The sequence below is a fragment of the Podarcis raffonei genome, chromosome 5 (assembly GCF_027172205.1).
Source record: "Podarcis raffonei isolate rPodRaf1 chromosome 5, rPodRaf1.pri, whole genome shotgun sequence".
Classification (NCBI taxonomy): Eukaryota; Metazoa; Chordata; class Lepidosauria; order Squamata; family Lacertidae; genus Podarcis; species Podarcis raffonei.
This window is the reverse complement of record NC_070606.1, coordinates 73321787-73465965: the sequence shown is the minus strand read 5'-3', so window position 1 is coordinate 73465965 and position 144179 is coordinate 73321787. Positions and strand designations below refer to the sequence as shown.

The 144179-nt window shown below is 42.6% G+C and overlaps 1 protein-coding gene across 2 annotated transcripts; it reads left to right on the top strand.

The window, feature by feature from the left end:
- The first annotated feature begins 54385 nt into the window (after positions 1 to 54385).
- On the top strand, positions 54386 to 139253 carry SPHKAP (SPHK1 interactor, AKAP domain containing). 2 transcript variants are annotated; one of them, XM_053390126.1, is made up of 12 exons: positions 54386 to 54815; positions 84694 to 84796; positions 93043 to 93153; positions 123834 to 123893; positions 124547 to 124681; positions 125191 to 125446; positions 125754 to 129516; positions 130797 to 130979; positions 132848 to 132934; positions 134365 to 134417; positions 134507 to 134691; positions 138046 to 139253. In XM_053390126.1, exons 1-12 carry the CDS (start codon positions 54781 to 54783, stop codon positions 138187 to 138189), a joined length of 5115 nt encoding a protein of 1704 aa, XP_053246101.1. In that variant the 5' UTR covers positions 54386 to 54780; the 3' UTR covers positions 138190 to 139253. The 2 variants fall into 2 exon arrangements, with proteins under 2 accessions (XP_053246101.1, XP_053246100.1); XM_053390125.1 differs by lacking the exons at positions 54386 to 54815; positions 84694 to 84796; positions 93043 to 93153; positions 123834 to 123893; positions 132848 to 132934 and having other exon boundaries at positions 124430 to 124681.
- Positions 139254 to 144179: the final 4926 nt, after the last annotated feature.

Genomic DNA, 144179 nt, shown 5'->3' with positions numbered 1-144179 from the left:
TGGTGAGCCATCTCCCTCTTGCAGCTACTACTCTTCAGGGACCCCAAGTCTGAGTATTCAGGGTCCAGGGTCAGGTCATGACAAATATGCAGCTCTCTGGGTGGAGCGGAGCGCCTGTGCTAGCTTCCTGGCAGGTGGATCACTGTTGCTTACTGGGAGGGGGAGGGGGAGGGGGAGGGGGAGGGGAGGGTGCAGGGCAGTGACAAGGCCAGGTCAGTGCAAGTAGCTGGACTGAGTCCTTGAACACTGAGGGTTCCTCCTGCTTCCTGGACAAATTAGTGTGTATATGTATGTGTTTAGAAACCTCTGGCTTTTGTGTGCCTAGAACATTGCCTACTGAATAAGATAAGGATCACATCATTGCTCCACCCACTGCTGCCTCTGGCCCCTCCTAACCACTGGTGTGAAGGATATATATAAAATTCCCCATCCTCACTTAAGAGACTCAAATTTGTGTCAAAATATGGCCAGGTTCATTTCTTATAGTTCTGACTTACTGAGTTTGGTGGGACCTCCTTTTGAGTAAAACACAGAATCATAGAATTGTAGAGTTAGAAGGAACCCTTAGGACATCCTAGTGCAGCCTATACATTGGTCCTGTATGGGGATCAAATCTGTGACCTTGGTCTTATCAGCACCATCCTCTAACCAACTGAGCTATCCAGTTGTGAAGAGCTAGTATTATGCTGTCAGATACCTACTCTGGTAGCTGAGCCCTGTCATTTGACCTAGATGTGTTCAAAATACTTCTAGAAATTAAACGTTAGGGTGCCAAAGTGAACACTGAAACATTATATATGTAATTATTCGCAGTAATTAAGAGGAATTGAAGTTCCCTGCTGTCAGAGCCAAAGCCAAATGTTTTATTAATTCATTATGACTTCCATTCATTTCACACTTTAGTGAACAACTTCAAAGGCCTGGTGTTGCCAACAGCCCACAACCACAAGCCTGAAAGGTTTCTTTTGGACTCACACAGGGATGATTTGCTGGGAAGTGTCGTCTCTTGTAGCTGTGGGCGAAGGTGCTGGACTTGGTTCGGGTTTTCTTCAGCAATAGTTTCCTCATAAGGTGGAGAAGTGAGAGAAACGAGGTATTCCCTCACCCCTGCCCCCAGTAGTACCTGGTCACTGAGGTTGGAAGGGATAATATGAGTTGCCCTGTTTTCAGGAATCTTTGTGCCTCATCCCTGTTTCAGACAGGCTTTAGTGGACCCTCTCTCCCCCAACCCCCCCCCCCCCCCGCCCACCTGACAAGTTTAGTAATTTCTTTTTTTAAAAAAAGCCAAGCCACTTGTGTTCTCTATCCTTCAGCATGATTTCCACAGATCAAAAAGAATGTTTGACGTTTACTTTGCTTGTATTTGACTATGGTGTGAAACTCAAGATCCTTCAAGTAAAAGAAACATTGTGATTGCATCTCTGCCTGAGGAGCCATACATTTTGGATTAGATCTTCAATTGCCTGCAATCTTCCCACAATGAAAAGTGGAATTTTCAAAGAAAAAAACCACAGTAGTATAAAAGGATGAATGATACTTCCTTTTAAAATTTCACATATTTATTGCTCTGTTGGTATTCCATCAAGTGTGGGAAATGGCTATTATTTAGATTTTGATTAAGGCCCTCAGGAAGTTTGCATTCTCCCTTTTCAAATAGCTTCGCTTCCATCAGATACTACTACAATTTCCACTTGCCTAGCCTGGAACTGGTGCAGCAAAGCAGTGGTGAATTACTGCTCCTTACCTCCTGGCTGGAAAGAAGCTTCCTGGATGAAGGATGAGCAGACAGTTAGGCTGCAGACGTAACAGCCAACCTGTTGCTCTGTGCCGTCTCAGTCCCAGTTTGGATGCTCTGCCCAATACTTCATGACAATTATATATCCTGACTGTAAGGCCAGTCGGTATGATTTCCATGCTGCAGATGGGGCCAGAATCTGGGCTGAAACAGATGTGTTGCTAACCACGAGATAAGCACATACCAATGTTATATGTCCCATCAATTTCAAATGCACTTTAAATTAAGCATCCCACATGGCCTGGCCTATTTACATGGAGCATACTGGTGACTGTTAGACCAGGAAGGGGGGTGGGTAGGGCGGTGGTTATGCTGCTAGTCATGTGATAAGTGAATTTAAATTTAGAGGGGTGCATGCTTACATTTGGGACGCGGGTGGCGCTGTGGGTTAAAGCCTCAGCGCCTAGGGCTTGCCGATCGAAAGGTCGGCGGTTCGAATCCCCGTGGCGGGGTGCGCTCCCGTTGCTCGGTCCCAGCGCCTGCCAACCTAGCAGTTCGAAAGCACCTCCGGGTGCAAGTAGATAAATGGGGACCGCTTACTGGCGGGAAGGTAAACGGCGTTTCCGTGTGCTGCGCTGGCTCGCCAGATGCAGCTTTGTCACGCTGGCCACGTGACCCGGAAGTGTCTCTGGACAGCGCTGGCCCCCGGCCTCTTAAGTGAGATGGGCGCACAACCCCAGAGTCTGTCAAGACTGGCCCGTACGGGCAGGGGTACCTTTACCTTTACCTTTATGCTTACATTTGCGTAAGTCAATGCTTTGCCTGTGGCCAATGTCATATCCGTTTTGAGGTTTAGGCAGAGAGATTTATAGCTTACCTAAGGCAATGAGACTAAAGTTCAGCTTTCATCTATAATCCCTGACTCCTTCAACATCCTGGTACTTGCTCCCTGTCTTTGCTGTTCCCCTCGCCTCTGTTAACAGCCATGACAAAAAAAACAACAACAACCCATCTGTTTCTTTTCCTGCTGCACCATGGCACAGAAACACTGAATCTTCCAATTCTTTCACTCATCTCTGTAAATTTATTAAATCCTCCACTAAATTCAACCCTTCTCCTACATTTGGCATATGCTAAGGCTACTCTCTGAATTATGTGTCCGGTAAAGACTCCATTGATTTCATGAGACCAGGACAGCCTATTATACGCCCATGCGGGGGCCACAGGAAGGAAACAAGGTTGGAAGGGGATCATGGTCGGAAAAAGGTTGGGAAACATTAGTTTAGACAATCAATCAGTAAAGAACTACAAATATTTGTGCTACAGCTATACACGATGCTACTCTGATTAAATACCTTAGCAGGAACATGGCTAGAAAATAGGTTTACAGTGGTACCTCAGGTTAAGTACTTAATTCGTTCCGGAGGTCCGTACTTAACCTGAAACTGTTCTTAACCTGAAGCACCACTAATGGGGCCTCCAGCTGCCGCTGCACCACCAGAGCATGATTTCTGTTCTCATCCTGAAGCAAAGTTCTTAATCTGAAGCAATATTTCTGGGTTAACGGAGTCTGTAACCTGAAGCGTATGTAACCTGAAGCGCATGTAACCCGAGGTACCACTGTAATTTTAAAATTAATGCAGGTACAGCTGCATCCAGAGAGCTGTAGCCTGACTGCTAAAAATATCTCTGCTAATTATATTATATGTATATGTAATTATATATTATTCTCAAGAAATTAAAATAGTTTACAGAGTGGCAGCTGGAAAATCTGGTGGGGGGAGGGAATCCAAACACCCACCCTCAACATGCCAGACTTGTAACAACTCCAGGGTAAGCTGCTTTGTCATTTTAAATGTCAGTGTGGATTAACAAACCATGAAACTTCTTTTTTTTAAAAAAAAATGCATTTCCAGTATTGGTTGTTGCAGTGAGTAGGGATGTATGGAAAAAATCCAGTTTGGATCACATTGGAAGGAGAATATCATATATTAGGGGCTATTGCATTGCAAAATAAAAATAAATAACTGCTTTTATTATTTATATTCTGCCCATCTGGCTGAGTTGTGTATATTTGGCAAAACTGAATGCAAAAATGGAAAAAATGCACTAAAATGTTATTGATTTTTCATGAGGACTGGGGGAGAGTTCAAAAGGAAAAACAGAAATGTGGAAAACTGAATTTAGGACTGGGAAAATGAGCAACTAAGAGAAATCGAAATTGACAGATTCACCTATCCCTAGCAGGGACCCTTCATTATGGTTAAGATACAAGCCAGCAGAGATTATTTTTTTAAAAGAAAACAACTAAAAATGCTTAGGTTGAAAATTAATTACCCTTTTTTACCATCAGAAACCTGATGGCATTAAAAGTATGCTCCTATAATCCACACTTAAAGAAAAAAAGATGACCCTGACCCCGAAATGCATCTAGAGGATTATCACTTCCCACAGATGACGATATAAATATATATTAATCACATGAAGAGCAAATACAGATTCTGCAGAAACACGCTATAATCCTATTATTTACCTTTATGCAAATCTTGGAATCCTCTGAAGGGGCTGTGGGGGGAAAGAAAAATAATGACTTTTGAATTGGGAATACATGAGAAAATGCTAAAAGAACTCCCTTAGGAAATGATTGAGTATAATGTAGACATTTCCAGTTCATTGAGACCCCAGTTCTAAGCAGGTTCATTCATACATACTGTGTTCAAGTGAGACATATTCCCAACTGGAAGTGCAATCCAAACTCCCTTCGTGTCCAGCTTGGGGTGTGGGGTGTGGATAGACAGAGCCTACCAGCCATCCTTGACTTTCCACCATCCACTATCAGCAAAGTGCTGCTACTGTCACTCTGCTGGTGTGGAGATTCCCATTCCACTGCCAAGTTGGTGGTTGGATGGCAGAAGTGCTGCCAGAAGGATCTTCACCAGCAGCCGCCAATGAAGAGCCCCTAAACAGGGATTTCCATGTGTGGGGAGGTGGAATCCATTGCATTCTAAGATGGACCTGCTGCCATCATAGGACAACAGTAGACCCAATTTGAGTGGGATCAGTCTGCCTACCTTGGCACACACACCTTCTGCCCTGGCTGATCTTGCTGTGGTAGTTCCCTGCTGCTCCATAAAGGGGGATCGGAGAACGTAGGCTTGCCTCCTAAATGTGCATAGGATTACAGCTGGTAAAAAGTCCACTGGGCTTTTTTCCTATATATAAATGCTGCTGCCTATAGTGAGAAACCAAATATAGATTAGAATAACAACTAAAAGAGTGGTTTCTGTTGTCCTACAACTACATTAACCCTCTTTACTGAAGCAACAAGATGCAAGAATATTCAACTGGATGCATTTTTAATTTTTTTTTAACTTAGTCTTATATCCCACCCAGTAGTAATATTTATCTATTACATTTTTATCTCATCTTTCCTCCAAGGAGTGCTAGGTGGTGTACATGGTTCTCCCCTCACCCCATTTTATCATCGCAGCAACCATATTGTCCTGAATCCCTGGCCTACGGGGGCAGCAATTCCCACTGTCATATACAGTATGTTAAATCCAAAGATCAACCATCAGGAAACATAGTCCGTGGTCAACCCAAGTAAGGAAAATCCTAAATCCAGCAGTCAGGAAACACAATCTGGAGTCAAACCCAAAGTAGATGTCCCGGAACATCCAACCCAAAGTTCATTGAGCAGATACAGCACTTCAGCTCTGTTTCCCTATTATACCTTGCATGTTGATTGCATTATCTGGGCTTGATGAGGCATGTGACCCTCATCTGCTCAGAGTCTACTCCAGCTGAGGAATCACACCCCCCCACACACACTTTTAATTCTTTCAATAAAAATATTATAAAATGTAAAACAAAAAAACCACCCTCCTCCCCAAGCTAATGAGCCCCACCAGGATTGTGGGCACAATTTTACCTCAGCTTCCCAGAACATACCTACCACTGCTCCCTACACTTCAGAGCCCACCTTCTTTGGGGAGATGGGGACCTCTCTGGCTGTGATAGGGTCCTGCTCTTTTGGTCCTTGCACACTGACCCCCATCCCCTTGCTGTCCTCTGTCACCCTGTGTGTACCTTCTGCAACCCCAACCTCTACTTTCCCATCCCCTGCCTGCCCTGGTGGGTCCCATCCATGGGTCCCATCCATGGCTGTAACCCTCGCCAGAATCCTCGTACTCCTCCCTGTTGTGCTGCCAGTTCATGACACATATGAAGTAAGTTAGACTGAAAGAGTGACTGGCCAGAGACCATGAGTTTTGTGGATGAGTGGAGATTTGCTTAGGTCTCATCAATCCAACACTCCAACCATTCCACCATGCTGGTTCTCTGCACTAAACATTGGTGGTGTATATTTGCTTGCACCATGAAGTCAATGGCTTATCTTTGTTTCTGGATTACACTCATTGGCCTCATCTTCCTTTCGTAATGATCCCTAGCATGGAATTTGCCTTTTTCCCAGCTGCCGTGTTTCTTCTGTATCAGCGTAGAACACTTTGGATTCTTGTATCATCTATATTTAAGTCCCCACTCCCCGCCATCAGTAATTTCTAGTTCTTTAAATGTATACATGTAAAGAGATGAAAAATGCTTCAGCTGCCATGAACTTAGGGTATGGGAGCATGGAAAATGGTACTGTTCTCGGCAGCTGCTGTTCATAGTATTGCTCAAATTACTCAGTACTGAAGTAATGGCATGGAAAATAGCTAGATTATTTATGGGCCCATGACTTGTCCCATCGCCTTCCATGGGAGTTAACTACCCAGCAGACCCATAGGATTCCAGGAGCTCTACCCAATTACCTGTGAGTAAAATAGGAAGATAGGGAGATTAAGATAGATAGGAAGCTGGGGGTGAGGGATGGTTGGAGTTACAAATCAATTCACCCTGTAATCATTGCAATACAATGGAAATCAATACAATGAAATCAAACTCTAGCCTTAAATTTTAATACCAAGCCATCACATCCACTTGCATTTTTGGGGACACCTCAAGCAGGCAACTGTAGCATGGTGCAAAAAATATTTTAGATTAGCTGAGCTATAGACTGCTGTGTAAAGCAGCTGGTATATATATATATATATATATATATATATATATATATATATATACACACACACACACACACATTATATATATATATATACATATATATATATATATATACACACATATATATATATATATATATATATATATATATATATATATATACCCAGCCGAAAGTTCACTTAAGACATTTCTAGCCAAGAGCCTTGCAGCTATATTTTGCTAAATATACCATAGTTCTACTTAAAAATAGAACTGTCCCCTCTGGCTCACGCATAAACATTCATGATCTGATTCCTTCAGAATTATTATGACTATATATTTGGATTGGCTAGGAAAATTGAATCAAGTTATGAGTACTTTCATAGCCGTTCAAGCAATAGTTGTGCTATTATGCCTCAAGAGTGGGGGGGGAGGGGACGCAGAGAGAAAGAATGGGAGGCACATTATTAAATCACCAGAGTGAATCACCACAGTGTCTGTGGAGATTGCCAGAGCAAAAAGAAGTAATTTTCATCAAGGACAGCAAACCTCATACTTATATCTTAGAAAACTTTGCAAGTGCAGAAAGGCAGGTTTTCTCTTCAAAAGCTGTATAAGAGGTATAGAGATTCTCTCTCTCTCTCTCTCTCTCTCTCTCTCTCTCTCTCTGTGTGTGTGTGTGTGGTTTTAAAAATTATTTTCCATTGACCTACACTGCAGTTGATTATTTTTTTTAAACCCTACTTAAGAAAAGGGCAGAGGCAATGATTCTGGTCAGAATGACACAGAACATGTGACCTTTCCATCATTAAAATTAAGAGATGAGACTATAGCAGAGAGTAGAGCATATCCAATAATGAAATTTCAAAACTTTTGATAGCTTTTTCAGGATAGACCAAGTACAATGTGAAAGATGACATTTGAAAAGGATACTCTGATTCATCCGATTTCAACTTATTTCCTGACCGCTAACGAAGCAAAGTATAGCCAGGCAGACTGCATAAGGTTATATCCCAACTAACATCTGCTCAGAGTAGACGCATTTAAATTAAAAGACCTAAGTTAGTCATGCCCATCATGAGTAGGGCTAACATGGACTACAACCCATAACCTTAAAAGGAGTGTTCATGGGTATGCTGTGGTAATAAGATAACATTAATAGTGAAATTGTGAGTGATTGGCTGATTGCAGCATGTGAAATAGATCACTGAACATTTTAATACAGCTAACAAATCAATCCTATGCAAATTTAGGCTTACCTAAGGCATTGATTTCAATGGGCTGAACAGTTTATATATGTGTTTGTGGAAATGATGCCCACTGAGCTTAGTAAGTAGGGTTGCCATGTTTCAAAAGTAAAAACCAGGAAAACCTGGATGTTGTTGAGCTTTTTTTCCAAAAACACTAAAAAAAAACGTGATTTTTTGATTGACTTGCCAGGACAAAGCACCGCCTTTGGAAATTACACCAGGACGTCAATTCCGCCTTTGACATCCCAGTAATGTCTGGGAAAATCTGGGTGTATGGCAGCCCTCTTAGTAAGACCTACTCACCTGGAAAAATATGCATAGGCTTGAGCTGCAAATCTGGTTTATACTTCAGTTAATCTCTCTCCCACCCCCCAGCTTTTATTTAGTACAGCATAACTATAGTGGTTTCCACATGTTACATTCAGTAAGTGTACAATATGTGTACCTGTGTAGACTCTTTCACACAAACACTGGTACATGTGTAGAGACAGCTTGATGCTAAACTAATGTGTAGACAAGCCTAAAGTCAATGTCAATGCTCTTTACATGTCACCTTTCCATATATTATACACAAGATACTTTGCATCAAAACTAACAAAACATAAAATTAGAAAATAAGAACACAGTTATGAGTAACAGTAATTTTTACCTACTTGGACAGAGGACAAAACAAAGATAAAATATAAATCTGCAATATAATCCATCCCCAGTGCTTTACATGTATACTTTATCTGCATCATTGATCATGACAAGAACCCTGATTAGATAAGTGGGGTACAAATTTTGAAATAATACTTGTAGTCAGTTATTAAAACAATCTGCCATTACATATATATGCAGGGGAGAAAACCTTTGGCATTCTCACTGTGCTGCTAAGGCAAAACCATCTTGTCAGTTATACATCTGTTAATAATCCCTAATAAAAATTCAATGTTGGTTGATTTGATCCCAAAACAAAGTTGCATGCGGAGAAAGCACTGCTACTCATGCAAGATGTGCCCTAATTTTCCCTCCCAATTTTCCTACCAACTGCAGCCATCCATGCCCACAGAAGCTTTCCTCACAGCCTCGGGAAGCCTTTAGAACAGAATGGGGTGGATGACATGCAGGGGCAACGCTACTACTACTACTAATAATAATATTGTGTGATGTATATGGTTGTTTTTAATGGTGTGATAATTGAGACTACATCTTGAAAATCACAAAGTAGATGTCACAAAATCACAAAAATTGATGCTTTTGAATTATGGTGCTGGAGGAGACTCTTGAGAGTCCCATGGACTGCAAGAAGATCAAACCTATCCAATCTGAAGGAAATCAGCCCTGAGTGCTCACTGGAAGGACAGATCGTGAAGCTGAGGCTCCAGTACTTTGGCCACCTCATGAGAAGAGAAGACTCCCTGGAAAAGACCCTGATGCTGGGAAAGATTGAGTGCACAAGGAGAAGGGGATAACAGAGGATGAGATGGTTGGACAATGTTCTCGAAGCTACTAAAATGAGTTTGACCAAACTGCGGGAGGCAGTGGAAGACAGGAGTGCCTGGCATGCTCTGGTCCATGGGCTTGCGTAGAGTGGGACATGACTAAACGACTAAACAACAGCAACAACAACAACAACAACAACAACTGAGACTACATTTTGAAAATCACAAAGTAGCAGCTATGTGGGCCCTATTAATTTAAAAGTCTTTACTCTGCCACTATTTCTCTCATTCAGTGCTCCTAGAATTCTATTTACCCAATTAGGAACTGCCAGCTCTTAACCAGAACAGCACATACTGTCCTGAAACTATGGGACTCCTCCTCCATCTTATTAATGGCATACATAAGAACATAAGAAAATCCCTGCTGGATCAGACTGAAAGCCTATCTAGTCAAGCATTGAGTTCTCACAGGGGCCAACCAGAAGCCTATGGGAAGCCTGCAGACAAGATATCAGCACAGTACAGTGGTACCTTGGGTTAAGTACTTAATTCGTTCCGGAGGTCCGTTCTTAACCTGAAACTGTTCTTAACCTGAAGCATCACTTTAGCTAATGGGGCCTCCTGCTGCCGCTGCGCCGCCGGAACATGATTTCTGTTCTCATCCTGAAGCAAAGTTATTAACCCAAGGTACTATTTCTGGGTTAGCGGATTCTGTAACCTGAAGTGTATGTAACCTGAAGCGTATGTAACCCAAGGTACCACTGTAGCACTCTCCCACTCACAATCCCTAGTTAGCTCTGTTGCATTTACTCACCCACCCTGTGTGGTCATTCTACTGAGTGGGCCCTGGACTTCTACACCAGAGTCCTGCCTTGATAGCACCAATGGAGAAGGACAGGCTATGGCAGAGGTAATTGAATTCTGAATTCTGAATTAAAGAGACAAAATAAGAACTTTCAGCAATGCATAATAGAGAATGAGGCTCAGGCAATGACACATCTCTATTTTCATTTGTGAAAAATTATTGGAGGTAATGGAATGCAGTGTAATGGTTAGTCTTACTCAGCTTTCACTGAGTGATGAACTTTACTCTGAAGATATACGTTCCAATGTTTGATTTCTGAAATTATATAATAGCCATCGCCATCAGAAATAATAGGACTATATCTCCATACATTGGGGAGAGGAGCTCTGAAAAACATAACACTGGTCAATGTATGCAAAAGGCTATGGAAAGTAGAAGAGCTGGATGTTATTCTGGAGCAAGTGTTTTGCATACAGTAGATGTGTATACTGCTGGTAGAGAATCAGAAGGTTTTGGTTTTTTACATTTCTTTTCTTTATTTTTCTTTCAGTTTTTCTTTTAAAAATGCTTGATACTTGATGTTAACTTTTGCATATCATTTTTTCTTTGTTTTTCAATATTTAATTAAAAAACGTTCATATAAATAAATAAAGGCATGTGCAAAAGGATAACTGAGAACCATACGGGCCTGCCTGAATACCAATATTATGGCAGAACCCTTGTTCTATCAGAGTTTTATTTTAACACAGTGTCCAGCCTGCAAGTTGCAAGACAAAAATCCCACTTCAATTATATTTTCTTACCAAATCGTGGCCATGTGTTTCAGTACATCAATTTTTTTACATTAATATTTTACTGCTGACACTGCTTGGAAGTAGTAAAATGTGACATATTCACCAACAGGTCCAAAACCAATTTATGACTGGTAGTTATATTCTTCTGTTCCTGAGATATAAAACTATTGTTCAAAGAAAAAAGGCAATTGGTAACTCAACATATGGAGGGGTGTAAGGAGGGAGAGCAGAAGGGAGAATTACAGGAAGAAGCACAAGTTTCATAGAATGAACCTTCTATACATATAGAAATATGCCTGCTCATGAAAGGAGTGTTTACCATTACTGTACTCCCTATAGCATCCATGAAAGGTCTCACCAAAATATTCTCTTAGAGAAACTCAAATGGGCCTTAAACATTGGATTCCATCGCAAATAGTTTCACTTTAACTGTGTGACAGTGACTGATGATAGCGCCCGCCCTCCCAATTTATGGAGAAGCAATGCCTGTACCATTTTTCCACTCATTCAAATAAGGCAGCAATTATGCCATTTCCCCACACAGCCATTTTGTTATATGCCATGCCCCCATGGCAGCCATTTGTGACTGCTACCCACAGCACTTTCTCAAAATTAGAAATGTGCCTACTGTCCAAAATGGTTGGTTAACCCTGGTGTCGACAATTTTGAACTGTTGGACCACTGGTCTGACTTGGAATAAGGAAAGTTGCTGTGTTACAGGGGTACATTTTAAAAGTGCCTCAATTCATCTGTTGACATTCTGTAAAGTACATAATCCAAAGAAAGGTAGAGAGTAGGGAGGGGAAGATAAATTACAAAAACATCACGAAAGGTTTCCTTAAGGTCACCGTTTCTGAGTATTTAACATTTGAAAGGCTCCAGGACAACCTATTTTGCGTTTTGCAAATCACATCAAAACACACTTTAATAGAATTGTAACATTTTCCAAACGAAGTGCTAAATTGCATATTTAACCTTTATATTATATGTGACCTTTAGACTTTGAATGCCCAGGTTGGCAGAACTATGTCCAAGAAACTAAATTAAAATAACAGAGAATCACCAGATAAATATTTAAAGGAGAAATTTAAAGAAGACTGCATATATCATTTGCAGCCGCAGTTGTACTAATTGTTACACTATGTTTAGCAGATACTTGCACACATGGATCATGGTCCAAAGCAAACTCTTCCTATGACCTGGAATTATTCTATTATCCAAAGCCATTATTCATCAAAAGCCCAGTGCAACTGTCATTGATACGACTAGTCTTCTACAGTGCTCATGCAAAGGCCAGATTATTTTTAAAGGGCCTAAAATGCAGCCACTGAGAACGCCCTTTCCGCTGTCCCCCGACTTGGCTAGAAGGCTGGCGGGGGGGAGAAGCCTGCTCCTCCCCATCGCCAGCCCCGCAAACTCGGGGGACAGCGGGAGAGGCGCAGCGCGCCCTTCCAGCTGTCCCCCGACTTGGCTAGAAGGCTGGCGGGGGGGGAGAAGCCTGCTCCTCCCCGTCGCCAGCCCCGCAAACTCGGGGGACAGCGGGAGAGGCGCAGCGTGCCCTTCCCGCTGTCCCCCGACTTGGCTAGAAGGCTGGCGGGGGGGAGAAGCCTGCTCCTCCCTGTTGCCAGCCCCGCAAACTCGGGGGACAGCGGGAGAGGCGCAGCGCGCCCTTTCCGCTGTCCCCCGACTTGGCTAGAAGGCTGGCGGGGGGGAGAAGCCTGCTCCTCCCCGTCGCCAGCCCCGCAAACTCGGGGGACAGCGGGAGAGGCGCAGCGCACCCTTCCCGCTGTCCCCCGACTTGGCTAGAAGGCTGGCGGGGGGGAGAAGCCTGCTCCTCCCCGTCGCCAGCCCCGCAAACTCGGGAGACAGCGGGAGAGGCGCAGCGCACCCTTCCCGCTGTCCCCCGACTTGGCTAGAAGGCTGGCGGGGGGGAGAAGCCTGCTCCTCCCCGTCGCCAGCCCCGCAAACTCGGGGGACAGCGGGAGAGGCGCAGCGCGCCATCCCGCTGTCTCCCGACATGGTTTGGAGGCTGGCGGAGGGCTTCCTCCTCCCCCAGCCCCGCAAGCTCCCAGAGCGATGCCAAAGCTGCGCGCAGCTTCGGCATGGCTCTAGGTCCCGTTCTGGGGGGGGAATAAATTTTTTCCCCTTTATTTCCCCCCCCCCCAAATCTAGGTGCGTCCTATGGACCGGTGCGTCCTATAGTGCGAAAAATACGGTAATTATGCCCCAATTCTTGGTCCCAGAAAAGTCCCACTGAAATTAATGTGATTTGCCTGGAAGCTGTGAACTGCATCCTGTGATATCACTGAAAGTTAAATTTACTTGGTTTGGAATATGTATGTGTCAAAGCTCTCAATACTGAGACATTTTATGACACAAGTCCATTTCCCACAGAGGTTCTTCTCCACTTTTGAGTGTAACACAGAGGCACAGTTAGCATTCCGCAGAACAAGCCCCCACATCCAGCTGTTTTGCAGGTGGTGCAAGGATTCTTCAGTGATTGCTGTAAACTGCATGACCAGATGACAAGCAGTTTTTTGTTTTATAACTATCTCCACGTTTTGGGTCAGTTCTCTTTACTGCTTCTTGCACAGGTTTTGCATAATTGTTGTCTTCCAAGCAGATCTAAAACAAGGGCTGGTCTGAGGCCCCCCCCCCAAATATCTCCTACCCTTCCATGTACAGAGATGAAGTGGATTAGCAGTCATATCTCACTTCAGCACTGACAACAGGACAGCAACCTCCATCACAAGAGATAGCGGAAGGTTAGGTTAGGGGACACAGGGAAGACCAGGCGATATACACAACCCTGTCTTCAAATACCATGCTTTAGTGGCATATCTCCCAACATCAGCTACCTGAGGCAGCTGCTGCCTCACTCTGCTTCATGGTGGGGCTAACCCCATCCACAACCCTCTCTTGTTCCTGTCAGAAGTGCATGCAGGAGCCAGGCCCTGTGACCAGTAGGACTTCGCAGGACTGGGGCCTTCCTAACTTTGTTCTGAAGAGGCAAGGCGCGGCCGCACAGGTGAGACCAATTGGTAACTCATAGCACCTGGTGACAAGAGCCGGGAAGGGATATAAGGTCAGCATTTCCCTTCGGCTCTTTGCCACAGCAACATGCTTCCAGCCTTGCTGCGTTTGGCTCCTTGCTTCTTGATCCTCGGACACTTGACTTTGTGACTCCTTGCTTCCTGACCCTCGGACCCTTGGCTTCCTGACTCCTGGCTTCTGGACTCTTGTTCCTGCTCCCACCCCGCCATCTTGCCCCCAATCACGACGTCCTCAGGCGGGACTTCGATCACCCATAAACTGGACTGTGACAGTTCCTATTTTTATTTGTTTTTTGTTGCTTCTTTGTTTCCAAAGCTGGGGTGAATTTCCAGGTAGCTCCACCACCATGGCTAATACTTTGCACTACAATTTCCAGAGAGCAGCATGCATGCACCAACACTAACTGAAGCTTAAGGCCTGGTTTGGGAATTAAAAAACCTGGATGCCTTAGGCCAGGAACTAGGCATGGGGAGGATTCTTGTGTTGGTTTTGTTGGACTTCTCAGTTGTGTTCTGTACCAATGACCATGGTATTCTTTTGAACTTATGAAGATAGATTTGGGAGGCACTGTTTTGAAGAGATTCAGGTATCTTCTTGGGGGATTGTTTCCAGGATGTGATGTGTTGGTGGGGGTTTCCTGATAAATATCTTGCCCGTTACTGTAGAGGGGCTTCATCAGGAATTCTTTGAACTTGTTATTCAGTATCTACATGGAACCTCTGGGACAGGTCATGTAATAATGATAATAATAATTAATAAATTTTATTTATACTCCGCCCTCCCCAGCCAAGACCGGGCTCAGGGCGGCTAACAACCAATAATAAAAACAAGTTGATTAAAATACAACTAAAAAACAAGCTTAAAATACAACATTAAAACATTAAGATGCAGCCTCTTCACAGGAGGAGAAAGGAAAAGAGAAAGAGGGGGGCGGGAATCAAATTGATTCTAAGCCAAAGACCAGGTGGAACAACTCTGTCTTACAGGCCCTGCGGAGAGAAATCAAATCCCGCAGGGCCCTGGTCTCATGAGACAGAGCATTCCACCAGGCCGGAGCCAGTGTTGAAAAGGCCTTGGCTCTGGTTGAGGCTAATCTAACTTCCTTAGGGCCTGGGACCTCTAGGGTGTTGCTATTTATGGACCTTAAGGTCCTCCGTGGGGCATACCAGGATGTAAGGATTTGGAACACTTTTTGGTAACATGTAGATGGTACAAAGCTCTATCTTTATATTATCTAAAAACTCAGGAAGCTAGAACCACTGCACATAATTTTTGGCTCAAGCAACCAGTGGAATCTGGACATGAAGTCCTGCATTGTTATAAGGTAGCCTTCTTGAAGCTTGGGCCTCCATATCTAGTTGGATTACAACTCCCATCATCACCAGTCAGCTTAGCCAATGGTCAGGAATGATCGGAATGGTAGTTCAGCAATATCTGGAGGGGCCAGGGTGGAGGAACAGGGTTACAATGCAACAATTTCAGAATTTGAGAGATAGTGGAGATGTCATTTCTCCTGTGTGTCATAGTTGAGGGAAACATGGCTGAACTCCTACGTGCAAAACCCAGAATGGAGGGAAATGGTGGAGCTTTATTTCGTTTACAAATTATCCAGAAAACTAACTGCCCATTACAAAGCTTTATACTAACTGGTGGATCACTTAATAAGAACATGTTTTACAGATATATAGTGCCATAAGCTATGGTTTATGTATGGGAATACAAGTTTTCATAATATTATAAAGGAAAATTTAAAGAATAACCCATTTTTTTTAAAAAAAAGATGGGATTGATATATGTACAGTGGTACCTCGGGTTACATACTCTTCAGGTTACATACACTTCAGGTTACAGAATCCGCTAACCCAGAAATAGTACCTCGGGTTAAGAACTTTGCTTCAGGATGAGAACAGAAATCGTGCAGCGGTGGCGCAGCGGCAGTAGGAGGCCCCATCAGCTAAAGTGGTGCTTCAGGTTAAGAACAGTTTCAGGTTAAGAACAGACCTCCAGAACGAATTAAGTTCTTAACCCGAGGTACCAACGTACACACAAAAGTGTGTCTCATAATGCAAGCAGGTGAGTTAAAGGTGAGTTCCAGGCTAAAAATGTTCAAGAGCAGTGAGCTAGATAAATTGAAGATGCAACGTAGTCATAGATGTCGTGCTGAGGCTCAGAACCTCTTTTTTTTAGAAATAAAACACTGCTGTTCCAAGTGACAGTGGACACAATACAAATTCAGCCAGACAGATTTTCAGCAGATCTCTGAGCCACACAGTTAACGTATTATTATTCTACACATAGAGTGATATTTTTATTCATGCCAGTGCAATTCAGTTTCACGCTCTCTTGAGTCTGGCACCCACAGTGAAATTAGCAGTTGTTCAGTTATTGCATATCCAACCTCCCCAAACAATGTGTGCAAGGATTTTGTGCTATGCTTCAATTTAATACATGTGCCCTTAACTGCATTTTAATTAGCATGCACTCCCAAGTCCACTAATATTTCAGAAGGTTGCTGCGGCTTCAGGTTCACTTGAATGCTGCTTACTTTTTTCTTTTTCTTAAAGCTATTAGGGAGAAGAGCCACATTTAGAAGTCTGAAGCCTGTACTTTTCAAGACTCTGTCTAAAAATGTATCACGCCGAGAGAGGCCGTCATTCACACTTTTGCAACGCTGTGAGTTACTTGTAAGTCAGTGGTGCTATTTGGGGAAGGCTCACACAACTTGCACGGAGCTGCTTGCTGTAGCAGTATTAGGCCTCTTATTTGCACTGAGAGTGTGGCTTCATTGTGAAGATTTTGAATTACAGTAATCTCTAGGCACCTTTAGCTGAGAGGAAAGCAGCACCATCCCATTTATCTCCTTATGACAATAGGCAAGAAGCCATTGTTCCAAACTGATTACTGTGTAGCTCTTGTGAAGCACGGAGGAAGAAGACATGTGGTTTGTGGGTCCTGCAGGTAAACAGGGATGTAGGAGGAGAGAACACCGCAGCCTCCTTTTCTGTAGCCATACTACTGATTTACTCTGTATCTTTTTATCCAGCTACTTTCAAAACTGCCAAATTGTTTCTTTCCAATGCCTTTCCTACTACTACTACTACTACTACTACTACTACTACTACTACTACTAATTTATTATTTATACCCCGACCATCTGGCTGGGTTTCCCCAGCCACTCTGGGCGGCTTCCAAAAAACACTAAAATACAATAATCTATTAAACATTAAAAGCTTCCCTAAACAGGACTGCCTTTAGATGTCTTCTAAAAGTTTGGTAGTTATTTTTCTCTTTGACATCTGGTGGGAGGGTGTTCCACAGGGCGGGTGCCACTACCGAGAAGGCCCTCTGCCTGGTTCCCTGTAACTTGGCTTCTCGCAGCGAGGAAACCGCCAGAAGGCCCTCGGTGCTGGACCTCAGTGTCCGGGCTGGACGATGGGGGTGGAGACGCTCCTTTGATTATACTGGGCTGAGGCCGCCGAGGGCTTTAAAGGTCAGCACCAACACTTTGAATTGTGCTCGGAAACGTACTGGGAGCCAGTGCAGGTCTTTCAAGACCGGCGTTATATGGTCTCAGTGGCCGGTCCCAGTCCTGGGATCTTAGTGCTGATTCCCCCTTTCTTTGGGTTCACAAAGCTGTCATATCCTTCCTTCCACCTACACACACAAAAACTATCAGTACAATCAGGAAATACCAGCAGCTGGGAGTAAGCAGCAGTTATCAAAGGCCATTTAGCAAGTAAGGTACAAATGTAACCAACACGAATTCTTAAATGGTTAAAGAAGTGGGGGAGGGTTCAATTTTCCCCCTCCTGCAATCAGCTTGCTAGTTTGTGCCAATATAACCTGTGTAATAACTATTCTGAAAATAGCTAACAGCTATTCCACCTATTTTCCAAATTGAGACTCTTTAATAGCAAGTAGAGAAAAGGCTTAAAAAGAAAGGCTATTTTGATTTGACCTTTAAGGGCTTAAAATGTTTGAAATTGGATGGAGCAAACTTATCCCAGCTTTGGTGGATGATAAGAAGAGGGGTATAAGTAAAATATTGCATACTAGACCAATTAATAACGATGATTCGCTAAAAGGCAATGCTTCATTGGTGGGGAAATAGGTGGAGGAAATATGAATTCTTTCTATTTATTTTTGTAAATCCAGGTTTGGGGTGTGAGAAGAACAAACAGGAAATGAAAGCACAGCAAAGTGCCCTGTAACTTTTTATTTTATTTTCATCTGAAGCTATCTATTTCTTCCTTATCCCAGTATTGCTGTTTAGATATCATAATCCTGAAACTTCTGGATAACTGTTTACGGTGCAATCCTGAGCATGTTTACTCAGAAGTAAGCCCCACTGAGTTTAACACAGCTAAATGCTTGTGTCAATTGTATGCTTCTCCACAAAGTTATCTGGGCAAATGGTGATTACATGGCAAAACATCAGATGTTTATTTAGTATTTGACCTGAGGATTTTGGAATGAACTACTTGGAGATACATTGCAGTGTTTTCTAGGTCTCAGGTGGGTAGCTTGTGAATTTTCCCAGCCGTTGGGCCTCATCCATTACGGCTGAGGCTGAACCATATGTTCAGAGAAGACAGCAAAAACCATTATTATAATTTTCCAAGTGAGAGACTTGAGTGCTTTTTTAGTCACCACAAACAAGACACCACAGGGCCCACATTCCTTCTCCCATTGAATTCATTTGCATACAAACAGAAATATAATGGAAAGAAGTGACTGAAAATGGAGCAAATAAATCTAGGTTCTTCATATGTGACCAATGAATATATCATCCAGTGAAAGGACATGCTTAGAAAACAGGTGGGAAACATGTGTATATTGACACACAACAATTGCACGTGCATATATGTGCATGCAGCATAATCGTCTGTGATGTCACAAATGTGATGATCTAAATGAGGGGCTGTGCACATGTCTGTGTAAAATATTGCCATGCTTAAAATATCTTTAATGTGCACTGTAGGCATGTGTGCATTACATGATAATGTGCATTCAGTGCTGGGTGCAGGCACTTTTTTGGGGGTGCTGTACACATCACGTCATCCCTGTCCCACACTAGCTTGAAAACTATATGTACAGATGACACAGATAGTAGCTGCCACTTTATATTATGTTACTGCCTGAAAGTGTGCACAATTGCAAACTTCTGTGCACAAAAGCATGCTACGAAAAAATGCCCCCTGTGTATTTCAAAGGTTATGCGTGTACATAGCCTGAGAATGAGGCTATGAACCTCGATGCATTTTACAAATGGAACATAAGCAGCCAGTCTGAAGCAAGTATCACTGAATTCAACAGAGTTAATGCCCAGTAAACTATTCATGGGATTGTATTCATGCGGATTATAATAAATTGGGTATTATGCCATATAATGCTGTTCTTGGGTGTGTGGGAGAGAGAGAGAGAAAAAAAATGTTCTGAGTGCACCCAGCTCAAGGGGGACAAACGATTAGTAGCTTAATGGTTTACTGGCAGAGCACACAGAACACACACACATGCTTCTGGCGACAAAGTAAGTGTCATCCCCTCCCCAGGCTTGTGCTCTGAGCTGGACTCTTAGAACAACAACATAACCATGCCTCCAGCCACACTTAAGTATGCTTGCTTGCACAAGCAACCCATGACTTCTCCTACACAGAAATTGCTGCTGTGCCTGTCTCTTCATGTCCCTCCTGGTCCTGGGGACCACAGAACAGGGGGTTCTACCACTCCCCCTCTCAAGAACCATCACTTCCTCTGCTCCTGGCACATCCTGCCCTTCCTTCAGCCCTGGTTCCTGCCCTGCCTCCCCTGGCTTCTCCTGCTCAGTCTCTTCTCCTCCTTCCAGCCCTGGCTCCTGCCTTGCAGGAGGCACAAAACCCTATAAATCACTGCCCCCTTCCCACAGGTCAGCCTCTGGCCCCATGGCCTCTGCCACCCATTCCTCAGCACCCTGCCAGTCCCTGTCAGAGAATGGATCTGCACCTACAACTTGAGGTTTCCTAGGTGACAGGGACTGTCAAGAAGACCTCCTGCACTCCAGAATTTAACAGGTTCAAACATTTTAGGTTGCAAACACACCTTACCCCCCCCAAAAAAATGTTGCTACCTCTCATTTGCATACCTAACCTGGGGAGAAAACAGCAAAGACCTGATGAGGAGAGCACAGCAGAGATTATATTTTATGAGAATCCTCTGGAAAAGCAATCTCTCAAAGGACCTGTTGATGGCATTTTACCATTGTACTGTGGAGAGTGTATTAACTTATGACCTGTGTGTGTGGTTTGGGAGCTGCACGGCCAGGGGAAAAACAATGCTGTCCAGGGTTGTAAAGACTTCAGAGAGAATAATTGGGTGCACTCTTCCCACCTTAGATCAAATCTATGCTTCCAGGTGCCATAAGAAAGCTGCAGAGATAGCGCAGGATAGTGCGCACCCCGGAAATGATCTCTTTCAGCTTCTGCCTTCTGGAAGATGGTACAGGGTTATAAAGACCAGGACTAGCCGTCTGAGAAACAGTTTCTACCCAAATGCAATTCTGGTTTTAAACACAGTATAGGGAGTCTTTCTCTATAGGAGTATATTGTATTTTAAAATGGGGTTTCAGAGTTTTTAGGGGTTTTTGAATGTCTTATGTAGATTTTTCAATTTCATTGTTCTGTATGGGACAATGACAATAAAGATATCGTATCCTAACCCATATAAATGGGGCCACTTTTAAATTGGCTATTATTATTATTATTATTATTATTATTATTATTATTATTATTACAAAGCCAAAACGGTGGGCTTTAAACTCAGCAGGGTGGTCCAGATCAAATTTTCCATTTCATCCTTAAGCCTGTTCAATTTGATTTGCTCCACTTTAAACTATAGCACTATGTTACTGTGGTGCTAATCCTTTTTCCTGCCTTTTACTATTCTGAACCACATGAGTCAAAGTGCTGTCAGAGGGTGTGGGGAGGTGAACTGAGACACCTTTGTTGATTACACTGGGCAACAATTTTTTACTTTTTGAATGTTGTCTAGATTTCTACAACTGATTTAGGGTATTTTTGCACTGCTGAATCAGGAAATGGCATCCGTTTCTCTCCATCAGGTCAGGTTTTTGTGCTATGCTGATCTGAAAAAAATCAGATCTTGTGACAAAATCAATTACATTTTTGTGGCATTATCAGCTGATTTTTGTCAACACATATCATTCTAAATATGTTTTTAAGAGAAAAAAATGTTTTTCCAACAACATATATTGATTACCTGATAGAAACATCGATTACTGTAAACTGAATGGTGGGCATTGATAAAGGTAAGTACATGTAAATTGCATGTTGCTTCACCATTTTTCAAACTTCAGGGCTTGAACTTCCGTTTCTTGGAACTCCTGGAATGCTCAGTGGCAGGGAGGTCTCTCTTCAGAGTCCTACAGTAGTCAGCCATCATGACTGCATCCCAGCGACCCTGATACCTGGTCTCCATCTCTTTCATGTCCTGATGGAATCTCTCCCCCTGCTCATCACTCATTGAACCCAGGTTCTCAGGAAACCGGTCCATATGTGAAAATAGGTAGTGCATCTTGATGCTCATGTTGCAGCCCAGGTTTCTGAAAGCAGTCAGCATGTTGTTGACAAGTTCTGCGTAGTTTCTGGCCTTATTGTTGCCAAAAAAGTTATTCACTACCAGAACAAATGCCTTCCATGCTTCCAGTTCCACTTCGTTCAATGAGTTTCCGAACTCTGGATCTCTGATGAGCTGACGGATCTGAGGACCGTCAAAGATGCCAGCTTTCAACTTCTCCATGGTCAATCCTGGAAAAGCCTGGCACAAGTAAGTGAAGCAGTCACCATCCTTGTCCAGAGCCTTGATGAATTTCTTGATTAAGCTGAGCTTGATGTGCAGCGGTGGGAAGAGTATTCTGTCTCTGTCCACCAGAGGGTCGTTGATGACGTTCCTTTTTTTTGCAAGGCACCAATTCCTCCTGCACAGGCCAGTCCTTCTTTGTGTAATGCTGAGCACGGTCCCTACTATCCCACATGCACAGAAAACATGGGTACTTGGTGAAGCCAGACTGTTGTCCCAACAAAAAGTTCACCATCTTCAGGTCAACACAAATGAACCACTTATGCTGATCATAACCAATTTTCTCCAGCACATATTTCACCCCTTCATAGTTCTCCTTCAGTGTACTTGAGTGAGCCAGGGGTTTTGATCCCCCAACTTTATGCTTTGCTGCACCAATTTATGGAAGATTTCGAGGTTTTATGGCTTCAAACTGATCACTTTTCGACATAATCACCCAGAACTATCGAACCTGAATACTTCTTGTCATTAAAATAATCATTTCCAATCAAAACAATTATTCGACATGGCATTTTACCCCCACCAACTTCTTCTAAAATGCTCCACACAAGCGTACATGTGAATAAAAATGTAAAAAAACGACATGTGGCCATAACTCAAAAACTTGACCTGACTTAGCAAAACCAATGTGATTTTTGGATTCAGCGCATCAGATTCGTCCTAAATCAGCTGAAAAAACACAGACAACAAATTTGTTGTTGACCAGTGTTATCTAAAAGGATGTCGGTGTTTCCAGCAGTTTGGGCATAAGAGAACCTTGAAGGATAGAATAACCTGCTGAGAAAGAGATTATTTGTCTTGAGCGCTAGGTAGATAATAGAAGATAATGCAGAAGAACTGGGCATTTGCTACCTATTTAAGTATAAAACGCCAGACAGCTTGCTACTGGACTGACAAGAAAGAGGATCAGGTGGTAGTTCTGGGAGCATATTAGTGTAGCTTGGCTTGAAAGATAAGTGCATTTTTAGCCGATGAGTCTGCCAAAAGGACTCCTCAATCCAGTAAAAAGTGATCATCAATAAGATCCAAAGGCAGCATGATTTCCACTTACTTCTCATTGATTTTTACAATCAACACTCTAATCAGACCGTTAAAAAGAACGGGAAAGGATGAATCAAGGTAGCTTTTCCTGGCAAGTGTTCTCTAAAAGAACAATTGTGTGAATTGCAATTCAACATGCTCCGGTCTTAATTCCCATATTCTAGAATATGCCCTAAAATATTCATAATGGAATAAGTTGTGATCTAGCATTTCAAGTAATCAGCTGGGGTGGCCTTTACAGTCCCTCTCAGTGATCCAGAGAAGCCTAGCTTTTGAGGAGCCTAGTCACAATTTAAAAATGTAAAAAAAAAAGACATAAAAGTGTGAGTGGTTTCTTGGAACTAGCATATTAGTTATAATGTCTTAAGAGGTATCCAAATCAGTGCCATTTTGAAAGTTTCAGTCTGCCATCTTGATTCAAAATGTTGTCCAAACATAGAACAAAACCAGCTCCTCAATCTTTGGAGCCATCATGCTAAATTTGGTGATGATAGCTTAAATGGTGTCCAAGTACATAGAGCATAGATGGACAGGCAGACAGACAAAATTGCAATATATATATAGAGAGATTAGCACTGTTCTGGAATTTGTAGTAACCAAAAAGCATTGCGAGTTCTAGATGGATAGTGTATTTTGTAAGTTTGGAACCCATCGTGCCCCGAATTGGGTGAGGTCACACAAAAGTAACCTTTTGTTTCACCATCTTGATTCAAAATGGCACCTGGCATCCAAACATTGACAAAGACTGCTACACGCACCTCAGAAACCATTGTGTCATGTTTGGCAGCAATATATTGACAGGTAGCCAAAAAATGGATGAAGTCATGTTTCGGTCTGCAATCTTGAATCAAAATGGTGCCCGGTATCCAAATGTCCATGAAGACCAGGGGTGCCACCTTAAGAACCCTCATGCTGAGTTTGGAGACAATAGAGGCTTCCAAACACATAGAAAGTAGACAGACAGACAAATGGACAAACCACTTTCTAAAATTTATATAGCTGACCATAAGGTTTTATTGTAATGTTGCAGTTTATACTTTAGTAAGCCACTAAAGAATCCTTATGTGGCAAGTAAGAAATAAATGGAATAAATAATATAATAATAATTACTGCCTTTAAATCTTGGGGAGGGGGAATTGAAACCATGGTATATGGGTGATTCTGATGGTAGCCAGAGAGACAGACAATCTTGAAAAAAGGAAAATGCCAAAACTGCTGCTTTGACCCTCAACAAGAGACGCAGAAAGAAGCATCAAGTTAACCTCGTGCTAAGAAACTAAAATGATAGATTTCCCCAACAGGAATCCCTTTTGCATTCCGCTTGAGTTTATTGTTCAGATACCTCCCTTCCCCACCGAAAAATTGTATAATTTGTTCTCACATATATGCCTGTGAATATGCTTTGGACGTTGCTCCAGGATAATTTTTCTTTATAACCACCTTAAAGAGTTCCCTTTCAGTGCCGGCCATGGATGAAATTGTAAGAAAGGGGAGAGAGACTTTGAATTTCCATAATAATTCTCTCTGTGTTGTATGTTTTCTCAACAGTTTTGATTGGCAATATTGCAGTACATCTCACAGATTGCAAAAAAGAACAAAAACTTGTGAAACTGAACCTGTGAAAAGGAAAGGAATTTATGGCATGAATCATAAAAAAAAAATGGCTCAAAAGGCAACCATTTCATTCAACAGTTACTTAGTGAGGGTCCACAAATCTGTTGCAACAATTCATAATATTGTCTAAACCAGGGCTTATTTTTGGCCAGAACTCACTGGAACTCAATTCTGGCACCTCTTTTTCTAGAAAAAATATAGCACTGGTCTAAGCTAAAATGGCAGCTTGGCCATTTTGATTCCAAAATCCTTGCTTGGAATAATATATTGATCTCTGGATGCTTGCAGCTAGACAGATTAACCTCTCAGGTAACTAAATAATGTAAGATTTGGCTTTCTTTCTCACCCAAGACCTAGGTGCGCTTTGAAGGAGGAAGTGGTGGCAGCCTACCTGCGCATAAATTAGATTAAGCATGCTCCAGTCTGGTGTTACATTGCAGGCCATCTGTAGTGGCTCTGTCACATCCCTGTATCAGCATCTCAATTTTGTTGTAACTTTTGGGTCCCCAATATAAGATATACAGTATATGTATACCTTCATTCTTCCTGTCAAGGATAAGAAGCTGATTCACAAAGCTAAATATGAAAGTCAGAATCTTGATTCCATCCTTTCATGCCTTTGAAACTACATAAATTTCTATGCCAATGCCATTTTCACAGTTCATTTTCATGGAAATTAAGGTAAAGGTAAAGGTACCCCTGCCCGTTCGGGCCAGTCTTGCCAGACTCTAGGGTTGTGCGCTCATCTCACTCTATAGGTGAGCCAGCGCTGTCCGCAGACACTTCTGGGTCACGTGGCCAGCGTGACAAGCTGCATCTGGCGAGCCAGCGCAGCACACGGAACGCCGTTTACCTTCCCGCTGGTAAGCGGTCCCTATTTATCTACTTGCACCCGGAGGTGCTTTCGAACTGCTAGGTTGGCAGGCGCTGGGACTGAACGACGGGAGCGCACCCCGCCGCGGGGATTTGAACCGCCCACCATGCGATCGGCAAGTCCTAGGCGCTGAGGTTTAACCCACAGCGCCACCCGCGTCCCCAGCCCTAAATGGAATGTTTTCCAATACTGGCAACATCCTAGTCACTGATATCCAAGGTTGCTCTGAGGACAGATAAACAAGACAGCTGAGTTTCTGAAAATTTACACAAGAGGTTCTCATTCTCACTGGATTTCTGACTTTCTGTCATTCTCAAGAGAGTTACTGGCAGTTATGAGATACAGACATGAAGCTAAGGAATACAGTAAGTCTAGCATTTATTTATTCTTAAATGATGAGGATTAAACTGATCTCAGAGAGGCTTCTATATCAGAAAGCCATGCTCTTTTTATTTCAACAACAGCAAGCTATCAAGACTTGGAATAAAACCTTCCTGGTTGCAAAATATTAACATAATGCAAATGGATAGCATTGACATACCCTCCTTCTCTCCCCTCCCTGCCAAAAAAAAAAAGCAAAAACGGTGGCCCCTCAGTTGGAAACAAGTCTCTGTGTCTGTCATTTCAGTTTGCATTTTACAGGAAGCCTCAGATATAATGGTTGTGACAAGCCATTGCAAAAGGAATAAGCCATCTCTCAAACTTGTTAAAAGGAAGATATTTATCTTCAGCATCATGCTAACTAATGAGACATGTATTCCCACCCCCCTCCATTTTTAATTATATGCATCTGGGTCACTCTGCTCAGAGATTTCAAATTAGTAGAAAAGTTTTACTGTGGAATTCTCTGCAGACAGAAGAACAAGCAGCGCTGGTCCTTCCATTTGGCAGAGTGAGGCAGGAGATGGTGGGTGCTGCAGGGAATATGCTGGAGAAGCCTGTTTTCCCCTCTCTGCAACTGCCTGTCCACTCCGTCTTTTGACATCCCTGGATCATTCCAGGTGGCCCAATGTGTGTCTGTATCAATTCAATCTGACAGAATCCCCCATCTACCCAAACTGGTTTGTTATCTCAGATTCAGCTGGATCCAGTGCACAACAGTAGCCTTGCTTGTTCCTGAATGGGGTTTGGATCTGGCACAACATTTTGCCACCATTATTTATACTAGCTTGTTTTATTCCATCTTACTTCATATACAGTGGTACCTTGGGTTACATATGCTTCAGGTTACATACACTTCTGGTTACATACTCCGCTAACCCAGAAATAGTGCTTCAGGTTAAGAACTTTGCTTCAGGATGAGAACAGAAATCGTGCTCCGGCGGTGCAGTGGCAGCAGGAGGCCTCATTAGCTAAAGTGGTGCTTCAGGTTAAGAATAGTTTCAGGTTAAGAACGGACCTCCGGAATGAATTAAGTACTTAACCTAAAGTACCACTGTATAGGATCACTCCCTATTTCAGGAAAATATTTGCCCCTTTCATTGCTCAATCAAATAAACATTTTATACTGCTGCTGAAATTTTCCCACTGACAAAAAAATCAACAGTTTATACACAAATAAATGTGGTTGGTGGGGTTTTTTTTAAAAAAACTAACTCTGTTTTACTCCCTTTTATGTCTTGTTCCCTTGGAAGGGATGTAGAGGTTTTGCAGGTTTCCCTTTCTGCCTTGTTAAATACACTCCTGATATATATGCCTATATTGTTTTTTTTTTCCCCAGGCTTGAACACTTCCTGTTTTTTGTTTCCTCCAGGAAAGAAGAATCATGTAGTCCAGGGGTCAGCAAGGCTTACCGGGCATGGGCCAGATTACTCCCACAGAGATCCTCCGTGGGCTGGGCCAGCACAGCGCGATGCCGAAAATTGCGTCTGCGCATGTCCGCAGCGCCGGAAATCACTTCTGCGCATGCCCAGATTCCAAAAATCGCACCTGCGCCGAAGCAATTTTCGACATCTGGGCATGCACAGAAGCAATTTCGAGTGCCATGGAAGAGAGTCCCTGTGCTGCACTGCGCCGGTTTAACACAGAGAGCGGGGACTCGCCGAGAGGGCGGCTAGGTTCGGGGTTGGCTCATGGGCCACTTAAGCGACTCTTATGGGCCGCTTCCAGCCCATAGGCCTTAGGTGGCTGACCTCTGATGTCGTCTGACATCCCAAAAGCTGTGTTATGTCTATCTTCTCAAAGGAATGTTGACTGCATTCCAGTAACATCTAGCAGTAATTGTGTGAGCAGCAGCATCAACAGCAGTGAACTATTATACTCACTAAAAGTACATCTGAATGGCTAACTAAACCATCTAAATGGATATCATAACTGGAACATCAAGTGTACTGTGCTATTATGATCAGAAGGTACAATATATCTTTTCCACAGTACAGCGTGAGACTGGTCCGGGTCACACATCATTGTAAGCCAAGCTGTGGCTTAGCAGAACCATGTGGACATGTTGGCTCCCTAGCTCATACCTTAGTCCTGCCCCTGCCCCAATGCTCCCAAACATTTTGTCATGCCCCTGAAAAGAAGCTTCCAAAAGTCCACCAGTGACATGTAGTAAAATGCCCATGCGCTTTGATGAATTGGCCAACTGATTATGAACCTCCTTGCAATGGGACTGGAGGCTTATAAAACATGTGCTTTATGCTAATAGTAGAGTTCCAGAACTCCAAAGTAAAAGATAGATGAAAGGGGTAAGAGAAAGAATTGTGTTCCATTGAGTGATCCACACACACCCCTTGGAAATTTTAGAGACAAAACCATATGATTCTTCAAAGTTTTATTACTGGAGACCCTAGTATCAAATTATTATCTATTTATGTCTTACTTAATGAAGTACAAGAGATCCTATGACCTTGTTGGAGTCCCTCATGCAGGGCAGGGTGAATCTGTCAATTTTGCTTTCTCATTTTCCACTCTTCAGTTCACCCTATTTCTACACCGGTTTCTGAATTTGTGAGAATTTGTACACATTTTTGTGTGATTTCCCCCAATATACACAACTTGGAAAGAAATTGTCCCTCGTATAATGCATTTCCAGGTTATTTTCACCAATAGGTGCATTCTTGTGCACACCTTTCCCCAATGCATAACTTTTGACCACATTTTTGAGTTGGAAAATGTCCAAGCAAAACCAACTAGCCTACAAATATGGATTTTTAATATTTGTGGGATTGATATTTAACTTCTTTTAATTCGGTGTGGTTGTTTCTGTATATGTAAGCCACCTTGAAAGGTTTTTATCCTTAAAGGTTGCTGAGAAATATCAGAAAGAAAGAAAAAGGAATGCAATACTAACCATGTCTACTCATAACAAAGTCCAGCTGAACTCAGTAGGGTTTACTTTGAGGGAAGTAGGGTTTGAATAGAACCCTTCAACTTTAAGTTTTTGAGAGTCATCAGGAGATGGCAGATTGATGCTTATCTCATTGCTTTTCCATCATCTTCTCCACAAGTCATTAGATTTTTCTATTTAAAGAAGAGAGAGAGAGGATAATCTCAGTGTTTCCCATCCCTGTCCTTGTTTGTTTGTTTGTTTGTTTGTTTGTTTGTTTGTTTAGAGCAACAAAAACAATGAAAATACATTGCAGTGGGGACAACTGTGGAGGTCACAGCAATAGACATATGACAGCAATAAAACAATTTTCTTAAATCTGCCAAGACTGAGCATTACATAAACCCATTTCCTCACCAATTATCTCCTGAGGGAGCAACAAGCAATTTTAAAATGGCTGCGCTAAAGTTAAACAACTACACAACAAAATAGTGAAATTATGAAGGCCACTGTGGAAGAACTTGTTTCTACAGTTGCTAACACAAGCAAAATAATGAGGCTTTTTCATTTCATTCCCTTGAAGGAATTGATATAAAAGAAAGCTTATACAAATATTGGGTGAACATATCAAACAGTATTTTGCTTTATCTTATACTAGTAAAATGTTTCATGGTACTCATCCAAACAACATGAAGAGGAACAAGAGAGTCCCAGCTCGTACCTTCTGAAGATTTGATCTTAAATATTTATTAATTTAAACTTTATTAAGAGCTATAAATTATAATGGGTATATTCTATTAATTATTGCTCCACTGATAGTTTACTTCTGGGACAATCATGGCCACTGTCTCTCATTTGTAATGATGGCGGAGAGTAATGGTTTTATTCTGTTGTTTCTGGAAGATCCAGTAGTAGTTCAACAACATCTTGAGGGCCTTAGATTTCTAACTCATGTTGTATAGAGCTTAGTTTACTTTAGGTGAGAGGGCACTGGCAAACACTTGGCACTACTGTGGTATTTGCTTTCAAGTAATGCTATGTGTGTGGGTGTAATTTTTATAGGGACCACAGAATGCTGGTAGTTGAGAGAAACCATGATCTCAATTAATATCACCCCCTTTTGCCATTAGTGAGATGAAGGTAATTTTTTCCCATTGGTGTTAAACATCCCTTCCCTACATGCTGTACATGAAGGCTCCCCTGCTGCTCCTAGGATTACATTTTAATATCTGCTGATGTGACTACAAGCCACACAATCAACGTAACATGCAGTTGGGCCCTGAATGAGTCACTCTGACTATAAATTAAAACTTCAAGGGCTGCTTCCAAGTGCTGCTGTGCCTCTTCCAGGCCTCTTGAACTCTGAGGGAAGTCAAATTAAGAAGGCTGGGGGCAGCAATCCCCAGAAATCACTGAATGCCAATGTTCTTTATTAGGTCCCTGACCACCCATGAGCTTGTCAAACATACTGATAACCTGAGGGTACATCATAATTTGACGCTAAGCAGATATTGGTCCAGTTACTGCCTAGATGGGACACCAACTGGATACCTGGTGTGCATTGCATTGAATTCTGTGATGGATGAAATGTGGGGTGTAAACATACCTGGATATTTTTAAAAGTCACCTGTTGCCAAAAGCCAAATATTCATAATTCCTCTAATACAAATTTAGTCTATGCCATATAACCTAATCTCATGATAGCTCTATAAAAGTTATAGAGAACCTGTGGCCTTCCAGGTGTTGTTGGCTACAGTACCCTTCATCCCTGACCTTGGGCCATGCTGGCTTGAGCAGAGGGGTTGTGAAAGTCTAACAAAATCAGGTGGGTCACACCTGTTGTACGTAAGTGATGGACTTGACATTCAAACAGATTTTGAACCGCATGCTGCCTTTTAAAAAAAGAGTTTGCTGTTCTGTATTTAGCATTTTTTAAGTGTGACCAGATATAATTTAATGTTTGTTAAATCAACTTTTTCCCTCTTTCTGCTTTTAAGCGCTAAATCTCACCTGCTATTTTGATCAATTTCTAAACATCTGCGGAAACAACTGTGTGTTCAATTACCTGAGTTGGATTGGAAAAGAAGCTGGCAAAATAAAGATTCACTTCAGGTGTCAAACTCAATAATCAGGAAGGTAGCATCTGGAAATGCTTCTTTTGCTTTCTTTTACTGAATAAGTACCATTTCAAATGCAGCCCAGTAAAAAAAAAAAATACATCAAGACTGGCCATGTGGCTTCAACTAATATGTACAAATCTGACAGCCTGCAGTTTGGAGCTAAATCTCCATGTCAATATCTTGGTCAATGAATTGTCAGAGAAATTTTTTTTGAACAGGGATGAGAACTTGTGGCCCCCTCCCAACTCCCATCTCCTTATACCAATGGCCATGCTGTCTGAGACTGATGAGGGTTGGAGTCCAGAAACATCTGGAGGGCTGCAGGTTCCTCATCCCTAGGTTTAGAACCAGGTGCTGCTAACTAATCTCCCTGTGTTCTACTGCTGCACCAATTGCTTATACCATTGAAAACCAAAGGTTGTCCTAACTAACCTACAATGGCAGGCGTGATCCAGAAAAAAAATATATTAAGGGTTGTATTTAACTAAGTCCTGCTCAAATTAGCCCCCCTAAAATTAATCAGCCTAAGCTCATCATGTCCACTAACTTCAATGTGTCTACTCTGAGTAGGACTAGTATTGCATACCACCCTATGTATTTTGAGCCTAAGTTAAGTTAGAGATGGCACCAACTTTTTGGAATTAGGGGGTTTGTTTTCCTATTTGTGAAAACTTTTGCCAATTTTAACCTGAGCTAAACTTGTCTCCAAAGTTCTGGTGAGTTTAACTTAATTAGCTCACCTCAGTGTCAGACATTCCCAGTCTTCACTGACACTGGTCTCCTTCCAACTCATGCAAAGTAAGTTTGGAAAAGGAAGGGAACCAGAGATCATGACAGATGAGCATAATAGAGAACTGATGGAAAGCTCCTGTGGGCAGGCCGAACATTAGGAAATTTGAGGTGACCAGTACAGGCAGTTGGTTTTGAGTGTCATGAAAGGGACAGCAAATGTTTGGGTTTTTAAATGTATCATCATTATATTTTTACTGTCAGGGAGAGGTAGAAGTGATTAGGATTTTTTTTGCTTCAGATGCCAAAATACAATGGGTGGCCTTGTGCACTAGACACAATAACTTTGGAGGGAACATTATTTAGAGCTCTGTCTCAGGTGGCAAAATATCCTGAGCCAGTCTAGATTTTCACCCTAATCTAGAAGTCCGATTTTTCTCAGAGTTCTCTGAGAAATCCCCAAAAGACCAAGCCTATTATTCTGATCTGAGATGTGGAGATGTGAAGTTGGGTTAACCCCCATTACTAGAGTAGCAAGACTTATATCTGAGGAGACAGACAGAGGATTGTGCTGTTTATCTCTCATGGAAATAAATGAGATTTCAAAGTGCTTAACTCATACGACTTGATCTGATGTATGTAACTTTGGAAGACATTTCAGCTGAATTCAAATGGAACTTATTTCCTAGTGAGCACACAGCCTACACTATGTTAGATAAAAATACAATTGTGCAGTTTGTGCAGTACGAGGAAGAGAAATGTCATATGTTTTTATGCTGAAGAACCTCAGCGTAAAATAAAGATGCCCACTCTCAGTTCCATTTATATTGCAAAGGGAAAATGATACAACGCTGGGAACAATTTAAGAACTGCACAATAAATCAGTCAGATCCTGTATGAATAATGCAAAACCTTTGAAAATGTCATCATGGAATTACATGCTGAAAGAAGCAACATTGTTTGGATTCCTGATCTCAGGCTGCAGTAACAGATATGATGTTATTCCAGATGTTAAAACACAGCACATTTGGAGGTTGGCACTCACTTCTGGGCACCAACTTTCAAATCAGATGTAGAACCTGTCTAGCCCAAGACATTTTTTCTACATAATGACAACGTGGCACCCTTCCCTATTCCAAATGGATTGCCAGTTGAATCTGATTTCAATACTGGTGATGCAGTAACTTCCTCCCCTACACCTGAGGGCAGCAAGCAGGCTGTGTGGTGTGCACAGCTCCATCCTCTAACAGAAGGGAAAGCTTGGACTCATGGAAAACAGTTGGTGGGCTGCCACTGCTGCCTGAAGTGGTCACCTCACTCTGCCTAATGCCTGGGCTCACTCTGGTCTGGAAGATATTAGAAGTTAGTTATGAGAATCACAGAGGCAAAGGATGTGAAGAAAAGAAGCCAGGTATGTTTAAATTAAAGAAGAGAAAATTAAACAGATGTGGCATTTCAAAAAATTGGCATCTAAAAGAAGAGGGAGAGATGGTCTTCTGCCAAAGATTAGAGGGCAGAACAAATTGTTGATTGATCTCACTTCTATATGAAGAGTGTTACTTGCACAATATTACCTGCTCTACATCCTAAGATTCCTGGGCAAGTGATAACAATTAAAACACAATGTTGAAAACAAGGTACAATCACAAAAATGAAGTGGGTCCTAAATATATACTCTCGGGTGTCAAAAGCTAGGGTAACGAGGTACATCCTCAGCATTCCCCAAAAGCTGTATAATGAAGATACAAGATGTACCTCTTTAGGGAGGGAGTTCCACAATTTAGGAACTGCCGCAGGGAATGTCCTCTCCTGGGCCACTGCAATTCAAGCTCCTGAGGCTGGTGGAGCAACCATCTGTGGAGAAGGAGGCAGTCTTTCAGGAATTTAGGGCCTGAGTCATTTAGAGCTTTAAACACTAACATAAGCACCTTGAATTGGGCCCCAAAACAAACTGGCAACAATTGCAGCTCTTTTCAAAACGGGGATTATGTGAGAACTAAATACGGAACTGCAACCAGCAATCTGGTCACTACATACTTTACTCAAAAGCCCTTGATGACAACTCCCAGATACCAGGCAAGTGGTAGAATTCCTCCCTTGATATTTTTTTTAATCTTCAGCAATAAATCCAGGTTAATGCATTGCAAACTACAGGATAATGCAATCTGTAGTGCTTCCCTCTTATACACCAAACCTTGATTGCTCTTTAATTAAGTCAGTTTATGCAGAGTCAGCCTTTGTAGAATGAAGTTCTCTAGAGAAGCCTGTCAGCAGATGGTGCTGTTATTACAAGTGTGTTGGTTTTAAACAAGAGAAACAGACCAAGGAAATGACCAAGCACTGGAGTGAGGTGGTGGAGGAAGTAGACTGTTAACCTTTAAAAAGAAAAAGTTTTGCACAAACAGGAGACATTACAAAAAGTGCCCAAAGGCACAAGACCATTCGAAAAAATACATCTTGATTGGAAAGTCTTGTTACTAAAAGCTTTAGAATGCTAAGGTCCATGCTAGCAAATGGAATGAAGATTTTAGAATGCTTGTTGAAAGAGAAAACAGTACTAAAAAGACAACAGAGAAGGTGCCTGTGATATGCAGTGGGAGAGAGTTCCAATGGGTATGTGCCACCAAATTAATGTGGAATTCCAACATCATGCAGAACAGATTTCCAAGATAGGATAGGTATCTGTTGGATGCCCTCTCCTGCAGAGCTCAGTGATCAGTTGGGTATGTGGGAGATGAGATGGTCTTTTAATATTGCTGCGTTGATGTTTATTGAGTGGTTGTATGTTATGGTTTTATTTGTCTGTTCTGTCTATGTTGCCTAGGGATTGAATAAATGAATGAATGAATGAATGAATGCATAAATAAACTCTTTTTCTTATGTACACTGTGTATTGGAGATGCATGGGCTCACCAGATATCAAAGCTTAATTGAGATGGTCCTTGTTTTGACCACATCTGTCAGGTTTGGAATCAGAACACTCTACACTATCAGCATTTTGGGTAGGAGCTTGTTACATATTTTTCTCAACTGGTTTTATTTTCCTGAAGGCAACATTGCAAGGATGCTTTTTCTTCTTTTTAGGAAGTTATAAAGGAAAGTTTCTCTCTCTTTCACAGGTCTTTTGCTTTAATTTACTTACTTAAAAAAAATTGCAATTGGTTTTCCTTTGAAAGAGAAATGCTGTCCTAAAACTCCCACAGACATCTATTTCCATCAGTTTTGCCTCAGGCTATTTACAAGGGTGAAAAATACTAATAAAGAATGACTCTTGCTTTGTAATTATGAGGGACAATGGTTATTTCTGAAAGTTTTCCCTTCCAGACAGAATGGTTTCACACCCACACATTGAATACGCATTTGAGGCCCATTAAAAATTTGGTGGATAACATTTCAGGCCTTGGCTGAAATTGTAAGCGAGTCTTGCAGGTGAAGTTAAAAGAAATCACTATATTTTGAAAGAGCGTGTCTCTTTTTTCCCGAGAAAGAGTGAGGGCTGGTATTGGTACTGGCTACTGTGGTTAACAAACTTGGAAGGGAGTCGCACCTGTAGGTTAAACAAAGTTCTTCTTAAGCTAGGAGATGGGAGCTATTTGGCTTGGTTGGCTACTGTTCCCTTGTTTGAAGGGAAGCTGATCAGGTCAGTGATTGGAAGTACACAGAACCAGATGTTCAGTGGGAGGATCTGAACCTACATGGTGCTGGTGCAACCCCCTCCCAACTTTTTTAACCCCTATTTTAACACCGGGTGGCCTTTGGAGCAGCACCGCGCATATCAGCCTGATCTAGAGACCATAGGGCAGATTAGGGGTTGGAGGTCGGAGTGGGGTCAAGGTACAGCCCTAATTTTCATAGCTTCTCTGAGCACTTTTCATCTGTAGCATGCAGCATTTGGAAGACAGCAGAGAGGCAAAGAGATTAAACAGCTGCCGTGGGAAGACAAAGCCACCTACTGTTTTGTTGTGCCCATTAAGAATATATAGTTTAAAAATACATAAGTTTGTCCCATTAGGAAAGAAGTCTCCCTTATGTATGCTGTATGCAGTGCTCAGTGCAACACTTCAGTAGCTCACATGCTGAGCTGCTTCTTGCTATCTGTACACCCAAATGGTTTCTGAAGGAAAGCTTCAATTAAAATGGTCATTTTCAAGGACACCTGCTGGTGATCACCACATAGCCCTGGAAATGGAATTATTAGAGTAACTTCACTTTCCCTCCCATAGGATTCATATGCAACACTTGGGAGTCTGGATTTATAGAGAATTTTAAAATGTCTGAATTGTTATTATGAGGGCCATATGTCCTACTTTAAAGAAGATCTTCAAATCTTCTGTTTGAAGAGTTGACAGAAGATAGTCCTCTGTGTGAATGTGTCCTCTTATTTGAAGTCCAGGTTAAAGTCCAATCTAGTTTCAAGATGAAGAAGTATAAGAAAGGAAAACAAGGGCCTTAAAGCTGCCCATCAACAATTGTTGTTGCTGCCGCCGCCACTGCAACACATGAATTAAGGAAATAATGACAGCCCCTCAAATAGATGACACCTTCAAGTAGAAGACTGCCCTTTGGCAAGCCTTCAAACTGACTAAAAGCAATAATAAAATGCAATAAATATGATATAGACAATCCAAGTTGAATTTTAATCACCTGGACAGAGGACTGAGCAGGCACACAGATCACCTGGTCACTGTCTTCCATTGTGAAATGTATTTCTATTTAAATTATAGTAATTATTTCTTAATTTCTATCTATACATATAATTTAACACATGCTGATTTTGTGCAAATCTGTGTCCTTTTTTGGCCCCCGCTTTGGTGATGTGTTTCCTCTTTTTTGATGATGCATAAGTGGCCGCCCTACATGTTATCAGCCATTTTATACATGCAGATAATGTCTGGTGTGCCTCTATTGGCCATTTCAGGTCATGAACCTATCCAGATTCTTTTAGGTTCACATTTAGAACAGTCCCTAAACCAGCTGCCTCTGTAATGTGCACTTACTGTAAACAACATTCAGTCTGAGTCTAGGGTTTGCTCTGCCCAGCTGAACAACTGTTTGGTATGAGCTCAATGATAATTGCACCAAGCCTTCTGATAAACTCAGACCACGACAATTGCTTAGTCACATGCCTCCATGCTACTGTAGTCAGATGTCAAGTGATTCTCCTGGCTCTCGTTCCAGAAGCAATGGCACTGATTCCTCCTACGTGTATGTAAGAATTGAAGCTTTATTCGAGGCTTGTAACAATTCAGGCCAGGCAACCAGGACAGATCAGCAATGGCACAACTAAAAGTTCAAAAATGACACAAGGAGTTCAGGACCAGAAAAATGCTGCAAAGATGTCTCAAGAACTGATTATGCCCCTCTCGCTGGCATTTAAAGGGAAGTCTCTCCCAATAAGGCCAGTGCACTTGGAGGAATGCACTTCTCGGAGTGGGGCTGTGGTTCTGTTCCCAGTGGTGGAGATCATGCTAGGGGTTTTTTTGGCAACAGAATGTGAGTCAGCTGTCCAGCCTCCCCTCCTGATTGGTTGAAGCCCTCCCGTTTCTATGGAATCCTTCCGCTTCTTGGATGGGGCCTGACAAAGAGCCAACCAGATTGCCTCATGAAAATACTTCAGCATTTTAGTGTGAATTTCTCCCAATAAGCATAGCGTTGTTTGTAGTTTTGACTAATATAGCACATTTCGGTATGTTTATTTTCACCAATTTGTTTATTTTTATACACCATTTAACCTAACACATGAACTTTTGTACACCTTTCTTGGCTGGAGAACTGCATTGCAAAATTCAGAGAAGTGTGAATTATGAAGGATGGCTGGGTTTTGGAAAGTGTGAATTGGATGAATTCAGCTCCAAATGCTAATTGAATTGAATTTCTACCCCATCCCTACTTCCAACTAATATTTCTGAAAGACACTGGGCATAAAAGGTGTCAAGCGTAAGCTAAAGTTAGATACCACCAAAATAGATGGTGCACCTGTGTCTCGTCCATCCCCCCCAAAAAAACTTTTAAGTTAGAATCTCCTCCATCATTTCTCCTTATTAAAACATGGCAGCTTTTTAGTGGAAGCTGTTATCACAGAGCTTTCTTTTCAATCTATTTCAGTTTGAATACTGAGTCAACCCTCTTTGAATTCAAGTGTGCCCGGCACAAATCAAGCTATGTTGCAAAACATGTGCCATTACATGTACTAGTAAAAACTGTAGCGTTGGTTTGATATCCCTATGATGTAGATGCAAATTGAAAATTTCACCGAACACACAACAGTCAGTTCTTATGGGCATGAAGATTCTGTTATCTTACCCTTTCTGAAGAGCTCTTGAGCAGCTGAGTGTTCTGGGTCATCTTTATTGAATGAAACATTAATGCTTTCTATAAAAAAGCTGATTAACAGGACGGAGATATATTTTTCGGTGCCTTAGGTGAATCCCCTAATAGGATTTGCTGTTTTACAGCTGTTCGGAGAGCAAACATGCAAATCCAGTTGACGAGGAGTTGTTTCTTTCTCTTCTTCTTACAAAGCAAGTCATTCTGATCACGTAATGCAGTTGAGAAATTCTAGAGGCGGCTCACAAGTGCATTGATTTAATATTTACCTGAAACCTTTCATCAAGGATAATAGAGACACTGCTGGGCATGGGGACCTGGGGAGAAACCTGGCATCATCAGTGGCTAGGTGTGGTTGCACACTGATAGGTACGAAGTACCAAAACCGGGAAGCAAATTAGCGCTACCAGGAATGCCTTGGGGATTCATCTCTCCATCACCACTGCTGTGGACTTTTCAGTGCCTCTCTGTTTCTTTCCTTATTCTACCCCACCCCTCTTTTCTGCCCCCCTCTCCTTTCTTAGCTCTTTCTGACTCTTTGTTGTGCATTTTAACTTTTTAAAAACTTCACTTGCCCTCCCCTTTTCTTGCCCCTTTAGTGATCCTCTTGCTAACCAAAGCTCCCCTTGACCCCCTTGTGCTCCTCCTTTCACCTCTTCCTCGCTTGCCCCTTTAAGTCTTCCCTTGGGTCATTTGCTATTGCTTATTTTTCTCAACAGGGCCCCATTGGTTGAAGCATGCAAGAACCTAGCGACAAGCCTGTGCTGTATTTCAGGAGAACGGTAGATCAGGAATACGATTCAATAAGATTTCTAGAGAACGACAAATGTTTTAAGTTGAGATAGGTGGTGTATGTTTATAGCTTGGGTCAAATGGAGCCAATGGGGCCGGAGGGGTGCATGTCAAATGCAGCCTTGCTGACCCCTCTGTCTGGCTCTCAGGATTCTCTCCAGACATACCTCCTCTCTTCAAGCCACCCCCCTCACTGAATCTGCTTCACACCCAACTTGTGTTCTTTTAGAATCATAGAATCATAGAATCATAGAGTTGGAAGAGACCACAAGGGCCATCGAGTCCAACCCCCTGCCAAGCAGGAAACACCATCAGAGCACTCCTGACATATGGTTGTCAAGCCTCTGCTTAAAGACCTCCAAAGAAGGAGACTCCACCACACTCCTTGGCAGCAAATTCCACTGTCGAACAGCTCTTACTGTCAGGAAGTTCTTCCTAATGTTTAGGTGGAATCTTCTTTCTTGTAGTTTGGAACCATTGCTCCATGTCCGCTTCTCTGGAGCAGCAGAAAACAACCTTTCTCCCTCCTCTATGTGACATCCTTTTATATATTTGAACATGGCTATCATATCACCCCTTAACCTCCTCTTCTCCAGGCTAAACATGCCCAGCTCCCTTAGCCGTTCCTCATAAGGCATCGTTTCCAGGCCTTTGACCATTTTGGTTGCCCTCCTCTGGACACGTTCCAGTTTGTCAGTGTCCTTCTTGAACTGTGGTGCCCAGAACTGGACACAGTACTCCAGGTGAGGTCTGCCAGAGCAGAATACAGTGGCACTATTACTTCCCTTGATCTAGATGCTATACTCCTATTGATGCAGCCCAGAATTGTATTGGCTTTCTTAGCTGCCGCGTCACACTGTTGGCTCATGTCAAGTTTGTGGTCAACCAAGACTCCTAGATCCTTTTCACATGTACTGCTCTCAAGCCATGTGTCACCCATCTTGTATTTGTGCCTCTCATTTTTTTTGCCCAAGTGCAATACTTTACATTTCTCCCTGTTAAAATTCATCTTGTTTGTTTTGGCCCAGTTCTCTAATCTGTCAAGGTCGTTTTGAAGTGTGATCCTGTCCTCTGGGGTGTTAGCCACCCCTCCCAGTTTGGTGTCATCTGCAAATTTGATCAGGATGCCCTTGAGTCCATCATCCAAGTCGTTGATAAAGATGTTGAATAAGACCGGGCCCAAGACAGAACCCTGTGGCACCCCACTAGTCACTCTTCTCCAGGATGAAGAGGAACCATTGATGAGCACCCTTTGGGTCCGGTCAGTCAGCCAGTTACAAATCCACTGAGTGGTAGCATAGTCAAGACCGCATTTTACCAGCTTCTTTACAAGAATATCATGGGGCACCTTGTCAAATGCCTTGCTGAAATCAAGGTAGGCTACATCCACTGTGTTCCCTTCATCTACCAGGCTTGTAATTCTGTCAAAAAATGAGATCAGGTTAGTCTGACATGACTTATTTTTCAGAAATCCATGCTGACTATTGGTGATCACAGCATTCCTTTCTAGGTGCTCACAGACTGTTTGCTTAATGATCTGCTCCAGAATCTTCCCTGGTATTGATGTCAGACTGACTGGGCGGTAATTATTTGGGTCCTCTCTTTTCCCCTTTTTGAAAATAGGGACAACATTTGCCCTCCTCCAGTCTGCCAGGACTTCGCCTGTTCTCCAGGAATTCTCAAAGATGACTGCCAGTGGTTCTGAGATCACACCTGCCAGTTCTTTTAATACTCTTGGATGCAGTTCATCTGGCCCTGGAGACTTGAATACATCTAAACTAGCCAAGTATTCTTGTACTATCTCCTTAGTTATTCTGGGCTGTGTTTCCTCTGCTGAATCATTTGCTCCAAATTCTTCAGGTCGGGCATTGTTTTCTTTATCGGAGAAGACTGAGGCAAAGAAGGCATTGAGGAGTTCAGCCCTTTCTGTGTCCCCTGTTTGCATTTCACCATCTTCTCCTCTGAGTGACCCCACTGTTTCTTTGTTCTTCCTTTTGCTACGAACATACCCATAAAAGCCTTTTTTGTTGCTTTTAACCTCTCTAGCAAGCCTGAGTTCATTCTGTGCTTTAGCTTTTCTGACTTTGTGTCTACACGTGCTGGCTATTTGTTTGAATTCCTCTTTGGTGGTTTCCCCCCTTTTCCATTTTTTGTACATATCCTTTTTTAATCTTAACTCAGTTAAAAGTTCTTTAGATAGCCACCCTGGCTTCTTTAGGCACCTTCCATGTTTCCGTCTCATTGGTATTGCCTCAAGTTGTGCTTTTACTATCTCCCTCTTAACAAACTCCCAGCCATCATGAACTCCCTTTCCTTTTAGTATTACTGTCCATGGGATCTCACCCAGCACTTCCCTAAGTTTTATGAAGTCAGCTTTCTTAAAGTCAAGAAATTGAGTCCTAGTATGCTTGGCTGCTCCTTTCTGCTGTATAGTAAACTTCAGAAGAGCATGATCACTCACGCCTAATGATCCTTCCACTTCTACCCCACTAACCAGGTCATCAACATTGGTTAGGACCAGATCTAAAATGGCTGTTTTTGATTGGCTGGAATATGTTCTTAAACTCTGATGACGCTTCCTGCCTGCCTGGACGGTGGATAGAGAGGGGTGTTTAGAAACTAGCCTTCATTGCAAAGGTAACGTTTACAGTCATTGCTCTACTCCCTTTTAACTCTGGACCCACCCACCATTAGAATGTGGTCCCTAGAAGGATTCCATGATGGGAAAGCAGCCCCTGGGCTGAAAAATTCTCCCTATCCCTAGTGGTTTTTTTGTTTCTTTTTAACAGAAGAAAGGATATCAAAAACACTTCTGCAAAATTCAGATGAAGAAAACTCTCCCCACACATGTACGGTACCAGTTTAATCATTGGTTATTTCCCAGTTTCTGGTTATTAAATGAAAACCAGCAGTCAGATGGGGGTTTTGAAAAGGACTGAGCAAATTATTGAGTGCATCAATTGCTGGTAACAGAGCCTGTTTCAATCTGGTATTTAGCTGTTATCCAATGATACTTGGAATGATTCCCATGGCTGTGTATATTTGATGGATGCACAAAAGCAGTGTCATGGGTCAAAGTCCTCTATTAGATTTTGCCCCCCCCCCTTTTAACCCATGTTGCTCGTGATCAGACTGAACAGTTTGCTTCTTCTCCCCACCTAGTTATTAAAAACATTATGATATCGCCGCTGCTGCATTGTGTGGCAAATCACTGTTCAAATCCAAGAAAATAATTTGCAATGTCATGTGGTGAAGGGAGGAATCCTGCTGTGTCGATGACAAGATAAAAATGCATTGTTCTTGCCATTAGCCATAATACCAACAGCTGTAACAATAGATTTTCAATTTCAAATGATAAGAAAGCTGCAGAATGAATGTTAGGCTTACTCCCACTAAATATTTCATTAAGCCAGGAGGTGGCCCAAGGTGTGTTCATCCATAAATTTTTGTTTAGCTTTAACAAATGCCAACACAAAAGAAGCTGGCTTTTACTGTAAGCAGACTTTGGGCCATTATTAGGAGCTCTCTCTCTCTCTCTCTCTCTCTCTCTCTCTCTCTCACACACACACACACACACACAGAGAGAGAGAGAGAGAGAGAGAGAGAGAGAGAGAGAGAGAGAGAGAGATTCCAGTGCTCTTGTTGTTGCAATAACTCTGGGGTAGGCATGTCTCGCACTGCTTTAGGCAAGAAAACAAATAGTGGAGTAGGTCTTCACTGTCACCTCTGCCAAACATAGTGCTGTAGGTCATTAGGTGTTTTTTCAAACTCTGCCTTTGGGTAAGATGGCAGATGGCTTTAGCTGAAATCTAAGTAATGAGAATGCTTCTTTTTTTCCCCAGGGAGAATTTACTTCCAGTTATTAGCTAATCCTCCAAACCATGCTGATATTTGAACATAGAGTACCAGGAGTAATTTTGGCTGAAGCTACAGAATAACGATTAAAAAATCCAACAAAAAAACCCAACAACCTGTTTTTACATTCGCCCCTAGCAGCCAAATTCCTGGCCCCAAAAGATAATTTTCAGATACGTTGGCGTTCTGAATCATTACCTAAGATTTCTGCAACCAAGTTGTTTCTGCTACTTTGTATCCAGTGTAGGCATCAGGGGTGCCAACATGAATAATTATTAGGGGGCCCAGGTAAGCCTCCAACCACATAACACGGCACTCCCCCATTTGAATGGCAATGTGCAGCAACTTGGGGGGGGGGCTCAAATATTTTAGGGGGGAAGCCTGAAGGGACCTCAACCCCTAGGTGTCAGCTCCTATAGTAGGCATCAAAGTCAAAAGTTACAAATACAAAGCTGAACTCTCATCACAATCTGAAACATGTCAGTTAGCACCCTATCCAAGAAAAGCTGAGGGTGCAAATTTAAGAGCACCCCAAGAGTACAGCTGCAATACGTCTTCACTGAGCAAGGGGTTGACTTTCAAGATCCTTTCTAAAGATCTCATTGCAGAATTTTTCAGAAGCAGTTTTGCTTGAAGTGCCTTGCCTTAGGAAGGGAGGTTCACCATAAAATGTGAAAGACAGACATGTCTCTGTAAAGGTACAGGGATGTTGTTATTATTAGTAGTAGTGATAATAACTTCAATTTCTTACTCTCCCTTCCTTATGAGGTCCCAAAGTGGGTTACAACAATTTTTAAAAACAATATTAAAAACGGTTGGAACCTGTTAAAATCCAGAAAAATGGGTGGATCCTAAATTATACATCTCAGGTGTGAAAGGTAAAGATGGTAAAACATCTGACGGAAACTACATCATGAAGGTGCCAGATACACTTCTCAGGGATTCCACAGCTTAGTGGCTTCCAGGGGGATTTCCTTTCTCCAGCTTCCACCCCTGAAATTCTGAGAGTGAGGGAACTGCCATGCAGGTGGTCCTTTGATCTTAACTCTCAGGAGGGGTCTGTAGGGGACCCTTTTTCAGATATTTGGGGCCCAAGTCATATAGGGCTTCAAACGTAAGCTCTAGAGCACTGCAATTATGTGAGGATTACTGTGCCGACCGCATGTCCCATCCCTTTCTGTTATCTTCACACTTCATGGCGTTCAGCACGGCAAATACTTACGTACGCACCTGTCACATGAAGTGTGAATTGCCCCCACGCTTCCCTGCAACGCTGAATAAAGAACAGGTACTAATGTCATCGCTGGAAGTGCACGTATGCCATGTACTGTGTAGCCCGCAGTGCTTTCCTTCAGGTGAATGTTAAGCTGTTCTTGCACAAGCCTCTTGTCTGTTCCTAAATTAGCGAGGTCACTAAGCCGCATTACATGGTTCATAGGCTATCGGGCTGCTATTTTGGTGGCCAGAATAGATCTTCTGCACTGTACACTCAGCCAGCACTGCTCTGATTCCTGCATTTTACAGGTTTTCTGCAAGAGCCTGCTAGTCCAGCATCCTGATCTCACAGTGTCCAACATGATGCCTGTAGGAAACCTGCAAGCAGAACCTAAGCACAAGAGCACTCCCCACCCTGCCAGTTTCTAGCAACCGGGATCTAGAAGCATTTCTGTTTCCAACTATGGAGGCAGAGCATAGACAACATGGCTAGTAGCCATTGCTAGCCTTATCCTCCATGAATTTGTCAAATCCTCTTTCAAAGCTGTCCAGAATTCAGCATCATTTGTGATCCAGCTGTGTCCCTATCTGGGCAGGGGTAGCCTCTGTTGGAAACATGCCCGGGAAGGCTGCCAACTTCCCAAGACACCGGGGCGTCTCTCCGGTGGTCCTCCCTGGCCGTAAATCTCCCTCAGTCCAGAGAGACCAGTAATAAGCGAGCCCTATCTCCTGAGAGGAGCACACTCATCTTCTGGCATATCATAGCTGAAGAAAGAATCAATAATAGTTCTAAAACTACTTTATTTACAGTCTATATATACAGAGAATCCATCGGCATGTCTGTGCTCTTTGAGCACTAGTACAGAAAAGCGTCACATTCAGAAGTGAAACTAACTTCCAACAGTACTGAGACTTCCTGTCTCACAATCTCAGACACTCACATGATATATACAAAACTTAGTGCTACTGCTGGAGCAGCACGGATGGATAAAAATCCTAACAGTCTCACCTGTCTTCTTTGCTCTGGTAACCTCTAAGTTAGATTACTGCAATGCTTTATAAGTATGGCTGCCTCTGAAGACATTTTGGAAACTTCAGCTGGTACAGAATTCAGTGGCCAGGTTACTCACTGGGTCAAGACGGTTTGAGCATGTAACACTGGCCCAACTTCACCGGCTGACAGTACTGGTTCTGACCTATAAAGCCTTAAAAAGCTCAGTACTGCAGGACCACAAGGACTGCCTCTCCCCATATGAACCGATCCAGACCCTGCAACCATCACCTGAAGAGGATGTAGGTTAGGCTTGGCCATTGTGAATGAATGGCCCAAGGTCATCTCAGCTTCATGGCTGAATGGAGGGTTGAAACTTGGTCTCCTTATCTTTCCTCCAACACTTTAGCCAAATGAAGTCTGATATTTTCTGAAGTTCTTTCCAGAGAATATGAACTTATAAATGACTGTAAATTAAAGCTGCGTATACTCCGGCAATTACACAGTGTCTTTTTTATTTCTTTATTCTTAGCAGATGTGTTTTGAATGAGGAACAACCTTGGTGACACCCCGAGTGTAAGGAGTTTTCGTCTGGTGGGAGGAAAATTCAAAATTGTAAAATGGATGGCATTTAAGCCCTTGCAATTTCATCTCAAACAACATGATTTTGTCTGCTGAAGCACATCTTAAAATCAGCATTAACCCATCTTTTTATCTGCTAATGGATGGTAATGTCTTTGGCACTGGTGTACTTTGTCATGTGTGGGATTTGCAAATGGTGACAAATTGAGAGTAGTGTGGGAAGTGCTAACCCTGCTGACCTCTAGTAACTGAGACCCTTCTGCAAACTCAAAGTTTGCTCAGTTGTATTGATATGTTAAAGGAAGTTAAAGTAAACTTATTTTTAAACACTGGATTCTGCAGGGAGATGCTCATTCCATTCTAAGCCAAGTGAAAATGTGTGCAGTGTCATTTTCAGTTGTGACTCTTCCAAAAACCACCCAACTGCATTACCACGTAAATTACACTTGCATAAACACTGGCCCTGTTTTAAAGTTCTCAGTCAAAGCTATACATAAGCCTTTACTGAAACTGTAAGGTGGGATTAACATGGATCTGATTTTGTTGTTGTTGTTTAGTTGTTTAGTTGTGTCCAACTCTTCGTGACCCCATGTACCAGAGCACGCCAGGCACTCCTGTCTTCCACTGCCTCCCGCAGTTTGGTCAAACTCATGTTGGTAGCGTCGAGAACACTGTCCAACCATCTCATCCTCTGTTGTCCCCTTCTCCTTGTGCCCGCAATCTTTCCCAGCATCAGGGTCTTTTCCAGGGAGTCTTCTCTTCTCATGAGGTGGCCAAAGTATTGGAGCCTCAGCTTTCAGGATCTGTCCTTCCAGTGAGCATTCAGGGCTGATTTCCTTCAGAATGGATAGGTTTGATCTTCTTGCAGTCCGTGGGACTCTCAAGAGTCTCATCCAGCACCATAATTCAAAAGCATCAATTCTTCTGATTTTTATCTTGCTTAGTTAAGCAATTTTGAAACAGCTCCTGTTATTCTGATATTGCAGTTAAGTTAACTAACATGTTTTCATTTAGTGAAATAGTTCTTTCAACTTGGATTACTTGAATTCCAAAATGCTTCATGAGTAGCTATTGCTTAACAAAGTAGACTCTTAAATACTTCAAAATGTATAGAAGTAAGCAAAGCCCCACCACTTTTGAGATTATCTTCATGTTTTAAATTTATTGAATCTGTGACACCATCCCAATCTTCCATATTTAAATAGCCACAAAACAGAAAACACCAAAACTTGGCATTTAACATTATTGGAGTATATTCATTCAGTTCAGCATAACAGGTTGAGGGAGAGAGTTTTGGAAGCTAGTGACTCCACTAAAGCAAGGACATTTGACCTATTATGATGTGCAGAACTTTACACAGAAAAAAAGACTGTATAGACCCTAACAAAGCTTCTATTAATACTTGGCAATTTATGGCTCTGATGCTATATCCAACTGCCTGGTAGTAAGCCCCAATGAACTAAATGAGACTTTACAGTAAGCACAACTAGCTGATTAAGAAAAGAAAGTATGTGGAAAGGACACTCTAATCAAGAAAAATATTTTCCAGAATATTGTATCTTATTCCAAAAGCACTATTACATTATATGGAAGACAAGATAGCAAGACGGGACCTTCTCTGAGTGCCCCCTCTATAATGAAATTCAGAGGTTTTTCTACAAGGAAGAGGACCTTTTGGGCAGTGCATTGGTAGAATGCTCACCTTGAAGAGGCTCACCTGTCATCATGCAGTGAGTCAGCTCAGCCCCTTCCTGGAATAACCTCTTTCAAGGCTTTACATTAGCCTATGCCAGGAGAGAACATAAGAACCTGGACCTGAGTTGTCTTGGCGTCAGAAGTGGTCCAGATGTCTCCAAAGTAGAGCTATTTGCCTCAGACTGTTTCTATTTTCTATTTGCCTCAGACCGTAGCCAAAGCAGCATTCACACAGTTCCTAGGTGGTTACCCAGCCAGGCATTGAGTGGACAGGGACTTACTTAGCTTCAGCAAAATGGTGGCTTCAAATCATAGCCTGGAATGCATGGCCCATCCAAGACTTTTACAAAGCCCTACTCCATATCACAGCTAGATCTCTACCCTTGTTGCTCTGTAACCTAGTAATATTGTCAAAGTTGATATAAACTGTAACATCCTCATTCAGGCTTGGGAGAGAAGCATTACAATACCACAGGGCTTATCTATATGTTTTCAGCAGTTAAGCTGTCCAGAAGTCAGATGGGTTTGTCAGTGATGGATAACCAGCGGGGACAACGGATGCCTCTGGCTCATTACTAGAGTAACCCTGTCATCAAAGTTTAATCAGGTTACGATAATTTACTGACACTAAAAGAGTGTGCTGTGGTCAGGAACAAACTCTCTCAGGATGACCAATTGGAATCCGTCCTGGCTTGGATGCCTAGAAACAATACCAATTGTTTTTGAAAAGTGTCCCTTGTTGCCATCTGTATTGATGTGCTGGGCACTGCACATGTTGAACGCAAAGAACAGCTGTAAGTAGGTAAAAAGGGAGTCATAATAAATATGGCTTCTCCATATTCTTCCACATACTTCTAGTAGGTTACTTGCCCTTTTTAGTGTGTCATTTTAAGTGCTTATTGAGGAGTTGAAACAGTGGCTTCATAGTATGACTAATACACTATCCATTCCTGGAGGCAGTAATTAGCACTGTAATCCTGTCTCAGAAACTGGCTTTTAGTGAAATCTTGGTTTGGTCACATCTAAAGTGGCAGTCCATAATAAAATAGGAAGATTTTTACTTTTCAGTGCCAATTCAATTGTGAATTTCCTCTATCTGTGCTTGAGGACGCAGCCTTATGGACAAGTTCGATGCTAGCAGTTCGGGAATTCCAGGAAACCAAAACAAAGTGCAGTTTTGAAATCAATGTTTAAAATCAGTGTAGTTTTGAAAGGTTCAGTTTGCCACCTTGATTCATAATGGTTTCCAATTGTATCTAAACACAGAGGGGGGAAACTACTCCTTGATGTCCAGGACATTATGCAATATTTAGTTAAAATGAGTATCATTTTGAAAGGCTCAGTCTACTATCTTGATTCAAAATAGCATCTAATTGTATCCAAACATAGAAACAACCTGCTCCTTAATCTCTGGAACATCGTGCACAAATTTGTTTCGATATATTAAAAAGTGTCCAAATGCATAGCGGACAAACTTTCCACAATACAGTATATAGTAGATGTAACTTGATTTCCCATATTTATGCCTGAGGATGCAGCCCTAGATCATAGCAATCAAGACTTTTTAAAATTCACTGATCATAAACAGTGCCTTGATCTGAATCTAGAAGATATAGTTCACACAGTACAATCTCTGGAGAATTGGAGTAACGACCTCAGAGAGACCAGTCTCTGCAAAGAGGCAAATTACGGTACCATGTTTGGCATCAGCTGAAACCTTTAAGGACATCAATGGCATGGAAAAGTATGCGCTCTACATCCATCCACTTTGAAGACAGGTATCATTATGGTATTGGTGTCCACCTTCAGAGGAACAGTGTGAGCATGGAGACCACACATTGCTCATCTTCAAGATCTGAATGCAAGTATTATTATTATTTGTGTGCTTTTTCATTCGCTTCTTGAAGGAATTTTAAGCTAAATTCAAATCCAAGTGGGGAAAAGATACTCCCATCAGAAAGTACAGTATCTTGGGGCGGGGGTGGGACTGTAAGCATAAAAATGTTTCCCATTTACCAAAAAAACTGAAGTTGAACCTACATAATCATATTTATGAGAAATACTTTGGCCATATTACGTTTTACGAACAAGCAATGTACCTGGAAAAATAAGCCCATGAATAAAATCAGTACCATTTTTAAAGCACGTAAGTAGCTTTTTGCAGTTACAGGGAAATGTGCCGCCTCTATTCATCATGGCACAGCAAAGCAGCTGAAGTTGAACTTTGCCTGCCAGACACCGAAACCAAATCTTGAGATCACAAATGCACTCATTAAAAAATGATTGCAGGCTAGCACAATTTATCAAAAAGCTGAGTTGTGGCCCAGTAGCTAGAGAATGGGAACAGCTATTTGAGAACTACGGGGAATTCTGACTCTTAAAGGCAGATCTACCCTACAAACAGACATACCAGCTTAAATATAATGCCTTTCCTCAAAGAATCATGTGAATTGGAGCTTGGTAAGGGTGCTGAGAATCCTCTGTTGGACCCTTCCTAGTACAAAGAAAGAGAATGTGTTGTAGGTGGATTTCCTGCTGAGACTTGTAGTTAACAACATAACAAAGATTTGGGAGGAATAGGAAAGCCATGGCAGTGCACAAGTAAAATGACATCCCAAATTAGCTTTTAGCATTGATGCAGAGGATTCTTGCTGTCCAATGGCACTTTTGTTTCTTAGAGAAATAACTTAAAGGTAAAGGGACCCCTGACCATTAGGTTCAGTTGCGGATGACTCTGGGGTTGTGGCACTCATCTCGCTCTACAGGCCAAGGGAGCCGGCGTACAGCTTCCGGGTCATGTGGCCAGCATGACTAAGCCGCTTCTGGTGAACCAGAGCAGCGCACGGAAACACCGTTTACCTTCCCGCTGGAGTGGTACCTATTTATCTACTTGCACTATGATGTGCTGTCGAACTGCTAAGTTGGCAGGAGCAGGGACTGAGCAACAGGAGCTCACCCCGTCGCGGGGATTCAAACCTCCGACCTTCCGATCGGCAAGCCCTAGGCTCTGTGGTTTAACCCATAGTGCCACCCTTAGAGAAATAACTTAGAAAACAAAAAAACCACAAACCATCCATATTACATTTTGTGCTTCTTTTGGACCTAGCTTCCTCAATATGAACAATTCATAACAATTATGAACGGGTGAAATCTTGTGAGGAAAACTGCTATTGTATGAGAGCAGTCAGCAATGTTACAGATGGAGATGGCAGCTTTCGTGACAGCAGGTTTCATACCGCATGAACTAAAAAAGCCAGAGAAATGGAGAAAGGAAAGGGGATGGTAAGATGCACATGATCCAGCAAAAATGAAGCACTTGCTTACCAATCACATTAACCGCAGCTGGCTTTTTAAAAATATGTATAAGGGCATTTATTTGTGCTTTTGTGGAAGAATAAAAAATAGAGACTGTGAAACAGAGCATGTGAAAGATGACTGCAAAGAAGCTGTGTTGCACAACAAAACTGTTTGCTGTAGCCTTGCTGGCAGGTTCCAATGGCTTTTGTGTTGAGCAGCTAGAATATGGCTATGACTTCTGGCCATAATGGCTATTGGAGGCAATATGCTGTGAATCACAGGTGGGGAAAGTGCTGTTGTACCCAGATCCTGCCTCTGGTTTCACATGGGTATCTGGTTGGCTCATTGTGAGACATTGGGACATTGGCCTGATCCTACAGGCTCTTCTTATGACTTTCATGTTTCACATTAGGCAAGGCCAGGTGAAACCCAGTCACTTGCCTTTGCGGGTTGGGGAGTGAGACCATGCCTTCCTTTCCTCCGCTCGTCTGACCTCTGATGTCACCAGATGTTCGTTTGATGAGCCTAGCATTCAAATAGAGGATATGCGCATAAATTTCAGTTCAGATAAACCCACATTGCACAGGTGACCCCTGGATTTTATTCTGGAGATGGATTTTGCAATCTGGGCCTACTACACACACTGGATTTTAGGCACTTACAAATGTTGCCCCACATGTCAACATCCACATGCTTTTTGTCATTTCAGTCAGACTGAACTGTGCCCAAATTTCAGTCTAGCAGTTTTAATAGTTTTGTCACAATCTGAGTTTTCAGGCTTTCAGAAACATCTGCCATTGTTAAGAAACTGATAATTAAGTTGCAAGAATGGGAATCCAGCTGCAGCATGGCTTTTCAAAGAAAATAGGTCTCAAAATATTGGCAGTTCTCTGCAGGGCATCTCCCCCCCCCCACACTTCTAAATGGGAGTATATATTGAATATATCCTATTGTGCAAAGCTTTAAATTGTTGCCTGCAGTCCTGTCAGGATCCCATTGCATGTCACAGAAGTCCCAATGGCTTCAAATGATCGCAAAGGCTATGTGTGCAAGGGCTCAGCAAGGCCTGTGTTTTTCTGCAGTTTTTATTGGGTAGTACCGACATGGCTGCAATAGAAACAGAGCATACACCAAGTATTGAGTAGAATTATACAGCACATTCAATAACAATATGTCACAATTTACACTATTTACATTGAAAGAATTAAACAAATCTACCAGAACCAAGGAACCCAGAACAGGATTTTATTTCTTTGGAAAATAAAAGCCATTTGGCATTTGTATTCCCCAACTGTACTATAATTAACTCTTTCCCCTCTCTGTCCTCCTTTATTCATATAGTACAAAATGTAATGTACTATAATTAAAGCACCTAAATGCATATCCTTCAACATTTCTCTGATGAAAATAGGGATGTCCCATTCCATAAGGATAATTTTACTATTTATAGCCCACACATCTTACTGGGTTGCCCCAGCCACTCTGGGCAGCTTCCAACACATATGAAAACATAATAAAATAGTAAACATTTAAAAAACCTTCCCTATATAGGATTGCTTTGAGACGGCTCGGGGGTCAGATAACTTCATACCCTCCAACATTTCTCCAATGAAAATAGGGACATCCTGAGGAAAAGCAGAACATTACAGGATGAAATCAGAAACTGGGACGGCTTTTCTAAATCGGGGATGTCCCTGGAAAACAAGGACACTTGGAGGGTCTGTAAGTGTAGCCTGACCCCATGCGTGCTTATTTGGAGGTGGGGGGGATCTAACTGAGTTCAGTGGGGCTTTCCCCCCTCCCTGCTACATACAAGGGCTGAGCAAGATACCCTTTGCTACCTTATAGTTTCATTCCTACACACATTCATTTCATATCATTCATCTAGCCACTTCTGCCCACATTTGACAAAGGGCCATAATCCTTTTGAGCTAAATGGAGAACTGTGGTGCCCGTATTTATTTCTTACAGCTATATATCGCCTTTCCTTCATTTTGTTCAAGGAAATTGTTACGGAGGGCTTGAAAGATGCACCGGTTAGGAAGACAGACAAGAACTGTATTGTGTCTCTCTCCAACAATAGAAATGACACCCAACTTCATCCAGGTACAACTAAGTCCAGTGCCTCCTAGTTTTACACACACACACACACACACACACACACACACACACCAGCCAGCCACCCAGTTCGGGCATTTATTATTTATACTATATTACATTTATTTTACCACATTTTTTCAGCCAATGAGCTCCAGGTGGTGTACATGGTCCGTCCCCCCCAATTTCATCCTTACAACAAGCCTGTAAGGTAGGTTAGGCTAAAAGATGGTGAGCTGCATAACTGAGGATTAGAGGTGCAGTCATACACTGGTATATTCAACACGTGTACAGCATTACACAGAATCCATACTCCATTTTCTCAAGCCCTTTAGTCCACATGTCGACTTTTAAATTAACCACGTGTAAAGGTAAAGGTAAAGGGACCCCTGACCATTAGGTCCAGTCGTGACCAACTCTGGGGTTGTGGCACTCATCTCGCTTTATTGGCTGAGGGAGCCGGTGTACAGCTTCCAGGTCATGTTGTCAGCATGACTAAGCCGCTTCTAGCGAACCAGAGCAGCGCACGGAAACGTCGTTTACCTTCCCACCGGAGCGGTACCTATTCATCTACTTGCACTTTGACATGCTATCGAAATGCTAGGTTGGCAGGAGCAGGGAACGAGCAACGGGAGCTCACCCCGTCGCGGGGATTCTAACCACCAACCTTCTGATTGGCAAGCCCTAGGCTCTGTGGTTTAACCCACAGCGCCACCCGCCTCCCTTTTAACCACATGTAGTCATTCGCAATAGACTTGTTCATGTTGCACTGGACACAGAGGCACAAGATCCCTGTACACAGTAACCTAAAAAGAGCATGCTGGATCAGGCGAATGACCCATCTAGTCCAGCATCCTGCTTTCACAGTGGCCAACCAGATTCCTGTTGGAAACTTCAAAACAAAACCCACATACGAGAACACTCTCCCTTCCTGTGGTTTCCAGAAACTGGTTTTCAGAAGCATTACGGCCTCCAGCTGTGGAGGCAGAGGATAGCCATTTTGCCTGGTAACCATTGATGGCCCTTATCCTTCACGAGTTTGCCTCATTGCCTTTTAAAGCCATCCTAGTTGGATGCCCATGAGTTCTAGCATCAGGAGAGAAACTTTTCACAGCCCCCTTTCTCCATGTCACTTTCACACACACACACCACAGAAGTGTTTGTACAAAAGTGTGTACACTTGTCGATTTGCACGGCTCAGCTATTGTGTATACAAGCACGACGACCGCACACTCACTGAATGTTTGCATGTGAGTAATTGTAAAACTCACTGCAGATGGTGACAGCAGTCACGAAATTAAAAGATGCCTGCTTCTTGGGAGGAAAGCAATGACAAACCTAGACAGCATCTTAAAAAGCAGAGACATCACCTTGCGACAAAGGTCCGTATAGTAAAAGCTATGGTTTTCCTAGTAGTGATGTATGGAAGTGAGAGCTGGACCATAAAGAAGGCTGATCGCCAAAGAATTGATGCTTTTGAATTATGGTGCTGGAGGAGACTCTTGAGAGTCCCATGGACTGCAAGAAGATCAAACGTATCCATTCTTAAGGAAATCAGCCCTGAGTGCTCACTGGAAGGACAGATCGTGAAGCTGAGGCTCCAATACTTTGGCCACCTCATGAGAAGAGAAGACTCCCTGGAAAAGACCCTGATGCTGGGAAAGATTGCGGGCACAAGGAGAAGGGGACAACAGAGGATGAGATGGTTGGACAGTGTTCTCGAGGCTACCAACATGAGTTTGACCAAACTGCGGGAGGCAGTGGAAGACAGGAGTGCCTGGCGTGCTCTGGTCCATGGGGTCACGAAGAGTCGGACACGACTAAACAGCAACAAATTGTAAAACTGTCAGCGAGCTGCTGCACGCCCACTGCAGGCTCGCCGGATGTAACGCTTGAACACCCTTAAGGACGACATTCGTACATGCCTACAGGCTCCTCGCACGTCTCAGCGTAACGTGTGAACAGCCCTAACCATAGTGGCTGACCCACAAGGTCACACCCAGTGAGCTTGGAGGGCTGGACTGGGGATCTGAATCTGGGTGTCCCACTGGCCTTCAAGCTCTTCCCTCAGCCACCAGCAGCCTCCAGAGCGGCTCTTGGCGCCAGAAGCGAGCGACTCCCATGTGGCTCCTTCTGCCTCCTCCTATTCGCGGGAGGGAGAGCCTGAAAAGGAGGCGGGCGCGGAGAGGGCGGCAAAGGGCAGGGCTGTGCTGTACCGCGTACTAAAGCCGGCCAAGTAGGACGGGGGGAACTACCAGAAGTGGCGGAGCGCTGTCTGCCTTGCCTCTCCTCCTCCCTCTGCGGAAGAGCATCCCGCCCTGCGAATGGCTGGGAATTCCACGCTGAAGGTCCCTTCGAGGTAAGGACCCGCGCTTTCCTCCGCGCCCGAGCCCACCTCTCCCTCTTCCCGCTTTGTAGCCCTTTCTGCCGAGCTGCCAGCGCGCGGGACCCTCCCTCTAGGGCGCCCGAGGAGGAGCAGCAGCCTCTGGATCCGCTGCTGCCTGCTGCCCCGTGCCCTCCTCCCGGGGTGAGGGTGGCTGGGTTGGGGAGAAGCTCGCCTCCCTCTCGCCACTCCTGGCCAGCAGCTCCGGAGGAGGGTTTGACTTTAAAAACACGCAAGACACGCACACCCACACGCACATCCTAGCTGAAGTGCTCCAGTGTCTTGCGCGCTGCCTGAGGCGTTCTTCAAGGGCGCATTTGGAGATCCGTGACCGAGACCAGCTTGCGGGGGGACGGTAAGGGCTCCATGCGTTCATGGGACGGTCCGAGGAGTTGTGCTTGAGTGTGTGTCTGTGTGTTTTGTGCACAATGACGAGCGGGAATTTAAGGGGGGGGGGAAGCATCGAAAGGCTCGGCCATCTTCCGAATTTTAAACTAGCTGCTGCCCAACTCAGCCTTTTCTTCCTCCCTCATCCCCAGCACGTTAGGAGGACACTGCTGATAAATAAGGTTCTTGCTGTTCGCCTGCGTCGAAATCCTTCCTAAACACGCGAGCGGGCGTTCACACGCGAAACACCCAGCCTGGCATTGCAAGTGGGACGCTTCATTAGAAGAGCTGTGTTTCATTCATGGTTGATCATGTCGCTCATAAATGCAGGAGGAAGCTTTGCTTTTCAGAGGCTTGAGGGAAATGTGACTCTTGGCCGCGGAGCACGTGGAAATGGAAGGAATTCGGAACAGTTGAGCAAAGCCGTGGTTGTTACATGTGATATGTTTGTTGCGAATGTTCTCTGTTAGGAGGTGAGCCCTCCAGGAAACGAATAATAATTAGGTTGGAAAATTGCTTCTTGCCTTGCATGAGGTATCAGAGAATACTAGCAGTGGACAGCTTCCCTAGTAATACTGCTTTTTTTTGGGGGGGGTGATCTTCCTGCGAAATTATTTCCATGAATGGGATTGGCTTTCTCCTGGAGCACTCGTTTTGAGACGGCTCTAATGATATGCCCATGTGCCAGAGTGAAGCTAACGTGAATTTTGATATGCTTTAAAACTGGGCAGGCAAAAATGACAACACCAAACACACACCTGAAATGCCATCAAGTTCTCTTCTTGCTTTCAAGTCTCAGCATTAAAAAAATGTGTGAGTGGCATTTTGGTAATAGGAACTGATAGGATACTACCCTGGTTATTTATCTGTGCCACCTTTTTTATTAGATGTAGGAACCATAAGCAGCATTGCTTTCAAAAGCTAGCCATCACCATGTAAACAATCTCTTGTGTTGAGTTTTAGTAGCACACACATTCCCAGGTGTGAAGGGCACTGCAGCAATAACGTTTTCTTGGGGCTCTAAGGGAATGCATGGTTTAATGTGTAATTCAGAATTAAGCAGGTGGAAGTGATCTAGGTTTTCAAAGTCAGCATCGCAGACCCTTGTGATTTTGTGATAATCTATTTTTCGCCTTAAATATTTTGTGCAAACAGTATTAAGGACACAGATAGGAAGCCAGGCACTTTCTAATGCATATAAAATGCAATGTTAATGTTCATTACTGTTTAGTTTTGTTCCACACAATATATTGTTGCTGGCCTACATACATCTCTCTCTGACCTACATACACAGGTTGTGAGCACAACTGCTACAAGAAGCAATGGATTTATGGTGTATCCTTTTGGCTAATGAAACAGTTTTCACTGCTTTGGGCTAACCCAGCTCATCAAGCAAATATATAAAATCGTTATGCAAGGTTAATGGTATCTTGGAGGTGTGGTTAAAAATAAACAACCGGACATCTTCAAGCCTCTTCATCTCTTAATGGACAGCATCTGTCTCATTCATACACACTGCAAGTAGCTGAACAGAATACAAGGGCAGCAGTCCTGTGTGTTTTGCAAAACATGTCTCATATTTGAACAGCAGAGGGTGTAAATTAAGAGTCAGTTTCCACTGTGAGAACAAAACTGATAAGGGGAAAAATTGGATATGGTTGCTGCAGGCTTTTTAATGGCTTCCTTTTTCAATATGATTTAGCTTTTTCATTTTGACAAACCAATATTTGAAAAGGCAGTTTAAAGACTAACAAACTACATTTGCTTATAACCAGTGAGATCTCTCTTTCATCATTCCATCACAATTCCTTAAAGCGAAAGAAAATTAGCTTTGTAGTAAAACAACTCCAGAGGTAAACAGAAGATAAAACCATGAGATGCCTATAAAGAGCTCAAGGAGGCTGTGCTCCTATGGATTTGAGAGATTATGTTAATATTGCTGTTAATCGCTAGCTTGTTAATAGGATCAAGAACCTTCCACTTATTTCAGATTGTAGGGAGCCCTAAGCAAGCACTATCTCGCTGGTGTATTTATGTGTATTTTATGTCCATGTCTGTGTCTGCCAAAGCACACACATGCCTTTGTTGTGCATTATGGCTTTAGCGCATGCACTGTGTGTACACATGAAAAATGTAATGTATGCAGTGAGACTGAGATACGGCATATTGTGCTTATTAACTACTGTACTTCAGTTCAAATCTCGAACAGCTATACAGTGGTACATCGGGTTAAGCACTTAATTCATTCTGGAGGTCCATTCTTAACCTGAAACTGTTCTTAACCTGAAGCACCACTTCAGCTAATGGGGCCTCCTGCTGCCGCTGCGCCACTGCCACTGCACGATTTCTGTTCTTATCCTGAAGCAAAGTTCTTAACCCGAGGTACTATTTCTGGGTTAGCGGAGTCTGTAACCTGAAGCGTATGTAACCCGAGGTACCACTGTATTCAGAGCCATTAAGACTGCAATCCTATGTTCATTTGTCTCAGTGGACTCGATGGGGTTTATTTCTGAGTAAGTAGACATTATGGAATTTCAGTGCAAGGCTTCAATCCCAAGAAAAACACTTGCCAGAGAGAAAGTCACGTTGAACTTAGGGGGACTTAATTCTTAAGTCCCACCTATTTTCATGAATCTGTTTAAGGTTAATGTGCTAGTCCTTTTCACATCATTGATGTCAGGTTAGGGGTGAGGAACCTGTGACCCTTAATGGGTAAAACCACAGTGCCTAGGACTTGCCGATCGTATGGTCGGCGGTTCGAATCCCCGCGGTGGGGTGAGCTCCTGCCCACCTAGCAGTTCGAAAGCACCTTTAAGTGCAAGTAGATAAATAGGTACTGCTTTATAGCGGGAAGGTAAACAGCGTTCCGTGTGCTGCGCTGGTGCAGGCTCACCAGAGCAGCGATGTCACACTGGCCACGTGACCCGGAAGTGTCTGCAGACGGTGCCGGCTCCCGGCCTCTAGAGTGAGATGAGCGCACAACCCTAGAGTCTGACAAGACTGGCCCGTACGGCAGGGGTACCTTTACCTTTACTTTTACCTGTGACCCTTCAGATGTTGCAGGACTATACCACCTCTTATCCCTAAACATTGGTCTTGCTGGCTGGAGGTAATGGACAACAACATTTGGCTACCCCTCCCTTAAGTAGTAGTTGAAGCAATTTCTGGCACGAGAAGGTTGTTGTTGATCAGGCTTCTAGAATTCTGCATTCTCTCATCTATGTTATTTCACTCCTTGACATTATTGAAATTCACTTGAGTCACATTTAAATTTTACAACTTCCTGTGCTTGCTGTCATAGAAAAAGTGCTCCTACTTGTCTTGGCAAAGATGTAATTGCATGATAAGCCCTAAAAGTGAAACGATTCATCTCCCTATGATGATCCATGCCCCTTTACGTGAAGATACCATATCACTCTGAGGCAGTATAAAACATAATCGGATCCACAAATCAGTAAAGTTGCAATAATTGGATTTAGGCAACTTGTGTCTGGGTGTTATGACTTGCTGCACCACCTGGAAGGAGAGGGATAAACTGCTTCTCCAGAGCAGTGTCACAAAGGATGATTTTATTAAACTGCTGCTGCATGAATGTTGTGGTAGCATAATAGACATAAATTGCTGCCAGAGAATTAAAGTTCTTGAATCTTACCGTGTTTTTTAAGTCAGCGGAGTAGGGACACTGTCCCTGTCACACAAGTATTTTATCAGCCAAATCCTTTGCAAACATCCTTGCCACCTGTGCAGTGTCACAAAAGTATGGTGTTTCACTGGTGCTGTGACATATCCAGCATGTTGCACAGATGCATTAACACTTGGGTTAGGCTATTTCTTGGTATGTGCATGTTCCTCTTATTTATATTATTTTTTGCATATTTATTATGATTTGTGTGGAAAGTGTGCAAATTGGTTGTGCACTTTTTGATGTTTTATTGTTTATGACTACTTTTGTTATGTTTGTAATTATGTGATTTCCCCCCATGTTGCATGTCACCTTAAGCATGGTTTTTTAACTGGAAAGGCAGCATTCAAATAATAATTTTTTAAAAAGATTGTGGTGTATGTAAGCAACTTGAGACAGAGCACATGCAACTGTGGAACTGCCAGGTTGTGCAAAATTTGCACATATTAGATATTGGGGGCAGGAGCAGCAATACCTAGCACAATCCTACGTCAACAGGTACAAATAATTTCTAGCTTATACAACTGCAAAGATGGGCCCTCCAGGTGTGATTGGACTTCAGCTTCCATCATCTGTGACCATTGATCATGCTGGCTGGGGGGCTGATGGGAATTGGAGTCCAGTGGCTGCTGGAGAGTCACAGGTTCCCCATGCCTGTCCTACTGGAATGTTGCAAGAATATAGAGCTGAAATGTAAAATTTCAGAGCCGAGACAGAACTGGATGCTGACTTACTTGTACCATGCAAGCTGGTGGCCAATACCAATAAGACTGGGTTCACCAGATAGAGACATGGTTCTTGTCAGCTGCTTCTTGGTGTCATTTAACTCAGGTGTATTAAGATAATCAGCTGCTCCATAAATGGTCATCATGGCAGAATGAGCCAACAGTTTCTCCCATATGTAGGTTAACTGCCAAGCAGTAAGCACCCAGTTGTTAAGAAATTACAGCTAAAAATGCCATTTAATCGTGGCCTCACTTTGCAAGCTCTGGTAAGTGGCTCTTTCCAGCGTGCCTCATAAATCATACTTAATGATGTAGTGTTGTTAAGTCCCTTTTTCACAACATGAACTATGAGAGCAATTTGTTGTGAAATTGATTAATCACGGGAGAGCATACAGCCAATTGTTGGAGCAAAGGAGGTAAATCAAGCTTTGCAGCATTTGCTTTTAGAGGTTAAGCACTGAATGTTTTCCTACCTTGATTTAAGTAAGGTATGAACTATTACTAAAATGTCCAGATCTATAATTTAAATAGTTAATTTATTTAATTTAGTGCATAAGCTAAAATAGATATTCATTTATTTAACATGTTTGTAGCTCACCCTTCACCTGTTCCAGGGGTTCCTAAACTCTGGTCCATGGGCCACCTGTGGCCTGTGGGCTTGGTTCAGGTGGTCCATGGCATATCCTTGAAGAATACTTCTGATCTGAATCCTGTAGTATTCTATGGAATTCAAATAGCTATGATGTCCCTTAGTGTCCTGAGCTGTTCATAAGGACCTTGCTTGTGAGGACTGTTGTGTGTCATAATGGAATGCACATCTCTCTTGTCCATTGCATATCTTTTGTGTCTGTTCATTTGGGGATTATAGGGTTCACTTGTAAAGCGTGGCGTTGCTCCTAAGGCTCCTTGGGGAAGATGGGATTTTATTGCCGATAGGTAGGAGTAGCACGAGACTCTTAATCTCAGCTTTGTGGGTTTGAGCCCCATATTGGGCAAAATATGCCTGCATTGCAGGGGGTTGGACTAGATGACCCTCGTGGTCCTTTGCAACTCAACACTTCTTTGATTGTATTATTCTGTGTTGCGTGTCTGAGGGGCTCCATGACTTTGTGTAGCCTATCGGCAGAGCCTGTGATTGGAAAGCAGTGTCTATATCTGCAGTAGCCAGCCTCAAAGTTGCCTGGGAAGAGCAAGTGATTGCTAAAAACCACTCTAAAAATTGTAGCTCTGTGTGAGGAATAAAGATTCCTAACAACTCTCAATACCCTTAAGCTACAGCTCCCAGAATTCTTTAGGAGAAGCCATAAAAGTGCTGTCATAGTGCTTTAGATGTATGGTGTGAATGTGTTCAGAGAGAGAACAGAATGGCAGAAAGAGAGAGATAAAGGAATGTTTTGCTTTGGCCCTGCCCAGAGCTTGCTTGTGGCGCTCTTGAGAGAAGAAAATGTTGCCGACTGCTGGCATTAGATTGCCAAATAGTCTGACCTGGTGTGGCAGCTTCCTATGTCAAGCATTTAGAGTCAGCAAAACTATTGTTCTATATCTGCAGAATCTGGGTAGGCAATAACTTTCTCTCCATGTGGCCAGGCTTGTGCTCTCAAATTATTTTATTCCTATGGCGTTCAATTTCAACCCCATTATAAATTATAAAGAAGTGGGATATGCCGGAGGCTGTTTTCTTAATGGAATAATTGCCTGTGGCATCAAACCGATAACAAGCTGTATGTGTAGAGTTTAGCTTGATAGTTTAGGAGCAGAACTGCAGGTGGTCATAGAAACAATATCTTATTAGCTAGGAGTGCATAGATAATCAGAGTGCAAATTAGAGGCAGGTGTTCAGTTGTTGTCCATCTTGCCTAGGTTGCATTTTGTACTGACCTCTGGCCTCAGCTGTAGGACAAAGAGATTGCAAAGGAGCTGAACACTGTATTACTTCCTTTGGATTTCATTGTGGAAGATAATCCACACCTGAAGCATTTATTTCCAGGGAGGGTAGCTGAGGAACTGAAGGAGAAGTGAAGAGACATGAAGTTCTGGGGCTTATAAGTAGACTACAAAATTAACAAGTCAGTGGATCCAGATGGCATCTACCCAGGGTTCATAAAGAGCTGAAATATGAAAATGTTGACCTTCTAAGAAAAATATGCAGCTTGCCATAAAAATTGGCCTCGTTGCTGAAAGTCTGAAATGTAGCCAGCATAATGGCTGTATTTGCATCTCATGATAAGTTGCAGATCCTCCTAGTGGTGCAGCAATAAAACTGATGGCACATTTGCAAAGCTAAGCAGGGTCTGGTGTGGTTTCAGATTGGATAAGGATTGCATTGCGGGGGTTGGACCAGGTGACCCCTGTGATCCCTTCCAACTCTACCACTCTATGATGCTATGGTTTAAAGGTAAAGGTAAAGTGACCCCTGACTGGCTGCTGTTGCTGCTTGTGTGAGTGCTGGGAAGACCGCTCCCTCTCCTGCCAACTCCATCCGGCCTAGGGGGTGGGGCCTGCACTACCACTACAGTTTAGAGGCCTGAGCAGCTACCGGCAGCAATGGACAAAATGGTTTTAAATGTTTTAATTGCTTTTAATTTGCAGCACCTTAAATGGTGGTTGTTGTTTTTTATAATATTATATTATTTCATTATTTTATTTTTGCTGGGGGTGGGATAAGCATTTAGTCAGCGCTATTGTTTCTTGCTTTGTTTTGTTTTGTTCTGTTCTGTTTTGTTTTGTTTTATTATTATTATTATTCTGTTAAATTATTATATAGTTTGTATTTTGCTTTTTAGGGGGAAGGGTCATGGCTGCCTGGGAGTGGGCCTCAGCCAATAGATTGGGTGGGGCAGGTTCCACAGGGGGGGATGTATTGGGACACCCGATCTCAGTGATCACGGGCAGGAGGAGGAGTTATGCTAAGACCAGACCATGTCATTACCGAGGAGACAGGTTTAGTCATTGTTTGAGGACTATCCCTGCCTCCAGGTCTGGTCCTGACCGGAAGGATACAGTAATCAGCAAGGGAAACCCACATGACCTGAAAGTGTTGCTGTGCAATGCCAGGTCAATGATGAATAAAACCACTGCCATCCACGACCTGATTGTGGATGGAGGATTTGACCTGGCATGTGTGACAGAGACCTGGTTGGATGAAGCAGATGGGCCTGTCCTTGCCGCTGCTTGCCCACCAGGTTTCTCTTACGCACAGCAACCCAGGTCATGTGGGCAGGGAGGGGGGGTTGCGGTGATTTTTAGGAAGTCATTAGTCTGCACCAGGTGTCCTATTGGGAAGACCCAGTTTTCTGAGTGCATGTTCTGGAAGTTGGGCAATAGGGGCAGTACAGGATTCCTACTGGTGTACCGACCTCCCCGCTGCACCAAGGATTCCCTGCCCGAGCTGCTTCAGGTCGTGGCGGATATGCTCCTGGAGACACCTAGCTTGGTTGTCCTGGGGGATTTTAACATCCATGCCGACACAACTTTACAAGGGGCCGCTTGGGACTTTGTGGAAAGCATGGCCTCCATTGGGCTGTCCCTGAATAAGTTTGGCCCAACTCATAGCCGTGGACATGCCTTAGACTTGGTGTTCACCTCTATGGATGTTGGTGATCTGACACTAACTAAAAGTGAAACAAAAGAAGTGCCATGGTCAGATCACTTCCTGGTGCAACTGGACTTCTCCGCAACCCTTCCCCTCTGCAGGGAGGTGGGACCGACTCGGATGGTCCGCCCCCGCCACTTAATGGATCCAATTGGCTTCCAGAGAGTGGTAGAGGATGCTTTATCCCAAGTTGATGGCCTTTCAGCTGATTCCCTGGTGGCCCGCTGGAATGCGGAGTTAACCAGGGCTATTGACTGTCTGGCTCCGAAGCGCCCTCTCCGATTGCATGGAGCCCGGACAGCCCCGTGGTTTTCCCCGGAGCTGAGGGTGATGAAACAATCGTTGAGACGGCTAGAGCGCCGGTGGCAGAAAACTCATTCTGAATCAGACCGGACACGGGCTAGAGCTCAACGTCGAGCCTACCAAGTGGCAATGGCGACGGCGAAGAGGGCCTTCTTCGCCACCTCCATTGCATCTGCAGAAAACAGCAGCAGCAGACTTTTTCAGGTGGTTCGCAATCTAGTGGAACCACCTGTACCACCGGGGCCTGGTAGGGACTCCAAGATCTCCTGCAATGCTTTTGCAAAGTTTTTTGCAGATAAAATCGCTCAGATTCAGAAGGAGGTAGACTCCACCGTGGGAGCAGGGCCAGGGCGGGAGAGTGCTAGAGTTCTGTCTGGTCCTGTTACATGGGATTAATTCCAATCTGTTATCTCCGAGGATGTGGACAGGCTGCTTGGACAAGTGAAACCGACCACCTGTCTCCTTGATCCTTGCCCATCCTGGCTGATAAAAGCAAGCCGGGAAGGGCTGGGCAATGGGCTCTGCGGGGTGGTGAATGCTTCCCTCTGTGAGGGAGCCTTCCCAGACCCGCTGAAAGAGGCGGTCATTAAACCGCTTCTTAAAAAAACATCTTTAGACCCGGCCAATTTGGCCAACTATTGCCCAGTCTCAAATCTGCCATTCTTGGGCAAGGTGATTGAGCGGGTGGTTGCTGAACAACTCCAAGCACGCCTGGAGGAAATGGACCATTTGGATCCCTTCCAATCGGGATTCAGGCCTCACCATGGGACTGAAACTGCCTTGGTCGCGCTGGTTGATGATCTCCGGCGGGCTAGGGACAAAGGTGAGAGCAGTTTCCTAGTTCTGCTGGATCTCTCAGTGGCCTTTGACACCATTGACCATAACATCCTTCTGGACCGTCTAGAGGGGTTGGGAGCTGGGGGCACTGTCATACAGTGGTTCCGCTCCTTCCTCCTGGGCAGTGTCCAGAAAGTGGTGGGGGGGGATGAGTGTTCAGACCCCTGGGCTCTCACTTGTGGGGTGCCTCAGGGTTCTGTCCTCTCCCCCATGCTTTTTAATATCTATATGAAGCCGCTGGGAGAGATCATCAGGGGGTTTGGACTGGGTGTTCATCAGTATGCAGATGACACCCAGCTCTACCTCTCCTTTAAATCAGAACCAGTGAAGACGGTGAAGGTCCTGTGTGAGTGCCTGGAGGCGGTTGGAGGATGGATGGCGGCTAACAGATTGAGGTTGAATCCTGACAAGACAGAAGTACTGTTTTTGGGGGACAGGCAGCAGGTTGGTGTGGGGGATTCCCTGGTCTTGAATGGGGTAACTGTGCCCCTGAAGGACCAGGTGCGCAGCCTGGGAGTCATTTTGGACTCACAGCTGTCCATGGAGGCGCAGGTTAACTCTGTGTCCAGGGCAGCTGTCTACCAGCTCCACCTGGTACGCAGGCTAAGACCCTACCTGCCCGCGAACTGTCTCGCTAGAGTGGTGCATGCTCTAGTTATCTCACGCTTGGACTACTGCAAGATCTCCTGGACTCACGCTTGGACTACTACGTGGGGCTACCTTTGAAGGTGACCCGGAAACTGCAATTAATCCAGAATGCGGCAGCTAGACTGGTGACTGGGAGTGGCCACCGGGACCACATAACACCGGTTCTGAGAGATCTGCATTGGCTCCCAGTACGTTTCCGAGCATGATTCAAAGTGTTGGTGCTGACCTTTAAAGCCCTAAACGGCCTCGGTCCTGTATACCTGAAGGAGCGTCTCCACCCCCATCGTTCAGCCCAGACACTGAGATTCAGCGCCGAGGGCCTTCTTGCGGTTCCCTCATTGCGAGAAGTGAGGCTACAGGGAACCAGACAGAGGGCCTTCTCGGTAGTGGCGCCCGCCCTGTGGAATGCCCTCCCATCAGATGTCAAAGAGATAAATAATTACTTGACATTCAGAAGACATCTTAAGGCAGCCCTGTTCAGGGAAGTTTTTAATATGTAACGCTGTACTGTTTTTAACACTGATTGGGAGCCGCCCAGAGTGGCTGGGGAAACTCAGCCAGATGGGCGGGGTATAAATAATAAATTATTATTATTATTATTATTATTATTATTATTATTATTATTATTATTATGACCATCAGGTCCAGTCATGACCGACTCTGGGGTTGTGGCGCTCATCTCGCTTTATTGGCCAAGGGAGTCGGCGTACAGCTTCCGGGTCATGTAGCCAGCATGACTAAGCCGCTTCTGGCAAACCAGAGCAGCGCACGGAAACACCGTTTACCTTCCCACCGGAGCGGTACCTATTTATCTACTTGCACTTTGACATGCTTTTGAACTGCTAGGTTGGCAGGAGCAGGAACCGAGCAACGGGAGCTCACCCCGTCGTGGGGATTTGAACCGCCAACCTTCTGATCAGCAAGCCCTAGGCTCTGTGGTTTAACCCACAGCGCCACCCATGTCCCTCTATGGTTTACTATGCATTAATTTATCATGCCTGCTTTGCTCCTTCCCATTCATGTTGGGAAGAAATAAACTGTCTTAGCTTTACGTGTGAACCAGGGGTTGTGGTTTGTTTTACTCCACAAAAAACAAAAACCCACCACCAAAAACGTGGTAGTTCTTGGTTTACCAATTGTGGTTCATTTGAGCAGAGCAAGCTACAATCTTTGGTTTGGATGTAACACTCAGCTGGTGATCATGGCTTGTTTTCTCTGCGGATGAGTGGGAAGGAAAGGGGAAGAGTAAACTGGTCACCATTGCCCTGTGCCACAGTTTGTGCATATTGGGATGTGCTAATCCAGCCAATGCCAGCTTTTTAAAAGGGATATATGGGAATCCATGAAATTACAGGTTGGTTAGCTTAAATGTTCATTCCGGGTGTATTAGTGGGAAGCATGATTAAAGATAAAATTACTAAGCATACAAAAGAGCAAAGTTTGCTGAGGAAGAAGCGGCGTAGCTCTGCAGAGGGTGTCTCGATGAAATTGTTCACTCAGCATGTGGCCACATTGAAAAAACAAATTCCACGCCAGGGATTATTAGGGAAAGGGCTGACAGAAAAGCTGCCAGTACCATGCCTTTATATAAGTTTGCGATGCAGCCATGTTTGGAATGCTGCATACATTTCGTTCAGCCCATCCCCAAATGATGGTATAATGTTCCAAAAAGAACAAGAAAGGACACCCCCCCAAATGATCCAAATGTCCTCCATGAAAAGGCTGCAGCACCTGGGGCTTTTTTTACATTTAAGGGGGAAAGTGACTCAGCAGGGGAGGAGATGGTAAATGTTTAGGAAAAATTGGTCGGGGATAACTTTCCCCCATCCCCTGTCTCATAATGCTAGGGATCATCCAGTGAAATTGAAAAGCAATAGATCCAGGTGAGGCAAGAGAAAGCACTCCTTTGCACAATGCAGGCTTGATTTATTATGGGATTCACTTTTGTATGCTTTGATTTCCACTGGCTTAGAGGGATAAAGAGAACCCATGGGATAAAGGAAACTCAATCAACAGCTATTAGGAATGATGGCTTTGTGCAGCCTCCAGATTCAGAGGCAGTATACCACTGAATACCTGATGCTTAAGATCAACAAGGGGCAAGTGCTCAGATGCTTTCAAACACAGCTTTCAGGCTTCCTGGACTGAAACAGCAGGGCTCTTACATTTAGTCACATATGAATATAGGGCTGATGTTTTAATTTTATTGTTGCTTAGCCATTTAGTCATGTCTGACTCTTCATGACCCCATGGACCAGAGCATGCCAGGCACTCCTGTTTTCCACTGCCTCCTGCAGTTTCGTCAAATTCATCTTGGTAGTCATCCCTTAGAGAGAGTTCAAACTCAGCTACATTAGTAAAGAAAAACATTTTATTTTATTTTTTTGATAAATATTTATTAAGGTTTTTACAATATTACAAAATGAAAAAGAAAAAAGAAAAAATACAAAATAAAAATAGTTAAAAACAATTCAATCTTTTCATCACTTATCTTTCATTTACTTGTTTACCGGACCTCCTCATACCTCCCTTTTTTGTATTCCAGTTCAATTTATTAGTTCAACAATTCCTTTCCCTCCTTATTTTATCCTGATCTTTAATCTTAAATTGTTATAGCATTAAATTTTTGCCTATTTAAAAATCCATTTTTACATATTCTTTTATACCATTACAGCTAGAAACCACTTAACTTCAATCCAACATCATTCTAACATTCATTAATTTTGCAATATTTCTGTAAATAGTCTTTAAATTTCTTCCAATCTTCTTCCACCGACTCTTCTCCCTAGTCTCGGATTCTGCCAGTCATTTCCGCCAATTGCATGTAGTCCATCACCTTCATCTGCCATTCTTCCAGAGTGGGTAGGTCTTGTGTCTTCCAATACTTTGCAATAAGTATTCTTGCTGCTGTTGTAGCGTACATAAAGAAAGTTCTATCCTTCTTTAACACCAATTGGCCGACTATGCCCAGGAGAAAGGCCTCTGGTTTCTTCAAGAAGGTATATTTAAATACCTTTTTCAATTCATTATAAATCATCTCCCAGAAAGCCTTAATCCTTGGGCACGTCCACCAAAGGTGAAAAAATGTACCTTCAGTTTCTTTACATTTCCAACATTTATTATCGGGCAAATGATAGATTTTTGCGAGCTTGACTGGGGTCATGTACTACCTGTATATCATTTTCATAATATTCTCTCTTAAGGCATTGCATGTCGTAAATTTCATACCTGTGGTCCATAACTGTTCCCAGTCAGCCATCATTATGTTATATCCAACATCTTGTGCCCATTTAATCATAGCAGATTTCACCGTTTCATCCTGAGTATTCCATTTCAACAGCAGGTTATACATCTTTGACAGAATCTTAGTTTTGGGTTCTAACAGTTCTGTTTCTAATTTTGATTTTTCCACCTGGAAGCCAATTTTCTTGTCCAAATTATATGCCTCCATTATCTGGTAATAATGAAGCCAGTCTCGCACTTTGTTCTTTAGTTTCTCAAAACTCTGCAATTTCAGTCTATCTCCATCTTGTTCCAAAATTTCCCAATATTTCGGCCATTTGACCTCCATATTGAGCTTTTTCTGAGCTTTCGCTTCCATCGGTGACAGCCACCATGGGGTTTTATTTTCCAATAAGTCCTTATATCTTATCCAAACATTAAACAATGCTTTCCTGACAATGTGGTTTTTAAATGCTTTATGCACTTTGACCTTGTCATACCACAGATATGCATGCCATCCAAATACGTTGTTAAAACCTTCCAAATCCAAAATGTCTGTGTTTTCAAGAAGCAGCCATTCTTTCAACCAGCAAAAAGCTGCTGATTCATAGTAAAGTTTAAAGTCTGGCAAGGCAAATCTACCTCTTTCCTTTGCATCTGTTAATATTTTAAATTTTATTCTAGGCTTCTTGCCCTGCCAGACAAATCTAGAAATATCTCTCTGCCACTTCTTGAAACAGTCCATTTTGTCCACAATTTGCAATGTTTGAAACAAAAACAACATTCTAGGCAATACATTCATTTTTATCGCAGCAATACGGCCCAGCAGTGAGAGCTTCAAATTTGACCATATTTCTAAGTCTTTTTTCACTTCAACCCAGCATTTTTCATAGTTGTCTTTAAATAAATTCCCATTTTTTGCTGTCATGTTAATCCCCAAGTATTTAACTTTCTTAACCACTGTTAAACCTGTCTCATTCTGAAACCTCTCTCTCTCAATTGGTGTTAAATTTTTCTCTAAAACCTTGGTTTTTGACTTATTCAGTTTAAACCCTGCAACCTGACCAAATTCTTGAATCAGTTCTAAAACCCTTTTAGTACTAGATTCTGGCTCCTGTAACGTCAATACTAAGTCATCTGCAAATGCTCTCAATTTTTACTGTTTGGTTCCGACCTGTATACCTTTAACCAACTGGTCCCTTCTAATCATATTCAGCAAAACCTCCAGGACCGATATAAAAAGCAATGGGGAGATTTGGCAACCTTGTCGTGTCCCTTTTTCTATCTTAAATTCTTCCGTCACCACATTATTTACAATTAATTTGGCCTTTTGTTCAGAATATATTGCACTTATACCATTTTCAAAACCTTGGCCTACCCCCATACCCTGTAAGTTCTTTTTCATAAAACTCCAAGAAATGTTGTCAAAAGCTTTCTCCGCACCCACAAATATTAAAACTGCCTTAGTATTTATATTCACTTGTAATTTTTCTAAAATATTAATTATGTTTCTCACATTGTCAGATAGATGTCTTCCTGGGAGGAAGCCTGCTTGGTCTTTATGTATCTCTTCCACTAACACTCTTTTTAGTCTTTTAGCCAAAATATCTGCAAAAATTTTGTAATCCACGTTGAGCAGTGATATGGGACGGTAGTTCTTAAGCTGCATCTTTTCAGTCTCTATTTTCGGTACAAGTGTGATATATGCTTCTTTCCACGACTCTGGTGCCCTTTTCCCCTCCATTATTTCATTACAGACCTCTTTCAAAGGTTGTACTAGCCATTCTTTTAAAGATCTGTAGTATCTAGAAGTCAGTCCATCCGGTCCTGGAGATTTACCCAATTGCATATTCTGAATGGCACCTTCTATCTCCTGTTCAGTTATTTTATAGTTCAACATTAATTTATTTTCTTGAGAGATTTTTTGTAATCCATTTGTTTTCAAAAATCAGTCTACGTCAGTTTCTTTCTGTGGCCCTTGTGTATATAGTTGTTTAAAATACCTCTGGAAACAATTTCTAATCTCAGCTGGGTTCTGTATATTCCTTCCTTCCACTTCTAAATTTGTAACTGTATTTAATTTTTGTCTTTTTTTCATTTGCCAAGCCAGCAGTTTCCCACATTTATTAGCCGACTCAAATGTCTTTTGTCTCATTTGTTTAATTTTCCATTCAATCTCTTGATTCATCATTTTCATATATTGCACTTGATATAACTTTATTTCTCTCAAAATCTCTTGCGACTTAGTTTTTGCTCTCAATTTTTTTTCACTTTCCTTTATTTTCTCCAAAATTTTATCTTTCTTCTCATTCTGGATTCTCTTCTTTAATGCATTCTGTTGTATCAAGAACCCTCTCATAACAGCTTTACTTGCGTCCCAGATTACTCTTTTTTCCACATTGGTGCTCATATTTATCTCAAAATAATCTCTCAAGGTTTTTTTGGCCTTCTTAAACACTTCTTCATCTCTAAATAAAAACATTTTAAATATGTCACAACACTGCCATCAGATGGCACTGTAGAGTTCCGTCTTTTGCCAACGTAAATACGCATTTTCCTGAAATGTTTTTTTTATGTGTCTAGATCCAGCCCCGCTGCACTGTGTTAGAGGAGTCAGAATAGGTTGTGCATCAGTGAATCTTCTTTCTATCGATTTCAGATGGCCTCACTGTCCTTTGTGGCTTTACACCTATGCCAGTACCAGTTGAAGGCACAGAACAAGTTGAGCAATGTATGTTTTGTTGCCATTTCTAGAGTGATACATATTATTAAGCCCATGAATACACCTGGCTCACCTTACACCTTTGACTGAAGGAGGAATATAAAAGGCTCTTGATCTTCTTTCAAGAAATGCCAGTGAGTTAAGGCTGTGCTTGCTTATTTAAAAAAAGATCTGATAGCTTGTGAAGCTGTGTTGAAACATACGCAGCCAGAGCTATTTGTAATCTTGACATTTTAACTTGGAAACACCATTTCTTTTTAAGATTTTGGTGGAATTCAAAATATGATTGACATGTGGGTAGCTCAGTTGGTTAGAGTGTGGGGCTGACAACACCACAGCTGCAGGTTCAATTCCCCTGTGGGACTGCTGCATATTTCTGAATTACAAGGGGGTTGGACTAGATGATCCTTGGGGTGCCTTCCAACTCTACAATTCTATGATTCTATAATAGAAGTAATAAAGAAAGTGTGGATGACTGGCATGGAGTTGCACCACTCCTTATTTATTTGTAACATTCTATATGAGCTGCTTGTCAGCCCCCCAAAAAGACCCCAAGCCATCTTGCATTGAAAACAACAACAACTTTCACCCACAAGAAAAATCCCAAAAGATCTGATGTTCAGGTTTTATTTGTGCTCTATGGGTCATATTTGGGGTCAGAATATTAGTTTTTAACTAATCTTTGCATGTGCAGGGGTTTTCCTCCAAACCTCTGGAGAAGATTTCAGAGTGGTGCAGGGACCAGAGAAGAAGTTCTGTTTCAACCAGGCTGTTACTTGCCTGACAGTCCCAGGTGCTTTATTTTATAGTTGCCCTGTAAAAGAGGCTTTCTTGAATATGTTTGAAAATTGCATTGCTTAATCAGTCATGTGGGCTTAGTACTGTTTCAGTTCTGTTAAAAAAAGAAAAAAGCATCCCTTTTAACCCAGAAGTATGCCATCAAGATGAGGTCTCCCTTTTTTATTTAATGAAATAGAAGCAGGCATTCAGGGCCTGGAAAAGAAAGAAGCAAAGAATGTGTGTTAAACTACAGTTACAATGGCACAACTTTTCTATTCAATGTTCTCTGTTCTGTGTGCTTTCCAAGATGATGTGTAGCTGAAAAGTGGTATTTCAGCAGGTGCAGAACTCTGACAAAGACAAAATGCTTCTGCAAAATCCCATTATGCGCACCTAGTGAAGGCAATGCTACATTTTTTAACAGAAAGCTTGTGTTTAGTAAAGGTTGGTTTAGCCTTGACCTGTAATACCAGAAGGGCATATCTTTTTATTACTTACATTCTCTTAATTAGACCACAGACGTACCCTTGCAAGCAAGCGTACAAGAGCCGTAGTCTGCGATCTGAAAATCTTACAGAATTGGGCCGCAGCTAACATTTACATTATTCATGGGATTCACATCCAAAACAAATCATGAAAACATTTGCTAGAGGTATTTATAGCTGTCATTTTACTAACCATCTGTGCCTTCACGGGAGTATACACATGGTTAGGAGCGAACAAAGCTCATGATAGCAGTCGGTCTTAACTTTAAAATCACTGGAAAATAGAGATATATTGGATCTGGAGGGCTTCGATAATAGGTACGGGTGGCACTCGTACCTATGGTACGAAAAGGTGAAGGTGCACAAGGGCTTTCTAAATCACATTTTCAGGGGACCAATATTTCAGGTATGGGAGAGAAATAAAAACTTATTGGAAAGGAAGACCCCCTGGTGGATCTCACCAATAGAGGTGCTAACTATCAAGAAATCTAATATGGAAGAGAAAAATGCCACCTATGAAGATCTCATAAGTAAAACAGAACAAGGTATTAAACTTAGACCGTATGAAGAAATAAAAGACTCACTTACTGGTTGGTTGCAATACCTCCAGGTGAATGCTTTGCTAAAAGAAGACAAAAAGAAGGCAGGTTTTGAGGATAAAAAATCTAAGTTTAATGTGGAGGTTGTTGAAGGCAAGAGTAAAATACTGTCTAAAATATATGATATACTACTCGAGTGGTATACAAAAGACGAGGAGGTGAAGGAGGCAATGACCAAATGGGCGATAGATTTCGGGTATAATATTGAATTTGAAAGATGGCTGGAATTATGGAATAAAAATATAAAGTTTACAGCGTGTACGGCACTGAGGGAAAACGTATGGAAAATGATATATAGGTGGTACCATACACCGGTGAAATTGGCCAAAATGTATAGATTAAGGAACAAAAGTTGTTGGAAATGTGGTGAGGCGGAGGGCGATCTCTATCATCTATGGTGGTCATGCAATAAAGTGAAAGGTTTTTGGGAACTAATATATAATGAGCTTAAAAAAATTCTTAAATATACATTTCCCAAAAGACCCGAAGCCTTTTTGTTAGGAATTCTGGGTAAAGAAATCAAAAAAGAAGATAAGATAATATTTCTCTATGCCACTACAGCCGCAAGAATTATGTTGGCTCAAAACTGGAAAACGGAAGTTATACCTAATATAAATGAATGGCAGCTTAAAATGGTAAATTATGCAGAGCTTGCCAGGATAACAGCAAGAATACGAGATCAAGATGAACAGGAATTTCATAAAAACTGGAACAAATATTGGAAATATATTGGAAATAATTTGTAGATGATATTAGCGGGGATGGAGTAACGCTAACAGCAGCTAATATATAAGTTTAAAAACAAAGTACATGATTATAGAATTTTTATTTGATACTTACCAAAAGGGTAGAGGGGAGTCCAAAGGTTTTTTGTTTGTTTGTTTAGGGAAGGGATATAATAAACTATGTAAATGAAAGATATGTACATATATTGTAAGATTTATTAGCATGTTTATTTGTGTACCTTACATTTATAAGAATCTGTTTATTTACAAAAATTTGAATAAAAATGTATTGAGAAAAAAAAAAAAAACTTTAAAATCACAAATGCAACTGCGGAAACACACACACATTTCATTTATTCAGATCTCAGACGTCTATATCATAGAGTCGGTGTTGTATAGTTTATAGTTCTGGATACAGACTTGAGAGACATGGGTTCAAAACTTCATGAAGGCTGCCATCATAAACACCTTTCCTGGGGATTAAGTCCCACTGAGCTCAGTGAGACTTACTTCTGAGTAAACATGTGCCAGATTGCACTGTTAGTTATAAAACTCTTCCAGTAACCTCACACCAGCCATTATCACTTAGCATAACCTACCTCACAGGGTGATGTTGTCTTATATCAAACAATTTTATCCCGAGAAAATGAGTTTGTTTTTCTAAGCTGGGTCTCCTACCAAGCGACCTGGAACAATCTGCTTTCCTGAGAACAGAAAGAGGAATTCACTTTGAAAGGTGCTTTAGATAAAACTCTCATAAATAATTTGTTCTGCTTACAGCATACATTACCTTAAGCTGAAACAGTGCATGAGTTAGCACACTAGCTTCCCTCCACCCCTTAGATCCTGAATTTACATTCTGTTTTACCTAAATAAACCTTACCAGGGACTTTCCAAATTAATATTTTCTTTTGCCCTATGGTTATTCAGAGGCTCTTGTACTCACAAAAAGTCTACCGTCTAAAAAAACAATTTGGTTTTGATATAATGCAGAGGAGAGAAAACATACCTCCCTGCATAAAATAGAACAGGCATGCATAGGTCTACTTTAATTTTACTCCTGACTGTTGGAATATCCAGCAAACCTTGTTCATGTAAGTGGAAAGAAAGTAGTGTTTCCTTGGAATGAGGGACAGTGGAGACTGTGGTGTCTTTATGATATATGGTTTATTTACACATATATACAACCTGCAAATCAGTTTACTGATACTTTCTGATAATGTTCTGCAATTGCTGCAACCTGAGGAATGCACTCAGTTTAACACCATGTGGCTATTATAATTCTTAAGGCAGCTACTGTCATGGTCTACAGTTTTTAATCTTTTAATTATCATCCATAACCTTAGCATTTCAAAGAAGGAACATTGCTGCACCATGAGAGGGGATATCTTGATAAAGTCAGCTACTGAATCCCAGTGAGAATAGTGCTCTTTTAGAATTAAAACCAAGATACAACGTATCTTGCCCTGTATCACGTTGAGATTGAGAAACAGCACAGTTACTTTGCAGACATGGAATTACAATTCCATCTGAGTTCACTGTTCTAAGAACAGTGACGAGTTCACATCTACAGACTTCTGAGGGTCATATCAACCCAGTTCCGATGAGGGTCTTATAAGGCCCAGTTCCGATGTAATGGGGAACAGTGGTTTTCCACTGTATTAATTAACTATGACAGGTTTTGAACTCTTGCACTCGCCTTTTCCCACTTTGCCTTCTTGCAGGTCAGAGGAAGAGCTTATAAGCTTTTGTTTCCAGTTCCCAGGTCCACTTGTACAACTAAACTCCTCCCATGGGACAGTCCCATTGCATGGACAGACTTCTTTGAATTACACCCACTGATTGCTCATTCCAGAGAAAGCTGTATCACCTCAAATATGTATCTTTAATTGGATAAATTATATCGTGTTTGCATTGATGAGTAGTCTGAGACAAAATAATTCCCTGCCACTATTCTCTAGCTATCTGGAGAGAGGGAGCAATGCTGTTAGGATCCAGTGGAGCAAACAAAGAAACAGTTTGTAGTGAGTTTGAGTTTGAAGTCAGAAGCAGAGTGAGTTGAGAATTCAGAGCTGTGATTTTTAGTATTTATTTTTTTTGCTGTCTACTTATTTTGTTCATCAAACAACCAATAAAACAATCTATGTGGTCATTTCCCCATCTCTTGGAATTTAGAACACACTGTCTTTTCAGGATTCACATTCAATGTATTGGTCATGCAGCCAATCATTGTCTCCAATCACTGTCTCCAAACATCTGTCTAGCACTTTAGGCACCACTGCTGATTCAGATGGAACAGAGAGATAGAGTTGGATATTGTCTACATACAGTACTGGTGACACTGCACTTCGAATCAGAGATAGATAGAGAATTGTAGAGCTGGAAGGGACCACAAGGGTTATCTCCTCCAACTCCTTCCAATACAGGAACCTTTCACCCAACATGGGGCACAAACCCACAGCCCTGATATTAATAGTCTCATGATGTACCAGCTGAGTTATCCTGACTGCGTCTCCCGATGACAGCTGCCAGTGACTACATGTAGACAGTAAATAGTATGAAGGACAAGATGGAACCCTCTGAGATGCCATAGGAAAGCTCCCATGTCCTTGAACAGTGCCCCTCCATAACTTCTTGCTGGAAATGGCCCTTGAGGTAGGAGCAGAACCACCCACAACCTCCAGTTCCTTGATACCGAAAGCTGCTGAGAAGAATGAGCAGGGTCCCATGACCAGTTCTGAAGCCAAACTGAAATGGACCCAGATAATTCAGCCTCCACCAAGCATACCTGAAGCCACCTTCTTGAGTATCCAGACCCAAAAGGGGATGTTTGCCCTTTTGTTAGAGAAAAGATACAAAAGCATGCTCTGCTGGTCTACAGTTCTGCATTAAAAATTGTTGGATATGATTCTCCTACAGCTTTTATTACATTACATATAATTTTGGCTTTAGGACATTGATATTACATCTTGTTATATATAAGTATATAATAGCAATACTATAATTATGTCACAGATGATTAGATGATTGCTTTTTGAACCTTTGCAGGATTATAATTATGCCAATTATGCCAATGGTGGAACTATGTATTATGAGATGATAGGTTCAAAGTGTATGACTGACAGTCACCCTAATGCAGCAAGAGAAATCACAAATCTTCCCACTCAGTGAATGGTCAGCACTATCAGTACTGGCAATGGTGACCAGCTGTTGTGGAAGAGAGGGAAGCAGATGCCACGCTCTGTTCAAGTGGCTATTGGGTCTCAGGCATCTGACATGCAATCAACAATGTGACTGTTTGTGTTGATGGGTTGGGGTCATTCTCTCATCCCTTAACACTTATCATGGTCACAGCCCTACCTGACATTCACACTTTGAAGTTTGCATAGACATCTACATGCATAAAGCAAAGTGTTTTGTTTCCATTCACATGACCCAATTACCTTTGTTTTTCAGTGTGTAGGTTCCTTGGATTAAGCCTATGTATGTTGGGTTTCATGCATACATATCCCCTATGCATGCTAAGCCTAATGCAATCATAGGCAAACTTGGCCCTTCAGATGTTTTAGGACTACAACTCCCATCATCCCTAGCTAACAGGACCAGTGGTCAGGGATGATGTGAATTGTAGTCCCAAAACATCTGGAGGGCCGAGTTTGCCTATGCCTGGTCTAATGCATAAGCAAGGCCGGGATGCAATTTCCCACTTCATATAGGATTTGAGATCAGTGTTGACGTGTTCACAAAATATAGGTCTTTTTTTGCAATCTTTTGGGTACAAATTGTGGCCTTCCAATATTAATGCTTTAAATTCTCCTTGGAACTATACCGTTTCGGATTATGCCATTGACTAGGAAGCTTATCTTTCTCTATTAGATACTTTACATATTATATCTTTCTTTGCATATTATATCTTTCTTTGAAATTCCATACTTTGTGATGCATTTATGAGAGATTATTGGGGACTGGAAGTATGAATGATAATATAAAAGGTAACTAAGGGCAGCAAGTGTGAAGCAGTGGACAAAAAAATAATCTAATTGCATGAATGTTGTACCATTGTGGTTAAAGTTGCCAGCTTTTAAGACAACATTTACTATTTAACAAGTGTTTGGAATGAAGAATATCTTTGACACCTGTCAAAAAGGGAGTGTCATGAATAAATACGCAAAAATAACCACAGCTTCCCAACTAGGTTGACATTTATGGTAATCGAAACAAAATAAAAAATTAAAAAACTCCTTCCAGTAGCACCTTAGAGACCAACTAAGTTTGTTATTGGCATGAGCTTTCGTGTGCATCCACACTTCTTCAGATACGGCTACCTACCTGTAACTAGATTTATGGTAATGTTAGCAGTCCTAAAAAGGATGTGGCCAAAATTGAAATGCAGAATAGGAGCTTTCATTATGGTCAGCTATGAGGAAACCATTTTGAGCAGCCTTAGCCAACCTGGTGCCCTCCAGATATTTTGGACCACAACTCCCATCGGCCTCGGCCAGTTTTGTAGTCCCATGCATCTGATGGGTACCAGGTTGGCGAAAGCTGATTTAGAACATTTTGTCTAGAAACTGCTCAAAGGGCCAACAAACTGCACATACACAGCTTCAAGTCAATCCTTATTAAGAGAAGATTGACTCCACAGAGTGGTGTTGTAAAGAGCTTGGTTTCTCAGCTTGCATGAACAAGTCACATTGGGTGTGTATTGAGAGTTGTTTGTCGAAAGAAAGGAACACTTCCATTGCTCACACAATTAGTCACAGCACTAAGAGCAGCAGGATACTTACTTATCCCCATGGCTAGAGAGCCTAGATAGCATCACATTTTTCCAGCGGTGTTAAATGAGCAAGGATACAGATTGCTTAATCAGGATGAGCAACAGGAAAGTGGATTCTTTATCAGCAAGGGAAGCTGAGCCATGGAGACTTTGCACATCATAATAAGGGCATGTGATACTAATTCCAGTGATTTGTCCTAAATGCTCGAAATACACCATATGTGTACATGTTGCCTCAACTGGTCTTACAACAAGCTTGTGAATAACCTTTCTAAGTCTAACCAGTGATTTCATAAGCGTTGGAACTTGGCCTGGGAATATCCTCCTCTTACCTGTGAGGTTACATTAACTTGTGGCTGACTGGTACACCAGCAGTGTAAAAATTAAAAATGTTTTGTTTGGTGGTAGCCAATAAATAAGCAGGGAGACAATATACAGCCTTGTCATACTCCTTTCCCAATTTTGAACCAATCAGTTGTTCCATATCCAGTTCTAACTGTAGCTTCTTGTCCCACATAGAGATTTCTCAGGAGACAGATGAGGTGATCAGGCACTCCCATTTCTTTAAGAACTTGCCATAGTTTGCTGTGGTCGACACAGTCAAAGGCTTTTGCATAGTCAATGAAGCAGAAGTAGATAATTTTCCCAGTAGTGATGTATGGAAGTGAGAGTTGGACCATAAAGAAGGCTGATCGCCGAAGAATTGATGCTTTTGAATTATGGTGCTGGAGGAGACTCTTGAGAGTCCTGTGGACTGCAAGAAGATCAAACCTATCCATTCTGAAGGAAATCAGCCCTGAGTGCTCACTGGAAGGACAAATTGTGAAGCTGAGGCTCCAATACTTTGGCCACCTCATGAGAAGAGAAGACTCCCTGGAAAAGACCCTGATGTTGGGAAAGATGGAGGGCACAAGGAGAAGGGGACAACAGAGGACAAGATGGTTGGACAGTGTTCTCGAAGCTACCAGCATGGGTTTGACCAAACTGCGGGAGGCAGTGGAAGACAGGAGTGCCTGGCGTGCTCTGGTCCATGGGGTCACGAAGAGTCGGACACGACTAAATGAGTAAACAACAACAACAAAGCCAATAAATAATATGAAGCCACAATGTTTCCTTCAGGGCTTGTGGTGGGCATTCCCACCCACCCACCCACCCAGTATACAGATTGCAAGGCTTGAGCCTAGGCATATTAACTCTCTCTCTCCCCCACCCCATGTATCATGCTCCCATTTCTGTTCAGCTCCCCTATGGCTGCTATCGTTAAAGAAAAGAACACATTTAATGCATTCACGAATTTAACATTGGGAGTGTTTTGGCCCTTGGGCTCTTATTTTCTCACTTTCTCCAGTTGTTAAAATGGATACTAACTTTTTAAAGAGATGGCTTTTCCACAAAATTGTTTCTTACATTTAAAAATTGCAGCCTGGATATGTTCTCGTGTTGTCAGAACAGTGTGGGAACGTTTGACTAACAACAGTTTGCGCTCCAACACTCTTGCCGTTGCTGCCAAGGGGAAGGGCAGTAGTAGAGGATTTGCTTTGAATGCAGAAGGTCCCAGGTTCTGCCCCCAGTGTCTCCAGCTAGGGCTGAGAAAAAATCCAGTCTGAAACCTTGGAGAACCTCTGCCATTCAGTGTGCAGATAATACTGAGATTGTTGGACCAACGGTCTAACTCAGTATAAGGCTGCTTCCTTTGTTCTTAATGGAAGAGCTGTGTTCGTGTGCACATGAGACTGCATTACTGGATCAAAGTGCCAGGCCTTGGAAACTGGCTCATGGTCACTATTACAGTTGTTAATTTATTTTTACCCAAGTTTGCGCCGTGTTCAGTTGCAGTCCAGTCCAACGTTGGATGTTCATACATAGAGCCTGCTAGTCACAAAGCAGAAAAATGAGGATGCATGAAGAGGAGCGTCAAAATTCTGCACTTCTAATTCCTTCGGAGACCAAAGATAGCAACCCTACTTCACCTTCAGAGGGTCTTAACTTTTGTCTCAAACAACTCATTTGGCCCATATCTTATCATATTATCTGCTGTACTTCTGGCCAATTGGAAGATGTATCTGGATTTAGAAGTTATATAGCCATGAGCTTCAGCAGTGCAAGATATATCTCATTCTCCAGTGACCCTGAAAACAAGAGATTTAAATGTCACTCTGATCTTCAGACTGAGATGTGGCCTGCTTCTTTCAGTGTCACTCACAAAATACACTGACATTTTAGGTTTTCTGCTATCATATTGCTCTATCACTTCATATGAATGCAAACTTTTCTTTTCTTTTCTTTTCTTTTCTTGACTTGCCGTTAAATGAGTTCATTTGTTATTTAAATCTGTGGTAGAAATTATCGGAGCCAGAGGCAGCCAGCCTTTTTGGGCCTGTGGAGACAAACCCAAGAAGCTATCTGTTGGCTATTTCAATGAGAGAAGGGGTGGGAAAGGGTAGCCTATGGGCTCTGAGGAAGGTCTTTGTGGGAATATATGGGCCCACAGAACCTCGTTTGCAACCCCTGTGCATATACACAATGGTAGATAGATAACTCTTTGGCAACATACCTTTAAATGTAATATAATGCATGTTTTGTTTCTTCATACGTACCTCTTTACAGTTAGTTTGTAGCAGTGCTTTTTGGGGGGGCAGGGGTATGCATACCCCTAAACATTTTGTGAATCTAAGTTTGGCCTCATTGAGGGGCAGTATTTCAATATGAATAGGAAAATGAGAGTAGCCCTAAACATTTTTTTAGAAAAAAAGCACTGGTTTGTAGAATACGTATAGTATTAAACTAAAAGCAGCAGCAGCAACACACCTGCTCCTTGGGTGTCTCTGCATCAATCCTATGGATTGACTTAAGCAGCAGTGGCACAAACCCTCAATTCCACTATAGAATAAAAAGTTTGATCCGATCTTAGAGAGATAGAAAGACATTTATTCCAATCTTGGTAGCTTTCTTGGGTCAGGAGTGTCCATAGGATTCTGTACAAATAGTGCAGGCTCTTAACTGCCCATTGCAAAAGGGTACCTGTCCAGTTCATATACTTAGCACAAGTATAATAAAGGGGGGAATCTGCCCTGTTACAAGGGAATGTTGCCCCTTTAAACCAGTATTAAACCACTTAGGAGTTGCTATGTCAGACCCAAAATCCACATAACACCTTTTAATTTTTATCTTGTTCTGTTCTGTTCCATTATGTGCTGCTTTATTACCAAAGCCACTAAACTGTAAGCTGTAAGCCAGGGCTTAATGTGAAATAGCAGCATTCTGCTTTGCACTGCTCATTTGTTTCCACCAGCTCTTCCCTTTGAGGAAATAAAACAGAGCGGTGGCTTAGTGTTACGTGTGAACCCGCACTCATATTTTGTTTCTCTCCTAGCAGACCATGGACAGAAGCCAATGTTTATTTTGGGATAACAGATTGTGGTTTCTCTGAAGGGAACAAACCATAAGCGCTTGTTCACAAGTAATGCTAAGTTCTCCTGAGCTCCCCCACTCCCCGCTTGGTCTGACATGGAGAGGAGAGGGGTGGGTGCAAATCATTCATAGCAATCCATGATATATTTTAAGCCATGGTTTACTGTTACATGTGAACTGGGCCTCAGCAGGCCATTTTATAGGATTGAATCGAATATGTATATGTTTGAAATAATGGTAGAAAAATTCAGAGTACTAAAGAACAGATAAACATTTATTTATTTATTTGGTGACTTGTATTGTTGGAGCGTGCTTGTTCCTTGATTATGGTCAAACAAATTCATGGTATTTATCATCTTTCCTCATAGAAAAGCAATTCATAACTTTTTAAAAAACCTGTATCGGCTTATAGTTAAGTGTCTGTACAAACAACATACATTTGTGTCAAGGTAAAAAGAGCAAGTAGCTGTAATGTTGGTAAAGTGTGACACTGAAATTCAGCATATTGGACTGTGATAAGAAATGTGAAACATTTCTCACAGCCTAAAGACAGAAAGTGTTGTGACTACCACCAAGTCTTAAAGGCCAAACTAGACATTACGGGGGCAGTTCCGTATGTTTACCTATGGCACTGTTCCAGTCATGTAAAAGGTGTGATAGTTTGTTTTTTTTTTTTTTTAAAAAAGGCATGGCCAGGAGAGGAGTACAGAACTATCCTTCCACTTTAGCCCCTTTTAAAGTGTTTTAAGGCCATTTCCAGAATCTTAAAGTTCAGCTGAGGAGAAAAGCACTTGGCAGACAAGCTGTGGGGGATAGAGCTGCAGGTGGTGGAACCATTATGAACTTGTCCACACACCCCATTTTTATTTTAAAACTGAATCTCATTTTCTTTCCTACGTGTGGCTGAGTTCCATATTAAAACAGGTGGAACTGCTGCTATGCCGCCAAGTCACATCCACACCATATGCTTAAAGCACCCCTTTAACAGTCATGGCTACCCCACAAAGAATCCTGGGATCTGTAGTTTGTTAAGCATGCTGAGAGAAAGGAGACCTCTTGCAAAACTACAATTCCCTGTACTCTTAGCAAATACAGTTCCCATGATTCTTTGGGGGAAGCAATGAGTGTTAAAGTGGTGTAATGATGCTTTAAATGAGTGGTGTGGACATAGCCCTTGTTTGGCTGGGGAGAGGGAAGTTGTCATTTTCCCTGCTTCCTGATATCATCCAACAAATGATCCAACTATCACGGTAGTGAGTTTGACTTTTGCCGGCCATTGCAAGTAAGGATTTGGAGACTCTGTTGAAACATGGTGCCAGAGATGAGTCAGAGCAGCTGAGAATAGCTCAGCCAGCCATGGAAAGCTCAGCATCATTATAAAAGAAGTCAGAGAAAACAAAAGAATGACTAAGATGAAAAGCGCTGGCAAGCAAGACATTTTGCTGCCCGAGGCAGAGTAGCAAATGGTGGCCCTTCCCTGCCCATTTTCACTCAAGGCCCACCAGATTCTTTTGGCACCTGAAGCAGAAAATTCTACAACTGTCTCTCCTGCTTTCTGGCAAGTAAAAATGCAGTTATGATAAATAAAACCACCAGCAGTTTTCTGGCCCTTCGTGATACCAAAATCAGCAGTCTAAGGTGGTAGCCTCACTCTGCCTGATGGTTGGTCCAACCCCGACCTGGAAAGGTAAGATGATATGCAAGAAAGTTCTGTGGAACAGATAATCAAAGGGCTGCAGCCAGAATACATAGCTTGAAACAAGTGTTTGAGAAAATTAATGAAGGGGCATGCGCAAGCGCCGAAACCCAGAAGTAACCTGTTCCGGTACTTCCGGGTTCGGCGCGGTACGCAACCTGAAAACGCACAACCCAAAGTGTCTGTAACCCGAGGTATATCTGTATCTGCTCCTTAGTTCCCCTCTCACCCCACCCCCCATGTAAACTTGCTGTCCAAATACTCCAAAGGCTAGGAGGCAGAGCATCCCCAAGCAATGAAAAAACAAAGAATGTGGGCAGAGGCCTCTGGCAAGAGCCACCTCTGCAGGTTCATCGTGGACGTCGTGTGACTATTATGTAGCAACCGTGAGTGTATGGTGAAAGTGCCACCCACAGCGCCAAATCAGTGGAGTGGGTTTGATGAGGGCAATGATTTATATATTTGTTCCATGGGCTGCCATCATGAGTTGCTAATCCATCAGTAGCAACATTTTATGACTGGCGTCGGCTCTGCATGACAAGCTGCGCCTGAGGATGATAGCTCCGGACTGTCCTCTATGTCTGCAAATTCTGGATTTCACGCTTGCAACACTGTGTACTGTACCACCACACCACATTAACAATGATGAGGAAAGCCTGCTTGGGCTCTCTAGTCCAGTCGTTCCCATTGCACTTTTTGTTGTTGTTTTGTCTCTGAATAGCTGTACAGTAATTTGTCTTTTTTTCCTGGTTGTGAATCAGGGGACTGGGATGAGGCATAGCAGCTTTTGCTAACCTGGTGCCCTCTGGTGTTTTGGGACTATGAGCCAGTAGAGCTAGCTGGCTGGAGCTTGATTGTAACATTAATCCAAAATATATACCAGGTTGGCAAAGGCTGAAGCACAGCATGAAGTTTGTTTGTTTTTATCTTGGAATCTGTCAAGCTGAATGAATGCTGCCATTCCATATCAGTTGCGTCCCTAGAACTGTGCTTGAGGAGGAAGAGAACACTTAATTGTATTGTTGAAGGCAGACAGATGCCATTATGTCCAGCTAAGGTCTTTATTCTCAGTTTTTAAAAGGCACCAGGGAGTTATTTTAGAGCATACTTCCAAAAGCAGCAAAATGAACCAGTCAATAGACTTGCGCTGCTAACCTAGAAAACAGCAGGGATTGAAGTGATCTGTGTTGGGTAGGACTTAAAAATGAAGCCATATTTGATTTATTTATGCCAATGAGTCACTGAATGATTTTCTCTCTTCAGCAACTTTGAATCTCCACTGATGTATGAAGTTTCAGAGCACCAGAGCAGTGGCACAGATAGTTCAGGAAGCAGTCTTGGAAGCTCGGTCACAGCATGTAAGAAGGTAACTTGCATTATTTTTAATCAGATTGCATTATTAAAATAAACTATGCATTATTAAAATAAGCTCACGTTATTCTTAACCAGCAGGTTGACTGTACTGCTGAGCTGTTGTCTCAATAGTGCTTGAAGCCCAAGCTATACGGTAAATAAAAAATATGAAATGGAAAAATCAGCATGAACATCTGGATATGGGCAAAAAAGATGGCAAGTCTTGCATTGGCTGGATATTCCAAAAATGTTTAGTGTCTTGTGTTTATGGACAGCCTGATCTTGCTGTGCTCCTTTTGCTGTAGAGACAAACTGTGGCTTGTGCCAGTGAAACTCTCAAGGGCAAATGGTTCTAGGAAAGTGAACACAGATGCTCCACCACTGGAGCTTCTGTGACTGGGCATGGACAGAAAGGGTAGACTTGAGTCGAGGAGATGAGTTGCCCACTCCATATATGTCTGGAACCTCTGAGCTGAATCATACGTATCATCAGCTTGATTGGAATGGGTCAAGCATTAAGTGTACTTACCAGTGATAATATTCACAGTCGTTAATCTTCTATTTTCAGTTAGCTGAAGTAAATAAGATGGAAATTGATTTCCTGCAGATATCCTTCTGAGAAAAAACTTGCTAAGTGGGAAAAGCTCCAAATGTAATTAAGATTTAAGATTAAGACAGGCAATTGAGCTAATATCTCAACTTGTACTCCACATTTCGAGTTCAGAAAATAAAAGGAAGCAAGGCCAAATAGACACGTGGCAAACTATGGGTGAGCTCTAGAGCATATAGGGAGAGATGTTGGGTTCCTTGCACCTTGCATACCGCATATTTGCTTTATTTGAGTCAGGCAATGGATGAAGCATTTTATTACTTTTTTTTGTTTTCTTACATTTATATTTCACCTTCCTTCCATCCATTGTGAAACCTAAGACAGTGTAGATGCGGTACTCAGGTAAGTCTTCAGTCCGGGCACTGACCAGACTCAGGCTTCCTAGCTTCAAGGTGGTGGTGGCTTCCTATGCCTTCATGTCATGCCCTGGACTCACGTTGCTCACGTCCAGGTGCAACCAGACAAGATCAGTGGAGGGCAGAATCTTTCTCTCATTTGGCAGCTTCTTTTAAGACAGCTCAACTGAGAGCTATAATGGTGCCTAAGCGAATCCTCACAGTGGATTCAGGTTATGAGTCATATCTGCAGCTAGCTTTGCTTGAGACTGAGAATTCCATTTTTTTAAAAAAGCTTGATATTGGTCTGCACTGTTTTGTTAGCTATCTACAATTTGTCAGATACTTGAAAAGGATTTCTGCTGACCCATGCACATCTCTGAGGGCTTTAGTTTCATTCTGACATTATGAGGCCATTCTTAAGTTCTCCTGCCTGCTGAGGTGAGCTGGCTGGCTGACCAGAGAATGGTCTATTCTGTGATTTCACCCTACTTACAGAATGCTATTCCTATTTCAGTTTGTGGTGATTGATCCTTGGGCCAGTGTTAGAAGTGATGTGAAAACTTTTCTATAGGGCAAGCTATAGATCTCCAAGTCCCCCATACTAGATCTTACCTGTAGATAGTTAGTTGCATTCATGCAGGTTTCCTAAATTTCAGTGCTAAAGATGTTGGCATCTTAAAGCTCTTCAATCTCGATTGAATTTTTTTCGAGCTTTTGAACATTTTAATGAGCTTCGAGTCTAGTGGCACTGTGGTCTAAACCACAGAGCCTAGGGCTTGCCAATCGGAAGGTCAGCAGTTCAAATCGCCGCAATAGGATGAGCTCCTGTTATTTGGTCCTAGCAGTTTGAAAGCATGTCAAGTGCAAGTAGGTACTACTCTGGAGGGAAGGTAAACAGCGTTTCCGTGCGCTGCTCTGGTTCACCAGAAGCGGCTTTGTCATGCTGGCCACATGACCTGGAAGCTGTCCGCGGACAAATAGGTCTCCCTCGGCCTATAGAGCAAGATGAGCGCCGCAACCCCAGAGTCGTCCGCAACTGGACCTAACAGTCAGGGGTACCTTTACCTAACATTCCAAAGTGAGACATGGACAGCATTGCAGGGGATTGAACTAGGTGTGTTTTGGGATCCCTTCTGAATCTACAATACTATGATTTGATGCTCTGGGAGAGGAACATTCTATCCCCACACTGGGAGCACATACATTTCCTTATGAGGGAGATTCCCAAGCTCCTTTTCTGTATTTTACAGGCAAAGCATGGAAACAGCAAAATGTGGCCAACTTTAACCCCTATTTCAGTGTGGGAGACCCTCTCTGTTTTTACTGCAGCCTCTTGACTGCTCATTTAATATTCTGTGTAAACAAAAATAAATATTCCAATCCACATAAATATGATTCACCTGCATTTTGACAATAGCAGGAATTGATGTAAATTGAAAGGGTTATTATAAGATGTGTTAACATGGGAAACGTCTCTGAGTCCTCATCATAAGCTATTACAGTCCATCAGCTTCTCTCCACACATTTTATTAATTTAATGGATTTCTTTCATTCTTTTTTAAAAAAGTGGATTTATCATTTGCAATGGACTGGCACTGGCAGAGAATAAATTACACATCCCATCCAATTCACTTTTTTTAGCATTTGATTAGTTATTCCTGACATGAACGGTGCCTTTTAGGCAGCGTTCAAGGTGCCAAAGATCAGTTCACTGTCCCCATTTCAAAAAATGCTGAGAACAAGCCACCAAGCTCTCACCTTGTTTTGCCTGTTTTATGCTCATCTCTTTTTGATGAGCTTTAATTAACTATAGCAATTAAGACATCCAGGCAAAAAAATGCTGCTATCTCCTGTGTGGAGCAGAGCCCCTTTAGAGCTCCATTACATATTAAAGCTGTGATTCTATACTGATTTACCTGGGAGTAAGCCCATTGAATTCAGTGAGACTTACTTCCAATAGACATGTGTAGGATTCATCTGTAATATTAGTCACTTAGAGAAAGATGAGGTTATACTGAATTTATGGGCTGCTTCCGCCCCGGGCAAAACTATTAAGTTTTCATTGCATGTATTGTTAGATACTGTTTGTGTTCACTGATTGACAGTTGACAACACATTGAATAATGGTGACAGTTTAGTCTAGACAGAAGTGGCAAAGGGTTTTTGTTTGTTTGGGGGGGCAGTGGAGACATTGTCACTTAGACTTCTCAGCCATGAATTCTCTTAACGATCTTGAAAAAATGACATTATGGATTCTCAGTTTTCTGTTTGTGGAATGGGAAGTTAATGGCCTACCTCATACAGTTTTTGAGAGGGTGGAGATGGGATTTTGATCATGGAATCATAGAGTTAGAGGTGTCCACAAGGATCATCTAGTCCAAATCCTTCCTCTTAATCAGGATGTCACCTTTCTCAAACATTTCTGAAATGCCATTGCATGCTGAAGGAAGCAGATTCCAGAGTCACCTAAGCATCCCATTTTATTGCTTCAACCACAGTACCTGGGATTTGAAATACAAATAGTATTTCAGCAGGAAAACCCCCACCACCACACCTTTTCCGAGGTCTTCTGAAAAAAGCATCTCATTCAACTTATCTATTAATATGAAGAGAGGAGTTAAGGGATTATATTAAGCAAACCAAGACTGAATCAAGCCTTTTCCTGATAAGTTTATGTCAAGGTTCAGCCTTTGAGTTGTTAAACTTTGCTGGTTTGTTTGAGATAGGGAACCATTCTGCCTCAGAAATAATGGAAGATTTTATTTGGATGCTCATACTCAGATGGGATTGTTCTACTGATCTCTCTTGAAAAATCCTGTCTTGCCTCAAACAATTGTCTCAAATTTTTGTGGTTAAAAATCCCCGGAGTGCGATGAACGCGATACTGTTTTGTGCAAAAATGCCGACAGTGGAAATTAATTATTTGATTAGGCAATACCATCGTCAATTTGATATAGTAAGCCTTACACTCTAGATAGCTTTAAATGGGGGAATTGCTGTTGGAGAAGCAGTAGCAGCAATTGATTAACATGCCCTTCTGTTTGAAAACCTTTTATTAGACCATAAAGGCATGGCAATTTTTCAGAGTAATATCAGGACAATAACAGAGCAATGCTAACAGTGAATGACACCACTCAGCCTACCACTTCCTTCTATTAGAACCCTGAGTCTGAATTAGGGGGAGGGCTTTAGCTTAGTGGAAGAATAACTGCTTTGTGTTGCAAAGATCCCAACTTCTCATGGTAGGGCTTGGGAGAGACCCCATGTCTGAAGCCCTGGAAAGCCACTGCCCATTGGTGTAGATAACAAACCTGAGCCAGATGGACCAGTAGTCTGCCTTGGTATAGGACAGCTTCCTGTGTTGTACTTACCTAGGAGTGAGCCCCATTAAACTGAATGGGAGACTTATTTCTGAGTATACATGCACAAGGATTGTTCTTGCTTTCTGGAGACAGGAGGAGGGCTGCCAAAAATGCATATGTTTCACCAGCTCATATTCTCTTGACATTCCCCTCCATCCCTAAAGAGTCAGGTCATTTTGTTCAGTCTTAGCCAGGTGTAGGTACCCTGAAGGCAACGAAGGACTGAGACGTGGTGGGAAGGGAACTTAGTTCCTCCCTTCTCCGCTTCACCTTAGATAACCTCAGTGCAATCTGATTGCCATTCGTTAAATATCCTTGAATCCTTGTGGAACAGTTCCACTTGGGAGTTACCTGCGTATTACTGGCGGCAAAAATAATCTATCATTAGGGTGCCTAGGGTGGCTTTTGACATGATATGAAATGATGGGGGTTGGCTGTGCCAATCACTTTCACATACTCTCTCAACCTTGATGTTGAATGTAAGGCAGCTCTTAGATTTAAGCTGCCTGGAATTAATATTCTTAAACAAGCCCCTCTAACTTGCTTCTGGATCAGGCTGATGGCTGTCACCATCAGGAATTCATCCATCCCTGTAGCACCAAGGAACAGTCTCAAAGCAACAGGGCAGCAATTCCTTCCCATTCCTATTGCATGTTTAAAAACTGAATATTTCACATACTTTGTTCCAAAATCTGATGTGTTGTGATCGAGTATGAATATATATATTTAAAGGGAGGTATTCAGCTATGCTTTAATCACAGAGACATACTGAAATTAAAGCCATATTCATTAATTTCAGTGGGTCTACTCTGAGTAAAGCTTAGTTGGCTATCATGAAAATCCTTATAATTTTATGCAAACGGCATTGTGCAAACTGTGGGGAAATACATCTATTTTTCATTAGGATTCCAGTGTACCAGGTAAAGACTGTGTATGCATATTAGCATATTTTGCAAATAAAAAAAGTTGCCAAGAGCGGATTCAAGGAGCAAATCCCATCATTCTTGCATCATAAACTGCTTTATTATAATGAAGTCAAACGACTCAGCTCTCCTACGCAAACAGGTAACAAATAGCCTCATCTTATTTCCATTACCATGATTGGATGAATAGCTGACCGTTTATCTTCCGGCACTTACTCCATGTTGATTGCCTATTTTAAACAGGCATTCATTTACATGAATTAACACATGTAGGTCCATGCAAATTGCTGCTTCCCTGAAATTAAGCTGAAAACATTGCTCAGTACAGACACTTGGAGGGAGATAATGAATGGCATTATGAAGTGTTTTTCAGTAAGTGTCCCTGCTGTGGCTGTTACTCCTTTAGTTAAATCAAGATTAGAGAACCTGTAGCCTTCCAGACGTAGTTGTCAAGCTACAGCTCCCATAATTCCCGGTTGTTGGCCATGTTGGCTGGCGTTGATGGGTCCAACAACATCTGGGGGACCACAGATTTCCCACTCCTGCTTTACACCATAGGACCATATGTACTCCTATGTGGAAAGGCAGACTTTTTTTCCATGGGTGGGGGAATGTCATTTCTAGTGAGAAACTGATTATGAGAGCTAATCTTGCTAAGACCCCAATATACTGATGTGGTGTCCAACAAAACTGCCAGGTGGAAGTTTCATAATTATTTTGCATCCATCTCCTAATTACCATGCTGCTAATGCAGCAAAAACAATGCAGGAGGAACTTACTAGATACCAGTCTCTGCAGCCACAGCAGGCGCTGTGATTCTCCAGCAGTTTGACTTTGCCCCTGGAGGCACACCCCATTGTCTTTCGAGACAGACGGGTGCTAACAATAATAATCTCTTAATTATATCTATGCACATGGATTTCTCCCCAAACTATTATTTCCTACATTTCAGATTTTCCCATGCCAATTGATAGTTCAGGAAGGCTTTCAAATCAATCCCTGCCCCCCGTTGTATTCCAAACTCAAAGTGAAATGCATGAGAGAGACAGTTACATCCCTTTATGCAAACAGCAAAGTCATTCTCCAAGTTGTGGATTCTTGTGTAACCAAAACACTGCAGCAATATATTTTTTTAGAGGAACCATTTGCTTGTATTATTTGTATTAAGCACGAGTCATCCCGGTAATTTGTGCCAAACAGAATGATTACATGCTTATTAGTTCAATTTATTCAGTGGGACGTACTTCTTGAAAAGGCATGTATAAGATGTGCTGTGAAGCTGCTATGCTACCTGTACTTACCTGGGAGCAAGTCCCATTGAATTCGAAAGGATTTGCTTTTGCGTAGACATATTTAGGATTCCAGTGTTCAAACGTATAATTGCCTTCAACTAGTGAAGTCCCTAAAGAGAATGAACTTGCATCACATTGTTTATATCTTACTAGCACATAATGTGCAGTTCATTTCCCATCACAGTTCATGCATATGAATTTTTATGTACATTTCCAATCACTTTAATATGGTGTTATTTATTGTGCTTATTTTCAAAGGTGGCAAATGGCATCCCATTCACATTACAGAATCAGAGCCTAGAATAATAAGTATACTTTATTACAATATGCTTAGCACCAAATATATGTGTGGTGTCACTGCCTGCAATTTTGAGCTAGTCACCGTTTTTTAAAAAAGAGGCATTTCAAGGAAGCGTGGCTTTAAAAGGAGGGAAACCCATTTTAATGCAAAATGAGAAAATCTCTTGCATAGAAACATATAATGATCTGGAAAAAAAATATTTAAAGGTATTAATGCATTATTTTAAAAAAGGTTTGCTTTAAAGAAACAGGGACTGAGCACTCTTTGCTTAGCTTAGTTTGGGTTCGAACATGAGCTTGGGCAGGCTCCACGTTTGTGCTCACAAAAGCCTGGCCAAGAAGTTCAGTCCTTGAGGACACAATGAGTTTTTGTTTTGAACACTAGCCAGATGATGGACGAGCAAGGCTGAAACATGAGAAAGATAGAGCTGAAAGCAAATGAAACCATGCTTTAGTAGGCTAGGAATTTAACATTATGCTTGCACATTCATCCTTCTTCCCCATCCCTCACTCCTTCCATGGCTTTAGGTCTCGAATCATGATTACTTTCATTTTTTATTACATCAAAAATGATGTAAATTCGAGTTTTAATCTTGGTTTGTATGCAACAACCTGAAACCATGCTAATGTCCTAATGTAGTTTGAAGTCCAAGATTAAATCACAGTTTCTCATGTCAGGTGCTAGTTTAAAGTAATCACAATTCAGGCGTTAAAGTCAATGTACAGGAATTAAAGGGGAGAAGCAAGGAAGGAGCATGCAGGCACAATGATTGTTCTGAGTTTGGAGTTTGGATTGGAGTTTGGATTTGATATCCCGCTTTATCACTACCCGAAGGAGTCTCAAAGCGGTTAACATTCTCCTTTCCCTTCCTCCCCCACAGCAAACACTCTGTGAGGTGAGTGGGGCTGAGAGACTTCAAAGAAGTGTGACTAGCCCAAGGTCACCCAGCAGCTGCATGTGGAGGAGCGAAGACGCGAACCCGGTTCACCAGATTACAAGTCTACCGCTCTTAACCACTATACCACACTGGTTGAATAAACCACGTTTTATTAAGCCAATATTGTTGCATCCAGATGAGCCCAATGGCAGCATTCAGATACGTGAATTGTGCTAGTCATAGTTAAGAACCTACATGATGGTTTGAGTTTCCAAAGTGAAATTTTGGAAAACAAGCCTTTAAAATAAAGTTTGACTTACACCACCAGTTTTGCTGGTGTAGGTTCTGCTGGGTTGCCACGTCATGTCACCAAGCTGCAAGAGGATTGGATTTTCTCTCCTTGCCCTGCCTCACCCCATCCCTTTTGGGGGGACTTACCTCTTTAAATTGCTTGATGACTCAAACGCAAAATTGATTTGAAAACTTCCATTGATGCAGGCATCCAGGCTTCATGACTTTGATGGAAGGAGGACTATGAAATCTTGTGTTTCCACAGGTTCTCTGCAGTAACAGCCTGCTAGAATCAACAGACTACTGGTTCCAGAATCAGAGGACACCATGCCAGATTGGCATCGTGGAGGACAAGTTGGAGAAGAACTATGCCTCTGTAAGTCCTTGAGTGATCCGAACCGTAGCAGGAGAAGAAATGTGCAGTCAGAACAGTGAATAAATCGTAGATCTGAAAATGTATTGGCTTGTTGTTTGAAAACCACTGCCTATTAGCAAAAACACAGTCAACTATTTAGGCAATCAAAAATGAAATTACGCAACTCTACTGCATGTTTCTGATTTCTGCTATCAGTGCTGGCTTACATGAAATTAGAGGATTACAGAGCAGGAGAGGGAGTGGCAGGTGAGATTGATCTCAAGAGAGAAGACTACCCAGAGTAGAAGGGAAAAGGTGTCAGTAATGTGGCTTTTGTTAAGATGAAACTTATATAGGGTCTTGGCCGCATTCAACTTTTAAAATGTTACTTTTAGGGCTGCTTTTCGTATTGCATTTCTCCTCTAATGGAGGTTGCTCTGTAGAGCAGGCATCCCCAAACTCGGCCCTCCTGATGTTTTGGGACTACACTTCCCATCATCCCTAACCACTGGTCCTGTTAGCTAGGGATGATGGGAGTGGTAGTCCCAAAATATCTAGGGGGCCGAGTTTGGGGATGCCTGCTGTAGAGCGATGCATGTTTATAACCAAGTATAGAGAAATTGTAACATGAAGAATGGTTATTTGGCTAGAGAGCTAGTTAAGCAACCATAGGTACACCTTTGCAACATTAATACTGGTAAACAGAACTGTACGTAGAACAGAACTTACTCTTCCCAGATTACGGTATTTATTTAAAGATGCTTTCCTTGTGCAGGGATGGGGAACCTGTAGTCCAACTCCCTTAAACCCCAGCCAGCATGGCCAATGGGCAGGGATGATGGGAGTTGTAGTCCAACAATATCTGGACTGCTACACATTTCCCACCCCTGTCTTTAATGCTGTGTTCATGCTATCTCTGAACCACCATCAGTAGCAACTATGGTTACTGTAGGAATAAGTTAATAAGGCATGCATTTTGCTGCCCACTTTTTAATCAACAAGAACAATTTGGTTATAATGGGGAGTGGAAGCAAGCTGTGCATCCCACAGGTCTGTTTGTGTTCTTACATTGCTTTCAAGCATTGTTCCTAGTACTTGGCATGCCAACTGAGAATTAGTGGTGTGTGTAGTTACTTTATCTTGCAACAGTGAGTATGAGTCAAGCTACCCTTTATTTTTTATTTTATTTTTTTAAAAAGCTTTGCATCTTTGGGTCTTTGTTTCCTCCCCAAACCTAAGCTGTTATTACTAGAGAGGTATTTTTAGTTTAATCCCTACCTTAATTATATTCTGCCAAGGAAGAAGAATAAGTTAGCTGGAGGTTAAAACCGTGGCAGTAACAAGCCACAGCCCTTTCCCAAATATGGTACATCAGTGAACACAAGGCCTTTTAAAGGCGTGTCATCCCGTGGCCTTCTCATTAGTAAATGTGAAGGAATACAGCCAAGATACAATGTCCTCTCTGTTCCAGCGTCGCACATGTCCCTTATTATTATTAGATCACAAAATTGTTTACTAGCCCATCTGCTTCACACATGGCTGTGTTAATCATTTACTGCCTTTAACAGGGAGAAAATAACCAAATTGTGCAAAGCTTCCCTGACTCGTCGCCTAGAGACAGTTCTTACCTGCTTAAGTGGCCAAGCAAAAGCTTCCGTATAATTCTGGGTTGTTTCCGCTAGCAAAGGTTCTGTGCATCTCATTCCATGGTGTTGTGGCAGTGGTGCCATCCTCCCAAAGCTGGAGTGACTTCATGTCAGCAAAAGATTCTCCCCTGGGTGTCTGTAAAGGAGAGCCCATGGCTAGGGCTCAGCCTGGCCCCATGCATAATCTCCAGTCCCAACAGATGATCAGGGTGTTGTTTACCTGCTGTGCCTGCTTCTGTCATGCAAGCCAATATATATATGCTTGGTGTGGTGGTTAACAATATCAGGTTCAGAAGGGGGAGACTCCACTTCAAATGACTGCTCAGCCGGTGAATTCCCCTGCCCCAATCTCTCACGCTAGCCTGTTGTTATGAGGGAGGAGGAAAATAATTTATCCCTGATCTTTGTTGTGTAAATGTAAATATTGCAAACTCTAATACATAAGCAATCAAATAATGCTTTCATACCCTGCTTCCCTCCCCCCCCCCCAACCATTCAGTGTGAAAAGAAACAAGCTGTTCAGGACCAAATTTTGCACATTATGCTTAACATATAGCAGGCAGAGGGGAAAAGAAGTTCTTCATTTCTGCACAGATTTAAATCTGTGTTGTTTAAATACAGCCTCAGTTGTTATTGGGACCATGAAATGCAGAAATTTGGCTCTTCCTTCCCCAGCTGTGACTCCCCCCCCCACTCCATAAAACTCCTGTCCCCAGACTATGTGAGTTAGTAAAAAGGTTCCAACTGGCCCCAGTGGAGGTTATTTTACTAGCCTTCATAGCTGTTAAGGAGAAAGGCAATGTTAGAAACTGAAATATGAAAGCTAGGAGCTAAATGGCACCATAAATCTAGGTTATGGGCACAACAACAGAATGTCTAGGCACACTTTTTTACAACAAGAATACAAAGCTGAAAATGAATGAACCGCAGCTAAAATCTTTTTCACATGGTCTAGTTCTCATCTGAAGACCGCAAAAAAAGCAATACTTCTCCTGCCGCCCCCCTAATATTCTTATGAGGATCCTATCTTCAATCTTCAGAAAGTGGCTGGAAGTGGGGAGGCAGAAAAAGGTCCTCCTTTCCTTCCAGCAGTGGCAGTTTTAATCTGAAATCTTAGGCGCAGTACTGTACCCAGAGCTCAGAAATTGCCCGCATTAATGAAATTCCCGGTCGCAAAACACAGCTAGAACAATGGGAGTTTTGAATGCTGGGGAAAGGACAGTTTTTAGCTGGTATCATAGATGGGAACAGTACTATTAACAATCAGGTTTTCCCTTGTGCCTATAAATAAAGAAAGTAAGTTGGAGTTGTCGCTACTTTAAGCATAATGTGCTGTTTGACACTTAGTTCTCCTCTCAGGCATCTTAACTGCTGCTGAGTCTGGACAGAACCAAAGTTACTGCTGCATTTGCCCTTCCTCACTTCAGACCATGGCTTCTATTTCAAAACAAATGGTCATCTCATAAGGCTTATGGAGAGCAAATAGATCAGCACTGCATAGATCTGCCCTGCTTACCAGACGAAATATGTCTCTTGGGCTGTTGCAGCACAAGTCCCTGCCATTCTTGAGTGGCAACTCATGAACTGGAAGCTTATGTTTTATCTGTTTAAATTTATTGTTGCCTGACTGTGTTCAGGATTGTGGGGTACACTGGGGAAATAGCCCAGCTCATCCAATAATTGCTATTCTACCGGGTTTGTTCTCTTGCTCGTTTGCTCTTGCCTGTTACGGGTGTATTTGGAGACCACTTTGGACAAATCCACTTAGTAATAAATAAATAGGAAACTTGCAAAAGTGGTATTAGAAGAACTGGGCATATAGCCCGGGACTGGCAAGGCTGTAAATGATGCTCCATAGGGCCAGGTGGTTGATGCGGAGCATGATGGGTATTTGAAGATACTGCCTTTACTTTGCACCTGTGATCTATCACAGCCCTTAGAAACGGAATCCCCAATGAGTCTTCAGCTTGATGTTGCTTATGCATTGGCACGATTGCTTGCTATAATGAGTCCAGGGTTTACTGTGACCCAGATGACGTCAGGTATAGAGAAATGGTGCCTTGCTAATCATTAGCATATTGTACAAAAGGGTAGCAGATGGCTTGCATGACATAAATATTTATTGGCATATTTTCTTTAAGTTTAAATCACAAGTGACAATCAATTTAGACCGAAACCAAAAAGGAGTAATCCTTAATGAGAAGAAAACATTTACAGCTGTTTCTGAAGCAATGAAATCTGAAGAAAGGGACTCTTGGCAATGCAGCCAAGTAGTTAAACTAAGGACAATTTTTAATTTGCCTATAAAATCACTAGGATATTATTTTTCTTACGGGCACTTGAAATATAATTGGCACTAAGTGTCAATTACATTATTTTCTGAGAACTTTCCAAAATGTGGTAAGAGACATAGTGGTGCTTCTTGAAATATTTAGGCAGGGAGTAGAGTGGGAAATCTGACCAAATCTGGTGTGTGTTGCATTAAGGCAGCAACTACAAAACCTTCCTAGGCTAAAGAGAGTAAACATTCAGAATGCTTTTAACTATTTAGAGCACTTTCCTTTTTTGAATTGTGGATGCGTTTGCTGCCCTGGGCTCCTTCAAGAGGAAGGGTGAGATATACATGCAATTAATAATAATAATAATAATAATAATAATAATAATAATAATAATAGCCTTTGCCCAATCCAGTGTCCTTCAGGTGTTTTGGCTAAAGTTATACCACTGGGACATGGAAATCTGCATCATGACATTTTTTTCTCCCCAAAGGGCAAACATTAATTGGGTCAGGAGGAAACGGTTAAGTGCTTTGTCAGACTTCTTCTGTCAAAAGGAGAGCTATTCCCTGCAGCTGCCATGTTTTATCACCCTAAGCAGAGGAATGGGGAAAGGAGTGTGACAGCAAGCACCATGTGATTTTAGAATGTCAAGAGACGGGTGGCAGGAACGAGGGCGTGACAGTTTCCATGTACGGTACTTCGTAGGATATGGTAACAAAAATGAAAGAGAGGAGAATAGCTTGCAAACCAGTTGGCATTACCTAGGGTTGTCATATTTCAAACAGTGAAAAAAATCCACGCAGAAAAGTTGTTGAGCTTTTTTGGGCAAATTCACAAAAAAATGCCGATTTTGAACTATTTTTATGGGAAAACGGCAAAAACTGCACTGCCAACATGGGCTGCTATACATCCAAATTTTCCTGGAGATTTCTCCAATTTCCACCCAGACGCTGCTGCCGACTGCAGTATTCCGGATATGTCTGTAAAAATCCAGATGTATGGCAACCCTACATTACCTGCTATTTGAGATGAATAATGTTCTCTCCAACTTGCTTGAATCATAAAGTCAGCCCCTGCAATGCAGAAATATGTAGCTGTCCCTTATGGGGATCGAACCTGCAACCTTAGCATCAGCACCCAAGCTCTAATCGGCTGAGCTATCCCGTCTGAACAATGCATGTAAGTGCAGCACTCACCTCTCACACATATTGTCTCTTTCAGATTTGTTGAGCATAAGGTGAGGTGGCTGAAACTGGCTAAGTCATCTAGATATCTAGCAGAGGAGGAGAAGCCTGTTCTAGAGATAACATCTACAGTGTTGCAGGAAATGATCTTTACGATTTAATAAGTAACTCTATTGTTCTTATTTAAAAATCGTTTATTAACAGAGAAAACAGAATACCATCAAGTTACTCGTAAGAGTGTAGGAGCAAGCTGTTTTGCTCTCAGCAGGAATGTTTATATTCCTATGGTTGCTGCAATTTAATGAGCAGGTTAAGAAGTAAATAGAACAATTTAGGGAAGGGGGGGTGATCCCTCAGTTATTCTTGTTTTTATTACATTGTTGTTTTGTGAATTTCATTAAGAAATAACTCCAAGATCCACAACAGGGCAATACCTTTATTAGGAACAACCAAAACGTCAAAATAGTGGCATGCTTTGGAGTTCTGCAGAATTCTGTATTAGGCAAGATGTTATGCCGAGCTGGAGGTAGAAGGTTAAGGAAATGTCTTATGACATTCAAAAAGTGGGCCTTCTCAGGAGTGGCACCATTCCACATGCCACAGAATGTTCATGAGTCAGAAACTGGTTCAATTTAAATGCCCCCTGAAGTCTTAACTGGGTTTGGTTGCAACGTTCTGCTATATTTATGAATCTAGGTGCATATTATGAATCCTAGATGCATGTTGCTATGATACATGTAGTTTATTTGTGGTGGTGGTGATGATGATGATGATTTAAACGTCTTGGTTATTCTGCCTATTGAGTGGAATATAAATATAATTAAATAACTAGCAAATAAGTACGAAACTTAGGCTAAATGTTGTAGCCATGTGACCAGCTTATAGCCTCAGTTCCAAGCTGCAGACTCCAGACTGAATAATAAGGGAGCAATCCTATTGCGAGATTCACTGGGATGAGTGGGGTTAGGATCCAGTGGGTCTCTGGCTGAGCTTTGCTGTCCCACACCCTCAGCTGAGCCGGAAATATGCTAGCATATCTCCCCCATCTTGGCTTAGCTGCTTCAGCTGAGCCTGGTGGATCTTAAGCCTGAAAATGGGGCATTCCAGTGGCATGGTGGGGGAGACAGAAGACTTAGCCTGGATCCTATCTGTTCATCTCAGTCATGTGACCTGCCAACCCAGTCTAAGATATGTTGGCAAAAAAGGTGGTGTAACTCCAACTGCTATCTGTTTTTCCAAGACACGCTGCCTTAGTGCTTCTTATGAAGTCTTTTCAATTGTGCTTCTAATGTTCACAGGGTAATAATATCAGCATGCTCCTGTTGAATTCCAGATGCTTCCTTTTATGGCAGGACACTCAGAAGACCTCAGTACTCTAGACCTCCAAACTCTATATACGCAAGTGTTCTCTCCACTTCCATATTGGGAAATGATCCAGAGATGCTGTTCCATGGTGCAAGATTCCATGGGGGCATCAGAGCCCCCTTCGTACGTATCTGTTGTGCTTGTAAAAGTACATGACTGCACAACCGGAGAAACTTGCAATAAATTAAAATGGGTCACATCAAAACAAGGTGCCAAAAGATAATAAATATCCCACTTGAGTGGCTCTTTTCCTGTCACAATATACAGTATTGTCTTGAAACCCCATAACTGAAGTCAAGGTTCTGGAAGTGCTTCCAAGAGAAACTTCAAAACGTCTCTTGTTTCCTCATTATATTTTCAGTTCCATCACCATGAGCATGATTTTATGAGATGAATGAAAGGCCATTTAATCCAAATGTTTTCATTTCCACTCTCTGTAGCTGTTATGTGTATGGTTTTCCCCCCTGCCAACGAGGTTTTGGCATCTATGAAAATTACCATGAGATGCACTCCATCAATTTCTTCCAAATAATTAGTCTGAATATGTTCCAGTGAGATGGGTTTCATTTTCTGTAAATATTGTGCCTCTGTACATTTCTTTGTTGACATGTTTTGCTTAAATAAGTCATCCTTGCATTACTTTGGCATTATGTAGTCTCTCTTAAGAGCTATATTCTTATCCTGGAATACGCAAAGCTCATGGGGCACGGACATCTGTTTTTACCTATCAATTATCTACAACTCAGGGTTGAGTCACCCATGAACAATATCATGCAGCCATGGGAATAAAGACACAGTTTCAGTGATAATGTGGGTTATGTATAAGTGAGCAGTGGTGAGAAAATGGCAAAGTCCTGTCAGTGCATGGGGGCAGTTTTGCATAAGATTGTGCCTCATGGCATATTCATATGATCATAGAACCATAGAATTGTAGACTTGGAAGAGATCCCAGGAGTCATCTAGTTCAACACCATGTGTGCAGCAAATTCTGCTCACATCTACCCCTGGGTGGGCTCAAACCTGCAACCTTCTGGCTAATAGCCAGACATGCTGACCTTTTGAATCCCCGAGTGATGTTAAAACTTTTTAGCATTTTTGGAATTCGGAAGTTGAAAAATTCAGCTCGCCCAAATGGTCACGAGTGATGGGAATTGTATCTTAAAACATCTGGTGTGTCCCATATGTTAGGATTAGGGAAGGGAAGCAGCAACTTGAAGCTACTAAAGCAAGAAGAGATGGTCACATGCAGTGCCCATATACAACACTTCTGCATACTTGTATACTTCTGTAGACATTTGATGTACATATATTTTTAAGTTTAACCATAAGAAGGGTTCGTGGTATACAAATGTTCAAGCCATATTGTGGTTATTAAACTGAGATTAATTCACAGTTTCCCTGTTCAGATACATCAGGAAACTGTAGTTTAAAGTATAACCAGACCATGGTAGAAGTCCCAAAGCTGGTTTGCAAGGAAAGGTTTGCAAGGCTGATTTTCAGCCTAGTAAATCATGGGATGTTGAGTTGATATCATTATGTGTAATTCGTTGTTGGAGTTGCCACCCCCCAAAAAATTCACACTTCACACATCAATTTTTGTTTAAGGTTTTTGGCATAATTTTGGCCACAACTTTATTCAAAATTCAAAAAATGTGAGTGGTTGCTTAGGCATTGGTTATGACTATCTGTCCTTGCCCTCAGGGACAGAGCTGGCCTTCCAGACACCAACGGAAGCCAGCGTGGGAAACAAGTATTGGGTGAGAAAATGAAGCTGGGCATCAGTCCCTCACTTCTCACCCTCATGTTCCTGTGGGGCTTGCACGGCCCAAGTCCGATGCCAGGGACAAGGACGAAAAGAATGGCAAGCCCCTGGATTCCTTTAACGGAATTCCCTTTCCGCATCATTTGGAGGGGTAGGCACTTACCCCTCCAAGCACCAATTTAACCAATGCCTAACCGCCAACCTTACAAGTTGTGACGATTTGCTACGCAGTAGGCAAAAACCAAATGGCACCAGCCAATCAGCCAGATGGCAAAATTCCTACCAGGCCCCCGCTCCAAGGCGGACACCCCCATGACAGGCCTATTAAAGGGAGGGAGGGCGGGTGATCCAGTGCAAAACGGCCAAGAGGACGTCCAACGTCTGGCCCCTGTATTTAAAGACTCTGACCCCTCCTCCAAATTGGCAACAATTAAAACTCCCCAGCAACCCAATTTTAACCACTTAAAGGCTTGGATTCCTCACCAAATCTGCCCAGTAACGGCAGGGTGGCTTGTTCCCCCAACCGCAACACGTGCTCTCTGTTAGGGAGAACACGCTTTACAAAAGGTTTAGAATTCCCGTCCTCTTTAGTTCTCACCTATCAGTGTTGTTTCTTCTCCATTGTACTTAAACCCCTATAGATATATGTACCTACTGTGTTCACACCATCTTCTTGGCTCTCTTCATGCATTTAATTAAATAGGTTGTTGCCTCCAAAATCTCATGATGCTATGAGCTATTTCATTTTTAAGCAGTCAAAACTCCCCCCTCCTTTTTTTAAATATAACGACTGACTTTTCATCAAAATTAGGTACTATTTTAAAACCTCCTCAGTCAAGCTGAGTGTGACAGGTGCAGACTTTGCCTGAAGTACAAATGCTGACGTACTGTGCCTCTGGTGATTCAGCTGCTCTCTGCAGTTCGCCTCAAGGTTTAGGCACTGTCTCCTGATGACAATCCTCTGGAATATGAGAAATGTTGATCTGGTTTATCTGCCACATATAACTAGCAACCGTTAATGCTGTGAGCTGTCTTGGGTCCTGCACTGAACATAAGAAGAGCCTTCTGGATCAGGCCAGTGGCCCATCTAGTCCTGCATCCTGTTCTCATGGTTGCCAACCTGTAGGAAACCGGCAAGCAGGACTTGAGCACAAGAGCACTGTCCCCCACTCCACCCCTAGTTTCCAGCAACTGGTATTCAGAAGCATTACTTCCAGGGCTGGTATCCACTGATAGTCTTATCTTCCATGAATTTGTCCTGTTGTCTTTTTAAGCCACCCAAGTTAGTACCCATCACCACCTCCTACAGGGACAAGTTCCATAGTTCTACGTACTGTGTTAAGAAGAACAGTGTAGAGCAGGGTTTCCCAAACTTGGGTCTCCAGCTGGTTTTGGACTACGACTCCCATCATCTCTAGCTAGCAGGACCAGTGGTCAGGGATGATGGGAACTGCAGTCCCAAAACAGCTAGACACCCAAGTTTGGGAAACCCTGGTGCAGAGGGTCTAGGAAAGCGGGTACTGGCCTGCCACCAACATCTCTGTGGCCTCGCCCCTTCGTCTCCTGAACACAAAGTCTGCTAGATAATTCTGACAGTGCTTAGCTGAATTATAGTGCCTGCACACTGTTGCTGTTTTGTGTGTGTGTGTGTGTGGAGGGGAGGAATACTAGTGCACACTAGAAATGCAGGCATGCGTCATTAAAGTAGGTTAACTGCTCTTTCAGTGTACTGCAGGGGTGGAGAAATCCACATTAAAAAAGGAACACAGACTTTTTGTGGTTAAGAAAGTGACAGGGGAATGCGCTGAAAAGTATGAGGTGAATGAATGATTAGCAAGACGACACATAAACACCCCACAAGCAAATCAGGATCAATGCTCTTTCAGCTCTGCTCATCAGAATGAATGCTCAATAAAGATTTGGCATAATCTAACCACTACATAAGTTTTGTGCAAAGCTCATCAGGATGGATGCTGAATAAACAGAGCTTCTGGAGGTGGCCCTTTGGTTGAGGGAATCACATGGAAGGTTCTAACTAGGTTCACGTGAATGTGGTTAGAATCCTGCTTCAGACCTTCATGCTAAGCAGCTGGAATGTGTGAGGACATTGTGGGTGGGCCTTGCATGCCCTCTCCTCACTGTAAAGTCGTGTGTGTGTGTGTGTGTGTGTTGTAATGCCTAAAGAAGGCTTTCAGCATACTAAAATATCAAGACAAGCCACACTTTCCAACATGTGGGTGTGTAGAAAGCGGTGCAGGGTTTCTTTTTTAAAGTCACACATATTACCCTTCACCCCCCCCCCAAAAAAGCAAATTTATAACCACTGCCGTGTGGAGAAAACAGTTTGTGTGAGGTGTTGATATGAGCTGTAGCTGGATGGAAATGTTACACATGTGTATACAGTGGTACCTCGCAAGACGAATGCCTCGCAAGACGGAAAACTCACAAGACGAAAGGGTTTTTGGTTTTTTGAGTTGCTTCGCAAGACGATTTTCCCTATGGGCTTGCTTCGCAAGACGGAAATGTCTTGCAAGTTTGTTTCCTTTTTCTTAAAACCGTTAATACAGTTGCAACTTGACTTCGAGGAGCAACTCATAGCACATGGTGTGTTAGCCTTTTTTGAGGTTTTTGAAGACTTTGGTGATTTTTGAAGCTTTTCCAAAACTTTTCCGACACCGTGCTTCGCAAGATGAAAAAATCGCAAGACGAAAAAACTCGCGGAACGAATTAATTTCGTCTTGCGAGGCACCACTGTATAACATTATATCCTCAGAAATGGATCAAATAGACATCACATGTGCTGTGTGTATTACTTAAATGATCTAGTAGCTAGGAGAATTGTCTAGCTAACCCTTACCCTGGTTTATAATTCAAATTTTACTCTCAGCGATATTGTTGTGAGATAAATTATAAATAATATGATAGTGAAGTCAAGCATGTGCTAAAACAATGGACTGATTTTAAAATGTGGATGTTAAAGTTCAGCTATGGCAACCTTTCCCTGAATTATACAGTGGCATTTAAGGTTTCAAGAGCATATATTTAAGTTGTCAAATTAATTGAATTGATGACTTTAACGCAGGTGAGCAGGTTGACAAGTGTTGATGATTCATGACTCGCAGAGGATGCTTATAGCTGCTGTTTTTATAGACCTTTGATACAGTATGCATGTGTTTAAAAATAGGCAAAAAGTGTGGAAATAATAATTATCACCTCAGCAAAGCCTAACACCACCAAAAAGGGCAGACAGATCTACAAGGCAGATACTACAAGGTTGTGGTTGTAACACTGAGAACACGTCTCAACGGGTCTCATTGAGATTTCAGAGATTAAATGTGATGTTAAAATAGTGACTATTAGCAAATCATGAACCTTTCTCAGTTGACTGAGACAGACCCATTGGCACCAACAGAGTATAATAAAATTCTTAAATTTAGTCACTAAACTACCACTTCTGTACTACATCTGACAGTCTTAAGTACACACTAATTATACAGTAAGTAGACAAGAGGTTTCTAGAATGTAACACGTGTCTACAGGTCCTTGTAGTGTGTCCTGACTCCTTGAAAGATTAACGGGACATTATGAATTTCTGTTAAATTACAGAGTTCACATGTGTTATACCTTAATATCACAATGGTGTTCATTTATAATCCCAAAATCAAAACAAATAAATCAGAATTTTAAAATTCAGCATATCCCAGCAAAGCTTTAAGATCCACTTTTCAAACAAATTAATATTTTGCTGTCAAAATATGTACTGTTGGCAGGAAAAGGTCCAGTATTAGATGCTGTTGTAATACCAAGTTGGGGGAAGTACACAAAAGAAAAAGTTGGATGTATACTATTGAATAAGTTCCGTCAGTGGGTGCAGGACAACTGAAAGATGTAATGCATAAATGCACACATTTTTACTTGCTGACATTGACTTGGTTCATGGCTTCAGGTGGAAAGAGAGAGATGCCATTTTGGCTACCTTTCTCCTCCAAACAAACAAGCAAACACTGCAAGTAAAAAGGAAAAGGGGGGGGGGGACCTTAGTCCATCAAGAAGAAAACTCACATCCAGTCTGAAGTGGTACAGTCCACTCTGCCACCTAAGTATTCTAACAGCACATTCTGCTCCATGAGCAAGGCTGGCTCACATATAGCAGAATCTTGAGGTCATAGAATGGAGCATACCATTTCAAACTGGAAGTGAGGAGGGAGGTGCCTTTAAAAAAGACCACATTTACCATGTAAAAACTTGCTGCAAAGCACCCCCACCCACCCCCAAGGTTCTAGACTAGCCCACTTCCCCTAGTACTAGTTTTCTAGACGTGTGTGTATATTTATTTGGTTGTGAATCATAGTACTTTTGTCCATTTACTGTATTTATTTTTCCGGATTCGAACTATAAAATGGTGATTTCCTTGAGTCAAAATGAGAGTACCCCTAAACATTTTAAAGGGGAAAAAGCACTGCATAAGCCTCAATTTCTGGAAGTTGTTGGTAAATACAGTTAGGGTCAGCATTGGCAAGAAAAGTGGGTGGTAGGCATAGAGAAGCATGGAATAGGGTGGCCAATTAAACATCATCCGCCCTCAAAAAAGGGGGGGTTACAAGAGGGCAGCTATTTGCATAAAATTTGCATATGGAGATCTATATGTTTCAGTGCAGATTTAGAAAGGGTTGTTTTAATTTAAATAGAAATGCTGTACATCTCACCATAGCGGGGAAGAATGACCAAGTCACCTGTTTGCTTGCTTAGTCTGCTGCCAGCTGCCTTCTGGTGATGTGCAGCTTCAGGGCTCCTGTTCTGCTTTCTAATGGTTTTTTTAAAAAAAATCTTTAAACTGGATGCAGTCCTTCAAAACAGAGGACTGCCTTCTGTGAATTAAGACTCCTGGCCATCCTAGCAAGGAAATAAAACACATTAGAGGAAACAGGAGCTGTAGAAGCCTATGTAAATCCCCGAAGACTCGTCAAGAAATCTCTGGTTCGAAGACTGCTGAAATGGTTCACTCCCTTTAGGTGTTTAAACTGTCAACGGCAGAGGTTTGATGGACCCGTGTGGGGTGGGTAGCAGGGCAAGACTAGGCAGAAAGGAACAGTGTGGGTAAAAGAATCAAATGCAAGGTAGCGTAAAAAACCTTCCCCATGATTAGATTTAAGCAAGCTTGTGATATATAATTACTGCCTCAGATGATTAGATTACGGTTCAAGCATCTGAAGGAGAAGGGAGACTTCAGAGGCAGAGGTAGCAGGCAAGACAGGAGATTTATACCTCTTTTTATTACATATAAAACTAAGTCGCTAAAGTTAACAGACCATTTTTTTTAGTCACCTTTCTTTCTTTTTTGCAAGTGGCAAGTAAGCGTTTCACACGTGGATCTCCAAAGTTGTGTGCGCATTTATTTGTATATTTCTTTATTCAGGTATTTAGGTAGTTCGCAAAATGACTCGCCACTTGTTTTGAGCGTTTAATTGTAACACCCGGTAGGGCAGTAATGTTATGGAAGTCATAATACATTGTTAACAGCTGGCTGGTGTTTTAAGACTCCTTCAGAAATTTAGGAGGTAATTCTTAGAGTTTTTAAATAATTGAACCTGTCAACACAGTCATGCACAGAGGTTTTGGAACCTTTTCTTCCCCCTTTCTCAAAAAATGAATACTGGTTTTTGTCAAAAACTGTAATGCAGCATAATTGGCTAGCCTGAACTGGCAGAACAAAGCCCAACATAAAATATATGATGGAAGTTACTGAAATAACAGTCACCTTTAAGTCAAATCTTACATAAAACCAACCATGCATACCTTTGGGAAATTGTTACTTAGGCTACTGATTTTTTTAAGTGTATGGCAACAATGAGGTAGGTGTTTTTCTCACAATATACCTGGTTTGTCTAAAGTGGTGCTGCTTAACTACCTTCCCTATCGGTCTGGTTCATGTCAGTAAGTGGGTCAAACCAGTGGGCGCAATCCAACATAGACGCTTGAGTTTATACAATATGAAGTCATACTTTAGTGATACATGCATGAATTATACAGTAAGTCTCCAGCTTGTATACTCCCTTTCCACCTTCTGCATTTGCGCACGAGGACAGGAGATTTCAAGCTGATATGTAAGCTTTGGAACAAACTTCAGTTTCCCATTTAGTCTGAATGAGTGGAAGACTAGGGTTTGTTCAAAGCGTTGTTTGAACAAGATTAAGACAGCATTGGAAATGGCTGTGGCATGTGTAAACAGCACCACCCTCTCACACCCAGAACTCACATATCACAAAGAAAGGCTGAGCTGGTAACCACAAATATGTGTCAGTCAGCTTTCAGAATCCAAAAGGTCAAGCAAGGGGGGTGAGGGGGGTCGCTAGGCTAGCTTAGTAGCTCCAAAAGAAGTCAGAAGACATCTTAAGGCAGCCCTGTTCAGGGAAGTTTTTAACGTGTGATATTTTACTGTATTTTTGGTTTTTATGGAAGCCGCCCAGAGTGGCTGGGGAGGCCCAGCCAGATGGGCGGGGTATAAATAATAAATTATTATTATTATTATAAAGGTGAAGGACATTGCCATTTTTTTGCCTTGAACATCAAAATGCCTTGGGCCAGCCATGGAATATCCAGCCCAAATGGCTACAATGCGTATATACTGTGGCATAACTTTTATTAATACAAAGAGATATCCAAGGGCAGTTTAAAAAAATAGCACACCAAAGCAGCTCATCTTTATGCTGTAACTTCCAGAGATTGACTGTATGATGTAGTTGATGAATGCGTTGTTGCTTTTCCGCTTGTACACTGTGATGTCCCAACATAGCAGGAGTTTTGAGGTTATTCAGCATCTCTGCCTGCCAAGGTTATGATTTTAATTTTTAAACATGACAGCTTTATTTCGTGAAGCCACTTGCATTTTAAAATTAGTTTTAACATCTCTTTTTTTCCTGTATTGCTACCAAGTTTTGAAAGTGCAGAGATAAAGAAAACAGACTGAAACTTTTTTAAAAAATCCTCTGTTACTAATTCTTTTCTTTTGGAATGGAGGAAGGCAGGTTTTAGTTCAATTTAGCTGCTCTTGCTCATACCAAAGCTCCTTTACCAGGGCCAACACAAGATGCTTTGTCATCTGAGGAGAGGCAGACCAGCTACATCTGCCTCCGTGTGGGTGGCTCCCATCATCTCCTCTTCCTCCTTCCCCCACTGCTCCCACTTTCTCCTCTGCTCCTCCCACCTTGTGGCCTTTGAGGTCTTATCAGCAATGTCTTATTTGGAAGAACATAGGGCCCTTTCTCAGATCAGCACATTGTGGGCAGGGTAGCTTTGGAGAGTGCCTGCCTGCAGTGACCGACACCTTTGTGGTTAAATGTTATGTACTGAGCTGAATAGGATCCAAACTGCAGCAGTCTGATTGGTCCTAGAACAATAGGATCCAAAAGGCAGCAGTCTGATTGGTCCTAGAACAATAGGATTCAGAATGCAGCAGTCTGATTGGTCCTAGAACAATGCAGCAGTATGATTGGTTGGCAGGAACTACCCAATCATGCTCCAGATAGAAGTGAATCCACAACCTGATTGGCTTACAGTAGAATTCCGGAATTAGCCAATCATGTGCAGCCCATTGTGTAAATAATGTATATAAAGCAGATACTTTGAGGGGACATTCATTCATTCCTCCTCACCACTACGAGCTGAATAAAGAGCATGAAATCACTTCGCGACTCTGAGTATATTTCACTGGCGACGAAGGTGGGATCCCGCTGAGCTGACTGCCACACACAGCACCGCAGCACCGCCACCTGCCGCACCGCTGCCTCGCACCGTGTATCCAGGCTTCAGCTCCGGGACACAAGGAACTCAGAATGGCAACCGACAACAGCTTCTCGCCATTCAACCCAGCATCCGGAGACTGGGAAGCGTACGCCTCCCGTTTCACCTTCCTCCTAGAAGCCAAAGGGGTCACCGATGAAGAAGACGCCAAGAAGAGGGCGATATTCTTCAGCGTCTGCGGAGAGGAGACGTTTGAAATCGCCCGGGCTCTCCTTGCGCCTGAAGATGTCGCTACTGTCCCATACAAAACAATAATGGAACAGCTGAAGGGGCACTTTTCGCCGCAGCCCTCAGTGGTGGCTCGTCGAAATGCCTTCTACGCAAAGCGGCAAGCCCCTGGGGAAACCATAACTGGGTTTGTGACCTCTCTCCGCCAAGCCGCCCGGTTCTGCAACTTCTCAGAGCTGGAGAACATGCTTCGTGACCGCCTCGTCGGTGGCCTGAAGGATGAGAAGCTGCAACGACACCTCTACGCTAAGAAGGACCTAACGTTCCAGGTCGCTCTGGAGGAGGCCCTGGCAACGGAAGCTGCCGAGAGGTCGACGCAAGAGGCACGGCCGAGCCAGCTGTCCCAACCGAGGGTCCACCACGAAGACCTCACCGACGACTCAGGATCCGACAGGGAGGAGGTGCACCGAGTACAGCAGCGCACTCAAGCAGCCCACATACCACAGCTGCCTCGACGAGAAGGAGGGAACTGCGCAAGCTGTGGAGAAAGCCACGAGAGGAGGACCTGCCGTTTCCGCAATGCAGAGTGCAGGCAGTGCAGAAAATCGGGACACATCGCCCGGGTGTGTCGGGCTCGGCCCACCCGACGCCAGGCATCAGATGACCAATCCAAGAGCCCCAGGTCCCGGGGCCCAACGCACCAAGGCAACTCGACAGAGCTCACGGACGTCCAGGTATACCAGTTGCCCCACCCCAACGTAGAGAAAATTTATGTTGACGTACAGATAGAGGGGGCCCCATGCCGCATGGAGCTTGACACGGGTTCAACTCTATCCATAATCTCGGCAAGGACCTTAAGGAAACTGTGTCCTACTGGGGGTCCCAAACTCAGGCCGGCCCCATTCACCCTCCGGGACTTCCAAAAACGTAAGGTCCCCACAATGGGGGTGGGGACCTTCAGGGTGCAATACCGAGGGCGGACGCGGCAACTGGACTTGCTTGTGGTCAAGGGCCCCTACATTAGCTTACTGGGATTGGCATGGTTTGGACCACTGGGGCTAGCCGTCACCGGGGTGAACCACACAAGCTTACAAGTGGACGTGGACGCCATATGCAAGGAATTTCCGGGGGTTTTCGATGGGAAATTGGGACAGTATACGGGCCCCCCCATTGCTCTACAGCTTGACCCCGCAGTACGACCGGTCAGGCTCAAGGCCCGCCGGGTCCCGTTCGCCCTGAAACCCCGTATAGACGAGGAATTGGACCGGCTCGTGGAGCAAGGAGTGCTGGAGCCGGTGCCTAATGCCCCCTGGGAAACCCCAATCGTCACGCCCGTCAAGCCTAATGGTTCGGTCCGCATCTGCGCAGACTACAAATGTACCATAAACAAGGCCCTCACGGCCCATGCATACCCAGTGCCAGTGGTCAGCCATGTTCTTGCCACCCTGGCTGGGTCGAAAATTTTTGGCAAGCTGGACTTGGCCCAAGCATATCAACAGCTGCCAGTAGATGAGGCCACAGCAGAGGCACAGACGATTGTGACGCACAGAGGAGCATTCAGGGTAAAGCGGCTGCAATTCGGTGTCAGCGTGGCACCAGGCATATTCCAGAATCTAATGGACTCTCTACTTAAAGGGATTCCTGGCGTTACCCCCTTCTTCGATGATGTGTTGATTGCCGGGCCCACACCAGAGGAGTTTGAGGACCGCCTCCGCACCGTTCTGCACCGTTTCCAGACGGCGGGTCTCAAGGTGAAGCGGGAAAAATGTCTACTAGGAGTGCCTCAGGTGGACTTTCTGGGATTTATGGTGGACGCAGAAGGGGTCCACCCGACTGGGGACAAGGTACGGGCCATTTGTGATGCCCCAGCGCCCAAGAACAAGACTGAACTTCAGGCCTTCTTGGGACTATTGAACTTTTACCATTCCTTCCTTCCCCACAAGTCGGCGGTAGCGGAGCCCCTACACAGACTCCTGGACAAGCGGGCCCCTTGGGTGTGGGGCCAGCGCCAGGAGGCCGCATTCCAGGCAGTCAAGGACTTGCTTGTCTCAAACTCGGTCTTGGCACACTTCGACGAGAGGCTGCCGGTGGTGCTAGCATGCGATGCCTCGCCCTATGGAATTGGCGCTGTCCTGGGACACCAACTCCCGGATGGAAGAGAGGTACCGGTGGCATACTTTTCCCAGACACTCAACGCAACCGAGCGGAACTACTCGCAAATCGACAAGGAGGGTCTGGCAATCGTGAAGGGAGTAAAAAAATTCCATGATTTCTTGTACGGGCGGCCCTTCACCGTGGTGACTGACCACAAGCCGTTGCTTGGCTTATTTGCCCCTGAAAAGCAGACCCCCCAAGTGCTGTCTCCTCGCGTCCTCAGGTGGTCAATTTTCCTTGCCAGCTACCAGTATGCACTGATTCACCGTCCAGGGAAGGCGATGGGCCATGCGGATGCCCTCAGCAGGCTACCACTACCGGAAACAGGCCCCGACCCAGCACCTGCACAAGAGGTTATGAGCCTGGAGCTGCTTCCCGACCGCCCCATTCAGGCACAAGAAGTTGCACACCATTCCAAGAAAGATAGGGTCATCTCCCGGGTCCTGGACTGGGTGTGGAGGGGATGGCCCAGCAGCAGCCCCGGGCCAGAATTCGCCGGCTACACAACCCGCAAACATGAACTGTCGGCCCACAAGGGGTGCCTGTTATGGGGAAGCAGGGTCGTTGTTCCCCAGCCCCTCCGCAAAAGGGTCCTCACAGCCCTACACGAGACACACCCAGGGGTAGTAAGAATGAAGGCCCTTGCCAGGAGTTATGTGTGGTGGCCGGGGATCGACGGAGAGATAGAGGCCTGGGTCAAACACTGCCAGGCCTGCCAAGAGTCCCGCCCAGATCCCCCAAGGGCCCCAGTCCAGTCCTGGGAGTCCGCCCGGGCACCATGGTCACGCCTGCATGTGGACTTCGCTGGCCCCTTTCAGGGGAAAACATTCTTCATAGTGGTGGACTCCTACACCAAATGGCTGGAAGTCGCACTGGTACCGTCCACTTCTACGTCCGCAGCCATCCGGGTACTACGCAGGCTGTTTGCAACCCACGGGCTCCCTGACACTCTCGTCTCAGACAACGGGACTGCATTTACGTCAGGAGAATTCCAAACCTTCACAGCGCAGAACGCCATCCGCCACATCCGTTCAGCGCCATTCCATCCTGCCACCAATGGCCAAGCAGAACGCATGGTGCGGACCACCAAGGACACCCTTCGCCGCATGACGCAAGGGGATTGGGAGTACCGCCTTGCCACATTCCTTCTAGCACAGCACAGCACCCCCAGCTCAACGACTGGCCGGAGCCCCGCTGAACTACTAATGGGTCGGTGCCTTGCAATCAGATTGGACCGCCTTCACCCCGATAGAGCTCAGGATGAGGTAGTGGTGGGGGAAGGCAGGAACCCCCGGACCTTCGAGGCCCAGGACCCAGTGTACGCAAAGAATTTTGGGGCAGGCCCAGCATGGGTACCCGCCACAGTCACCAGGGTCACTGGCCCCGTGTCGTACGAGGTGCTAACAGATGGGGGGCAATGCTGGCGCCGCCACTGCGACCAGATACGGCGACGATTCCCGGGAGAAAACCAGGAGGAGGAAAGGTCAGAGGAGTCCCAAGGGAACAGAGGGGCAGTGAGGCCCATAGAGCACGAGGGGCCAGCAGGAGAGGCAGAATCAGTAAATACAGAGAGGACCTGCGAGGCCGAAAGGACACCGGAACCAGAACCACGACTGAGCGAGCCGGTTGCGCCAGACCAAATAGCCCCATCACAGCCAGCATCCTTGGAACACGAGCCAGAACCTGAACCCCGGACCAGGGAACACCCCAGGCCGCAACGCACACGTAGGCCGCCGGCGTACCTCGAGGACTATGAATGCGACCTCCCGGGCAGGACTGGAACTTAGAGGGGAGGGGTGTTATGTACTGAGCTGAATAGGATCCAAACTGCAGCAGTCTGATTGGTCCTAGAACAATAGGATCCAAAAGGCAGCAGTCTGATTGGTCCTAGAACAATAGGATTCAGAATGCAGCAGTCTGATTGGTCCTAGAACAATGCAGCAGTATGATTGGTTGGCAGGAACTACCCAATCATGCTCCAGATAGAAGTGAATCCACAACCTGATTGGCTTACAGTAGAATTCCGGAATTAGCCAATCATGTGCAGCCCATTGTGTAAATAATGTATATAAAGCAGATACTTTGAGGGGACATTCATTCATTCCTCCTCACCACTACGAGCTGAATAAAGAGCATGAAATCACTTCGCGACTCTGAGTATATTTCATTAAAGTTTGGCAGTTTAGTACTATTTGCCGTCATGAGCAATACACAAACAGACCTGCTTCAGGTCCAATTTGCCCACAGTGTTCCGTGCTGAGAAAGGAACCTCATGAGATCAAGGCAAGGCAGGCAAGAACAAGCAAGTTGCCACCACATTCCTGTACCTTCCGAGTGGCAGTAGCATTTCCAGAGAGGGAGCAGTAGCAGTCAGCCAATCGGCTAGCCAGGTGAGAGCAGCAGGTGAGAGAGGCTGTAGGCTTGTGGTAGCAAGTAGATGGGCCTGGGGTGGCACTAATCCAGTGCCTCTTCCCATCTGCTGCCTGAGGCAAGGGGCTCAACGTGTGTAATGGATAGGCTGCAACTGAGTTTTACTGTGGGCAAAATGGCAAATTATTTCTTTCTTCTGAGCTGAAGGTTGATTGAGGAAAGAGCATTAAACACACTGCAACCTGATTTATAAGGACTGTACAGTCTTTGTTCTGAAAGCTCATCATTGTGAACGGCAAAAAGGAATGTCCAAGGGAATTGTGATGTTTCTCTTTGCAAGAAATGGCTCTTTCAATACGCAGTCCTACTTGCTTTCACAAATCTTTATGAGATTGATATTCCAGAGATCAGCTTGGCTTCATATACTAACAGTGAGCACATTTACTTGGCAGTACCTTCCATTGAAACAGGGTGGCGCTGTGGGTTAAACCACAGAGCCTAGGGCTTGCCAATCAGAAGGTTGGCAGTTCGAATCCCTGTAACGGGGTGCACTCCCATTGCTTGGTCCCTGTTCCTGCACACCTAGCAGTTCGAAAGCACGTCAAAGTGCAGGTAGATAAGTAGGTACTGCTCTGGCGGGAAGGTAAACGGTGTTTCCGTGCGCTGCTCTGGTTCGCCAGAAGCGGCTTAGTCATGCTGGCCACTTGACCCGGAAGCTGTATGCCAGCTCCCTCGACCAATAAAGCGAGATGAGCGCCACAACCCCAGAGTCGTCCACGACTGGACCTAATGGTCAGAGGTCCCTTTACCTTTACCTTCGATTGAAGCCAATTTATTCAAGATCCTTTACTCAGTGTAAATATTTTCCCCAAGAATCCTTTTCAGTCACATGTTGCCCTGCCATGCTCTCTTCAACTTTTACACCTCTTCGCATAGTGACCCCTTGCTTTTGTCCTTGAAGTGCCCTTCTCAAAATGTGCCAGTGATGCTTCTTAATTGGATAGATGGATTTGGTACGAAGACACAGTATGTTGCCTTCAGTAGAGTGTGAATGAGAGAATCTGAGTTCAGCAACAAACTTAATCCTGTTCTCCAGGCCAGCTGGCTAGTGTCTATTACTTAAGAGGCATAGATAGCTGTTTATCTGAAATGGGTGACCTATATAAAGGAAAGACTATGAAGCTACTTTTGTGACAGACTTCCTGCCTTCTCTTCCTGTAACTCAAGGTTACAGTTCCATCTGTCAGGAAGCAATGATATAAATAGACTGCAGTAAAAGTCATAACCTCTGTATGCTAACCTTTACCCTTGGAACTTGCACGTGGCAGGTTCAGAGAAGCCTGTCTTCCTGCTTCCCAGTTTTCACTTTGGACTGTTGGGTTTAAATGCAAATTTGTCCTGTTCTGGATTGGAGACAGGGCCTTTTTGAAAGTTCAGTGTTCCCTTTAAGTGGGGGTGTCTTTGCAAAAGCAGGTTCCTGAAAGCTAGGATCAGAGTCAATGGGAAACCAAAGGTAAGGCAAGAGAAGCAAAGACAACAAGGCTGCAGTCCTGTTCATGTTTACCTAGCAGTAAGCTCCATTAAGCTTGTGAGACTACAGGCAAGCAACACTTTGGGTGGCTTTCCACATTACTGAGGGTTACTTACACATCAGATGAGGAGATTTGCCACAACATAGGCATTCAGTAGATAGCCTTAGTCAAACCTATGTCCTTTACATTTCCTTATTTGTTTATTTTTTTTCTGTACAAAGGTTCATATTCTGTTTTATTTACAGATGTTTCAAGGTGGCTCACAATGGAAAAAGATAATAAAAGATATAATAGGCATAATAAAGTAAAAAGTAAAAAACAGTAGCCAAGAGCTTAAAATTAGTAACATACATAAATCTGCAGCCAGTTTAAAAAATCCACAGCACTAATCAAAAACCAAGGAGATGAGAAATCTTTAAAAGGACAACTCAGATGACATTAGCAGCCTGAGAGAACAATCTTTGCCTTTGCCTGGGAACTGTAGATTTTTAAGTGTGCTCAAAGCTGGATACCCCTATTCTCCACATTGGGCTATGATTTTCAGAGTGGTTTAACAATCAGACCCTCTTTCCAGGTAACTTATAAAAAATCCAGATGTCAGTTATGTTAGATACATCATCTGTTGTTAAAATATGATTGTAAACAGGAAGAGGACACAGGAAGTAGCATAAACATGGGATTTAAATTATGGGGGGAAACATCATAATTTTTCATTTAATACAGATGTAAGAAAAAAATTGGTGTGAAGTTATGGCACAGCGGTATTTAACTTCTGTAATTTACTGGAGCCATAAATCATATTCACAAACAAGTTAGAGGTGCAAAAAAGAGAATGGAACATATTAACATATGTGATGGACATTTAGCTTTGTACAAAAATACTGGAAGGTGGTTAATAGAATAATAACAAAATGGAAAGTTTTCTTGGATCCGGTATTGATATTTCTAAACTACATGTCACCTGTCATAAAAAAGAACACAAGGAACTTTCCTCCTATTTGTTAACAGCTGCAAAGATGGTATTGGCTCAAAATAGCATCACAAGTTGCGTTACTCCCTCCCTGGAAAAAAATGGCTTAATAAAGTTTGGTATTTGGCTCTATTGGCAAAAATAACGGTGTTTAAGAGCAATAATGGCAAGTGAATATAGAAAGCAGTTGTGGGGAGCGATAAATAAATCATATTGTCAAGAAAATATTTAACCACCTGCAAAAACAAATCCAAGTAGGTTTAGAATTCTCTTAGAAGAAATATATTCTGTTAATTTACATTAACTTGCAAATTATTAGGATGTGAAATATTAATTTTTTTCTGGAATAGAGTTTTGTTGATTATCAGTAATAATTGTCAAAAGATGAAATTTTAAAAAGAGAACTCTGAAGAAGAGAAGAGGAAGCTTTGATTTGGCTCATCAGTCTAATGGACAATGCAGGAACAGGCATAGATGCAGACAGTGCGAGGAAGCAGAGGAGAATTGTAATGAGAGGAGAGAGAAAGAAAGGAGAGCTAAAGAGCAGTGAAACAGCTATCCTGTTGTTTCTGCAACCAGGAAGCCGTGGCTTCTTCCAAGAGCCCAGCTGTATGAGAGACTGGTCCTCATTTCAGTCTCTTTTATTCCCCAGTGCTGGAACTAGGGAGACTTTGTGTGCCTAGTAAGTAGCCTGAACCCACTAAAGGCATCTTGTAATTGAATTGACCTGCATCTGGTCATGTCATCATCCTTAGGGGACCAAATGGAGACTGACTCATCTACCCTCATCAAACACTCCAAGGCTCAGCACAACATAATAGACCATGTTTGTGTTTTTGAGAACCAGCGAGAGGAGATTTGGCATCTGGCATCCTAGGTAGGAAAGGGGCTTGGCACAGGGCATGTGGTACTTAACTTCTGGCAATCTGGCAAGTGGAGGCTTGGTGTCAATTATCAAGGCACTACACAGCCAAGATTTATCAAAGACTGCAGATCCTGCACACATCTGCTCTCTTGCCTTTTCCCTATGAATTTCAATAAATCATAAATGCAATTCATTTTACTTGACAGGTCTGTGGCTCAGCACTTTAATGCCCATCAAAATGATTGGGGGCTGTTCTATAGGCTAGGGGAGCAGATGGCTTCAGTATAGCAATTTGCTGAAGACACCATTTTGCATCATCCTAAGAGACATCAGAAATAAGAACTGTGCTTCATTTTCGGAAATGAAACACTGGAAACTAAATTTGATAACACTTGGCCCTCTGCCTTTCTTGAGTGATTTCTGGGGTTGGATTTTGCTTTCCCCAAAAGGAAAATAATGCAAAACAACATTTTCATTTCTAGCCTTTAGCTGACTCCAGTTTCTGCAAAAGATGTTTGCCCAGACGCTGAAGGAGCTCAAGGGAGCAATGATTTTGAGAAGCTCAGTATTCAGTTATGATACTGTTGGGAAATCATTCTTATTTTAAGCCATCTTCCCTCACCCCCCTTAAAGTATAAAATCGTGCTGTGATCTCCCCCTACCATGTATCCAAATGAATTCAATTTGCTTCCAATCTGAACCGACAGAATTGAGATATGAAAATGAGTTGGCGAACGCTCCGCTTAGCTGGATGTGGTACAAAGGAAAATAACATGGTACCAGTCAATGTGAGCACACCATCATTTGGCTCTGCCACCTTGGTGCCCCCCCAACTGTTTTGGAGGACTGGCCATCAGCTGGCTGGGAGGGTACCGGGTCAGCAAAGGCTGGGCTAACTAGGCATGACTGATGCAGACCTCTGTCTCCATTAGAACTGTGTGATGCTATAGTACTATAGCAGGAGCTGGGGGTGATTTGAACCATGGGAGAGATGGGTGGGAGAAAGCCCTAGACTCTTCTCCAACTTTATCTTTGCTTTCCACCTTAAACCTTCCTTTTCCCCACTGCAAAGCTCCATGTCTAGCACTACCCACCTTTCTGAGGAATTCATTTGTCAAATAGGCAGTCCACATTTCCCTGTGTCTATAAAACTGCAGTCCTAACTGTGTTTACTCAGAAGTAAGTCCTATTGAATTCAATTAGGCTTACTCCAAGGTAAGTGGGGTTAGGATTGCACCCTAAATTTTTAATTCTATTTCTGTTTACAAGATACCAATTTCAGTAATTACCATTGCAGTATATTTCAGGGTAGTATAGAAGTGAAATTATCAGTAGATGTATGTTTTAATTCGGAATCCGAACCTCAGCCTTGAGGGACTAGAGAAGTCTCAATACCACTGTTAAAAGAAACCATGACATCTTCAGAAAGTCCTTCCCTGCACTAATCTGAACAGTTAAATCCATGTTGCATACTATTTAAGCAGCAAATTGACAAATATGTGATATTGCAACCAAATTTATTGCTGGCAGTAAACTTTTTGCTGTTTCTTCTTGCACTGAATAGAAATACGTATCCAGCAATTCAGATATCAATATTTTAGGAGGTAAAACACAGATAACGTGAATAAATTACAGTGGTACCTCGGGTTACATACGCTTCAGGTTACATACGCTTCAGGTTACATACGCTTCAGGTTACATACGCTTCAGGTTACAGACCCCGCAAACCCAGAAATAGTGCTTCGGGTTAAGAACTTTGCTTCAGGATGAGAACAGAAATCATGCTCCAGCGGCGCGGCAGCAGCAGGAGGCCCCATTAGCTAAAGTGGTGCTTCAGGTTAAGAACAGTTTCAGGTTAAGTACAGACCTCCAGAAAGAATTAAATACTTAACCCGAGGTACCACTGTATTCTATCTTTAGTGGCATTCTAGATCCTGGAGCTTTGCCTTTCAGCTTTCCATAAACTAAGATTTGGTTCAAAATGTTACAAAGAAGCAACATAAGCAGAAATTTAAGTGTCTTGGACCTTTGCTTTCCTTCTGAATACCTGAAATAGGACTTATTTCAGCCATGGTGAAATCCATGGTCTCTAAGTCATTTGCTCTGAGTTTTTAACACTTCTTAACCTTTGAACCAGCATTGCAGTCAGCCTGGATTTTGGCACACAGAAAACATTAGGTTTTAATTTGTAATTTGGTTACCCACTTCTAGATTATCACATAAACAGGACTTCTAGAATTCAGTAGTACCTTGGCACAACTTTGAACAGGGAGGGCAAGGAGAAAAAGCAGAGAAAAGCACTTAAATGTGGCCTGCTGAGTAACTATAGGTTAGCAACCTCTCAACAGGATCTATCATCCACTGGAGCAGCCTTTATAGCTGTCATCAGCCAATGATCTCCAGTATAAAAGGACAGAATCTATTTCTGTCCTTTTATACCGGAGATCATTGGCTGAAATGGGTACACAAATGCACTTCAATGCACAATTTCATGTATCTGATTCAATATTGTTTTAGGTGTGCATACAGTGCATTTACTAGATTAACAAACCGGATGAGAAAACAAGAAACAAATTTATGTTTTCCCTGGGACATAATGAAGCATACATAATTATGCTTCACATTTATATAGTATTTCAGAGTGTTCAAAGTGCTCGACTTAGCCTGATTAATGCTTACAGCATTAAAGAAGTCCTGCTGCAGCTACAACAACAAAGTTTTCAAATAGCAAGTAACATCATCATCATCATCATCATCAGTGCCCTTGCTCCTGAAATTGTTAGACCACTACCACCACCCTAATTTCCTGCTTGTGAATTTTGGAAGCAGGTTGTTTCCATTTAGCTCCAACCTACCCACATGATCAGGGATACAGTATCTAATGAAATAAGAACATAATGTCCCCAATCCAGGGAAATGTTCTTTTAGAGCAGACTAGCTGGTGCAGTTACTGAAATGAAAGCAAAATCAGCAGACTTCCTTATTTGTTCTGAACACAAACTGATTAAATGTAGAACTGAATATAGAGCCAATATAAAGACAGAAACTTATAATCTCTTTTTCAAACTAGTGGATCTTCCAGACCAGAACAGACCAAAGCTTTGGTGCACATGTAACCTCCACAGCTTCATCCGTAGCATGCATCTATCTTTACAAAGAAGTATATGAAGAGGAGGCACACCTTGAGTTAACATGAGTAACAAATAACAAGGTTCTACCATTGTAAGCCCCAAAAGTCTGTGGCTTATGAAAGTGCCACCTGTTGAGTTAATAATGCGAAACTTTGTATACATGATGAGATTGGTGAATGTGCCAAATTTCAAACCAATCTGCTAAAAATTACCGCAGGTGGCACCGTGGGTTAAAAGTGTCAAAAATGGACTGGAAAGGACCATTATTTAATGGCAATTTAATTGTTTCACCAACAGCTCACTGCACTGTTTCCTTGGAATTGTCACATGTGCATGTTTTTCACAGATTAGCAGTAACAGAGAACAGACTTTTTAAAAGCCCATAAAAGAGGATGTCCTTATGAACAATTCATTTAGTACCGAGTCCAGTACACGTTGTAAATAGAGCTGTGTTTTATAGCTGTGGGGTATCTTTATAGCTTTGACATTTACATTTCTAACAAGCAGCACTTCCTGGAAGTTAGCCTAGCGTAAAGCCTCACAGTTACAGTGGTGTGCACCATCCAACTTGACTCATATTTTAGTATATTTAAAGGGAATGTTATGTTGTTTATCCCAAAAAGTTACATAACTAAGGCTGGGTGAGGTGGGGTGGGGAATAAGCTTTTAAAAAGAAATATAAGGGTTTTTGGTTTGTTTGCCCTTTCTTGATTCTTCTTAGGAGGGTTGAATCTGGCCATCTGCTATGCAACCTGTTATGCAGATGGCCATGTTTTGTGCATGTGATAAGTTACATATTACACAGGCTTGAGTCAGTACTAGGTTAATGCAAAACCCAATATGCAAGAAATTGTTGCCATTGCTGCATTGTGAATGGCATACATCTTTTTCTTTGCCCTGCAGAAGCCCCTCCCCTTGATGTTCTGTAGCTTCTTCATTAGTATGCTGTGATCTGCCTGATCATTGGTTTATTCTTTTGGTGTATATGATAATCTCTTAACACCATTTTGCTGTGGAATGTCCTGCCTCACTGAAAGGTATTGGGTGAACCGACTTTCAGATTCTTTCCCATCATACAAGGCTATGGTCCTGTGTCATGTTCTAGCATCATTAGCAATGTTCTGTCAGCTGGTATTCTAATTGTTCCAATCATTTTTGATGCGGCAAGGTCACTGCAAAGCAACTCTTCCCTTTAGTTTTGCTTTTTTGTTAGTATTGCAAAATATGAGTAACTCTGCTTTCGGGACTAGGGACACGGACAGGGAACTTTGAACTCTCTGGGTGCTGGTGGGACTACAACTTCCATCATTCCTGACCATCAGCCATACTGGCTAGGGCTGACGGAAACTGGAGTCCAATGACATCTGTAGGGCCACAGGATCCCAGTGCCTGATTAGGGTTTCCATGTGCAAGTGTGTATGTGTGCAAACCAAGTTGTGGAGTGACTCTCTATAACAGCTAAGCATATCTGGTTGTTGGGGATAGTGGGCAGGAACTTTTCTGGTGCTGCCAAGGCAATAGAACACCCTTCCAAAAGAAATTGTCCACAACCCTTTTCTGCTCTCCTTTCAGCCGATAGTCAATGCTTTCCTTTTCAGTGGGGATTTTTCAGGACTCATTTTTTGCTGCCTTTCTCTCTGTTGTTTGTCTACTTTTAGCATCTTAATAGATTATTCATGTGTTTAGCTTATTGTTTTCATAATATGCATGCCATCAACTGCCTCGAGTTGAGGTATATTTGTCCGCGTGTTTAGAAAGTCAGAATGTAAATTTGGAAAACAGATAAACAAACTCTTTTCTTACCTACCATTGTGCCAGGTGAGTTGTGGCTGTGGCAGTGCACACCATTGCTTTGACTCAAGCTTAGGTCTCTTCTGAGCTTTGTATTGGATGATCAAGCAGCCCATACATCTTCGCTGCCTATAAACAGCTTTCAGCAGATACAGAACTTTCTCCCAAGGTTAAACAGGCTACTGGATTGTCTTGTGCAACACAAAGGAGCCTCACCTGTTTGAGGTAAAGTGACTTGCTCTGATGCAGCACATCAGCTTGGCCACCACTTGCCAGAGAGACAGGGAAAGTTATGCTTCGCTCCTCTAAGGAGCTATTTTGCGTCTTCAAACAGCATGTGGCAAGTAGGATTGCCTCATTGTTTGCTGCAGAGTTGGTAAATTGTCTTTGCCTAACTATAAACCATGCTTATGAGGCTAAAACTTGGGATCTGGTTAATATTTCATAAAATATACATCCGGCTTGATGATTTGTTTTTTTTTTTATAACAAACCAACCAACCCTGAAAGCTGTTTACAAAAAGAGTAAAACAATGAAATCATCAGTATTTTTTTTTAAAAAGATTAAATACAAGTATTTTAAACCTTTTTTTAAAAACAAACAAACAGTGGTAAGTTAAAAGCCAAGTTATAACCCACAGCATTCCACATTCTACATGTCTGGGTAGGCTTGCTGAAATAAAAATGTTTTTCATATGCATCAAGTAATTAGCTGCTCCTAAACACCCAAGACTATACAGACTTCTTCTTCATTTGTGGTATTTTATAGATCATAGAATTGTAGAGTTGGAAGGGACTCCGAGGGTCATCTAGTCCAACCCCTTGCATTCCAAGAATCTCAACTAAGGCATCTATGACAGATGGCCAACCAATAATGTCATTCAGTGTATTGCTAAGGAAGGATAATGGGAGGAGGGTTTGGGTGTAGAAGTACAAAACTCTTCTCTTTTCTCCTTTTCATGTGTTTTCTAAAGTGAATTTTTTCCACTGTAAGCATTTTGAAGTTGTGTTTCCAGCTCTCTGTGTAATTTGCTCTTTTAAAGCAAGCTTAATTATTCGCCTGCAAAGGAGAATAAGGACACCCTTAAGGGGAAGTATAAACATCATTGACTTTCCAAATTCCGAAAGAAAGAAACAAGGGGGAAAAGCTCCCATTAGAAACACTGCAATATTTGTGTCTAAAGAGGCTGAGGAAATCTGCAATAATTATATGCACCATCAGATGGTAGGAGGGTGAAGGAAGAAAGCAGTGGGCCATAAACTGGCCGGCTTTAGCATGCTTATTATGGGAAGCCCCTTCCCAAGAAAGTACAGCACAATGAGAACTGAGCATGCTCAGTATCCAATGAGTGCTTTCCGGGGTTTTTGTAAGGGGAGGATGGGGGAGTGTTGGAATACCCTAGGAAAGGCACAGCTCACTGGACAATGCAAACAAATAAAACTAATTTGGTTTTCTATGTTCCAGTTCAACTGAATACTTTATTTCTTTCCAGTGTGATTCTCCCAAGTGATGAACCACTTACCTTTGACAATCCTCTCTTTCATTGCAGAAGCTGATACGTTGCACAAATTGTTTAGGAAAAAAATAACCTTGGCTTTATTTCTGAATAGTTTCCTAGATACTTCTGTGGGAGTTTCAGAATCTTATCTGCTCTTTTCCTTCCTTTCTTCCTCTCCAATTGCAGGTTTGCTTTGTGAATCTGGATGCGCATGAAGGTAACTGCAGTGATGAACTAATGAAACAGGCAAGTGCTCTGCTAATACACACAGCGTGTGCAAATACAGAAGTAGCTCTTGCTACTCACAGGATAGTCAACAGAAAGATGAAGAGATGTCTCAACCACTACCCACCTCTGAGAGGGGGAATAGAAACACTGCTTTGAAACTGCCATGTATAATTACTGCAATTCAAATAGAAATACAATGCGTCTCACCATAGTGATGGTGGCCTGTGAGCCTGCTCAATCTTCTAACTCTTGGTGGTGGGCAATTTCTAAGCTCCTGCTCTCCTTTTTATGGTTTGTCACCTTTAAATCAGACTTGGACTTGACTGTCCTCAGAGAGGAGACACCTTAAAATAGACACTGTCCTCTGTTAAGCAGGAAACATGGCCACTCTACAAATGCATGGGGGGTGCATCTTTGTGAAGAAAGCTTATTATTTTAATGTAAACTAGAACACAGAAGCCAAGGAGTGAATGGGCCAGATGCCCATCCAGGGTTCTGTGCCCTGTATTCATCTACTTGTTTGGCAACTTCGGTTTGATAAGGGCTCCTACTGTCAATGTGAACGGCACTTTCAAGGGGGTGCCAGTGACTGCTTTTTCTTTCTTGTTTGATAGCATGGCTAGATAGAGAAGTGTGGTTCTCCTCTCATGCTCATGTTTCTTGTGCTTCAGAGGTTGATCGGGATCTCTCCAAATCTCCCAAAGCTTATCAGCTCTATGAATGTACAGCCTCCCAAAGAGAATGAAATCATCCTGCTGAGTGGATTGACTTCAGGGAGCCTTCAGGCTGGTTTTGAAGTACCCCAGGTACAGACGTTCAATCAGTCTTTGGGAATGCCTCCAGTGGTTGGATGCTAAAGGGAAAATGCCAGAAATACGGGAGGATGCATTCTAGCTAGCTAGCATACAGAGACACTCGTGTATAAAAAGAGTGTGGGTGTCTTTGGGGGAAAAAATACAAATACTCATTTAGATTCATTTACTTGGAAAAAATGGATATAAGAGAACACAAAAACAAAACTTTTCCACAGACCCTCACACATACAAACTTAATAATTATATTGTTTTATTATTTCCTAACCCTCCAGAGCTGATGCTGAGGAGACAGATAAGGAAGAGAAAGCTCCTTTATGTGCATGGGAGTCCATTGCGTCCATTGCATTACAGCCTATAAATGTTGCTGGTGCTGGTGGTCATGTTTTGTTGCGGAGCATAGCTAGGAGAAAATGAATATTATTATTTTTTGATAAAAAGTTATTTCTTTTCCGTTTAATTGCATCACTGGAATTTGGGTGTTTTTGTTCTTCTCTCTCCAGTGTTCTTGGCTGGCAGATGTCTGTCTGGTTCAGTGTGCAAGAGGAAACAGAAAGAACAGTGCAAACTGCATCATCTTTGAAATAAACAAGTTTCTGATTGGGCTGGAGCTTGTGCAGGAGAAGCAGCTGCACATCGAGGCCAGCATCTTAAAGCCTGAGGACGACACTAACTGCTCTGTGTCCTCAATAGAAGAAGATTTTCTTACAGCTTCCGAACACTTTGAAGATGAGAGTGAGGCCGATGAATATAAAAACGGTAAAATCTAGCTGGCTGAAAGTGAACCTGTCACAGTCTGTGCAGTCAAATACATAAGGGCTTGTGCTCATGTAAATAGCACTCGGTGTTAATTGGTGCATACATTTAATTGCTGCTTGAAAGCAATGAAATTAGAGGAAGATCCAAAATCCCTCATGCCATTAAATACCATTGCTCGCGAGATGGAAAATGTGGTCATTATACATGGTGATTGCACAATTCCTCTTCATGCTACTTTGGCACGTCCACTTTTCAGGACACGACGGCTGGTTTTCTAAAGGCTAACGTGTTGCTTTTCATTTTCCAGGTCAGGAAAAACTGAATGTCACCGAGTCCTCAGCAGAGTTGAAAAAGCACGGAGAGAAAGGACTTGAAAGCTTACAGTGCAAAAATCCCAGGTTGCCATTTGCTCTGGAAGCGAATTGTATTAACAAAGACAGCACAGCTCCTGCTAGGATTTCAAGCTCGTCTGATGAGGACTTGAACGGTGAGGGCGAAGACAGCGTTTTGCGAATTGTGGACAAAGCCAATAAGCATTGGAAATCTGGTATAGCTGGGAAATCTAAGCCATCCTCTAATACTGATGATCTGGAAGACTCTTCCAGAGGTGATACAGACAATTCGGATGTGTTGGAAGACGTGTTGTTGGCCGCAGCAACCAAGGAGGAAATTATTTCTCTGGATGATGCAGCAGAAGAACAAGACGTTCATTTAGACACCTTGGATTGTAGAGATGAAAGAACAGATAATCCCCCCATGCAAAATGAACAGGCCACAGCAGGTCAGTTCGCTACAAATTTGGCAGAGTCGGTCCTGCAAGACGCGTTCATCAGGTTGTCTCAGTCTACTTTTACCAAAGAGGCTGCCATCAGCATCTCTGCTGGTAGCTCCTTAACTCCAGCTGCATATGCAGCACAGGATGCAATGGCTTCGCGGCCATGGAACGAACTCCCCAAAATTGTCATAGTTCAGAGTCCAGATGGTGCAGAAAACACATCTGAATGGCCTGGATCTAGCTTACCAAATTTGTGTCCTTGGTCTGACGTTGAGCATCCCCGTGAAGCTGCAGACTGGTTGCAAGACAACAGTGGAGGCACTCAAAGTGCCTTGGAGGTGGCTTTGGCCTGTGCCGCTACAGTCCTTGGTACCATATCGAGCCCACATGCCACAGAGAAGCTCAAAAGAGAACAGGAAGCAGCGGACTCTCAAACAATTTCTAATGAAGTGTTGGAGGAAAACTCTCCCCAGGGCGTCAGTAACAGCCCACCTGTGGATTACTCATTCCCATCTGCCCTGTGCGGCATGACTCAAGTAGCGAGTGCTGTTGCAGTTTGTGGTCTTGGTGACAAGAAAGATGATAAGTATCCTGCAGCCTCCGGTGGACTCTTGTCTGCCGCAGAGACGTCGGCAGCCATCACTCTTCACTGTAGCATAGCCGTAGGGAGCAGCATGGAGAATCTGAACAATAGCGTTGCACAAGCATTATTCAAAGAGGCATCCTTAGTGTTAGCCAAGCCTGAAACGTACAGAAACCTAGGCGACTTTATGGAATCTGTAAATGGGAAAATTGTCCAGGCTGTGACAAAGCCCTCAGTTCCCCATTTGGAGGAAGTGATTGTTGATGAACTTGCCCAGAACTTGTCCAATGTTATTCTGAGACACTCAGTGGAAGAGGTCAGGAAGAAGCAGCTAAACACACAACCTGAAAGCAACATAGACCTCAGTACTCAAGATGTTTTTATTGCAACTGCAAATAAGCTGCTTTTTGATGTGCTGTACTTCACTTGTAAGAAAATGAGCGATATCACACAGCTCACTGAGTCTTTAAGTACTTTTGCTGAAGATAATCTTAGCTGGCAGGTAATGGAAAGCCAACCAAGGGAGTCTACAAATGATCTATTACAACCATTTCCAGACGACTCTGATAATAAGCCTTCTAGTACTTTTTGTGGCACTAGCCCTAACATTGGTGTTGTACCCACAACAAAAGACGTCAAAGAGGAAGTTGTGCTGGAGACCCGGGAATCGGCCGCACCTCGTGCAGCTTCACCACCTAGGGTCAATGCCCATAGTTCACCTTCTGGAAAAACGTCTCCCAAAAAAAGGTATTTGAAAAGAACTGCAAGAGAGTGCTACAAATCCATACATCCCAGTAGCAGCAATCATACAAAGAAAGAACTCCGGTCGTTTACCGGCAGAGAAGACACAACGCTAGCCAATGAATGCAGACATGGCATTCAGGAACATCCATCTTCCAACACTGCACCAAGCACAGAAAGTCATGAAAAGCATGTGTGTGGTGACACATGGCACAATGAAGCCCAACTCAGCCTCCCCTTATTGGGTAATCAGGGTTTGTTGCCTTCCCAACCTCTGCTACAGTTGAAGCATCCAGCAGATAAATACTGTGTAGCAGATTTTGCAGAGGAATTGGCAGAGACGGTGGTCTCTATGGCAACGGAAATTGCTGCCATTTGCCTTGACAATTCAAACGGCAAGCAACCTTGGTTCTGCGCGTGGAAAAGAGGTGGCGAGTATTTGATGCCCCAAGCGTTGTCATGCCGAACCATGAAAAGGAAGAAGGAGGCACAGTCCAGTGGATCGGTTGTGAGAAAGCATCGGCCGCCCAGGCTTAGTGAGATCAAGAGGAAAACGGATGAGCACCCTGAGCTAAAAGAAAGGCTTATGAACAGGGTGGTGGACGATTCCATTAACCTTGATGACACACTGGATCCATGCAATAGCTTTGCCAATGAAGTAGCTGCTAAAATTGTGAATTTGGCTGAGTTCTCTGTGGCTGATAATGCGTGGCAAAGCCCAAACCACCCTCGAAATAGACTGCACTGTGACAGATGGAGCAGAGTCAATGCATCCAGCTGTGAAAGCATTCCCGAGGAGGACTCCGATTCCAAAGGGTCTGCAAATACTTTGGGTCTCACAAACACTTTAGGGCAGCCAATAAGCAGGACCAGCTCTGTCTCCAAACAGTCCAGCTGCGAGAGCATTACAGACGAGTTTTCAAGGTTTATGGTCAACCAGATGGAAAATGAAGGTCGAGAGTTTGATTTACTACTTGACTACTATGCTGGGAAGAATGCAAATAGCATCTTGACTTCTGCAATGCAACAAGTTGCCAAGAAAAATGGCCACCTCAACGTGAGGCCAAGTTGCCCATCCAAACAGTCCAGCACAGAAAGTATAACAGAAGAATTTTATAGATATATGCTGAGGGAAATTGAAAAGGAAAATAGAGAGAATGTGTCTTCTGCTAGGAGTGCCAAGGACTGGAGTAGCAATTTATTACCTCCTTCCCAACGCTCACCTTTTTGTTTCAGACAGTCCTCGATGCCTGATAGCAGAAGCTCGGCTTCAAGGCTAACAGTGAATGTGCCCATAAAAGCAAATTCATTAGACGGCTTCTCTCGCAATGGCCACAGGGATTCTTTAAGTGTAGAGCCAATCAGCACAGCTTCCTCTTCAGGGCTTTGCAAATCAGACTCTTACCTGTACCAAAGATGTAGGAGTGATCAGGCAACCAACATGCTGATTCATGAGACATGGGCGAATTCCATCAAAGCTCTAATGTGCAAGAACAAAATAATAGCAAATGATGCAGAAGTTTCTGAGCTTGACCAGCGTCCTCACGACTCCCCACCGCATGTTCAACAGTATGCAAACAGGCTGGCTGCTAATATTGTTGAAAGCGGGAAGACTTTAATTGTCCATCACCAAGATTCTGCAAACAGAGATCACGCAGCAGACAGCAGCCATGTCCCAATAGGGATGCAAAAAAACTGTAAACCAATAGGAGACAGAATAGATTTAGATGTGAAAAAACCACATTCTTCATCCCCTGGATTTTTTCCTACCAACCATACAAGCTGTTCTGTATGCCTAAGGGAAGTGCCTTTAATTCAGATAGAAACAGAACAAAGAGAAGACCTTGACGAAGTCTCAGAACCATTGGCAGAAGTTAACGTGGCCTCTGGGAAACCAAGGGGGTATCTCAGCAAACAAAAAGGTGTGGAAGCAGATTCAGGAAGGCACCTCGATTCCTCAACAAACAGCAGGTAAGTTTTATAACCAGATTGAAAGCATGGGGCCCTGTGCCTGATAAACCTGTGGAGCACCACACATCTCCCCATACACAGAAATGTAGGCACGTGCGCGCACACACACACACAACAGCTCCCTCCATCTCTATTCTACTGTACCCCTTAAAGCTGAATTACGCTTTTCAAATCTAAGGACCCTAATTTGCAAATTTGCATATCTTATGTCTTATGCTCCCTCCCCACTCAAAAAAAGTTAAATGTCATAACAGAATCTGTAGCTACATATGACACGTTTATAAGGCATGAATACAAGAATCCTGCACTTATTTGGAAGCACTGAACTCAATGGGGCTTATTTCTGATAAGACATTATAAAATTATACTGTAAGGAAAGCCATGACGGGCTTTATAGCTAGCCAGTGCGTGAGCACAGGTTGCAAAACATACTTTTTTGCTCTTCCATTTTGCTTAAAATCTGGAGCATAATCTCTACTCCTCAACCTTGCCAAAATAATCTGTTACATTCCCCTGTTGTAAAGATCTGGCTAGGCAGACACTCTGTTATTATTGTAAATGATCTAGATCTGGACCTCCATTATGACTCAATCCCTACTAAGTAGTTTATATTAAGTTTATCAATTTATCCCTTTTCCAATAAGCTGCTGGTGGCTGTGGATTCTGAGGTGTGCTGCCCTGCCTTGCACATTTCTTCTTTGAACTCCAAAATCACACAGACTTGTGAAGGCTAAAGAGCTCTCGGTTTCATATTGTGCGCAGATTTAAGACTATGGAAATACTCCAGTCACCACCCACCGCACATTAGATATTGGAGGGCAAGCATTGTTACCGAGAGAAGAACTTCTAAAGATGAGCTCGGCTACATGCAGCAAGAAATAATGTTCCTGCTTTATGCTATGTTCCTTCCCTAGTCTTCTCCTTTTCTCTGCCCACTGAACCACATTGGACTTTGATTTTGCCAGACAACAGATGTAGAGGGAGGATGGGTGACAGGGACCAGGAGGGAACGGATCAGAAGATGCAGCAGTGCAATCCCCATGTTGCAATTTACCAGCCCTGTTGGCAGCAGATTCTATATATGTGCCCCCTTTAATATCCAAAAAGGCAATAAAAATCTATTAGCTGGTGGTGTTCCATGACTTGCAAAAAATAAAATAAAATAAAGAATGGTCCAAGTGATTTGGTTGACCGATACAACAGTGCTTAGGAGCAGGAAGAATTTCCCAAGAGATTTCTCCTTGCTTTATCAGAATCTTTCCTTTCATTTCCCCAATCAGCTTAACTATACGCAGCGATCCTGAACCTCAAGCTCCCAAGGAGGCCAAAGCGGTGGAAGAGTTTCCAGTCCCTCCCAGCAGCAGTGATGAAAGCACAGGTAGCAGCTGGTGCCAGCTGGCAAATGACGAGGACAATCCTGAGGATACAAGCAGCTATTTGCAACTCAGCGAGAGATCTATGAGGTAACCACATGCCCCTTTTGAGCCGCAAGGGGTATAATCACCAGCATAAACGTTTTGATTGTCATTGGCTCAGAATGAATGTAGCTTGAGTGTGTCCAAAAAGAGGACTAGCTTTCATACGGTGCTGCAGGAGGCCTCATTAAGTATTTGGAAACCATGGAAAGAAATTGCCACCCAACCCTAAGCAATCACTTCCTGTTCCTGCAAGGATAACACCATCTGAGAAGCTAATTTGAGTCAATCATGGCTCATTTGTCAGTTCCATCTGGGTCATTTACATCTAACACTGTTGTACTGAGTTCTCATTCTCTATTGGCGTGGACACGATTGAAAACTAAGGACTGGACAAATTACTGTAGCAGGACTTCTTTCTTTCTTTCCTAGCATCTAAGTATTATCATATCATTGCAAGCTCTTAGAGTCAACAGTACAGTTTCAAGATGGGAGCTGTAGGTCCATTATAGATTTGTTATGATCTTGAAACTGGATTCAGTAGAACTACTCAGTCTGTAAGGAGAGAAAAGCCCTGGAGAATCCAGTTCTCTTTGGGCAATTTGCCTCATTGCTCATCAGGTGTTTCTGACTACTCAAATCTAAATCTCTGCTGTCACTGCAGTCTAAACATAATTGCCAAGTTCACCACCACTAAAAGTCATTAGTTGGTTGAGATCTCACTATAGGTCATCTGTTCCAAGAAGTCAAAAAATGAGTTGAAAATCACGATTGAGATCCCACTGTTGTTTTCAGTCTTTGCATGATATGACTCACAGCCAGTGTGGTGTACTGTTTATAGTGCCAGTGTAGGGCTTATGGGACCAGGGTTCAAATCTCCACTTGGCCATGAATGTGACCTTGGGCTAGTCACTGCCTCTCAGCCTAACCTACCTCTTAGGTTGTTGTGGGGATTAAATAAGGAGGCAGAGAACCACGTATGTTACCTTGAGCTCCTTGGAGGAAAAGATGAGATATAAATGCAATAAATTGATTTTTTAAAAAAATCTTGTGTTTGAGGCTGGAGACAATAAGAGGCGACAAATTATAAAAAACACGGCAAGACATCAAACATTTAAAAATTTCCCTATACAGGGCTGCCTTCAGATGTCTTCCAAAAGTCATATAGTTGTTTGTCTCCTTGACATCTGATGGGAAGGTGTTCCACAGGGCGGGCACTACTACCAAGAAGGCCCTTTGCCTGGTTCCCTGTAACTTCACTTCTTGTAGTAAGGGATCCACTAGAAGGCCCTTGGAGCTGGACCTCAGTGTCCAGGCTGAACGATGGGGGTGAAGGCACTCCTTCAGGTTTGCAGGGTCGAGGCCATTTAGCACTTTAAAGGTATAAGTGTACTCAACATTATCTCTGGCTACACTGTGATGAGTCTTAGGGTTTTATATAATATGGCAACCACTTGATGACACAGTATCAAGTGATAATTAGCACATATATGAAGCAGCCATCATGACTCAAATACCACCAAATGTTCACATCCCCTGACATCACTTTCAGGACAACATTCTGCCACTCATCAAGTGATGAGACATCAAGTGATGTAACCAGACTTTACATAGCATGTTTTGCTCTGAGCTGAAATGGAATCTTCATTTTGCCTTACCAAACCCTCAGCTTAACACTTGATTCTTTCTCTGTCAGTTCATAGCACCAATAGATGTGTAACTGTTGTGTATTGTTTGACTAAATACTTCCCCATCTTTTGTGTTGCTGGTAACAAATTGCTGAGTCAGGCAAGAACTGTGTGCCCTTGTTCTGAGAAGCAGAAAAGCAGCCGCTCTGTCCGCCGCTTTGCTTAACAATGTCTTCAAGTGCATGCTGGTGCAGACTGGCATTAATACTTAAATTTTTGCATCGTCAGCAATGGCAACAGCAGTACCACTAGCAGTCTTGGCATTATGGACCTGGAAATTTATCAGGAAAACATGCCATCTTCTCATTCAATTAAGTAAGTAGCTGCTAAGGTGACCTCTGATCTTGGGAAGCGCTGCTCCATTTCAGCTGAAAACCATTCACATCATCCAGAATGTGCCAAGCGACTCCTGTGCCTCCATTATTCATCCAGCTGCTCTCTTTTCTTGCTGCCGCTTTAACTCCCATCAGTGATGGTTACAATACAAAGTTAGTTATTTCCATTAAGTGGTGATCAATTATTTCCATAAAGTGGTGTCCACATTTTCCAGTTGCCCACCACATTCACACTTAATTTCATAGTGTGCTCCAAAGTGCAGATTAGCTGCACTTTGCCCTCATTCTCTAAATATACTGTTGCAAACACAAGGTGTGAATTTCCCCCCTGAAATGTTAGAAGCCAGCAGTTTCAGTTACAGTTTCAGTAATTGCTATCTCTGGCAAGCAGCCATCTCTTTCTGATATAAACAACTGCCTACAGCAAACACAGGCCCTGGTTGAGCAGCACATTTGTGTGTTTATTTCGAAGGTTTGTACCCCACCATTCATTCAAATGATTTACAACAGGTTGTAATATATATATATATAACTATAAATCTCACGCACATGCACAACCCAGCAACCTTTAGTTTTCTAGCTAATGGACAGGGCCAGAACACGCTTTCCTTTGGGCACCCAGCCCCAGGGAGCTAGGCATTGAATCAGAAAATTCCTTCCGGCAGGGAGTGGGTTGCAAGGTTGCTTCTCTGACCAGTGGATTGGGCAAGGCTGGTCTGACAGACTTCCTTATGGGCTCTGGGCAGTGGCAGAGACCTTAGTGAGCTTGCCCTAAGGTCTGTGCACCCAGAATAAAATGAGCTGTAGTTCAGGGGCACAGCACATGATTTGCATGCAGAATATCCCAAGTTCACTCCCAAGCTGGGGCTGATAGAAATTGTACTCTAACATTTGGAGAGCACCACTATGGCTTCATGGTACAATGGCATGTGAAGATATTTTTGAAAGGGAAGGAACCAGAATTCCTTTTATGGGGGGAAGATCCCCACAGAATTTTTGATCCTCAGTGTTCCTAAAAAATATTTTAAGTCACCCTGAGCACAGTGCATACAGTGGGAGGGTAGATACACAATTTATGAAATAATATCAACTTGATAGCCTTAAAACTGAGTACTGATGCTTAAACCTCCTGTCTATAAGGCTCTGTGACTAATGAGATTTCACAGGATACTTCAGAGTTTCAAAGGGCTTTGAGTTTGATACCTTGGTAGCAAATGATAAAAACATAAAAGATCCCTTAGTGTGAATGCTGATACACATACCCCAAAAGCAAGTTCATTTTAAGTGTAGAAATCAAACTGCAGCATCTCAGGTCCCTCTCTGAAATCATTTCAGCTTTCATGAATGGATGTCAGGCCATGTTGCAAAGTTATATACAATAATCTTTTCTTGTTCTTTTTGTTTCTTAAGCGAATTAGTAGATGAAAACACATTCCACAACAAAATGCCAGAAAAGGTAGAAGGTAAGTTGTATGTCGTAAAACAGGGTGTAGGAACTCGTTTTGTTTTGCCTGCAAGCACTGGGAAAATGATGGTGGCATTCTTTCCTCAGAATGCGCTTCTGGCTTATCCACCGGAACAGCCAATGGGCAAAAGGATCTCTTGGTGATCAACTTTGACCTGGAACCAGAGTGCCCTGACGCAGAATTGCGTACCACCCTTCAGTGGATCGCTGCATCAGAGCTTGGGATCCCCATGATCTATTTTAAGAAATCTCAGGAAAATAGAATTGAAAAGGTATGGCTCTCTGTTGCAGAAGAAAAATGATGGCAAATGTGGGGTAGCACCCACTGACAGGCAATATTTGAAGAACTGAGACCATCATGTTTTCTTGCCATAGGTATTAGAGTAACATTTGAAATATACTGCCCCACATTTATATCCCACTTTGCCTGCACAAAGGTCAAGGTGACATATATTATTCTTCCCTCTCCCCATTTATCCTCCCAACAACCCTGTGAGATGGTGTATGCATAGGGACAGTGACTGGCCCAAGGTCGTCCACTAAGCTTCACTATTGGGTGGGAAGAATGAAATACAAACCTGTGACAGAAAAGCCATTCAGGAATGACCTTATAATTTGGATGCCACTCTGTGCTACATTAAGGTATCGCAAAAACCTGTGCAGTCACAGTTGTGGGGCACAGAGGCCCCTGTAAACTAGGCTTGCTCTAGTATCCCAAGCACTGAGATGCATAGCAGGAGTTTAGCAGGGCAATCAATGTGGTGCCTTCCAGAAGCCCTGGCCAGCATGACCAATGGTCAGGGGTGATGGAAGATGTAATCTAAGGACATCTGGGTACCATGTTGGGTACCTTCAGTTTAAGCCATCTTGGCTTGTGAAATTAGATGGGATGCAAATGTTTTGTCTAAATAGATATGAGTTCCCTCTTGCCTTCAACAGGGATGGAGCAGGTACTGCACAAGGTCTTGTCTTGGATCCTATGAGCTGCTGTGTCAGGACAAGAGCTCATAGAATCAAGCCCTGGATCTTAAAAAAAAAAGTGTGTGAGAGAGAGTTGGTATTAGGTACAGCTGAGGCATTGTTTAGTATTTTCTAAGGCAAAATATTTGGGAATCTTCAGCAATAATTTAAGCTGCATTCAGTAACAACTGCCGAAATTGTGTCCCATTATAGAAACAGCTGTCAGCTTTGCCATATGCCTCTGTAAATACTTTAACCAATTCCTAAAACACCCCAGAAAGCGATGAAACACATCCTGCATGAAAGCCTGCCCTTGGAAACAGCAAGCCTAGTTGAACATCTTTAAAATATGTGCTTAAGTTTAAAAGACCACATGTAAATGGCAATTTGTCCTGCTAGCTACGGAGGCACAATAAATTCCTCCCTTGTTTTGAAAGTGGAGTGATGAAGCCTAATCAGATATTGATTGTGAAAAGTAAAAAAAAAAAAGGAGAAAGCGCTAATTTCCATTTGCAAACCAAGGGCCTGGGTGTGTGGTGTGATGATGCTCTTCGTTTCAAATAATAGCAAAGCACAAAAGTGGACAGTATAATATTTTCCCCCAGCTGCTTGTAAATCTAAAGGAAGGTTTTTAAACACACACCAACACACAATTGGTATGCAGTAAAATCAATGCATTATTGTTCCTTCTAGATTTGACTTCCAATGACAATGAGTTCTGGGCATTTTAGAACCCCTTCAAACTAGGATGTTTTTGCACATATATTCTGCAACACATCATTAACACAGTAAGAGTTGCATTAGTGGCAGATTTATACAGGATAACATTCCGCTTTACTAGTTGTAAAGTGATGCTTCCACAATGCATCATTGCTATCTGGAAGGACACTCTTGCATTACAGCACAACAAAAGTGGGAGAGGAAATAAACGGGAACGTTTGTGGTATAAAAACTTCCAGGAGTTCAGCAAGAAGTTACAGGACCCTGCCCTGATTGGAAATGGAGCAGTATGTCTGTAGGCACAAAGCATATTTAAAACAGAATCGTGCATAACTACCTTGGCAACATCATGAGCACAAATCCTCATGAATGCACAACAAAAAATAATGTTTGGAGGGACCCTTGAAGATTTATGGGTACTCTACTACTACTACTACTACTAATAATAATAATAATCATAATAATTTAATAATAATTTATTATTTATACCCCGCCCATCTGGCTGGGTTTCCCTAGCCACTCTGGGCGGCTTCCAACAAAATATTAAAATATAATAGTCCGTCAAACATTAAAAGCTTCCCTAAGCAGGGCTGCCTTCAGATGTCTTCTAAAAGTCTGGTAGTTGTTTTTCTCTTTGACATCTGGTGGGAAGGCGTTCCACAGGGCGGGTGCACTACTACATACACACACATCTAGTTCTTGTAGCCACAGGCAGGCGGAAAGGGACTTCAGTGATGATGCTGGTGGACCAGCTACCGCATGTACAGACCCCTTCTACAAAGAAAATGCAACGTGCTTGGAGAGAGGACAGGGGTGGGGACGTTCCCCTTCAGGCCTAATTTGAGGCATTTCTGTAGGGAATACAACCAGATGATCTGGTGCAATACAGATTTCTCTGGTCTGCCCATTGTTCAACCACCTCACTGCACTACCTGAGTGGAAATTTTCATGTTGGTGCTCTAGGTTTGCCATTGGGTGTTCTTCCACGTAACAATGCAACACAATGAGCCTGAGGAGTAGATGTCTATAACATCTCTCCCCTCGGGAAGCATGACAATTTGAGGATTAGATTCTAAGTATGCTGCCAACACTGGGGCAGCCTGAGCACAAAAGAACTCTTATTTGAGACTCCTCATTCCCCCTGTCCCTCATGTTCAGGTGCGTGTGCGCCATTGCTCAAGTAGTCAAAAAGCACCACTCTTAAAAAGGAAGAAATGTTTTTTTAAAAATAGGGGAAAACTCCTGGGGGGAGTCTAAGACAGCTAATGAGAAGGACGTGTACTCAGTTACCATGGAATTCTGACTGTTTGCCAGGCAAGGGGGTGGGCAGAATTGGAGGAGGAATGGAGTTTCCAGGAGGAGAGCAATGCTAGTTTGTAACCTGAACGGGATCTTCCACCCTGCAACATTTTGTGCAGAAACCACCGTATTTACTATTTGCATTGTAAATTCCTAAACATAGCTTGCCTCCTATTCTTAAACCAAAGCTTTCCCCTCAGGACTGCTTCATACAACCATTTAAGTATCAATTGATTTCTCATTACTTAGTTACTTGTCAATTGATCAACAGCTGATTCCACTCAGAGGTTTTGCTGTGGAGGTGGCAGGAAAGATCAAACATGATTGGCCTGTGGTCACAGGATCATAGAGTTGGAAGGGACCCTGCCATCTAGCCCAACCCCCAGCAATGCAGGAATATGCAGCTGTCCATATGGGGAGTGAACCTGAAAACGTTGGCATTATCAGCAACCTGCTCTAACCAACTCAGCTGACTCATTCTCACATGCACAAGTCCTCACTTGATTCTGTAGTCAATGAGTGATGAACAATTAGAGCAGTGTGTGAGCCAACCCTCCTGGATTCATATAGTTACAGTGAAAAGGAGAGAACCTAATTGGATGAAACCAACTCTTATGAGTAAACATTTCCCCCCCCCCTTCCTCCAGTTTTTAGATGTTGTGCAGCTTGTCCACAAGAAGTCCTGGAAAGTGGGCGATATCTTTCATGCCGTGGTACAATTCTGCAAACTCCATGAAGAAAGCAGAGAGCGGACTCCGAGCCTGTTTGACTGGCTACTCGAGTTGGGATAAGAAACCTCGTTACACTTTTTTTCATTTTTAATCCATTTTAAGTGGCAGTGATTTGTGAGTGGCCCTCTTTTTCAAAACATCAGCACATAGAACTGAGCAGAAATGCACAAACTCTGCTGTGGGGCTGTTTTAGAGCTGTGCACAGGAAAGAAACTGGTGGGTGGAAAGGAAAGACCTGGAGTATACAGTTGTATCACATGGGGAACCTTGCGTTGGAGGACAGGGGCGTGCGCATTTTGAATTGACATTTGTGGAAACCGGAGGAAAAAACAACATCTGTTTCCCGTAATCAAACATACATACATTTCTGTCGGCTATATGTATTGACTGACAGTGAAATCACACAATAACAAAGGCATTTTTAAAAGAGAGAGAAAGAGAGGTTAGTATTTGTTGTTTGACTACACTAGCGGTTTGCAGAATTGCGAGGCAAATGAATACGTAGGAGGATATGCCTCTCAATGAATTCTGTGTAATTATGTTTTCAAATTACTCCAGAAGAATAGAAAGAGGAGCCTGAGCTCTTGAACTGTGTCACAAAGAAGCGACATTCGCAAGCTGTTGAAATTCCTTTTTAAAAGCCGTTCGCCATTCGGCAGGCATATATGTTCTGCTGAAAGGAACAAAATTCAGGTTGGCAGGTTTTCATGCAGGTCTTTAAAACTCTTTATCGTGTTGTGTTCTTTCCCTGCAGTTTTCAGAGGCTCTGTGCTCCAGTGAATGCTAATATTGGACTGCTCATTAACAGATTTGAGTCCCACACACAGCTTTACTAGCAACTCGCTGTGAGACTGTGGGCAGGTATTGGCATTTCTAAGCCTCCCCTTTCTTTCACCTGGAATGGTGATTCACATCCTTTGTAAAGTTCGTTACAATCTGCGAATGAACAGTTGCTTTTAAAGGAATTCAACTTTACTACTCAAATTTTACAAATTGATTCTATGCAGATTTATTCAGATGCTAAGTTCCACTGAGCTCAACAAGCCTTACTCCAAGTAAGTGCTCATGATTTACAATCATTTGGTCTTAACTGCTGCCCTCAAATTGGTTTAGCTTAGGGCAGCCTCATAAAGGATGTGACTGTGAAAGTTTTTTATCCTAAAGAGGGAAACACCAAAGCAAGGGAAAAGGGGTGCCTATTAGGCAGGAATATTTCTTCAAACTGCCTCAAGTATTCTAAAGAATGTGAAAGAAAACTTTCCTTCAGAAGCAATCTTTAAAAACCTGGGCTCCAAAATATACTGAGCTGTGATGAATTGTATTAGATGGCACTTCTGAGAACAAGTTTCTCCTTTTTCATTATTCTTTTTATACTGATAGAATCATGTGATTATCAACACTTTAAACCAAAATTTTAATGAGGTTAAATGTTTGGGGTGCCTGTGATCTTTTTATTGCATAAAAACTTGCCTGGTTGTTAGTGTACATTCCCAATACCCTGATTTTCAAATAACTAGTAGTTTTTGCACCCATACTTAAAACGTTCTTTGGCTTTGGCCAAAATGACTGCTTTTAATTTAAAGTCAGGAAAGGGAACTGTGTTGCAATAAAAATCTTCAGCTCATCACCCACTAAATATCTCTATTCCAAATTGCCAATATCCTTTACTAGCATCTTTGCAAAGCAGCAATTCTGTCATTTGCTTTTTTGAAAAACAGAATTTCAATCGTTTGGCCATATACAGATTCTGCCTGTATGTTCCTGAAGACTATGAAAGACATCTCTTATTTTCATTAAGATAGTATATGATTCTGTAATGTGTCCAAAAGTAAATTATCTTTTTACACTATTTTTGCAGTACTTTTAAATAAAATTATTAAGAGCCATAATTGTCACCACTGCTTCTGTTAAATCCACTTCCACCCATGCCTGTTCTTTCGCAAAGGTGACATTTGCCAGCATATTAATCTAAGTGTTCAAGCGACTTTGCTGACTATATAGTTACTCCACAATACATGTAGAGGAGTAAAGGTCGTGGTTAATAATAGAAAGGCCAGTGTATAATGCAAGCACTAGCTTTGGCTGAACAGCACCTGGGTCCACTCTGGAGATGTGCCACAACCCAAAAAGCTTCTCAAGGCCAGTGTGCACTCAGGACCTCTCAGAAAACAGTAATAAAGTTATGGAGCATTATAGATTGAAATTATACTGTTGGAAAGCTTATTTATTTTTAGACCAATTCCAGTTAGTTGTGTGTTACACAGAAGTTTTGCGGTGGTAGAATAAATGTTTACAAGCACAAATAACATAGCTAACATGTGAAAGTGTGATGCAATTCCTTTCTGTATGCTACTTTTTAGTATTGCAGCCTGACTTGAAATAAATTTATGTTAACAGTCTGTGTCCTCTTTGCCTTTGTAAAACCTAATTTTGAATTAGCCTTTCTACACAGTAGAGAGGACATAAAGTATTTTCATATAGCAGCTCAGCAAGAAAAAGGATCAGTGTGTGACATCAGACAAAAAGGTATTTTACAAAAGTTCTGAATTGCTGTGAAATGCATTCAGTACAAGCTGAAGGGAGTACATGGAATTGGAATGCCAACATACCCTAAAGGCTTCAGTTTTCAAAGTAGCTGGTCACCTGTAGCTTGAAGATTGAAGGAAGGCCGCTAAAAGTACATAATCCAAAGCACAAATATCTCTCTTTTTTTCTTTTTTTTACTAATCTTTTTATTGATATTTTGGAAACGACATCAAACAATACAAAAAAGAAAAAAGACTGAAAAGAAGAAAAGCAAACAAACAAACAAACAACAACAACAACAACACCTATAAACATAAAACAAACAAACCAACATAACATCACTCAATTGACTTCCTTCCATCTCAGTTTAGGCAAAATAAACTCATAGCTTATCTGCAGATTGTATTATATCAGCTCTTTACATCGCAGGTTTTAGATTCCGCCCACTGTGATTTTGGTAATACCTAGATTGATTTCAATGTAACTTACAAATTTACTCCAGTCGTTCGTAAACTTAACGATTTTTTGATGCCTAATTTTTTGTGACATTCTAGCTAGTTCTATATACTCATATAATTTCATTTGCCATTCTCTAATGGTGGGGATATTGGAAGTTTTCCAGTTTTGCGCTAACAAAATCCTGGCGGCCACCATTGCATATTGAAAGAATGTTTGGTCTTCATTTTTGATCTCCTCTCCGATCATACCTAAAAGGAACGCTTCAGGTTTTTTGGGGAAGGTGTATTTCAGTATTCTTTTTAATTCATCGTAAATTTGTCCCCAAAATCTTTTCACTTTGTCACAGGTCCACCACATGTGAAAGAAATTACCCTCTTTAGTTTTACATTTCCAGCATGTGCTGTCTCCGGTCTTATACATCTTCCCCAGTTTTGCCGGGGTGATGTACCAACGATACATCATTTTCTCCATATTTTCTCAGAGAACAGCACATGCTGTGAACTTCATACCTTTCTTCCAAAGTTTTACCCATCTGTCAAACTCCAGATTATATCCAAGGTCTCTGGCCCATTTGACCATGACTCCTTTCACCTCTTCATCTTTAGTATCCCAGTCTAACAGTTGGTTATTTTTGGATAAAAGTTTAGTATTACTTTATAAGATTTCCACCTGGTACCTGGACTTTTTTTCACTCATTCCTATTTTTTTATGATCGTACCATAACGCATTAATTTGGTGAAATTGTATCCATCCAGTTAATTTATCCTTTAGCTCTTCGTACGGTCTAATTTTCCACCCTCTTTCTGATTTAACTAGGAGATCTTCGTATGTCCATCTTTCACATTCCAGATTTAACTTTTTTGTTGTTAAGATATCAATTGGTGAAAGCCACCAAGGGGTGTCTCTTTCAATCAGCTTTTTGTTCCTGTTCCAAACTTCTAATAACGAGCCTCTAATGATGTGATTAGAAAAGCCTCTGTGGATCTTTCCTTTATCATGCCACAAATAAGCATGCCAGCCGAATCTAATGTTAAATCCCTCTAGATCCAACAAATCCGTGTTTTTTAAAATGGCCCATTCTTTTATCCAACAAAGGCAAGCGGCCTCATAATAAAGTTTTAAGTTCGGAACTGCAAAACCCCCTCTTTCTCTTAGATCCATGAGGAGTTTGAATTTAATTCTTGCCCTTTTCCCTTGCCATATAAATTTAGCTAAAGTTCTTTGCCAATTCTTAAAACATGCCGTACCTCTAATTACCGGGATATTCTGGAATAAAAACAGTAGTCTCGGAAGAATGCTCATCTTAATCGCGGCCATCCTTCCTGTCCAGGACAATTTTAACCTATTCCAAATATCTAAGTCTTCCTTAATTTCTCTCCAGACCTTAGTGTAGTTATCCTCCACTAAATTTATATTTTTCGGGGAGATCCATATTCCCAGGTATTTTACCCTTTTCACCACTTTAATACCTGTTTTTAGTTCTAGCTGGTTTTTTACATCTTCGGCCAAATTTTTTGTTAAGATCTTAGTTTTTATTTTATTTAACTTAAACCCAGACAATTTACCGAATTCCTCTAATAACTCCAGGGCATTACTGGCACTTTCTATTGGGTCCTCTAAAGACAATACCAAATCATCGGCGTAAGCCTTTAATTTATATTCTTTTTCTCCAATTCTTATACCTCTTATTTTTGGTGTCTTCCTTATTTTATTCAAAGCACAAATATCTCAACATTTAGCAGAAGCAGGCTATGAGACCAGAATTCTTAATGTGTGGATCAAATAGGGAAACATGTACGCTCAAAAATGTATCCCAAAAGACTACTTCTGATGTATGCCTTCATCTGAATTGGAAGCCAAAGAAACACTGAACTGCGCTTGGAGTTTTAATCTTAAATGGATAGACAAACAAGCTTTTAAAGAGGGAAGCGGGGAGCATTTGAAGTTTTTTCTTTTTAAAAAGAATAGTGAAATATCAATTAATTTTTATATAAAATTAAATCCATATAATTCTAGATCGAAACTGCACAGCTTGTGTCTCAACAGGCCCACCAAACATAGCAGCTTACACAGGGGAGGCTAATTTGTAGCCCTTAGGTGTTCTTGTACTGCATCTTCCATGACCACTAGCCATACTGGCTGCCACTGATGGGAGACTTAGTTCAGTGACTTCTGAACTCCTGCATTAGGGGTTTGATAAGCCTGTTTTATGTGGGGCAGCAAACTCAAAGAGTTATTAAACACCCCATTGTTGGTGGACTACATGTTATGGACCTCTTTAAGGTATTGACATTCTAAACCATCTCTGCTAATGCAGCTGCACCTCACAATGCTGATCTGGCCCCACTCAAATTAATAGGTGCATCTGAGTTAGAGGAGGTAACATTTCTGATCCAGAATAACAGGTGCACATAACAAAGTGCAAGTAGAGCTGGATCAGAAGAGAACTGTCAAAAATTGGGTTCACCAAAACACATGTCTGAGGCTCTAGCAATGTAACCCTGAGTTAAAGGTTACCTCACCTCCAATAGGGGGACTTAAATACTGTAAATGCCAATAGCTTCCTACAAAAGTTTTCTTTCTCAGGAAAAGTACCTTTGCATATTTCTGAAAAACAAAGCTACACTTTCCAGAGCTTAAAGGTATTGTGCATTGCTCTGTAGCAAATACCAGTGCTTTGCTTCATAGCAGATCACACCTAGCACTTCCACAGCCTTCATGGGAGGTAAACCATGCATAATATCAGAGACTCCTTAGGATAAAGCTGAACAGGGAAGTCAGGCTAGATTATATTTCAGTTCAGTTGACATTTTCAGGGCAACACAGCAAATAGGCTCTCATACTGGGGACACTAGGAATTCAAAAACACTGGGAAGCTAGATTTCACGCCAGTACCAAAGCAGCATCTGGATATTCAGGTATACATACATGCTGAGGCAAATCACTTTAATCACTTACTGCAATTAAGAGGACAAACTGGATTGGAGAAAAAAAGAAAATGGATGTGAAACAACAGGATGAAAAGCTGTGAACTAAACATCAACAAATCATGGTTCATACATTCG

Coding starts and splice junctions, on each gene's coding strand:
- SPHKAP (XM_053390126.1), top strand. CDS start 54,781: ATGGCTGGGAATTCCACGCTGAAGGTCCCTTCGAG. Junction 93,154..123,833: donor TGGAGAAGAACTATGCCTCT/GTAAGTCCTTGA, acceptor CTCCAATTGCAG/GTTTGCTTTGTGAATCTGGA. Junction 124,682..125,190: donor CTGGTTTTGAAGTACCCCAG/GTACAGACGTTC, acceptor TTCTCTCTCCAG/TGTTCTTGGCTGGCAGATGT.